Here is a 144,179-nt window from a genome sequence, read left to right as displayed (position 1 = left end):
TAGGAAAAAAGCACAAGACTACAAAAACAAAACAAAACAAAACTGTTGGACAACTATGTGATACAACATGTATGTGAGTGGATGTTTCAAACAGATGGGCAGTCTTGACTCTTGCCTGGGCCCACGGTAGAGCTATTGGAAAGGAGGCTTGAGCCATGCTTTAGACTCAAGGTGGCATATTCCAACCAGGCCTGGGAAGGTCACTATGTCAGGAACACATTTCTAACATTGGGTGAATGGTAGTTAATGAAATCCCCCAAGTCCTCATAAATGAAAAAGGGATGGGGGAACAACAGCAACAAAGACAAAGTCAGAAGATGTGTTAAGCGGATCAAGTTTTGGTGCCAGCAGGTCACATTTACTACTATCTGCTCTAAAACCATCTAAGCAGCACTGATGGATGTCTGACAATCCAGGAATGTGGTCATCAAAGGTAGCTCTTCCCAGAAAGAGGAAAAGAGAGAGTTGGATGCCACTTCAAGCAGGTGGAACATGGCTCCTTCAGTCTGCAGACCAGTACAGAGTGGAGATAAAGGACATGTTATGTCATATGTTTTTACTGTTAGATGTAATGAAGACCTAAAAGACGGCTTAAGGAGATTCATCCCTAAGCAACAAAATCATTAAAAGTTCACCTTGATGTTATAGTACCTACCCTATAATTTCATGACGTGTTTATTTCAAGTTTTCAGAGGAGGTTCTCTTGTCCCTGAATATCCATCAACCTCATAATATAAAGCCTGATGTGACAGAAATTGATAGAGCAGTCTGAAAAAAATAGGAAGAACTAGAAGAATACAAACTACCACAGAATATAGCCATTTTGTTCTGCATCCTACCTGAGATGTCAGTAATCCAGCTGGGAACTTCTCCTGGAAGTCACTCACACAATCTAGTCAGTGACTAGTGGGGACTGGGCAGATCTTGCGCTGACTTGACTCCCAGGCCGTCTGATTGTCCTCCGGTGAGGGAGGGCTGGGTGCGGGCAGCCTGCCAACCCTTCTCCTTTCTTGGCTCATCCGGTCGGGGCGTGCCTTCCCCCATCTTTCCCATGGGTTGGGGAGGCGTGAGGGGGGAGGGCAAACCCCCCCCAAAAAACTAGCGCCCAACATGGGGCACAAAGAAGTGTAGGTTTAAGCTTTAGATGATCCGAGGTAAGGGTATCCCTGAAAAGATGGGGCAATCTCACACTAAGCTTAAGATGACAGGAAAATGAACAAAGAAGACTGTTTAAGGAAGAAGAGAGGAGGGGTGTGAAGTGGAGTGGAATGGAACCAGACGGACTGGAGGAGCAGAGTGGAAAGCTGAACCCAGCTGCCTGGAGGAGTGGTGCAGAGCCCACCAGAGCTGGCCGGAGGAATGAGATGGAGAGGAGAACTGACCTGGCTGGGCCCAGGAACAAGCGCAAGGGAGTTCGCGCGCCTCAAGGGCATCCGCCCCTGGAACAAGAGTGGCCTGGTGTGGGACTAGGCCTCCCACGCGCTGGCAGCAGGCGAGCAGCAGGTGGCACCACTGGGGACCGGCGCACCCACGAGGGAGTGCGTGGCATGGAACGGCACTTCAGGCTCTGGCATGGGACAACACGCAGCTACTCGTCAACCGGCTGTGGGGCCCCGGTGGGAGCACTTGGCGCAGAAATGGCGACCCCGAGAACGCCGAGGATGCGACTTGCTGCTGGGTGCTGAGGAGCTCCATCGAGGACAGCTGCCCCTCGCAGTAACAGGACCCTCTTGAGTGTCAATCTCCCCATCCCCCAGTAAAACAAAAAGGGGGAGATGTGGGGCACACCTGGAAGTCAACTAGCTGGCCCCGCCTGTTTCTCAGTCTTGGGGCCACATGTGGCTAAGATGGCGGCGCCTCACAACAACACGCAGCTGCTACAAGTGTCTTTGGTTATAACCCAGAGGCGGTTCTGTGGGCTGTGACGCCCAGCTCTTCCGCCTTGATGGACAGCTCATGCCTCCCCTTCCTGCCAATCTTAGACCTGATTGGCTCCTGTGCCTTATATTAGTGGCATGTACTTCCCCCAATAAACAAGATCTTGTGCTGACTTGACTCCTAGGCCATCTGATTGTCCTCCAGCGAGGGAGGGCTGAGTGCGGGCAGCCTGCAGACCCTTCTTGCTTGGCTGGTCCGGTCGGGGCGTGCCTTTCCTGTCTCTCCCGTGGGTCGGGGGAGTGCGGGGGGGGGGGGTGGCTAAAAACCCTGACAACTGGCACCCTGCTTCTGGCTCTCAGCAGGGCTCTCAGCTGCTGGATCTACTCCCACTCCAGGTGGCTGTGTTCCCAAGGGCACCACCAGACTCAGAAAGGTGGCTTCATCTTCCTGAAACTCAAGGCTCTTTTGACCTATCCCTGGAAGCCAAAGGTCCACCCAGCTTCAATGAGGGGAAGGCAGGTTCCAACTGTCTACAAAGAGTCACTTTATTAACACTTCATCATTTTTTGGAAGTTTTGCCAAATCTTTTATTTGAAATACAACTTATGTATCTTAGATAACTTTACAGGACAGTGCTTTTAAGACTGCTCTGATTAGGTCGTACTGTGCTGCTTTAACTGTCTTAAAGGTGATGGGAGGTAATTTAATTGACTAAGTTTATGTGTGTGTTTATGATTGAAGCTGGGCACCAGTAGCTCACACCTGTAGTTCCAATTACTCAGAAGGCTGAGACCTAACAATCACAGTTCAAAGCCAGGCCAGGAAGGAAAGTCCATGAGACTCTTATCTCCAATAAACTACAGAAACAGCTGGAAGTGGCACTGTGATTCAAGTGGTAGAGTGCTAATCTTGAGAAAATGGAGCTCAGGGACAGCGTCCAGGCCCAGGGATCAAGTCCAAGGGATGGGAGGGAAAAAAATGGATACCATATAGTATCCTCCCTTAAGTTAGTGAAATAACTCCTGCCAGATAAACCCCACCATCCATGTCCTTTATGCAAGGACAATCTGTTCTGGCCCATGACAGTACTTATGAAAGAGAACACACTTCATCATTTTATTAGTTGGACCAGAACCACCTTCCATTATTCTTCTGTGAATCCCATATAGTTGCTGTTTCTGCCAGTTCTGTTACTTGTCTCCTCTAGATTTGGAACAGATTGTAATTGAAGTCCTTCCTAGTAGTCAAACCTAAAGGTATGAAAACTAAGCTCTCTTTATTTATGCATTTGTTTCAGCTATTTAATCTATTGTTTTACAGTGTCTAAACTATCAGAAGCAGCATTTCTCATCCACAATTCATGATAAGAACACTACTTTTTAGTTAAAATTTAGAATTTCAACTCATCTTCCTTAAAGAAATACTGCAATCCAATATCTCTTAAGCTTGGAAATCAGAAAAGATAGGAAGTAGACTTTTTTTTGTTATGTGCTGTACTGGTATACTTGGTTTTATGTCACTTGTACAGAGTTAATCTCAAATTACTTCTAAGTAATAAAAACTCATATCTAAGTTCTAGTTTTGTTCCCATGTTTAAAAAGAGAAGTTCTTGATTTCTTGTCCTTTACAAGGAGTAAAACAGAGATATAGTTTTTCTAAACATGATGAAATTGCTGTACCTTCTCTCCTCCTGGCTAATAATAAGTACTTAAAACGCACACCTAAAATAAGACACATTATTAAAATAACAGGAGGCTAATGTGAAAATGAAAGGCTTCTTTGAAGTATAACTTTGTGGTTCCTTTCATGGTCTGTGAAGTTGTTTTTTTTTTAATGTGGGGTTTTTTTTTTTAGCTCAACATGTGGCTCAAGAGGTAAAGTAACACCTGGCAAGCATGAGGCCCTGGGTTTGGGGAAGGAGGCAGGTGGCAGGAGGCAGGTGGTGGAGAAGAGAGAAGTTTTTCAACACATAAGGCAAAGATCTGGGTTGGTTGGGGGTTTTTTTTGTTTGTTTGTTTGTTTGTTTGTTGTTTTTGAACAAACAGAATTTTGTGCTGGAAGAAGTGATAAGGAGAAGTTTCTTAGAGAATCTCTCTCTGGCTCTCTTTTAGGTTTTAGGAACAAACTTGTTCCTCATATTCCTCTTTTTGCTTCTCACATCCCCTTGCTCTTTTTCTTGCTTCTCATAGTTTTTTCCCTCTTAACTCTTCTGTATCACTGAACTATATGGATAACACAGCAAAATAAAGCAAAAGAAGAGGAGAGAAGGACCCCACACAATCCTGTGGAAGCATTTCCCTCCTGAACAGCAATGTCCTGGGGCAGGCCCTCCTCCTACACAGCAGCATCCTGTGGCAGACCCCTCCTACACAGATGCACACCCCACCAGGGCAGCGTCTCCCTTTTCCCACCTCCCCGATCTCCTTCCCAGCTAGGCTCAGTACCAGCAGGCATCCAGTGGCTGAAAGAGTCCACAGCTGGAATGAGGAGTTGAGCACCAGGGCATAGAGACAGAAGTTTTGCCAGAAGGGTGTCAATGCAGTGCATGGCTGCAGATGGCCACTAGGTGCTCAGACAACCAATGGAGGTCTCTTTCCAGGACCAGAGGGCCTCACCTCACACTGAGGTTCACTTGTTTCAATCATGGCTTGTCTCCTCTAAGTGCTTTTTGGATGTTTTTGATTATTCACATTCTTTTTGGTAGTACTGTGGTTTGAACTTGGGACCTTGTGTTTGCTAGGCAGTTACCCTGCCACATGAGCCATGCTCCAGCCTGTAGTTCTTCAGATTCTTAAATACCTTTATGCATTGCCTACTACAGAAACTGACAAGTAACTCACGTAATATAGACTCCATCCACAGAAGAAGAACTCTAGGGCTGGCAAGCAATGGCCAAGGCTAGAGACCTGTTCACACTAATAAAGTTTTATTGCAATAAATAAATAAAAAAGGAAAAAGTAATTGTGAAAGCTTATGTGTCTTTCTCTGCTGGTTTAATGGAATCAAGTATGCGGCTACTAACTGAACCTGCCTACAATGTCAAGGAAAAATATCTGTACCTGTTCAGTACAAACAAAATTTACCTAGATACTTAATCCTTGCTTGTTTGAATACTTGGACAAAGAACTCAGGGATTCAGATAGAATCTTTATATATGTTAACCTCTAAGGCTCACTTCCTTAACAGTTAAAGTAGCCAATTTACAGGTATTTTAGTAACACCTGGGTATAGACAAAACAGAAAAAATAGGAATATGGTAGTTTAAAAATAAGAGTATGACTGGCTTTGAATCTGGATCCTCAGATCTCAGCCTCCTGAGTAGCTAGAAGTACAGGCATGAGCCACCAACACCACAGTCAATAATTTCTTGGTTTTTGTTTGTTTGTTTTTCCATGACATTTCCTGCTTGATGACTGCTGCTGGAGCCCACCCCCAAGAGCACATGTGAGAATCCTGTGCTGGAGAAGATAGAAAGGCTTTCAGGGTACTTTCTTTTAATCCACAGCAGTGATAAACTCCAAATACTTTTAGTGTTCCCAAATTTTGTGATTAGATAACAAATACTGTGTGTCAGGAAGACTTTTTCTTTTTCTTTTTTTTTGGGGGGGGGGCGGGCAGTCCTGGGGCTTGAACTCAGGGCCTGAGCACTGTCCCTGGCTTCTTCTTGCTCAAGGCTAGCACTCTGCCACTTGAGCCACAGCGCCACTTCTGGCCATTTTCTGTATATGTGGTGCTGGGGAATCGAACCCAGGGCCTCATGTATACAAGACAAGCACTCTTGCCACTAGGCCATACCCCCAGCCCAGACTTTTTTCATATTAATAATATCCATCTGCTTTTCAGACAAGAGGAACACATACATGATCCAAGCAGAGGCTAATTGCTGCTCAGGGAAGTATCTGTAAGTTTGATATGGAGAACATGCCCTTTTAATCACAAATGATAATGATGTCTACCACTGTGTTAAATGTGCTGAGTATGTCATCCTATTTGGTTCTCATAACTGCTTTTTGAGTTAAGTACTCTCCTCCCTTTGCAAGTAAGAAAAGGGAGGGTTAGGGGTACTAGTTAGTTAATTTTCCAAGCTAGCCATGTGGTAAAAGCAGAACCGAGGTTGAGCCCACTTCATCGCTGACTCACCCAGGCTCTGCTCTGTGCCGCGGCTGGCAGCAAGTCGTTGTGTCTCTGCTCAGCCTTCCTTTCTGCATTTTTCATAAAAGGCCATTTGCCTCTTATGTTTTTAACCAATAAACTTCCTAAAGCTTTTTTTTTTACAACAAAATCTAGAGAAGTTTGAGATGATATGTGTATGAGGATTTTGTAAGTTTTCATTAGTACTCAAAAATATAATCTTCAGCTGGGCCCAAATGGTATGCCTGTAATCCTAGCTACTCAGGAAGCTGAGATCTGAGCCTCATGATTCAAAACCAACTCAGGCAGGAAAGTCCCTAAGACTCTTATCTCCAATTAAACACCAAAAAGCCAGAGGTAGAGCGGTACACTAACCTTGAGGACCAGCACATAACACACACACACACACACACACACACACACACACACACACACACACACACACACAAATAGAATCTTCTGCAACAAAGAAAACTGGCAGAAAAAAAGTACAGGTATATTGAATCTTAACAAAATTTTGAACTTGATAAATAATTGTGATCTTCAGATTAATAATGGAAACGTTTTGGTAAATCACTTGAAAATGAATCTGCCTTCAAATTCTGAAATAATAAAACACAGCAAACAAGTGTAGCAAATAAGTACTTATGTTTGCTGTTTTGCTAAGGATCATTAAAATAATGACATACTACTGAATATTGTTTTAATATACTATTATTTATTAACACAATATTATATTGCTAGTTTTTTAAATATAACTGCTTCAAAGCAGGGCACTAGTGGCGCATGCCTATAATTGTAGCTACTCAGGAGGCTGAGATGTGAGGATTGTGGTTCAAAGCCAGCCAGGCAGGAAAGTCTGTGAGACTCTTATCTTCAATTAACCACCGGAAAACTGGAAGTAGAGCTGTGGCCCAAAGGGGTAGAGAGCTAGTCTTTAGTGAAAAAACTCAGGGACAGTACCCTGAGTTCAAGCCCCATGACTGATAAGAAAAAGCCACAACTGGAGGTACGTGTGTCTGAAGGACTAGAAAGCAGGGGTACAGATGTCTAAGGGAACAGAGGCACCCAGTGGGAGGAGAGGGTGAAGTTGCCCTTCTGCTTCCTCATTCTATGTGGGCTTGAAGGGACTGCATGATGCTCAGCAAGGTGGGTAGGGTGCATCTTTACTCAGTCTTCTGATTCAAACATTTTCTTCCAGCAACAGCCTCACAAACACACCCAGAAATGTTTTATGAGTTACAGTTAAGTTAACCCAAGAGTTAACCATCACCTTCCTCTCCTGGGATATGAGCACAGTGAACTAGTGGCTCTGGCCAAAATCTGAGGGTATCAAAAACCCCGAGCTACCAGATGTACTTCAAGGCTCAGCACCGTAAAGTCATTCCTCAAAGTCTGGCAATTGTTGTAAAAGTTGGGAGACCCTAGGTCTGAAAAAGACCCTATGCATGCTCATACAATTCTAAATGTATCTGTGCTTCCCTGGCCTCAGAAGCTAAGCTAAGCCTTGCCAGTAACTTGAATGAGAGGAGTCTAAAGAAAGTCCAAAGATAAATTCCTTATAATTTCTTAAACCCTATATTGGGGCAAGAAATTTGAGAATCCTCTTTTTCAATCCAATCTAGGTCAATTATTATTAAACTGGGGAATATATAGGAGTTAAAAGCATTTTTATTTTATTTATTTATTTATTTATTTTTTGGCCAGTCCTTGGGCTTGGACTCAGGGCCTGAGCACTGTCCCTGGCTTCTTTTTGCTCAAGGTTAGCACTCTGCCACTTGAGCCACAGCGCCACTTCTGGCCGTTTTCTATATATGTGATGCTGGGGAATTGAACCCAGGGGCTCATGTATATGAGGCAAGCACTCTTGCCACTAGGCCATATCCCCAGTACTGAAAAGCATTTTTAATCCACCATAAATAATCATGAACTTCCTGTACATGTTTCATTTGCTAATATGGGCTCATAGATTCACATACAATGATTTGGCATCATTTTACTTTATTTTTCTACATCTATATATTTTTTCTGTACACAAGAACTTATGTTTATTGCGAACAAACAAAAAAAAGGGAGAGAGATAGAAAAGAAAAAATGGTCAGGAAAGCACAACATATAAGGTTAAGAATTTAAAAACATCTTATATTCTGCCCTAATGGCAGCATAATTAATAGCAACAAACGGCCGTCTTGCTGCCTGCCTCAACCGGAGAGTATTTTTGCAGACCTGACAAGCAAATATATAGTATGAAGAAAGAAAGCTTGGCGTGTCTTCACTGAAGACTTGGGGCTCCCAGTGTTCCGGACAGGCATCCCTTGCATGGCCTGCTGGTACAGGTGACTTCTAACACGGGGGTCCTCTGCATTTGGGCTAGGAGATAACTTCTCTTCTTCTGACTGGGTGGGCATTTTCTGGCCTCCATATTTTTTCCAATACAGCCAACAAGATGCACATAATCTACATTGCATATTAGGTGGCCCTCAAGAATACTACTGGTGAGACTGTGTAGCATAGCAGCTCTCACAGGCTCTCCCTAAGAGGGGATTCTGGGGCTGGAACGTGGTCCCCATAGCTCCACTCACAGCACCAAGCTTGCCATTGGTGGTAGATATTTGGTTAGGATTTGGTTTGTAAGTTGGGATATACACTTGTTTCAGTTTACTCTCAGCTTCAGCTGCTTTTAGGCATTTCTGCTGCACATAATCTGTCAGTAGTTTTCCACATGTAGTAATACTCAATGCTGCTTGTCAATGACTTCAAGGAAGGAAGTCTTAATGTATGTCATTGAAGTCTTTCCCATACTTTTCCAGTGCTTCTTCAAATAAACTAGCTTCAGAGGCTGACCATTCTTCCATTTCATCTCTGCATAAAACTGGTCCTCCAAGTGGCACTAAGACACTAATTGCACTACTCAGATCGTAGCCATGTTTATATAATGTGTCCATAGCATGAAACAAGGTGATGTCTAGGGAAGCTGCAGCTGCGCTCATGTGCAAGCTAGGTTGTCTTACTGAACTGCTACAGTCAAGGGCACGAGCAAATGTCCCAACAGCACCAGCTACAACTAAAAACTGGTCAATCTGTCGATTGGTGAGTGGACTATTCGCATCCCACACTTTAACTTCCAATTTTGACTGTTCCTTCTCACCTGAGTCTCCTTCTAAGTGCATTTCTGGAATATCTGCTTGAAATCTAGGGTCCACTCTGATTTCTCCTTTGTCAGCTAACAGTGTTTTCACTGATGGGTCATAGACCAATGAGTAGAAAAAGGTATCCTCTTTTTCAAGAAATGACAGTACTGATTCTGTCTCATTCAGTAGAGCAACACTGCATTTTCCCCTGATGTGTGTTGCAGGCAGAGATTCATACTGACATGACAAAAAGAGTTCCCTGTTTCAATGATGTTTCTGTTTTATCAGTGAAGTCGGCTTCAACTGTTGTTTCAGATTCTTCCTCAATGTCTTTAGCATGCTTGTCGGCCAGCATTATAAGCGTGTTGGAAATATCTCGTCGTCTATAAAAGCGCACTGCTTTGGCTTCCACGTTGCCACTTGCAGTCTTAGTTCTTCCAGTCCTCTGGTTAGGTACGGGTTACTGGAGGAATTCTCAAAGTACACGTAAGCTTAGGTCTCTCTTCTGCAGAAGTCAGGGAAGGCGGACGGCAGAGCCGGCGTCCAGGCGCGGCTCGCCTCCCCCTCCTCCGGCCCGGGGCTCCCCATGCCCCCCCCCCCGCGCAGCCCCGTTCTGGAAGGGGGGTGTGGGGTAGGAAGGTGGCCGAGAAGCCGCGGGGGGGGGGGGCCGACGGGGACGGGAAGGTGGCGGCCCCGGCCCCGGGAACAGGCCTCGTCCAGCGGTGTCCCAGGCTGGGCCCCACCGTCCCGGTCCCCGCCCCGCCCCACACGGCCACTGGAGGGGGGGGGGGGCAGGGGAGGGGAGCTGCCCCCTCCAAGCTCCCCCAGAGGCCACGCGAGGAAAAGGCCACCCAGCCCGGGGCCTCGAGGGACCCGACTCTGACGGAAGGGGGGTGTCCGTGTGATTCACACCCCCCGGGGACAGGCCCGGCCCTAGGGGCCCGGGCAGGGAGAGGGGCCGCGGGGTGGGTCGCCGCGGAACCCCAGCCCCTCCCCCCGCGCCCTCCCTCCTCCCCTCCCCCAGCGGCCCCGCGGCCTCCCCGGCGCGCTCCGCCCCGGGCGCCCCATGCTCCCGGCAGTTGGGGTGCGCTCGCCGGAACCCCTCTACATCTATATTTTTACACTATCTCTTTCTCCTTAATCACGTTTATTCAGACTTCTGACATACCTCGTATTGTAAGTATTTACCAAAACTAGACTCACCCATGAAGAACGAAGGCTAGTAAGTTCAAAGAGATCTCAATAAAGGAGTTGGTAGCCAGCCTCTCCTTCCAGCAGCTGTTATGTGAGCTTACACTCCCTTTATTAGCCCAGGACAAGTTAATTACATTGTTTCCACAACTAGAATATAATAACTATATACTAATTCCTTTGAAAACTACAATAATCATTCAGTGACTTGTATCTCCCAACAATTGTGTGATTGACTGTTGTTACATGCTGAGAGCTGTGAGCAGCCTGTGGGTCACTGAAGACGGCTCTGACAAGGCTCTTGTATGTAAAAGGACACTCTAAACTCTATGGACAAAGAACATTGTTCTTTAACGCTGTGAGTTTGCATCTGTCTCTGCTAAAGCAGCTGGAATGCGTGCAGCAACCTTGACCTTTAAGGCAACTACAAAAAGTAACAAAACTTTCCAGGCAAGAACAGCCAGTTCTGTGGAAGACAACATCAATGGTTGCCAAGTAAACATACATCTATATAAAGTTCAGCAAACACCCAGGCATGATGCTTGAGTTATTTGTCTAACACAGTTCTCAAATCACAATTCAGGCTAAGCACTGTGAAAGAGTAATCGCACTTTTAAAGATGTCTAAAGCCTATGTAGCTTGCAAAATTTGGACTTGTAACACCAAGAAAAAAAGTCATTTTTGCCTGAAGTGCTGGTTTGGTTTTGAACTTCACATTAAAAAAATTCTTTGGGGGGCTGGGGATATAGCCTAGTGGCAAGAGTGCCTGCCTCGGATACACGAGGCCCTAGGTTCGATTCCCCAGCACCACATATACAGAAAACGGCCAGAAGCGGTGCTGTGGCTCAAGAGGCAGAGTGCTAGCCTTGAGCGGGAAGAAGCCAGGGACAGTGCTCAGGCCCTGAGTCCAAGGCCCAGGACTGGCCAAAAAAAAAAAAAAAAAAATTCTTTGGGGGCTGGGATGTAGCTCAGTGGCAAAGTGATTGCCTAAAAGTGCAACATTATGGGTTCGATCCCCAGTACCAAAAAATAAGACAAAAAATATTTGAGGTTATATTTATGAAAGCAAACAACCTGGGTACTCTTTAGTAACATTTTTTCAGTGTTTTATTCCTTCTCATCTCTCTCCAAACCTCTTAATCTTTTCAGGTCTGATTAAAAAAAAGGCTTATTTGTTTATCACATTGTTTTTCCCTAAATATCAGCTTTTGTTAATTGTTTCAACTGAAATATTCTATCTCTGGGATGAAGTCACAAAGTCTTCTTTGTAAAAAAGTCTTTCATAATAAAACTACTAGGAAGTAAGGAAAATGTAAAAGTGTAGAAAACAATGGACAGATTTCATATCCAAATTTAACAAAACGCAAATGGAAATATGACCCAGTTCTTCAGCTGCAAAGTCTGTTTTCTTTCCTTTCCCCCAACTGTTTGGTTTGAGTGGGAAAAGTATTCTTTAGCTTGCATCCCTGAGAACTTGGGGTTATTATCTTTGCAAGAGGTTCAAAGTTATTATTAACTTTTTATTTACTATGGGTATGGAAATGTTTAGGTCATCCTTTGGCATGAGTCACTGTTGACACTGGATCTCAGGTCTTCCATCCATTCCTGTCTGAGTGACTTCCCTCATAACCTTGTTTTGAGACCATTACTCTTCTTCTTTTTTTTTTTTTTTTTTTTTTTTTTGGCAGCTGTGGGGCTTGAATTCAGGTCCTGGGCACTGTCCCTGATCTCTTTCACTCAAGGCTAGCACTGTACCACTTTGAGCCACAGCTCCACTTCTAGCTTTCTGGTGGTTAATTAGAGCTAAGAGTTTCACAGCCTTTCTTACCCATGCTGACTTTGAACCATGCTCCTCAGATCTCAGCCTTTTGAGTTTTAAGGATTACAGACATGAGCTACCAGCACCTGATGGGCATCTCCTCTTAGAAAGCAAAATCATGACCCTGGTGGTCTGAGTCCCCTAAATAAGCACCCCTGATTTAGATTGTTAGTTGTTTGGTGGTTCATTTTTAAGGGTTCTTGGGGATAATTTCTAAAATCTCATAAACTATTACTTTATGAAAAGATCAAATGTCCAAAAATAGAAGTCATGTATTATGAATTTCCTTGGAATAGGAAGAGAGAACTATCTCTATGACTCCATGGGTTCCAGAACAGCAGCCTATAGCAATCCATCAGTACAGATCCCACCTAACTCATTAAGTCTCAGTGTAAAATATGTAGAGTTGGTGGAATATATACACACGCATACATGTGCACATGTACGTAATGAGAATTAGAAGTAAAAAATAATGGAACATGTTGGGAACTTGTATCCATGTGGCTTAAACTTCCAATTTTAAAATTATAGATTCAAATTGAGTCTTCAAGAACCGGCATCAGGGGCTGGGAATATGGCCTAGTGGCAAGAGTGCTTGCCTCCTACACAAGATGCTCTCTGTTCGATTCCTCAGCACCACATATATGGAAAACGGCCAGAAGGGGCGCTGTGGCTCAGGTGGCAGAGTGCTAGCCTGGAGCGGGAAGAAGCCAGGGACAGTGTTCAGGCCCTGACTCCAAGGCCCAGGACTGGCCAAAAAAAAAAAAAAAAAGAACCGGCACCCTACCCATTGCTAACAGAAATGGTCTTTGAAAGCTCTTAAATCACTCTACAACTAAAGAAAAAGTGTGTCATAAGCACAAAACTTTATTTTGCTTTTTTTCTGTTGTTTTCTACATTACATTGTCTAAAGAGTCTTGAATTTCATTTAGAGTATGGTAACAAACTTGAAATTCTACTAAATTAGATAACACTAGCAGAAAAATGATCTGAAACAACATAGTTGCTGAAACTGGCAGCCAGTTTCAGGACTGATAATTCCTGTCTCATTTTAGCAAATGTTAAAATACCATGTATTGTATTTTTAACTATAGAGAGTTCTCTTTATCTATTAACCTCTACAATAATAAAATTAATTTTAACCTGCTATTTACAAAGAACAGTTCTAGATTGTGAATTATAGACTGTTTGCCAACCATAAGCTCTGTAAAACAAAATGTTTAGGAAGCCTTTACAAATATTAGGCTTTGTGTTAAGGGCTTGGGTTTCATTTTAAGGGAGACTACATAAGACTGGCCTGGGAGGGAGATAGTAGTAGTCACAACACAAGGAAAAGCAGGGATTTACTTTGGCATCATAGGAGAAAATAAAGGGGAATGGGAAAAAAGAGAAATATTTCCTGCTCCCCACAGAGGAAATGAGAGTCAAAAACTCAAAATCATGGTTTCTCCATACTTTTGAGCTAGTTGAATACATGGGGTCATACCTTCTAGCAACTTTTGTCCCAGAAGAATGGTCTGGGAGAGTAAGACAGGTGAGGCTACCTAAATGCAAGTCACCCCAACACTTCCTGATTCTGGACATGCTTTTCATTCTTTTGGTCTCTGCCTATTCATACAGAGTTTGCTGCTTTTAAACATTTTAAAGGAGAAAGTAAACCTAGGTAAAGGGACTGCTTTCAGTTCTTGTAACTTAACACTAAAAAGGATGGGAGGAGAACACACCTGTTTTTTATATATTTTATTTCCAGCTTCCGATTTCTAAGTATGGCCCTTTAATATTTCTTTAAATATTATAATTTTTCTGTTTCCTCATTTTTCTGCCCTGCTTCATCTAAACCTTAAATGAGTTTGGTGCTTTTTTAATCATAAAGGAGATATAGAGGATTGACTGTCTTTAATAGTTGCTTCTAGGGGCTGGGAACATGGCTTATGGGTAGAGTGCTTGCCTTGCATGCATGAAGCCCTGGTTTCGATTCCTCAGCACCACATAAACAGAAAAAGCTGGAAGTAGTACTGTGGCTCAAGGCAGAGTGCTAGCCTTGAGCAAAAAGAAGCTAGGGACAGTGCTCAGACGCTGAGTTCAAATCCCAAAATGGGCAAAAAAAAAATTTTTTTTTGAATAGTTGCTTCTAGTTTGAAAGTGTATTGTTGGTCCTACTTGGTAAAAGGGGAGCCAAAAGGTAATTTCCCTATCTAATTTAGGAAGTGACATGGGAAATTCAGTTGATAGGAAATGCACTTTCCAGGCTACCATAAATGGGACCAAAAACCACTAATCCATTTATTTGTTTATTCGTTTGTTTATATCATTTGTTGGGCTTGAACTCAGGGCCTGGGCACTGTCCCTAAGCTTTTTTGCTCAGGGTTAGCACTCTAGCACTTGAGCCACAGCTCCATCTCTGGATGGGGGGGGGGGGGCAGTCAACTGGAGTCTCAGATCTCTGAATCCTGAATAGCTAGGATTACACTTGGCCCAAGCTATTCTTTTAACTAGCAAAAAAGTCAAAGAGAGATTAGTAAAAAACACTCTTAAAAGTAAAAAAAAATGAAGCCAAATGCAAAGGCTCACACCCATAATCCTGAGTCCACAGTAATTGGAGATCTGGTTCAAAACCAGCTGGGCAGGAAAGTACGTAACACTCAAGGTGGAGCTGTAGCTCCAAAGGGTAGTGTGTCATCCTTGAATGAAAAACCTAAGGGACAGCACCAGGCCCTGAGTTCAAGCCCCAGTGCCAGAATTTAGTAGACAAAGAGAGAAAAAGAGAGGGAAAGGGGAAGGGAGAGGAGAGGGAGAGAGTATGTGTGAATGTACTAAACTTACATACCTCTAACTGTGTAATATTTGACATAACATTTAAGTAAAGCTTACACATATATTCCACATTTTTTTTTAATTTTTTTTTTTTTTGGCCAGTCCTGGTCCTTGGACTCAGGGCCTGAGCACTGTCCCTGGCTTCTTCCCGCTCAAGGCTAGCACTCTGCCACTTGAGCCACAGCGCCGCTTCTGGCCGTTTTCTGTATATGTGGTGCTGGGGAATCGAACCTAGGGCCTCGTGTATCCGAGGCAGGCACTCTTGCCACTAGGCTATATCCCCAGCCCCTATATTCCACATTTTACCAGGGTTATTAAATTACATTTTGGCCACTTAATATTGTTGTATGGTAACTCAGTCACAAAAAAAAAAAAAAAAAAAAAAACAGAAGCCACGTTTTGAGAGGTTGAATTAGGAGACTTTATTGGAAAGCCGTTGACCACAGGGAGACTTGTCACAAAGACCTGTAGCCCCTGAAATACACTTGATACTGTTAGAAAACTGAGCCAAGGGCTGGGAATATGGCCTAAAGAGTGCTTGCCTCCTACACATGAAGCTCTCGGTTGGTTCGATTCCCCAGTACCACATATATGGAAAACGGCCAGAAGGGGCGCTGTGGCTCAGGTGGCAGAGTGCTAGCCTGGAGCGGGAAGAAGCCAGGGACAGTGCTCAGGCCCTGAGTCCAAGGCCCAGGACTGGCCAAAAAAAAAAAAAGAAAAAAAAGAAAGAAAGAAAACTGAGCCATGAGGGCAGGAGAGGAAAGAAAGAGCAGAAAAAGAATACCAATAAATCAGATCAACTCCAATGGAGAGCTAAAGTGGGACACCATGATGACTGGAGGAGAGCCAGGAGACAATTTACGAGACGTGGCCATCTGTCTAAATCTGCCATTCCTGTGAAAAATGGTGTGTGCTATTTTGGGGAAGCATACTTAAAATGGGAAGAGTGACTTTTTTTCTACCTTTTTCCTGTATCCATCTAGAACTTGGGAATGGTGGTGGGAGCTCCAAACAGCCCCCTCTGTCCATGAGACAGCTTAGGAATGCCTGCTACCCACACCAGGGGTGATGGAAAGACACAGAATCCTTGTCACCCACTCATACCACCCTAAACTGACACTTTTGAACCTCTGTATATTTGTGTGTGTGGTATATGGGTGTGTGTGCATGTGCACGTGCGTGTGTGTGTATGTGTGTATGAGTACTGAGGCTTGAACTCGGGAACTGGGTGCTGTCTCTTAGGGTTTTTTGTTTGTTTTTTTGGTTGGTTTTTTGTTGTTTTTTGCTTTTTTTATTTTTATTGTCAAACTGATGTACAGAGAGGTTACAGTTTCATACCTTAGGCATTGGATACATTTCTTGTACTGTTTGTTACCTCCTCCCTCATTCTGTTTGTTTGTTTGTTTTGGCCGTCCTGGGGCTTGGACTCAGGGCCTGAGCACTATCCCTGGCTTTTTTTTGCTCAAAGCTAGCACTCTGCCACTTGAGCCACAGCGCCACTTCTGGCCATTTTCTGTATATGTGGTGCTAGGGAATCGAACCCAGGGCTTCATGCATAGGAGGCAAGCACTCTAGCCACTAGGCCATATCCCCAGCCCCTGTTTGTTTGTTTGTTTGTTTGTTTGTTTGTTTTAAAGTCTGCCACTCTACCACTTGAGCCACAGCTCCACTTCCTCATCTGGGCTTCTTGAACAGGAAAGACAAACTACTTGGCAGAAGTTTCATTTTGGAATACTTAATTCTTTCTCTGTCAAACCCAATCCTAACTGATTCTACTACCACCAAATAAAGGTTTTGAGAATAAAATGAGACCATATGCCACCCTCAGAGTAAAAATTCAATAAATGGTGATGATCATTGCTACTATTATATTATTAGTTAAAGAAAATACTTTGAGCTAACTACCACACAGTTTCTAATACCAAGTGTTTTCAGCTCAAAAGATTGAAAGTAGTGGCTGGGGATATAGCCTAGTGGCAAGAGTGCCTGCCTCGGATACACGAGGCCCTAGGTTCGATTCCCCAGCACCACATATACAGAAAACGGCCAGAAGTGGCGCTGTGGCTCAAGTGGCAGAGTGCTAGCCTTGAGCGGGAAGAAGCCAGGGACAGTGCTCAGGCCCTGAGTCCAAGGCCCAGGACCGGCCAAAAAAAAAAAAAAAGATTGAAAGTAAAGGCACACACATGTGATAACCTATAAAGCAAATCCTCTGAAAGAAGGATCTCCAGATGGTAATGTCAATATATAACATTAGCAGTATGAGCAAGATAAACAATCTTGAAAAGTAAATAAACTCTGAAAGCTCATACAAGGAATATTGATAAAGAACTTGAAAATTAAGGGGCTGCCTCCATCTACCATCTGCTTTGAGTTATGTGTTTACTGATTCAAACCAATTACTTTTTAAGTACCTATTGATAGACATAAAAAACTGGCTTTAAAAACATTCATTATCTATAGGAAATGTTTTCACCATTTCCCCATATCTCTGCTGCTGCCAATACACAAATTAGACTGCTCTTTTATTTTTTCTAATGAGTACAATATCAATTCTATTGGTGTTATTTACTTTTCAGGTTACTGGCATCTGAATTCACAGCTTAGATATTTAAGCTCCTGGCAGAAAAGCAAATATAAATTTTACAGTTATTAAGTAAAAACTTAAATTTTTTTTGCCAGTTTTGTGCCTTGAACTCAGGGCCTGAGCACTGCCCCTGGCTATTTTTTGCTCAAGGCTAGCACTCTGCCACTTGAGCTACAGTGCCACTCCTGGCCATATTCTATATATGTGGTGCTGGGGAATTGAACCTAGGGCTTCATGTATACAAGGCAAGCACTCTTGCCACTAGGCCATTTTCCCAGCCCCCAAAATTTAATTTTTTGAGGAACCTCATGGCAATGAGGTCCCAAAGACCAGTGAGCTCAATGACCGATTGAACTCAACAGAAGTGAAGGATAAATACCACAATCTACCTAATCAGGAACCTTACTGTTTTGAGGTTGAAGCAAACCAGCAAGCGAAAAAGAAGGGGTCACAGGCATGGGGATCAGAATTTTACAGAAAAAGAACTGCAACCTAGGGGGGTTAAAATAACAACAGTAACACAGGTTGTGAGCAGCATGACCAAGATTTTATTCTAAGCCCCTTTAAACTGAATTGGTAAGACTTCTTCTAGCAAGCTGTTCAATCCCCAGTGTACTAATAACAGTATTTGCAATTATGCTCAACTACTTGGGAGATGGAGGTTGGGAAGGTTATAGTTGAAGGCCATGTCCCCACAAAAAATTAGCAAGACTCCAATCCATTTCAATAAACAAATACCTATAATTCCAGTTATTGGAGGTAAAGGTGGGAAAGTACAAGACCCTATCTTAAAAATAACTAAAGCAAAAAAAAAAATAACTAAAGCAACCAGGTGTCTGTGACTCATCCCTGTCATCCAAGCTAGTCAGAAGGCTGCGATCTGAGCATCATGGTTCAAAGCCAGCCCAGGCAGGAAAGCCTAAGACTCTTACCCCCAGTAAACTACTCAAAAAGCTTGAAGTAGAGCTGTGGCTCAAGTGGTAGGGTGCTAGCCTTAAGCAAAAAAGTTCAGGAATAGTACTCAGGCCCTGAGTTCAAGCGCCAGGACTAGCACACACGCAAAATAATAATAACTAAAGCAAAAAAAAAAACAAAAACAGAGATATGGGTCAAGAGGAGAAGTGCCTACCAAACAAGTGTAAGGCCCAGAGTTTAAACTACCTTCAACAAAAAAATTAAATAAACATAATTTACCTGGAAATTTGCAGGAAATGACTCTATGAAACCTAATGAATATGCATTAAGATATTTCAGATACAAAAAAAATTAATATTGAGGACCATTAGGAACTCCATATCCCTCAGCTTTTAGAAAAAAACACAAAGTATACATATTGTGATGTACTTTCAACAGTGCCCTGTCATCAAGTACATTGATATAACAGAATATAAACAGAAATATGAATATTCACAAAAAGGAAGATAACAGTTTTCACTTCTACTAAGTTGAAGTCAGGTCAGGTAAGGTCACTTTTGAGTTTAGAAATACCAGCTCTTTTTCTAAGTACTTGGATTTTATCATTGCAAGTAAGGGCTATGATGTCCTTTCTTACCAAGTGAAGGGAAACACTAATGGTAACCAAGTGACTGACTTACAAGAACTGACTTTCCATGAATAAGGAAAGACACTACATATTCCATGTCTACCCCATACACATAGCATAAACTTTCCTGCATTATAACTCAATCATAGTCCATGATATGATTCAATTTAAGTAAAATGTAGGCCATAAAAATTAAATCTAGGTCAGTTAACCTAACTCTATGTAACCTATTAAGCAATTCATATGTGACAGTTCTGAATGTTAACACTAGTGACTTCCAACTACTACACTTAACTGTAAACAAAAAAAGAAGAGAAATCCAGAAGGGACTATAAATAGATTACTAGCTCCTGAAAAATCAGTCATCAATCTATCATTAAAGTACATCCTGCTCAGATTAAAAACATTTTTTGTGACCGTACTTTAACATAACATAAAGATTTGAAATATACATCCAACACATTAAAACTAAATAATCATATTTCTAACCTATAACATAAGATCATTTCTAATCTACTACTGTGTAAACATATGGGAATAATTTAATGTCCTTCACTTGTGATCTGCTGAGAATCCTCAGCATCTGCATCCCATATGTTTTAAAAGTACAGAAAAATGTACAAGCAACATATTTATCAAACAGAAAATAACCTCTCCATATCTTACATTATGGTACCCGATATTGCAGCAATACTGTCTTCTGCATAAATTCTTTTCATTTTCAGTCTTTCCTGACTGTACAACCAGAGGCATATTCTCAATTGTTACTTATGTTATTCTAATTTATAAATGTTGAGACATGTTGCTCACAGTCTTCAGTGATTTATCAATTCATATTGCTAATATCTAGGACAACAGTAAAATACTATGTTTGCTATATTCTTACCATTATGATTTGTGACAAGATTACTATTCTTTTTTAGTTTTTGCATTGTAAATGGGTAAAGAAGACACTAATCAGATCATGGGTCACAGTAATGCACTACATGGACAATCAGTTTGAAAACAGAGCAGGAAAACAACAATCTGCAAGTAATTCTTGATATCATACAGAAAATAACATCTGGTGTTTCGTATTCTAAGAATATGCCATTCTGCTTTTCCTCTAATGTAATTCTTTCAGAAGCTCACATGTACCTGGAAAGGGCAATATCCCTTTATGTGAGAATCTATCAGAGTAACTAATTACATCAAAACAAAAGGACAAACCCAATACCTCTCAACAGCAAATAACGGGTGGCTAAATGCCATAAATACATGTTTCCACTAACCAGGAAATTTTATTTATTTCCTATGGAGCACTGTTTGAAACCAATAGCATGAAGAGCCAGACTTTGAAGTCAGGCCCCACTTTACCACGCAAACCTGAGATAAGCAGGCCCTGTGAGCAAACCCAGGACAAGCTTATTAGGGCCCAGCGGGTCAAGAATTCTAACCGCTGGGAATGCTTAATTCTAACTGCCCCCAGAATGCCTTGAGCCCTGGGCCTCGAGCCCTGAGCCAATCAGATTTGTACCCGTGTCCTAATCTTGCTTGCTTGAACACCGAATGGCTGTAACTTTGTTTTTTGTCTTGCTTGAACACCTGATGGCTGTAAGTTTGTTTTTTGCCTTTATAAGCCCTGTGTAATCGCAGCTCCGGGCTTCCTCCTAACCTCCGCTGTGTCGGTGGATAGGACGAGGCCCGAGTTGCAGCTCGCTTGAATAAAGCCTTGCCTTGCTTTTGCATTTCGGAACGTCTGAGTCTTGGTGGCCTTCTTGGTGGTCATTTCGCGACTTGGCATAACATAGCATATATTTTAAAAATTAGTTATTGACCTGAGAAAATGCAAAATAAACATGTGATAGACCTCTTGCTTTCCCTACAGTAACTCAGCTGGACTGATATTCACCCAGACTCTATGTTGCCTTGCCCCAGGTACCTAAGAAGGATGAATGCCATCAGATGGAAAAGCTAGTTTTCCTTAAGTTGGTAATTTGAATTTTTTTTACGTGGCTATTTTATGGAGCAGTTAGAGAATAGACTGTTGGAGATATAGGAATCTTAGAAAATGTCTGAATCTGCATTATCTTATTTTACAGATCAAGTCATTGTTAGCCAGAGTGCTAATTGTCTATGGACAAATATTCATTTGGTGGCAAAGGCCAGATTAGAACCCAAACCCCATCTTCATTTCTACAAGCTCCTCCAAATCATATTTCATGTGCTGAACTGCATTTTTGAAGCACAGTGTTGATCACACTGGTCACCCTTTCTCCCTGATCTCCTTCATTCTTTGCCTCTCTTGCCCTTTTCCTTACAACTGAACTTTCCTTAAATTCTCTTCTATAATTCTCTTGTTTTTCCTTTTGTGGAGAAGCAAATTTAACTGCTTAAGAAATTGCTTTGTGGGCTGTGAATATGGCCTCGTGGTAAAGTGCTCACCTCATGTACATGAAACTCTGGGTTCAATTCCTCAGGACCACATATACAGCCAGAAGTGGTGCTGTGGCTCAAGTGGGAGAGTGGTAGCCTTGAGCAAAAATAAATGAATGAATGAATGATCGGTCCAAGAAAATGGTCCTGTTATCCTGAAGACAGACACCCTGACACAATGGATGCCTCATCCTCATCTAGCCACACTCCCAGTCACAATGGCTGCCTCATCCAGCCACACCTGCTCAATTGGAAGCTCTTGTGTCAGTCACACAAATAACTTTGTGAAAAGAAACCCTGAATTTTGGATCCATAAAGACCCTTCTTAGCTATACTTTAGTCTCACACAAAATAAATGGAGAAAAGGATACCTCCATAGCTGAGAACTGGTTCAAGAACCCTTCTTCAAAACCAATCATTTAATACTTCTAGATCCTCCTTTGCCCCCAGGGAATATGCCCTCTCTATCTTATTACCCAAAGTACTTGGTACAATGTTAAATACATTTCTAAATACTGGTTGCACTGACCTAAACAGAAGGGTTGGCAATGTGGCTTAGCAGTTGAGTGCTTGCTTAGCATGCATGAAGCCCTGGGTTCGATTCCTCAGCACCACATACACAGAAAATGCTGGAAGTGGCGCTGTGGCTCAAGTGGCAGAGTGCTAGCCTTGAGCAAAAAGAAACCAGGGACAGTGCTCAGCCCCAGACTGGTTAAAAAAAAAAAAAAAAAAGAGCCGAGAAAGGTGCTTAGCAAACATCACATACTTGGGAAATGTGCTGCTAACAGAGTTTTAGTACCCCCTTGTGCCACTTTTCTTGCGTGTGTTTTGTTCTAGGGGTTTTTTTGGTGGGGGGGGGCAATCTCACTATATAACTAAGCTGTCCTCAAAATTTCTGTCTTCCTGACTCAGTTTTTTCAGTATTGGGACTACAGGCATAGGCTACTTCATCTGGCTTAGTTATCTTTTAAAAGGGATAAACAGTTCACAAGATTTGAAGGATTTAAAAAAAAAAACCTTAAAAATAACTAATGGGGGCTGGGGATATGGCCTAGTGGCAAGAGCGCTTGCCTCATATACATAAAGCCCTGGGTTCTATTCGCCAGCACCACATATACAGAAAATGGCCAGAAGTGGCACTGTGGTTCAAATGGCAGAGTGCTAGCCTTGAGCAAAAAGAAGCCAGGGACAGTGCCCAGGCCCTGAGTCCAAGGGCCAGGACTGGCAAAAAAATAAATAAATAAAATAACTAATGGGTTTACACTGGGTAATCCACAAAACCTACACAACGAATCCATAAGTTCAAGGCAGGTCTTTTCATGCAATTGCCAAAGGTATGAAAAAGACAATTTAATCAATCAGAGATCCTGATAAGCTTAGCTAGGGAGAAGAGGGTGTGTCGTTCTTAGGATTCAGGCTTCAATAAATCTGGGAGCAGGGCTGAGGGTGAGCCACCACAGAAGAGGGAGCCCACCATAGGTGAAAGCACCTTTACTGAAAAGGGTGAGTAAACTGTATCCACTAGTGTGTCAAAGACTCCAAAATTTTTTAAAAAGATTCTCAGGACTCACAGACTTTTTGTTTTTAACAGATTCTACCTGAGGAGTGGGATCTAGAGTTCCTGTAGAGATGGATTTCTTTTAAACATTTCTGTAGGGCTTTATTTTTTGTGAATTTATTTTCCCAATAAAACAAATTATTTATAGTGGCTGGTGCCTCATGCCTCTAATCCTCGCTACTCAGTGGCTGAAATATTAGGATTGTGGTTCAAAGCCAGATCAAGCAGGAAAGAATGTAAAACTCTCATCTTCAATTAACCTCCAAAAAGCTGCAGCTCTGGCTGACATGGCTGAGTACCAGCCTTGAATGGGAAAAGCTTACAAACAGTACCCAGGCCGAGTATAAGACCCAGTACTGGAGTTTCACTATGTTGTCCAGGCTGCCTTTGAGCTCTCCGGCTCAAAGGATCCCCCTGCCTCAGCCTCCCATGTAGCTGGGATTACAAGTACGAGCCACTGCACCCAGCCATCCCCTTTCCCCCCTGAAATATGTGGATCTTTCATTTCCAGGTTACATATCTGATCACATATTACAGATCAAATATTAGGTTAGATGATGGGGCAAATATTTGATATTAGACCTATTTGATATAAATAAATATTTGATATTAGACCTATCCTGGATTTCCAAGGCTGGAAAACAGCTTCAGTAATAATGTATATAACTACTGGTCACTGGAAATTTTAGAACTCAGTATTTTAAAATTCTATATCAATATTTTATGTTCCATATTTAAGATTATTAAAAATCAACATTTTAGTACTTACAATGTATATACCTGATTATGATTTTTTTTTGCCAGTCCTGGTCTTGAACTCAGGGCCTGGGCACTGTCCCTGGCTTCTTTTTGCTCAAGGCTAGCACTCTATGTCTTGAGCCATAGAGCCACTTCTGGCTTTTTCTATACGTGGTGCTGAGGAATCAAACCCAGGGCTTCATGTATGCGGTGCAAGCACTCTACCACTAGGCCATATTTCCAACCCCCTGATTATTATTTTAAATGTGGGTATGGCTTTTCTCATTAATGAAAGTACAAGTCACTGTAATTTTGAAGAAAAAAAGTATAAAACAGAATGTCCATATCCATAGTCATTCAGAAATAATGTCTATATGTTCTTTATTTCTTTTCATATTTTTTGTTCAATGTAGTTTCATTTTCAAATTAGGATTATGCCATGTAAAATGTATTATCTTTAAAATTATTTCACAACCACGATCTCTTTTTTTAATCAGTATTCCTGAGAGCTAAGACATTGCATAGGAAAATCATATAAGGATACCAGAACTGTATTATTGGTACTCAAGGTTGCACATATTAAGTTCAAACTATTTTTTCCTCATTGTATATTATTCAATTTCAAACTATTTTGCTAATGAAACAAATTCCTCGGAACTGTGTGAGGCACTAGACGAATACAATCTGAGAACATCGAAGCTCTACTCTTAATATATTTCTAGGTCATAAAGTAAAAGCAAACTCTATTATTCTGGTTTGGGTAGAATTTCCTGTGTTAGCTGAATGGTTTTCACATATAGTTTTGGACTCAAAGTCAATGTGCTTTCTCCTTAAAAATAGCCTATTACATAGTTAGCCTAAAAATAGAGTTCGCCATAGGCCAAGACAGCCTGATTAAAACTGGATTTAAATTCTGTCATATTATATAACTATTTTAGTGCTTCAGTATAGCAGAATTAGTCAATCTTCCAGGAACATTGTTGTTCTAGCTCTGAGGCCCCAACTAGAATGACAGCTAAGGAAATCGTGTTTTACTGGTAAAGAATTTATTGTATTGTCATTGATTAGTTCAGGGGGAAATTAGAATTCTTAATGTTTTATCAGAGAGAAACAGGAAGTCATCTAAATTTTCTCAGTGGATTGAAGGAGAGAGCAGAGGAAGAGGAAACTGTACTGTGATAACTAAATTATAACCCAGACTGTAAATGCAGCTAGTTGTTTAAAGCAGATCATCAAAATTAGTGTGTTGGTCTTGTTTTAAATAAGCTTAAAAAGCACAACTGGATCGATCATGCCTGTAATGCTAGCTACTCTAGAGGCTGAGATCTGAGGATTGTGATTTGAAGCCAGGCAAAGACAGAAAGTCTATAAGACTCTCAGCTCCAAGTAAACACACACAGCCAGAAGTGGAACTTTAGCTCAACTGGTATAGTTGATCAAAAAAGTTCAGGGAAGCCCACACCTGCAATCCTAGCTCCTCAGGAAGCTGAGATCTGAGGGTTACAGTTTGAAGTCAACCTTGAGCAAAAGAACTCAGGGAGAACATTCAGGCCCTGAGTTCAAACTCTACCACCAACAACCCCCCCCCACTCAAAAAAAAAAAGAGACAGAAACAACTTCTAGTAGGACATGAAAGCTTCTTCTGAAGTTTAGAGTAAGCATTTGATTTAAAAGGTGCTTCTTTACATCTGAACTATTTGTAAGTCTATTAGAGATCTGCAAAAAAAAAAAAAAAAAAAAAAGTGTTAGTGCTTGGATCCCAAATCTGTTAAGGTTAATCCTTGGACTACAGGGATCCCTTGACCAATGTTGGAATGGACTACTGTTCACTAAGAATCAACACCTTAAGGTCATTGAACTGAATAGAGCAGACATTCTGCACAGCATTGAACCACAGTGGTACAGAACATACATGACAGCTGCTGCCAGAGGCAGCCTATAACTGTCCTTTGAAAATTTAGTGTACTGGCTGCCAAAATTACTGTTTAAAATTTTTTTTTCAGTAACCAAAGGCTCTATTTTTCATTCTCTTCACATTCCCTATTTCAGAGGACTTGCAAATAAGTCCTTTTCAAAGTAGGATATAGTGATACCTCTAACTGACTAAGACCTCCAGAAGCTGAGTAATCCACTTGAGTTTGAGCCAAGCTTTTAGAGGTCAATGAGCGTAACTAACTGAATACTTCATATCAGCATTTCTTGTGGTAATTACACAATCTGTGGATTACAAGGATCAAAACTTGTATCACAAGTTCTATCAGAAATCTGGCCAACACTGATTTAGCTGTTTAACACTCACTGACTTTATATCACATCAGATTCCTTTTATGAAGTCATTACATGAAAATGCTTTGTTATTCCAAATAGCACTACTGTGCTGACCAATTTATGGAGCAAGAGGAGTTGATTGTGTTTACACTTTTAGGTATGTTGAACAGGTATCTCATTTATCAATATTAGCTCTCTCCACAATATATCACCAAAATATTCTTCCCAATGTAAATTTGTCATTTTCCCTATGACCATTTTAAATTCTATAAATCTGTCTTTTTACTTCTACTTCTTGGTATGCCTAACAAACTGGAAGTAGAGCTGTGTCTCAAAATGATAGTGGGCTAGCCTTGAGCAGAAGGAAGCCAGGGACGGTGCTCACAGGCCCCGAGTTCAAGCCCCACGACCGGGCCAAAAAAAAAAAAAAAAAAAGACACAAGCTTCTGACAAGGCCAGGTTCTTAATTTCTAAAAACGATTCCTCTCAGCTCGCTCCCATTCCCACCACACGTGGAGGTGGCGCAGGTACAAAGGGCGCACCAGACGTCGAAACCGACTGCCGTGCCCGCCGCAGCAGCCACGCCCGTGGCGAGGGGGCGTGGCCGAGGACGCAGTAAGAACCAGCGCGTGCGTGGCGTGGCCAGAGATGGGCGAAAGAACCGGCGCGTGCGTGGCGGGGGGGCCGTGGCCAGGGGCGGAAGAATGGCGCTTAATGCACTTGGAAACCCTCCGCGAGCCACCGCAGGGCGCAGTCTGTTTTCCCTCTGTGCTGCACTCCCCTTCCCCCAGCCACAGGATTACTCCTTGTAAACCTAGGGCTGTGGCAAGGAAGCAGAGTCTCCGCGCAGTGGTCACGCGATATAAATGTCATGTGATGACGGAGATCCTGGGGAGGGCCTGTCCCATGGTAAACCGCAGTCCAATCTGACCGAAAGTGTTGACTTAAGAGCGCGTCGGACGGAGACTGCGACCAGAGCTTTAAGTTCGAGGCACAGCTCAGGCGGCACCACGTGATACCCGGCTCCTAGGCGGCTCTAGTGGGCCCTAGCGCAACACGGCGACGCTCCGGCGGCCCGCCCCGAGCTTCCGGCCCCCGCCCCGCCCTCCCCCCTCTGGGAAGGCTCAGGCGATTCCTTAACCGGTTCACGCCGGCGGCAGCCGCCGGGCTGTGACGTACGGGCCGGCTTCCGCCCCCGCTGCTCCGCGCCGGACTGAGTCTCGGCCACGATTGGCCGCCAGGACTCGCACGTCGCGCCGGCTATAAAAGGAGGGGTTTGTGACGCAAGGGCGCCGCAGCGCGCGCATTGGCTCCTGGGGCTGCGGCCGGCTCGGCGTCGCGCTCTCCGCGGAGCGGCTCACTGCATGGTAGTCTGGTGCCTCCCCGCCGCCCGTATCGCCGTCGCCGCCGCCGCCCCGCGACGACCATCGCCGCCCCCTGCCCTGCAGCCGCCGCCGCCGCCGCCTGTGTCGCCGCCGCCTCGGGACCGGCTGTATGATTAGGCCACAATCTTCAATGAGTAGACATATTCCTGTGAGTAGTCGCCGCCCCGCCGCTGCGGGCTGGGTATCCGCCGACACGGCCTTTGTTCCCAGCCTGGAGCCCGCTCCCGCCACGGAAGGGCGGCTCTGGGGCCGCGGTAGCGGCGGCCAGATGGCCAGGGGGCGCGGCCTCCGAGATGAGGGCCGCGGGCGGCAGTTGGTCCTGGTTCCCCGGGTCCCTGTCCAGGCCGCGGGGTAGAGGCCGAGGCGTGGCGGGAGCGGCCGCACCGAAGCGGCTTTGTGACCGCCGTCCCCACCCTCGGCCTCTTCGGCGGACACGCCGGGCCTCGCGTCCGGACCTTTGTTCGGCGGAGGCAGCGGCCGCCCTTGGTCGGGAGACGTGGCCCGGGGTGGGGCTGGGGCCGCGGGAGTCACCGCGGAGCCGGAGGCGGGCGGGCGGGCGCAGGCGGCTGATAACGGTCTCGGCCCGGGGATCTTGGGGCCAGCCTAGGGCCGCAGCCCTCCCGGTGCAGCCACCCTCATGCTCGAGGCCGGGACCGCAGCTGCAGACAAAATGGCCTCGGCGCCCGCTTCCCACGGAAGGCGCGGCGCGAACCCGTGACTGCGACGCGCAGTGGGGGCGCCGCGGGCGGGCCGGGCTGCAGCCAGGCGCGGCCAGGTGAGAACACCCGCGGCCCGCCCCGCCCGCCCTCCACGTCCTCCGCCCGGGCACTGGAGCCCATCTGGGTCTGGGCACCCAGAACAAGTCTAGTCTTGTCCTTTCCCCGGGCTGGTGGAGGAAGGAAGGGCCTGGGTCTGAGCGCGCTGGAAGGGAACGTGGCCGTAGGGACCCAGGCTGAGGCGGCGCCCGCGCGCAGGCCGTCCCGCCAGTCTAACAGGGCTGGGTGGCGCCTTGTAATCGTGGGCTGAGGGAAATCGCCTAAGAAGCCTGGTGCGGCGTGGCTGCCTGTGGCGACAGGAGGCAGCCAGAGTTCTTAGGTTGATATTCTGTCCCGAACCCTTCACCATTCCGAAGGAATGACTTGTAATTGACACTGCAGTTGGAACCGTCGGCCAGGCGTACGTCAGATTCCGTGTGTTTGGTGCCAGAACCAGAAAGTTCGTTCCCTCCCGGGAGGGAGTAGCATTTTACGTATACGGAACTAGAAGCATTTCCTGAAACCTACTGCCTTGGGAACACACAAATGATTTGATTTAGCAGTGGTTCTACAGATAGATTAATTGCCTTCATTGATCTTGCAATCCAACAAGTTGAAACTTCTACCCAGAAATTGCACCTCTTGTGTATGTTATTGTGAGTGCGTGCAATTGGAATGTGGAGGGGGAAAGTCCCAGCGTATTTTTAAGCTGCATTCATAAGTTTTTTTCCCCCCTGTCTGGTAGGAAGTTAGATTTATGAATTATCTTGGGTAGAACGGAATTACGATTACCACTGCTTTAATAGGAGTGTCCTCCCAGCCACTGGGTGGCTCCACTGATTAAAATGAACTCTTTATTTTTATTGCTTACTGAGCTCCTGAAACTGCTTGAAAGTTTTCCGTGTCTTCAAGTCATTTTTATCATCTGAAAAGTGCTATAATCTAAATCAAAAAGTTAACTCAATTTTTTTTCAGTCCCTTCATTGTAAACATTTTAAACCCCAGTTAGCAAGTAACTGAAGTGACATGAGGAGTAATTTGTACCAATGTAGGATATTAAAATGTCTTGAGACCTTTTAGTAAGTGACTCCATGCTGATTTTTTTTTTTTTTTGCCAGTCCTGGGCCTTGGACTCAGGGCCTGAGCACTGTCCCTGGCTTCTTCGGGCTCAAGGGTAGCACTCTGCCACTTGAGCCACAGCGCCGCTTCTGGCCGTTTTCTGTATATGTGGTGCTGGGGAATCGAACCTAGGGCCTCGTGTATCCGAGGCAGGCACTCTTGCCACTAGGCTATATCCCCAGCCCTGGGTTTTTTTTTGTTTTACCAGAAAAGAGACTGGGTTTTGTACTTGGTTTTTGTTTTGTGATTTAGCAGATCACCATAAGGCTTTTAGAAACTAGTATGAAGGGTCTGGGAATGTGGCCTAGTGGCAAGAGTGCTTGCCTCATATACATGAAGCCCTGGGTTCGATTCCTTAGCACCACATATATAGAAAATGGCCAGAGTGGCTCCAGTGCCAGAGTGCTAGCTTTGAACAAAAAGAAACCAGGGACAGTGCTTGGGCCCTGAGTCCAAGCCCAGGACTGGCAAAAAAAAACAACTAGTTTGAATTCTGTATTTAAACGTAAAATGAATGAGAACACAAGTAGGATCATTGAATTTGCAGCTTAAGTAATTTGTCCTGTTTTAAATTTTTTTTTTCATTTTATTTTTTTTGCCAGTCCTGGGCTTTGGACTCAGGGCCTGAGCACTGTCCCTGACTTTTTGCTCAAGGCTAGCACTCTGCCACTTCAGCCACAGTGCCACTCTGGCCATTTTCTATATATGTGGTGCTGAGGAATCGAACCCAGGGCTTCATGTATACGAGTCGAGCACTCTTGCCACTAGGCCATATTCCCAGCCCCAAGTAATTTGTCCTTGAAAATGGAAATCTCATCAGTGGCTGTCATTTAGTGCTCCTTAAAACCTCTTATTAAATATTTCAGTCCTTTCCAAGTATCCAAAACTGGTTGTAGATGGACATTAACATTAATGCCTTTTATGTATGCTGAGAATATCCTGTGGATATTTGGTTGCTGGTACAGACGTAAAACAGGTGTAATTCTTTAAAAACTTTGGAAAATATATTTGTTAGGCTTATTAAAGTAGGTAGCCAATTAAGGAGAATGCCAGGGTATTCAGGCAGTAGAGAAAGTTTATTACCAAATTGCTGGCCTGTGGCCAAGATGATGCGTGGCCGGAGAAAAGGGGCAACCTCCAACCGCCCCTGCCTTATCTAGGGCAGGGGCAGGAGGGTGTGGCCAGGTGGATTAGGTTGTGACCTCAGGGAAGGGGGAAGTAACTGCCTCCAGTTCTGCTGGTTACCCAGGTAACTGGGTGGAGACTTAACCTGGTGGGGAGCATCTGTTTGGAGCCCTTCCAGGGCAGACCTTAAAATGTTCATATTGGTTGTTTTCAGAATTAATTTTAGTTTAGAGATCTATGGAATAATTCTGGAAATTTCTACCACCAACCACTGCTGCCTCTTTTTCCTTGTCTGAATTAGGTTTCAGTTTTAAGCCAGTTAAGTGAAATATTTTTAAAAACAATAATTTCCAGGCACTGGTGGCTCTTGCTTGCAAGCCTAGGTACTTTGGAGACTGAGATCTTAGGGTTACAGTTAAAAGCCAACCCAGGAAAGAAAGCCCACCAGACCCTGAATGTCTTTGCTCAGCACTGATGGTTCCTGCCTGTAATCCTAGTTCCTTGGGAGGCTGAGATTTGAGAATTAAACCAGGTTAGGCAGAAAAACTTAGCTTCAGTTAACCACCCAAAAGTCGAAGTAGACCTGTGTCTGGAGTGGTAGAATGCCAGCCTTGACCATAAAAGACCAAATGGGAGTCTGAGACCCTGAGTTTAAGACTCAGCACTAGCACACACACCAAATCTTATCGTCCATGGTTATAAGTAATATTTCCCTTTAAATTCATAAATACATATCCTTATGCTGTAACAGGTTTGTTTCCAGTGAATAGGAACCAAATGATTCATAGAAGATAAAATGAGGCTTATGTGGAAGCTTGAAAAAAGTCTGTTTATAAGATAAATCTATCTTATATATATGCTACAGATACCCTTTCAAAAACTAGAATTTAAAGCGAAGTTACAGGGAAATAACTACATAAAGAAATGTTACAGCCAAGTGCTGGTGGCTCACGGCTATAATCCTAGTTACAAATCTGAGGAAACAGGTCTGAAAATCACAGTTTGAAGCCAGCCCAGGCAGGAAAGTCTGAGACTCAACCACGAGTGGAGCTGTGTGGCTCAAAGTGCTAGGCTTCGTTCGGCACAAAAGCTCAGGGATAGCACTCAGGCCCTGAGTTCAAGCCCCATGACCAACAAAAAAGAAAAAGGTTACCTGTGTAGAAGACCTTAACTGATAGCTCCTTCTTATTGCTATCATTAACTGTAGGCATAAAACCAAGAAGGAACATATGATTATTTTTACTGTATATGAATTCATTGTGCAACAATCAGCTAAAGTGTTAGAAATTTCCCGAGGTTTGTATTCATGGGTAGAAGTATTTTGTTGAACAAATCAAAATAGCTGTACATGAAGGCATAACAATGGAAAACAAGCAATGGAAGTACTAACAGAAGAATATATAAGGTTTTCACCAGATGTGACAGTGATTTTCTTTGAGGATTAATTTCAGCTAAAATGGATTTTTGACTGCTTGTTTTTTGTTTGTTTAATCCACAGTCACTCACTTGTATTTTGTGATCCAACATAAAATTTGAAAAGGTAGCTTGTTCTCTTGAAAAGATAGTTCTCTACTTAAATACTGTAAAAAAAAAATCCTTTTGAATTGGGAAATAACTTTTCTCTTCCTTTTCTTATAAACAGCAGTTCTGTGGTGTTCTTGGTCACACATTTATGGAGTTTCTGAAGGGCAGTGGAGATTACTGCCAGGCACAGCACGACCTCTATGCAGACAAGTGAACTGTAGAAATCCATTACTACTCCACCAAGAAGCCCCTGCAAGAGTGGTTAACCTGGACACAGACGTGTTGAATTGCAATCTGCAGAGCATTTTCCAAGAGTTCTGACCTGGATGGGGTAAACCTCAGTGCACTTGCTTTCTATTGCCTCAGTATTACTGGATTGAAGAGTTGCTACTTCCCAATAGGAGGTTCATTTCATTTATCATTACTCCCAGTTTCATAAAGCACTGAGAATTTTAAGTGGAGTATATTGAAGTAGACTTCAGTTTCTTTGCATCATTCCTGTATTCGATTTTTTAAATTCTTTCATAACCCTATTGAGTGTTTAAGTAAGTTAACATGGCTCGAATGAACCGCCCTGCTCCTGTGGAAGTCACGTACAAGAACATGAGATTCCTTATTACACACAATCCAACCAACGCGACCTTAAACAAGTTTATTGAGGTACGTCTTAATATTTTTAATGTCTTACAATTATAGTTTAATAGTGGGACTTAAACCTACCTGTTATATATAAAACAAATACTGAAAGATATGAGGTAGGCATCAGTGGCTCATGCCTATAATCCTAACTACTCAAAAGGCTGAGATCTCAGGATTTTCCAGGCAAACAAGCCCCAGATTTGTAACTGAATAGCTAGTTCTTTATACATGTGGGCAATGTACCAGGCTCCCATTTGTGTATTTTTTTAAATTTTAATTTTAATTTTTTTTTTTTTTTGTGGTTGTAGGGCTTGACAGTGGCCCTGTGCAACTTTGAACCACGCCACCTCTTCTAGTTTTATGGCAGTTAATTGGAGATAAGGGTCCAGGCTTTCTTCCCTGGGCTGGCTTTGAACCGCCATCCTCAGATCTCAGCCTCCTGAGTAGTTAGGATTACAGGTGTAAGCCACCAGTTCTCAGCTTGTGGATTTTTTTTTTCTTTTTTTTGCCAGTTCTGGGGCTTGAACTCAGGGCCTGGGTGATGTCCCTGGGGAGCTGCTCAAGCCTAGCACTCTACCACTTGAGCCATAGCGCCACTTCCAGCTTTTTCTGTTTATCTGATACTGAGGAATAGAACGCAGAGCTTCCTTCATGCTGGGCAATCACTCTACCACTAAGACACATTCCCAGCCCTTGTGGATTTTTAAAATACCACTGTTTACTAGTATCAGAAACAAAAGCCTGTGTTTTACTGTCAGGTTTTCAGCTACTAAATCTGCTGCTTCCTTTTAGCAACCTTGTAGCAAATACTATCTCACTACTTGCTTACCTCTTTTTAGTAGGAGTTAGAAGGAATGTAATGGTGAGCAAATAGTTGTAGGTGTTTAGAAATAGCAAATAGACTTTTAGATTATAAGGAAGTGCTTTTATTTTTTATTGTGTGTATGCATGTGCAAATTAGGAAAGCTGTAATTAGTAATCATTTATTTCTTTAGCCAGTCCTGGGGCTTGGACTCGGGCATGAACACTGTTTCTGGCTTCTTTTTGCTCCAGGCTACCACTCTACCTCTTGAGCACAGTGCTACTTTCGGCTTTTTCTGTTTATGCAGTGCTGTGGAATCGAACACCGGGCTTTGTGCATGCTAGGCAAGCACTACTGCTAAGCCACATTCTTAGCCCCTCACTCATTTAAAATCCTATAATAGCGCGTGTGTGTTTAGCTATACTTCTGTATTTTGAAGTCTTTAAATGTACTTCTAAAGCTTAGAAGAAAAAATTTATCAAGTGAGTAAAAGTAGGAGGTAGTAAAATCAGTTACTTGGTGGGTTATGATTTCTTGATTTCCTTTCTAATTGTTACTTTTGCCCTTTGAAACACAATAAACCAATGTAACCATCACTATATACAACTTGAGTGCTATGCACATATTTAGACTTAAAGCTGTGTGGCAAGGGCCTGGTGGCTCACACCTGTAACCATAGCTACTCAGGAAGCTGAGATCTAAGGATCATGGTTCAAAGCCATCCCGGTCGGGAAAGTCTGTGAGACTCATTTCTAATTAACCACCAGAAAACTAGAAGTGGGACTGTGATTCAATATTGTAGAGTGCTAGCCTTGAGCAAAAATTGTGGTGTTTAACTTTTTTTCTTTTATGTTGTTAGACATACACACATAATCTATCATTTTTTGCATATTTTTCTGTTAACCAGCACACCCATTGTTGTGAAAAAATGAACAATAGTAATATAATTTTAAAACTTTTTGTGTGTGTGTATAATTTTTGACCAGGAACTTAAGAAGTATGGAGTTACCACAATTGTAAGAGTCTGTGAAGCAACTTACGACACTACTCTGGTGGAGAAAGAAGGCATCCATGTTCTCGTACGTATTTAACAGCTCCCCATTTTTTTAATTAGTGTCTGTTAGTCATACAAAGTGATTTTATTTTGATATTTCCATACATGCATATTTGACTGTTAGTATGCGTTTGTCATGTCATGCTACAATAAACTTTTAAAATAAATTATAAAGCTCAAACTTTTTAAGCTGTGACCAAATTATGTAGTATCTTAATTCCAATTTCAAAGTAAAGGTTAGATAAACTAAGCAAATGTATGAATGGAAAATGTTCATAACACTTGAGTATTTAATCACATTTCATTGACAGTGGGGCTTAATGAAATTTAAATATTCTTTACTTAGGATTGGCCTTTTGATGATGGCGCACCACCTTCTAACCAGATTGTTGATGACTGGTTAAGTCTTGTAAAAATAAAATTTCGTGAAGAACCTGGTTGCTGTATTGCAGTGCATTGTGTTGCAGGCCTTGGGAGGTAAGAGAGGTTTGATTTGTTTTGATCCTGGAACTTGAACTCTGGGACTAGGCACTATCCCTGAGCTTTTTTGCTCAAGGCTACAGCTCTACCAGGTTTTGATCTTGTTTTCTCGTTGGTTAATTGAAAAAAGTCTTGTAGGCTTGTAGGGGTTTTGAGAACAATCCTCAGACCTCAGCTTTATGAGTAGCTAGGATTACAGGATGTAGCCATCTTCTTCTGGATATGAGTTTCTTTGGTTCTAGATAAAGATCATACTTAACAGGAAATAAACTTTTTTTTAAAAAAGGCTAGCACTCTACCACTTGAGCCACAGTGCCACTTTCTGGCTTTTTCTGTCTATATATGTGGTGCTGAGGAATCGAACCTATGACTTGATGTGTAAGAGGCAAGCTCTCTACCACTAGGCCATAATGACTATTAAAATTTATATCTCACCAGAGCTCCAGTGCTTGTTGCCCTGGCACTAATTGAAGGTGGAATGAAATATGAAGATGCAGTACAGTTCATAAGACAGTAAGTAATAGGTTTTCTTTCTTTTGGCTTTCCTTGTTATTTAAGTATTTTACATCTATTGCCATTTTTAGAACTCAAGCCAGTCAGAGAATAAAAATTATCACCCTTTTTGCATTCCATGCTTATAGTCATAATAAGTTATTGGGACTGTAATTTAATTTAAAAGTATTTGAATTGAGGACTGGGAGCTCAGTGGCAAAAGGGCTTGCCTAGCAAGTGCAACCTCCTGTGGTTCAACCCCAGTACCAAAAAAGAAAAGATGGAAAAATACAGTTTAAAATGTTTGAATTGGTATTTGTTTTTCTTTAAATTATTGATTTGACACATCCCTTCTTAATTTGCCTTTATTGAGGTATGCATAGGTTTTGGGGTTGCGGGGGAGGGGCGTGTTTGCAAGTCTTGGGACTTGAACTCAGAGCCTGGGCTCTTGTCTCTGAGCTTCTTTTGCTCAAGGCTAGCACTGTACCACTTGCCACAGCACCGTTTCTGGCCTTTTCTGTTTATGTGGTATTTAGGAATTGAACCCAGGGCTTTATGCATGCTGGGCAAGCACTCTACCACTAAGCCACATTCCCAGCCCCTCTTTTTCTTTTTATGTCAATTGTGAGACTTAAACTTAGGGCTTGGGCTCTGTTCCTGAGCCTGTTTGTGGTGAAAGCTAGGGCTCTACCACTTGAGCCACAGAGCACTTCTGGTTTTGGAGTAGTTAATTGGAGATAAGACTTTGCCCTGGCTGGTTTGGAATCACGATCCTCTGATCTCAGCCTTCTGAGTAGCTAGGATTATAGGCATGAGCCACCTGCACTTGGTTTGCGTAAGATTTCTGTCTTCATGAATTAATATTTGTGTTTTCCTTCCAGAAAGCGACGTGGAGCATTTAACAGCAAGCAGCTTCTGTATTTGGAAAAGTACCGACCTAAAATGCGGCTACGCTTTAAAGACGCCAACGGTCACAGAAACAACTGTTGCATTCAATAAAACTGGGTGCCTGGTGCCATTGTCTCAGAAATGGAACTTGAGATGGAACCTAATTTGTCATACATATTAGCCAACAATATTGGTTTGGTGAATAAGTTCAGTGAATAGGAATATTGCAAAGCAGTTTATCAGGCTAGAAGCTTGACACAATTGCTGTTTGGGTTTTTATCGACCTATTTGGACACTTAGAAAAAAAATTCTTGCTGTTCAGCATCGTATCAATTGACCTTTCCTAAAAATCATTGAGTTACATTTTTAAATTTATTCCCATGCCAGAATATTTATCAGTATATAAGAAATTTAGAAGGATTAGGTGCCAAAATATCCAGCACAATACTTGTATATTTTTAATACCATTCAGAACCAAAATTTCAGACTCTAGACCTGTATGGTTTATTCATTCCTTCAGTCATTTCAAACATTGTAGGGCCTCTGTGGCTTTTTGCCTACTCATTTTGTGTTTACATCTCCCACATTCATACATCAGGTTTGTGTAGCCATTAATACTTTTTTTTTAACCAAGTCTTAAGGTGATTATTTAATGTCTTTCTATATGTCTTTATGCTGTTATGGGAAACATCCATTTTGAAAGTCTTCATTGTTACAGAAGCACATGTCTTTAATAATGTCTCCAGACAAAAAAGCCTTACAGTTAATTTAATGTTTGCACTCTGAGGTGCAGTTTAATAGGGAGGGCCTGAAAAAAAGATGAGAGGGAGCTATTGAATACTTTTAGTAAAATGTTGCCTTTGTCTTGTGCAGAACATGTAGAATATGCTCTTTAATTTAGTAAATATTTTTTAAAGTATAATGCTTTGTTTTTAGCTAAGATTCTTAATCATAAGATTTCTGATACTGTATTATTTTCCATACTTAGAAGTTGTTTACCACCTTATTTTTGGTTTGAATTGTGATTTTTTTTCCCCCTTTCACTTCCAAGCCTCTCTTGCAAAAAAAAGAAAAGTGGATTTCTGCTAATGAAATTGAGCAGATACCTAATATTTTATAAGCCTTTTGAGCTGTGTAACTTAATATTTGGATACTTGATAATTTGTCTTATATAATTGATAAAATGGTGATGTGTATTTTTAGTTCAACTATATTTTACTGTCTGGGAATGTGTGGTTATAGTTCTGTGGGAGAAACAATTTGTCAGTGTTCACCAGCTTGTAAAAATTTAGTGCAAGACCTTAAACACCTAAATAAATAATTAAATTTATCATCACTGAGATTGTTTTGCTTAAGTTAACTTGTTTTGTAAATGAAGGATGAAATGAAATCAGCATTTTTAAATAAGCTTATAGTTTGTTAGTGTCCTGAACAATTTCTAATACTCAGCTCTTCTCATTATAAACTCCTCTTATTTAAAAGGTCTAGGTAAGATTTTGAACCAATTTATTATATAGTGAGTAGAAACATATTACAGTCCAAAAAGGCCTTGGCTTTTTGAACTTGGTTCAGTTATTAGTGATTTGCTGCAAAGCATCTCATTTGCAATTGATATTTGCAATGTCTCTAAAATTTGAATTATTCATGTGACACTCCTGATTGATAAATGTTGGGCTTCTTTAAATCTGAACAACTTCTCATATTTATGTTAATGTAAAAGAACCTTGTCTACTTATTAATAGTTATAAACCTGAATTCAGAATTTTAGTTAAAAGTGATATCCTCCCATTTACATAATGTACTTCCATCCCTTGCCAGTATAACAATATATCCCATGCTTAAAATTAAGTCAGAGCAAAAGGAAGAATAGATCTCTATAGACCCTTAGTTTTTTAAATTTATTTTTTTTAATTCATATTCTGAAAGATAATTTTGTGTAATTGTTGCTAAATGTTTTACTGTTTACCACACAGCCCATGAATAGCATTGTGTTTATTTGAAGAGATAGTTGAGTTTCTGTGATGACTGTAAATATGGTGCTAAAAATCACTTTACTTTATAAACTACCTGTACAGTATACAAACATAAGACTTGCTTTTTATCCAAATATTTTGTATCTTGTAAATATGGCTAATTATAGGAAAACCTGTGATACATCCTGAACATCCTCTATGTTTAAAGAGAATGTGACATATTAGGACTTGGGCTTGAATGCAGAAAGCTACCAGATGATATTCTAAGATTTGGTTTGGATACCTTTGGTGGGCTAATGTAAATAGTGACTAGTTGACTAGATTTTTCTGTAGAAATTTTAATGTAGCTGACATAAGTAATGTGACAAAAATGTGGGGGAAATTGATGATCCTTCAGTGGAGGGCAATAGGCACCTGTGTCATTTTTTCAGTACACTGCAACTTTCACTTGTTAGCATTTGTTTATCCTGGAGCCTTGCTCTTCTAAGGATGTGGCTTAGCTATCATTTTATCCATCTGCCTCAGCTTCTGTATGTCAGACATTTAAAGATACTACAGAGAACATTAAAATTTGTGTAGCAGTTCTGTTCAGTAAGTTTCCTTCCCCCTGTCATAGTGAGAGTGCTTTCTACTGGAGTTTGAGGAAATGTAATTTGATAACACTTAAAGTGGAAGTGGAAATGTGATACTAATTCTTTCTTCTTTTACATGTAAACTAGACAACATTCTAATTACGTTCTAAAAAATACATGAAGTAGTGTATACATGTTGATACTCCAAATTCTTGATTCTTTGAATTACTGTTTGTGAGTGTATATGTACCTCCTTCAACTAATTGAAAATTAAAGACTGGTTAAAAAGTGTCTGACACTTAATGTTTTTGCATTACCTTTGGGATAGCCATTCTAAACCACATATTGTGGTTAATTCAGTGGATTGAGCCAGTTAAGTACATTTAAGAGATGAATTGACATTTAGATATATTAGGAAATGAATCTGTTAATTGGACATATATTGTCAAACTAGCTCGCTTGTACTGCTTTTATGATAACTACTATTTGTTGTGAATCATACTGCTGAGTAATTTTTGCAATTTGATTACCTTCTAATTCTGTTTTAAGTTTACTAAGCCATAGAGGTTATGTGACAGCCTATTTTTCAAGTAACCATGTGTGTTCATGCACATGGGCATGCCAGTACTAGAGCTTAAACTCAGGGCCTAGGTACTGTCCCTTTGTTTTTTCATTCAAGACTGGCACTCTGCCACTAGCTACAGCTCCACTTCCAGCTTTTTGGTGGAGTAAAGTCTCATGGACTTTACTCCTTGGTTGGGCTTTGAATTTGAACCATGATCCCGAGCTTCCCCTGTAGCTAGGATTATAGGCATGAGCCACCTGTATCTGACTTAAACCAGTTGTTTTTATGAGTTCTAGACTACTTGCCTATTAAAATAATTTTCATTAAGAACATAATGTTCATCCTGAAAACTTGTATACCCTATTTATAGTTTTCATTTTTAAGCCCCATATTTGGAAGCAAAACCTTTTTTTGTGAAAGTCAAGCCAGAATAGATTAATATTGCAATAATTAATCCTGAAATTGTAATGAGGTTTTGATTTTTGGGGTGACATGGTGGCACACTGGGGATGTGACCCAAGGCTTCATGCATGCTAGGCAAGTACTCTGCAACTGAGCTCTGGCCTTTGTCCTAATTTGAGATTCTATTTTGGCAAGTCTGGGGTTTCGCCAAGGCACTGTGCTTGCTAGGCAGGCACACTATCACTTGAGCCAGATCTCTTGACCTTTTATTTCTCCCAGTCCCACGTTCGTATCTGGGCAGACCTGCACCGTGGTATTTCTACTTATACTTCCCATGTAGCTGGGGTGACAGATGTAACACCACACTTGCTGAAGTCTCAACATTTTTTCCTTGCCATATTCCAATCATAATATTCCAGATGTCCCTCCCAAGTAGCTGTGATTTACAGACGTGTCACTGTGCCCAGTCCTGGTTATATGACTGAAGATAAAGGGCTTTGGAGAGTCTCACAGTGATTATTTTACTAAGAAATCATACACTGTGTGGACAGAACTGGTCACATAGCCATCAAGCAAATGAAAATACAACTTCTATGCTGAAACACCTGAACTACATACTCCTGCACCAGGATTTATGTGTGTCTGCAACAATACTCTACATACACAGATTGCCAAGGAATCCGTTTTGAAGTCCAAGCTTGTGCTTGTTAGACAATCAAGAACACTGCTGTAGTTTTCTGTCAGACTAAAGAAGGTAAAACAATGCAGAAGATGGGAGATTAGCATCTGGGTATCAGTAAAAGACAATGAGGCCACTTAAACTACATAAATCAAAAACAGCCATTTAGAAGTACCAGTGCTGACAGGGCAGTTTTAGGTTTATGTATACCCCAGTAAGGACATCAACATAGCATACCATTAAAAAAGCAAAACAAAACCATGTGTGGCCAGGTGCTGGTGGCTCATGCCTGTAATCCTGCCTATTCAGGAGGCTGAGATCTGAGGGTTGCCTTCTCTACCATCTTGTCAACAGATTGACTCCACTTTAGAATGTCTCTCTCAATTTACACTGAAACGAGAGAATAGACAGCACTTGGGTCCAACAGTGAGGGGGTTTGGACTGGAAGGTTAAGGAATGAGGGTTTGTCCTAAGTAAAGTGATAGCTTAATAACACAGAGCTGTAGTGATGGCCAACAAATGAGGTTCCCTTTCTAGACATTGTCATACACATGATTTTATAATCTTTTTTAAAGGTTATAATGTGAACATGTGAAGTCAAACATGAACTACAAGTTATTAGCATTTTGTGAAATAATTTAAAAGGATTGTGAGGGGGCAACCTAGGCCTAGTTTTAATCCTTTCATTTTGAGGCAAGGCCGCCTAACAGTCATGCTGTTGCTGTAAGTTGGCAAGTTTTCCTGTTGAATTTGTATATTTCTAGACTGATGTAGATTCAACACATCTTGGGAAACTGCAAACTGAGGACCAATATAATAGGATCCCCTGTACTAGTACCATCTTATAAAGTTTGGATTTTATTTTTTGTATCTTAGGAGAACCATGGAAAGATTCCAAGTAGATGTCACTGAGGGCTACCAAGTTCTCTACTAGTTTTTGTCTGTTTCTTTGACAAAATCCCTATCGTCAGAAACGCTTCAGGCCCATTCCAAACCAGACAATTACCCTCTTCTGTGCTAACTACTGTCATATGAGTATGCATGGAGCCATCCACTTCCCATGTTTCCCAGTCTTCAGAGTCCTAGGGAGCAGGAACAATGTAATTTACTTCTAAACTTACTGAGGTGCTTAGGATTAAAGAGATTTGTGTTGGCAGAAACAATTATACAGAGAAGTTAAATGCTTTGAGTTTCTCCTCTTTGGGCTTCAGAATTGCTGTGTTCTTTAAAGATGTCTTATGTCTTGCACAGTACAGTCCTGGTGCATTCATCCCAAACATGCCAAATGAAAGACAATTTTTTTTTTTTTTGCCAGTCTTGGGGCTTGAACTCAGTGCCTGTCCTTGGCTTCTTTTTGCTCAAGGCTAGCATTCTACCTCTTGAGCCACAATTCAATTTCTGGCCTTTTCTATATGTGTGGTGCTGAGGAATCAAACCTAGGGCTTCATGTATACAAGGCAAGTACTCTTGCCACTAGGCCATATTCCCAGCCCCTGGCTTTGTTTTATAATTTTTTAAATGATTATTTTGAGAAAAGAATAGGAATACATATTTTTAAATGTCTTTTGAGCTGGAAATATGGCCCTAAATTCAAGGGCCAGGACCGGCACACATTTCAAGTGTTATGTCTTAATAGAAACTAGCTTCATTCTGTTTTATTTTTCCTTGTTTTTTTTGTGTGCGTGTGTTGGTCCTGGGTCTTGAACACGACCTGAGCACTGTCCCTGAGCTCTGTTGCTAAAAGGTAACGCTCTACCATTTGAGCCACAGGTCCACTTCCAGCTTTTTGGGTGCTTGACATGAGCCCTCCCAAGTGTCGGGCTGCAGGAGTGAACAAAGGTGCCCCATTGTTGGGTTGTGAACTATGGATACTGGGTCTAAGTAAGCCACGTAACGCCACTTTGTCCTCATCTTGGTGGACAATGAGATTCCACTTCCCACTCCACCGCGGTGATAAGCCCCGGACCCGTGGAAGCAGATGGGGCAGGGGCTTGGGCAGTAGGTTCCCTGGGCCCTGCCAGGCCTGAACAGCGCACCCTGGGGCTCCCGGTGACCCTGCCCGCTGACCATGGCCCCATTTCAGCCTCTCCACTCTGCTCCTGGTGTTGATCTGGTCTGTTGAAGTGGGTGGTTGCTTTTTTTTTTTTTTTGCCAGTCCTGGTACTTGAATGCAGGGCCTGGGCACTGTCCCTGGCTTCTTTTTGCTCAAGGCTAGCAGCACTCTTCCACTGGAACCACAGCGCCACTTCTGGCTTTTTCTACATATGTAGTGCTGAGGAATCGAACCCAGGGCTTCATGCATGCTAGTCGAGCTCGGCCACTAGGCCACATTCCCTTGTGGCTGTTTCCTAACAGCGCTAACTGTATGGAGGCTGCGCGTCTTTGGGATGCCAGTCCGCCTGCAGTCCCCGGCTGTCTAATAAAGGCTCGACCAGACCTAAGCGGGGTTCTCGGCATCTCCGTCGCATTCCCGTTCCACAGCTGCCGTTCCTGGTGGGAGGAGATGTGCTCTAGGCCCACGCGGTCCTCCGAGGCCTGGAGGGTTCTCGGAGGGTGGGCCCCGGGTCCGCACCGGGGAGGATGTTCACTGGGCTCGAGCCGCCCGCCCGGGCTGCTCGTGCGGTTGTTGCAGGTGGGGTGGGCGGAGCGAGGCGACGGGGCTGCTTTCCGCCTTCCGTAGATCACCCCGGTCAGTGTAATCACTCCTAGGACTGGGGCGGCCCTGCCCGTCAGTGCTGCATCACCGCAACCAGCCTCGGTGCGGTCTTGGCGGAGATAAAGCGCTAGTCGAGGGCCTCGGCTAACGGGCGAGGTCTGCGCCGGAATCCCGGGCGACGCCGCGCCGTCGGCAACCGAGGCCTCGGTGAAAGCGCGGCGGAGCAGGCAGCCCGGCTTGGCCCGACTCTGTCAGCGCCGCCCAGCACCGCCCAGCGGAGACGCGCGAGGCATCGGGACCCCAGTGCGCAGGCGCGGTGGCTGCGCAGGCCGAGGCCGCGTACGGTAAACAGTGGCGTCACGTGACGTGGCCCCGCTATCGCTCCCGCGTCGCCGCCGCCGCACGCACGCCTATGGCTGCGGAGTCTCGCGGCGCCGAACGGTGTCCACGAGGCAAGCCACCCTGGGGCCGAGGGCTCCAGGCGCTGCAGCGAGGACCAGGAGGGAGGCGCGAGACTCAGGAGTAGAGTCCCCAGCGTCAGCGGCCCGGCCCCCGCGACCAGCGCTGTGGCAGCGACGCCGACGTCCTGCGCGTACCCCCTCTCGGCGGCACCGCCGGGCCCCCTCCTCCTCCTCCCGGCGGCGGCGGCGGCGGCGGCGGCCTCCATCTTCCTCTGGCTGCCAGGCGTAGCGCTGGTCCGGCAGAGCTGGGTGAGTGGCGGCTGTGGCCGCGGCCAGGAAGCCTGGCTCCCTCCTCTCCCCTCCCCTCCCGGCCCCTTCTGCACGCACGGCGTCCCCGCGGCCTCCCGCCGGTTCTCGGCCTTCCTCCCGCCCCGCTCCCGCGCCGAGGCAGCGCCTCTCGGGCCTCAGGCCTACTCGGGCCCGCCTTGCTGCCGGGACTGCTGGCCGGGGCGGAAGCCGCCGGGCCTCTCCGACCGCCGCCTGGCCCTCCTAAGTCCTGACGCGGGCCAAGGCCCGGAGCGCTCCGGCGGCCTCGGTCTCCCCGGGCCCTGGCGGGGCCGGGAAGCGGGGTCGGCCCGTGGCGCGAGGCCTGGCGTGGCCCCTGCTTTCGGAGGCTGTCGGTGCGCCGTCCATCCTGTGTGAGCGCGCGCTTTTGTGCTCGGGGCCCAAACTGTCGGCCCCTTTCGCCGCCTTAGGGTGGAGAACCCTCGTCGTCCCTGGCGGTAGTAGGTGTGCTTTAACGGAGGGCCGTCGACACTGACGGGCTCTCGGTGCTGAATAACTGACCACCTGACGCGGGCGGGGCAGCGGGACGTGGCGCGGGCACCGTCAGGCGCCCCTTACCCCCAGATCGAGATTGTTGCGCCCGACGGCCTCTCCCCCATCTTTGGTTCCTTGTCCTGGATTCGAATGTGAGATTATTAGGCTAGTCACTAATCTTGGTAGAATGTGATTGTAGATAATACATAGCTTACTAGCCACATATTCCTAATCTCTTTAAAATTTAAAATTAAGATTTAAGAAATGGTAAGAGCAAAGTACTTAGGAATGATTCTATTACTCTGTTGGACTGTTCCATTTTAAAACTGGCTAAGGTCTTCCAAAATATACTTTAGCCACCCATTTATATCTTGTCACTTTTTGATTTTGATTATTTTTAAAAAAATAATTGTTTTTACTTTTGTTTATGTGGTACCAAGGAGTTGAACTCAGGGCCTCAGAGTGCCAGGCAAGCACTCTATCCACTAAGCCACACACCCCAGCCTGATATTTTGATTATTGAATGAAGAATCTGGTAAGAATTTGGTAAAACTTGAACGTTTTATAGGTGAAAAAAGTGTGTTGTGAAAGAAAAGTTAGTCAGAGAACCATTAAACTTTCCATTGTAGCATAACTTTCAAACGGATAGTATGTTCTAAAGCATAGGAGGTTTTATGTGAAGATTAGTACTGTATCAAGTAGTAATTTTGCCTTTTGGCTCCACTTAAACCTTTTCTTGACTTATCTTCCTTCTTGTTCTTTTTACTAGTCCCATCTTCTCTCCATCATAAGCATCATCACTGTTATTTTTAAATGAATACTATATTTCCCAGTAATTGTAGCAGACTAAAGTGGGACTTTTCAGGTTAGGAGCTGTTAGTGCTCTGATTAAGCCACCCATTCATTACATTCCTTAGCAACAAGACAACTTAGTTGAACTGGTCCACTTTTATTTAAAAAAAAAAAGACTTGTCTAAATAGTAACAAGTCAGTGATGGTACCAGCTGTTTTTTCCTCTTCACTGCATAAGTTCATTTACTGAAGGGCATTTCAAAAGTAGCTTCTACTGCTTTTTCATCCTATAGGAAGAGCAAAGGATTTGCTCAAAATTACCACTTGAGCCATAGCTCCATTTCTAGCTTTTTTTTGGGGGGGGGGGACAGTAGTTTATTGGAGATAAGTCTCATAGCTTTCCTGCCAGGGCTGGCTTTAAATCATGGTCACCAGATCTCAGCCTCCTGAGTAGCTAGAAATACAGGTATGAGCCACTGGTGCCTGGCTTACTTACTTTGCTTTCTTGAATGTGCACTTTATTTAAAAGAAATTAAGTTCCATTGTAATTTCTCATTTTTTTTTTACTGGAAATTATATCTTTTATAAATTTAAAAGACAAAATGGAACTTCATTGATCAGTTTCCAAAGTTTTTAAATTTATTTTTAATTTTTTGTGTGCAAATTTTGGGGTGTGAACTCAAGGCTTGGGTGTTGTCCCTGAGCTTCCTTTGCTTAAGGCTGGTGATAGGGGCTGGGGATATGGCCTAGTGGCAAGAGTGCTTGCCTTGTATACATGAGGCCCTGGGTTCGATTCCCCAGCACCACATATACAGAAAATGGCCAGAAGTGGCACTGAGGCTCAAGTGGCAGAGTGCTAGCCTTGAGCAAAAAGAAGCCAGCGACAGTGCTCAGGCCTTGAGTCCAAGGCCCAGGACTGGCAAAAAAAAAAAAAAAAAAAAAAAAAAAGGCTGGTGATATACCACTTTATCCACAGCTCTACATTCTGCTACTATGCACTCGTGTGTGTGTGTGTGTGTGTGTGAGAGAGAGAGAGAGAGAGAGAAATTAGAGGTAAGAGTCTCACTGTCTCACTGTCTTTTTTGCCCAGGCTGGCTTTGAACTGTGATATTCAGATCTCAGCTTCCTGTGTAGTTAGGATTACAGGCATGAGTCATTGGTGTCCAGCCTAGCATCCAGGTTTTGAGCTAACCATGAGGACTGTACTATATAATATCAAGAGAATTCAGATTTCTCTAAGAGTGCTGATTTCATAGTATTATCATTGAACTGCATTTCTTTTCTTTTTCTTTTTTTTTTTTTTTGGCCAGTCCTGGGCCTTGGACTCAGGGCCCGAGCACTGCCCCTGGCCTCCTCCCACTCAAGGCTAGCACTTTGCCACTTGAGCAACAGCGCCCCTTCTGGCCGTTTTCTGTATATGTGGTGCTGGGGAATCGAACCTAGGGCCTCATGTATCCGAGGCAGGCACTCTTGCCACTAGGCTATGTCCCCAGCCCCTGAACTGCATTTCTTGACAAGTTGTTCTTGACAAATGCCTGGTAGATTATGTTTTGAACTTTTATGGAACAGAAGACCTTGGTCTCTCATTTCTTCCTCAGGCGTCCTCTGAGAATTTTGAAATGATTTTTCAGAAGCATAGATCTCTTTTTTTTAAAACTATGCACATAACTTTGCATACTATTGCACTATTTATTATATAGTTGCATTTTTGAAAATAAAAATATATTTTTGCTTTTAGATTATATTAGGAAAGATAGTTTTTTGGGTTTTTTGTTTTTGTTGTTTGTTTTTTGTCTTTTGAACTCTGGGCCTGGGCACTGTCCTTGAGTTCTTTTGCTCAAACCTAGTGCTCTGCCACTTGAGCCGCAGTACCACTTCTGGTTTTCTGGTGGTTAAGTGGAGATAAGAGACTTTCCTGCCCCGGTGGCCTTTGAACTGCGACCCTCAGATCTCAGCCTCCTGAGTTGCTGGGGTTACAGGCATGGCCACCAGTGCCCACTGAGAGTTTTTATTTGCTTAAAAATATTTAAGACCGGGGCTGGGGATATGGCCTAGTGGCGAGAGAGCTTGCCTCGTATACATGAGGCCATGGGTTCAATTCCCCAGAACCACATATACAGAAAACGGCCAGAAGTGGCGCTGTGGCTCAAGTGGCAGAGTGCTAGCCTTGAGCAAAAAGGAAGCCAGGGACAGTGCTCAGGCCCTGAGTCCAAGGCCCAGGACTGGCTAAAAAAAAAAAAAGCAAAGCAAAAATATTTAAGACCTAGATGCTGTTTCTGCATAAGTAACATAGTGTAGACTGAAAAACAAAATTTAAGGTTATCAGAAATTAACTGTATTACAGTCCATTTTTTTTTCCAAGAATTATGAAAGCCGGGGCTGGGGATATAGCCTAGTGGCAAGGGTGCTTGCCTCGTATACATGAAGCCCTGGGTTCAATTCCCCAGCACCACATATGCAGAAAACGGCCAGAAGTGGCACTGTGGCACTCAAGTGGCAGAGTGCTAGCCTTGAGCAAAAAGCAGTCAGGGACAGTGCTCAGGCCCTGAGTCCAAGCCCCAGGACTGGCAAAAATCAAACAAAAAGAATTGTGAAAGCCATGTAAATTACCAATAATATGGACTGAAAAAATTTGCCATGCTTCGTGTATCTAATTTAGCCTTTTTGTTTTTTTGGTGGTGGCCCTACGGCTTGAACTCAGAGCCTGGTGCTGTCCCTAAGCTGTTTTGGTCCAGGCTAATGCTCTGATTTGAGCCCCAGCTCTACTTCCAGCTTTTTGGTGGTAGACATCAGCGTCTTAGATTGTTCTGCTCAGGCTGGCTTCCAACTTGAGTCCTCAGATCTTAGCCTCCCGAGTCCCTAGGATTACAGCCATAAACCTTGGGTGCCTGGCTAGACAACTTTTTAATGGTTAAAATGTGAGTTTTCATCATGAACTTATACAATATAGTTGAGATATCAAAGTATTACCCAGAAGTTTCACACTGTTGGCATACCTAACTAACAGTTTTCAGTGGTATGCTAAATTATACAGAAAGGCTAAAATTAATTTGATAATAAGTAATAGTTTATATGATGTGGACACCTATGAGAACATAAAACTTTAGGCTGATAATACATGATGAAAAGTTTTAACTGGGGGCTTGGAATAATGGCCTAGTGGTAAAATGCTCGCCTCATATACATGAAGCTTTGGGTTCGATTCCTCAGCATTACATATATAAAAAAAGCCAGAAGTAGCGCTTTGGCTCAAGTGGTAGAGTGCTGGCCTTGAGCTAAAAGAAGCTATGGACAGTGCTCAGGGCCTGAGTTCAAGCCCTAGGACTGGCCAAAAAAACCCCAAAACTTTTAACTGATAACTTTGCATTTCCTCCAAGTGTTATTGTTTATACACACATTGAGGATATTTTTGTTTTTAATGTGTGAAGGGTAGCTAAATGCATATTTCCCCTTTTATTTGGGAGATGGTTTTGTCACTTTTCTAGTATTCTTAAATGTATTCATTAGTCATTAAAACAATTATTATGTAATAGAGAACGTAAAATACAGTAGTTTAAAATTATATGCTTAGGAATCATACTAACTGGACTGTAATTCGGTAATACTGGGCTCATGATCCTGTGACAGTCATGTAATTGCTTGAGCTTCAGTTCATTCTTCTTTAAAAGAAATAATAGTTGCACTTATTTTACATGTCTTTGTAAGGATAAGATAATCCATAGATGGTGCATACAATACATTCAGCATATGGCCAGATACATTTTAAGTGCTGATTATAACTTGGCTTGACTCTTTGAACTTTTTTTTTGGTGCTGGTCCTGGAACTTGAACTCAGGGCCTAAGGCGCTATCTCTCAGTTTCTTTTGCTCAAAGCTAGCAATCATTACTTGAGCTTTGTCTTTTTCTGAGTGGTTTATTAGAGATAAGAGTCTCTCAGAGTTTCCTTCCTCAGGCTGGCTTTGAACCAGGACCCTCATATCTCAGCCTTCTGAGAAGCTCCGGATTACAGGGCTGGGAATATGGCCTAGTGGCAAGAGTGCCTGCCTCATATACATGAAGCCCTGGGTTTGATTCCCCAGCACCACATGTATAGAAAACGGCCAGAAGTGGCGCTGTGGCTCAAGTGGTAGAGTGCTAGCCTTGAGCAAAAAGAAGCCAGGGACAGTGCTCAGGCCCTGAGTCCAAGGCCCAGGACTGCCAAAAAAAAAAAAAAAAAAAGCAGCAGCTAGGATTACAGGCATGAGTCACTACTACCCACCTACTGTTACTACTTATGCCATTGTTTTAATGATGAGCTAGTTCTAGTATGTTAGTGATTAAATCAGACTCCCCCCCCCCCTTTTTTTTGGTGTTGGTACTAGGACTTAGCCTCATGGCTTAAGCATTGCCCCTTAGCTTTTTCACTACCATGTGCTCTCTACCATGTGTATCACAGCTCCACTTTCAGCTTTTTGGTGTTTAATTGGAGATAAGACTTTTATGGGTTTTCCTGCCCGGGCTGGCTTCCAATTGTGATCTTCAGATTTCAGCCTTCTGAGTAGTAGGATTACAGACATGAACCAAGTGTGCCAGGCTTCAGCTGTTTCTTAAAATATAATTGATAATGTAATGCAAAAGTAATGAAAACAGTGCATTTAACTCTTTTTTTTTTTTTTGGCCAGTCCTGGGCTTGGACTCAGGGCCTGAGCACTGTCCCTGGCTTCCTTTTGCTCAAGGCTAGCACTCTGCCACTTGAGCCACAGCGCCACTTCTGGCCATTTTCTGTATATGTGGTGCTGGGGAATCGAACCCAGGGCTTCATGTATACGAGGCAAGCGCTCTTGCCACTAGGCCATATCCCCAGCCCCTCGCATTTAACTCTTATTACTGTTGTGTACTTTAATTCTGTTCTCACTAGGTTTCTTTTTCTAAGTTCTTGTGTCTGTTTTAGACTTGGGTATTTTTGTACATCAGACAATTTGATGTCTTCTATATATTTTTTATGGATAAATTCAGAAAAGAAGTTATAATCCTTGTTTTCTTTTATGATATCAGTAGAGTCTTCCCAGTTAAACTGGACCAGAATTTGAAGTGGATGAGTAGAGCAGGTAACTCAGTTGCCTTGCTTCTCAGAATTGTAGGGTTGTGTTGTTGTGCCAAGTCGTGAGACCACCACCAAGAAGACCACCAAGACTCAGACATTACGAAATGCAAAAGCAAGGCAAGGCTTTATTTAAGCGAGCTGCAACTCGGGCCTCATCCTACCCACCGACACAGGGAGGTTAGGAGGGAGCCTCGAGCTACGATTACACAGGGCTTATAAAGGCAAAAAACAAAGTTACAACAATCAGGTGTTCAAGCAAGCAAGATTAGGACACAGGTACAAATCTAATTGGCTCAGGGTTCGATTCTAGGGGTGGTCAGAGTTAAGCATTCCCAGCGGTTAGAGTTCTAGACCGACTGGGCCCTAATGGGCTTGTCCTGGGTCTGCTCACAGGGCCTGCTTATCTCAGGTTCACGTGGTAAAGTGGGGTTCGCGTGGTAAAATGGGGTTCACGTGGTAAAATGGGGCCTGACTTCAAAGTTTGGCACTTCAGTATCATACCTTAAGTTTTAGTATGTACTCACTTTCTTTGACACTTGTTTAGGAAATATCCTAAAATTTATCTGTAATATAATATTTTTTTGTTGGTTGTGGGATTTGAAGTCAGGCTATATGTTCCTGAGCGTCTTTTGATCCAGGCTAGAGCTTACTACCACTTTGAGCCACAGCTCTACTTCTGGTTTTTAGGTGGTTAATTAGAGATAAAAATCTCAAGGACTTTCCTGATCTCAGTTTACTGAGTAGCTAGGATTACAGGCATGAGCCACCAGTGCTTGGCTTACATCTTCAGGGTTTTCTTTCTTTTCTTTTCTTTTTGTTCTTTTTTTATTTTTTGTCTTGGGGCTTGAACCTCAGGGCTCCTTTTGCTTAAGGCTGGTGCTGTATCACTTTGAGCCACAATTCCACTTCCAGTTTCCTGATGGTTATTTGAAGATAAGAGACCCATGGACTTTTCTGGCCCCGTTGGCTTCAGATGGTGATCTACAGGTGTGAGCCTCTGGCACCTGGCTTCATCTTCATTATTTTTATACTAAACTGATTTCCTTGAGAGTAGATTTGAGTTGCTGCTCAAAGATAAAGTTATATAAAGCTTTGCCATTTTTCTTGCGAATTAAAAATAAAAAGTATCTGTAATATTGTAGAATACTAACTAGCATAATGCATTTAAGTAATATAGAACAATGTCCTGCATTGTAAAAAGAAAAATCTTCAGTTAATTTAACTTTATAGAAAGATGACAGAGGACAATGGTAAATATATGGACTCTTTTTCTTTGGCGTGGGCGCTGTCCTTAGGCTAGTTCCACAATTTTACTTCATCTTTTTGCTGGTTAATTAGAGATAGGAGTTTAATGAAGTTTGCTGCCTGGGTTGACTTTGAATCACAATCTTCAAATATCAGACTCCTGAGTAGCTGTGATTATAAACTCTACCATCCCATTTATTGATTTTTTTTTTTTTTTTGCCAGTCCTGGGGTTTGGACTCAGGGCCTGAGCACTGTCCCTGGCTTCTTTTTGCTCAAGGCTAGCACTCTGCCACTTGAGCCACAGCGCCACTTCTGGCCGTTTTGTGTATATGTGGTGCTGGGGAATCGAACCAGGGCCTCATGTATACAAGGCAAGCACTCTTGCCACTAGGCCATATCCCCAGCCCCATCTACCATCCCATTTATTTATTTTACATAACTGGAATTGTAATTAGAATTGTTATATTACATGAGAATAAATACATAGATTTTTCTTGGCCTTGTTACTACTAACCTTTTTGGCTGAACAGTATGTTGTAAGTCTGTTTTAGGCATTACAGTATATTTCATTAGTAGATGCCTGTATTATCTTTTTTTTTCTTTTTTTTTGCCAGTCCTGGGGCTTGGGATGCAGGGCCTGAGCAACTATCCCTGGTTTCTTTTTGCTCAAGGCTAGCACTCTACCACTTGAGCCACAGAGCACCATTTCTGGCCTTTTCTGTTTATGTGGTGCTGAGGAATCGAACCCAGGGCTTCATGCATGCTAGGCAAGCACTCTACCTCTAAGCTACATTTTTTTACAGTTGTGATGATGACAGATGTCTCTGAGCCTGGCACAACTGTCCTTTGGATGATTATAGTTGCCTCTGGTTAATAATTACTAACATGAAACGTGGAACAGTGCCTAGCATTGTAAGCACATTGATTTACATTTCAATGTTCTTAGTGGTAATACTTTAATTCTTTTACATCTATTATAAGAAATTGGTTCTTATGAAATAAATCTGATGAAAGTGCTTCATTGATGGAAGGCATCGAGTAGACAGACTCCTTTGCACTTTTAGGTCTTTGCTTGGATTCCCCTTAATTTTTAATCTCTTTCACTTGTGATTTTGGCTAAAATGTTAACCTGTTAGTGAGACTTTCCTTTGCAGTTACACACAGAATGTCCCTTCATCACTATTACTACTCTTTTTTCTCATGGATTTTATAATGTCCTGCTATATTGTTGTTCCTTCACACCATGCTCTTCACATATGTAATATGCACACATACTACATGAGACATAACTCCATATTTGTATAATCTCGTCGTGCTTTGATATCTCTAACTTTTATTGTTGGGCTTGTGATTTTTTTGGTTGTTTTTTGTTTTTGGCCAGTCCTGGGTTTGGACTCGGCCTGAGCACTGTCCCTGGCTTCTTTTTTTTTTTTTTCTCAAGGTTAGCACTCTGCCACTTGAGCCACAGCACCACTTCTGGCCATTTTCTGTATATGTGGTGCTGGGGAATTGAACTCAGGGCCTCATGTATATGAGGCAAGCACTCTTGCCACTAGGCCATGTCCCCTGCCCCTGGGCTTGTGATTTTTATGTACAAGAAACAATACAAATTCCTAGGTTTATTTTGAAGGTGTTTTAAAAAATTGGGACTTTTTAATCTTAAAATGAGAAAATGAGTTGTAGAGCTTTAATTTTTTCCCCTCAGGCACTTTTTTTTTTGGTAGGGGGAAGTGCTGGGGTCATGCCCTTGCTAGGCAAGCACATTGCCATTTCAGCCATACCCTAATTTTTTTGTTGCTTTCTTTTTTCCATTCTAATATCTGAAACACACAGAAACAGTGTAATTTGATTTTATTAGTATAAACTAAATGTGGTTACAATTATAAGTGTCAGAGTTACAAGTGAAAACAGTATTTTAAGGCAGGAAATACCTTTGGGTATTTCTTTACATTGAAATATTCTCTGGAATTTTAGGATCTTGCTCACATATCATCTTACTTAGCTTTAGTATCTTGAGTTTCACTTCCCTTGGGGTACTAGCTGAAGTTCTTCATATTCTGTGGAGATGTTTAAGTCTCATTGTATTTGTTTATATGTCTGTAATGTCTGGATTGTGAATTTCTTTAATCTGACATAGGCTCTTTTACCAGGAGTTTTATTACAATACTTGTTGTAGATGTATAAGTATGTGAATAAAAGGACACTTTTGAAGTAAGATTATCAATTCTATATTCTATAGTCTGTAAATATTAGGTATGACTTAATCCAGAAGTCTTTTCTGTTCTTTTCTCTTTTGTCAGTTTTGGGACTAAAACTCAAGGTCTGGTTACTTTCCTGAGCTTTTTGGGGGGGACCGGTGGGGAGGGTCGGTTGTGGGGCTTGAACTCTGGGCCTCGGTGCTGTCCTTGAGCTCTTCAGCTCAAGGCTAGTGCTCTACCACTTTGAGCCAAGCACCACCTCCTGTTTTCTGATGATTAATTGGAGATGCCACAGGCTGTCGTAGAATCATGATCTTCAGATCTTAGCCTCCTGAGTAGCTAGGATTACAGGAGTGAGCTACAAGCACCTGCAAAAATGTAATTCTTTTTTTTTTTTGCTAGTCCTGGGGCTTGAACTTGGGGCCTGAGCACTGTCCGTCCCTGAGCTTCTTTTTGCTCAAGGGTGGTACTCTACCACATGAGCCACAGTGCCACTTCTGGCTTTTTCTGTTTATATGGTGCTGAGGAATCAAACCTAGGGCTTCATGCATGCTAGGCAAGTACTCTACCACTAAGCCACATTCCCAGCTCCCAAAATGTAACTTGTAGTCAATATTTCTCTACCTTTTTTTTTTTTTGGCCAGTCCTGGGCCTTGGACTCAGGGCCTGAGCACTGTCCCTGGCTTCTTCCCGCTCAAGGCTAGCACTCCGCCACTTGAGCCACAGCGTCGCTTCTGGCCGTTTTTCTGTATATGTGGTGCTGGGGAATCGAACCTAGGGCCTCGTGTATCCCAGGCAGGCACTCTTGTCACTAGGCTATCTCCCCAGCCCCAATATTTCTCTACCTTTGTTCATGGAATCCCTATTCTATGATAATGCCTGTTACTTAAATCTAAGGAAACATACTTTATAAGCTATACTTAATTTGTTTTGATGAAGAAAGTGCTAGAAAGTTTGATTCACATTTATAGTAAATAAAGCACAGTACATAAAGACTAAATCTTGTCTACTGTTCAGATTAAATAAGGTCACACATTCTGGAGATGTTTTCAATAAAGGAGTTTTGGAATAGTTTCACAAATGATAGTATTACTGGGGAAAACATCTTATTTAGATAGAGTGGGTTAATTTTCTATATGTAGCTTTATGATCTTGATTTGAGTAATAACTTCGAAATTCCCAAATGTCTCTGCTACAGTATTGTATCTCTAATACAACAGAAACACTGTGGAAGAAGAGGGTTGAAGTTACTGGCTTTGTGATACTATGGGAAAGAATGCTTTTTCCAGAATAAGTACTAATTTTTTTTTTATGGTCCTAGGGCTTGAACTCAGGGCCTGGGCTCTGTCCCTGAGCTGCTTTTGCTCACGGCTAGTAACCTTACTACTCCAGCCTTTTCTATTTATGTGGTACTTAGGAATCTAATTACAGGGCTTCATGCATGCTAGGCTAGCATTCTACCACTAAGCCACATTTCCAGCCACAGTAAGTACTGTTTTTAGGAGGAAGATTACCAATTTGTTTCTGGATCTGGCTTTATCTTTTTTGTTTTTGATTAATCAGAGAGAAAAAGATTATAAACTGGGACTCAGCTCTAAAGAAGAAATAGTTTTGGCCTGTGCTAAAGTTTGAATTCTAGCATACTCAAATAAATGAGGTCACTTGATGGTTTTTTTATTTTATTTTTTATTTTTTATTTTTTTGCCAGTCATGGGGCTTGGACTCTGGGCCTGAGCACTGTCCCTGGCTTCTTTTTGCTCAAGGCTAGCACTCTGCCACTTGAGCCACAGCGCCACTTCTGGCCATTTTCTGTATATGTGGTGCTGGGGAATCGAACCCAGGGCCTCATGTATATGAGGCAGGCACTCTTGCCACTAGGCCATATCCCCAGTCCCTGGTTTTTTTCTTTTATAAAGTGTGTTTTTGTGTGTGTGTGTGTGCACTTCTTGTGTGTGTGTGCTTGCCAGTCCTGGGGCTTGAACTCAGGGCCTGTGCACTATCTCTGAGCTGTTTTTTTTCCCCCCTGTTATCAGTCATGGGGCTTAAACTAAGGGCTTGGATGCTGTGTCCCTGATCCCTTTTGCTCAAGGCTAGATCTGCCACTTTGAGCCATAGCTCTGTTTTTTTTTTTTGTTTGTTTGTTTGTTTTGTTTTGGTGGTTTGTTGGAGATAAATCTCATGGACTTTGCTGCCTTGGCTGGCTTTGAACGTGGATCCTCAGATTTCAGCCTCCTGAGTAGCTAGGATTACGGACAGGTGTGAGTCACCAGTACCTGGCTACCCTGAACTTTTTTTGCTCAAGGCCAGCACTCTACCACTTAAGTCACAGTTCCACTTTGGGTTTTTTGGTGGTTAATTGGAGATAGGAGTCTCATGGACTTTTTTGCCTCAAATCTCAGCATTCTGAGCAGCTAAGATTACAGGTGTCACCAATGTCTTGCCTGTGTTTTGGGTGGGATGGGGGCTTGGTATTTTAACTCTGTGTCCCTGAGCTTTTGTGATCTAGGCTAGCGCCCTACCACTTGCCACAGCTCACTTCTATCTGTTTTTGAAGGTTATTTGGAGAAGAGACTTTTCTTCCTGGGTTGGTTCAGAAACCATGATGCAAGAATCTCAGCCTCCTACATAGCTAGCTGCCAGTGCCTAGCTAGGGATTAACTTTGTGAGAGCAAAAACATCTTAGCTTTTTTTTTTTCTTCCTTTGTTAACCTATGTCTATTAAAATTGAACAGATTTGGACATTTCCATCATCCTTTAAAGTCTGCATATTTCTTTGTAGTCCATCCTCTCTATTTGAAGACCCAAGCAACCACTGACTTGCTATAAAACTGTAAAATTGCTTTTAACATTTCCCCCTTGAACCTGGAGCTTATTTTGTATATGCTAGCATTCTATCTTCATGCTACATCACAGCCATAGAAAAAGGTTTTCATGAGTCAAATCTTTTCAACTCTTTACCTTAGTGTGAAAGGGTCGTAGTTACGAGGCATGCACTGTGGAACCTAAAACCTGTATGTTTTATGACTTGGGGAGGATGTTTAAATTACTTAAATGCATTCTCTATGTAAGACAAAGAGAATTATAAACCCTATTTATTGGGGATTAAATTATATACGTAGGTACAATATTTATCAATATATAAGAGTTGTGTTTGTATATTACACACATATGCACATGTAATATACCCAGTAAATGATGGAACATACGTGAACTTCCCTCTCTCTTCATTTTTATAAGGGAATAAATAGAATTAGATGAAGAAAGCTTTGGACCAGGCACCAGTGGCTCATGCCTGTAATCTCGAGGCTGAGATCAGAAGATCATGGTTTGAAGCCAGTCCAAAGAAGAAAATGTGAGACTTTTATCTCTACCTAAAACACTCAGAAAAGCTGGAAATGGAGCTGTTGCTTAAGTGGTAGAGTGCTAGCCTTGAACACAAAAGCTCAGGGGCAGCCCCCAGACTCTTGAGTTCAAGCCCCAACACCAGCAGACACACACTTTTGGTAGATTTTAGGCTGATAGAAAAACACTTTGGACACTGGATCCCAAGGTATTTTGGTTTATCAGTGAGGTTTTCTGACTAACAGAATATTAATATTTTTATTGACTCTTCCCATATTAAAAATATTGGTTTATTTTTACTTAATGTCAGTATTTTAAAAGAATTCAGATTTTGATAAAGAGGATGTTGAAATAACTTGCTGAATAAAAGGAGACGATCTTACTATCCTATAGATAACCTTTAACTCACCTTTAACTCAAATAAGTTTAAATACATTGATACGATTGTTTATTGTTATTTATTGTGTTTTCTCTTAAATTTCAGAAAAGAATTGTGTGTGTGTACATCTTTTCATGAATGTGTAGTTTTTTAAAGTTTTGGTTTGTTGGGTTTAGTTAAGCTCTTTTTTGCTTCTATATACCTTTAACAGAAGCTTTTTGTCTATATGTTACATTTAAATAATTGTTTGGTAAATAAAACAAGGCTTTTTTACAGTTCTAATTTGGAATCATAATTTCAATAATTTGATTTTTATCTCTTACATGGACTAATTGTGAAAGTACTGATTCTTAATTTATGTAAAGGTTGTGGTTAAAACATGGTTTTTGTGTTTTAAGCTTTGTAATTCTTTCAAATGTGTTAAATTAATGGACTGTATATATATTTATTTTCCCCCAAAAAGGAATTGAGTAAACATTTGGTAGGATTTCTGGTAAAATGATATTCTACCTGCATGATAAAGAAAGATTACTTAGAAAAGGTTTGTTCCACATTTTCAAATGTGTTTTCTAAAACCAGGGAGAATTTTTTAAAAAAATAAAAATAAAAATTCAGAAGTGTGTTTTTAGATTCAAAGCTATGGAAATAATTTGGTATTAGGTGATTTTCAGTTGATAGCTTTATTTCTTATGGTATTTTTTTTGTCTTTCTATAGGGCTGAAAGACACACAGAAGTCTTCATGGATATAGTTGATACATTTAATCATTTAATTCCTACTGAACACTTAGATGATGCCCTATTTCTAGGATCCAACCTGGAGAATGAAGTCTGTGAGGATTTTAGTACAAGTCAAAATGTCTTAGAGGACTCGCTGAAGAACATGCTCAGCGATAAGGATCCTATGCTAGGATCTGCAAGTAACCAGTTCTGTTTGCCTGTTTTGGATAGCAATGATCCCAATTTCCAGATGCCTTGTTCAACAGGTAATACTTACTTTTTTTTTTTTTTTTTTAGTCTGCAATTAAACTAAAAAGAATTTTCAACAGCATTTTTTTTTTTTTTTTATGAGGGCAGTTAACTTAGGGTTCTTTCCTTTGAATTTAGAGCTTCTTTCTGGGCATCAGAAATAGAATTTAAATTGAATTTTCTTCCAAGGAGTGTGGAGTAGTTTTCAAGAACATTATGAATATAAGTAGAATTGACCATATTGTCAAGCAAAATGAGCTAACACTGGAATTACAGAGGATGATAATAATATTAATGTCATTATGACAGGTGCAAATTGAGATTTTTCACTAGTAAAGAGCAATTGCTTGGCAATTAAGGGCAAATCACCCTAGTCTTGTTGTAGAGTCAAGGGGGGAAAAGGGACCTTTGCTAATGTCCCTTAAGCCCTTCAGATTTAATATATATAATCTTTGGTTCGATATTAGATCCTTTGTGTTTCATATGTTTTTCTAGAGAAAGAACTCTAGATCTGTGCTGTGCTGTAATTTCTAGCCACATACAACTATTCTCTTAAAACAATTAGTCTACACTGAAATGTGCTATAAAATGCACATATAATGTGATTTTTGTAACTTCATTTGTAAAACATTATAAAAAGGTTTACTTTTTGTGCCGCTTATGTTTTGTGACATTTCACTTTTTTGTTAAATTATTAAACATTATTTGTAGTGTGTGTGTACGTGTGTGTGTGTGTGTTGTACATGCACTAGTGCTGGGACTTGAACTCAGGTCCTGGGTGCTGTCTCTTAGCTTTTTCGCTCAAGGCTAGTTCTCTACCACTTTTGAGCCACTGCTGCATTTCTGACTTTTTGATGGTTAATTGGAGATAAGAGTCTCACAAACTTTGCTACCTGGACTGGCTTTGAACTGCATCAGACCTCAGCTTCCTGAGAAGCTAGGATTATAGGTATGACCCAGCAGTGTCCATTATTTTTCTTTTGTTTTCTTCTTTTTTTTTTTTAGTGCTAGGGATTGACCCCTTCATATGCCAAGAAAGCTCTCTACCACCTAGCTTTATTTAATGGGTCTTTATGTTCTTTTTTTTTAGAAAAGAAAACAAATGAAAATTTGATATGTGGCTTGTATTATATTTGTGTTGTGCTCTAGGATCTGTAGTTTATATAGCTGAAAGTGTAAAGATAGTAATTTTTTGTAAGACAAATTATTAGTAAGTTATTTTGGAATTGTGTTTGTTTTCCTATGCTTGTACCTCCACCCCCACCACTTTACCACTGTGTAGGCTGAGGCAGAGGATCTTTTAGGTTAGCATGGGTTTACATACTGTAAACTAAAGCTAAATCAACTCATGGAAGCCCCTTATCTTCACACGTCTCTAAGTAGCCGATGGTTTTATGTCATGATGGTTTGATTCTCCAAGACTAAAGCTCTCCTGAAGTACAGTTTTTCAGTATATTTTCCATTTTAAAATTGATTAATAAAGTTCAGAATAGCTGGTCTGCTGTTGAGCCATAACTTGTCAGCTTATTTTACTTGACCTCAAAATAATTTAATAGAATCTTTCATTTTAACAACTGAGATGATTTGAATTGCTTGCTAATGGTGTTGTATCACTGAATTATTTGTATTGTATTGTGTTATTGCATAGGTCTATGTTCTTGTAGTTTATACTAAATGTTTTAAAGCTTTTCAAATTTTGTTTAATGTTCTCACTGTTCAAGTTTCTACCTTTGTTCTTGTGTCAGTACAGTAGTTACAATTATCTTTGTTGTTATGTACTTCTGAGAGTTTGTATACTGTTTAGTAGTTAAGTCCAAGTTCAGGAAAACAGCTGTTTATTACTCGTGTTCTTGTTGCTGGAATTAAAGATACCTTCAAGAGTATAGTGGATCTGGAATTAACACATGTACCAGCCTGTTAGACTTTTTCACTCAAGAATTCTAGCTCTATAGCAATACCCATATTCCTGCTTGCAGTCCTGTTAGTTAAAACAGGATTTTATAATTGATTTCTGTTGATATAAAAGTTTTTATTGATGTGAAAAGTCTTTGGGTTTTGGCAACCTTTTTTTATTGGAAGACTTAAAACATTTAAGCATTTAAAATTTTTAACGATTTGATTAGTTAGTACTTGTGTCAGATCCTGTTACTTTGAATTGTTCCTAATCTGTATTTCTGAAGACAGTATGCTACAGATTGTTTTGAAATTTTATTTTCATAGTTCTATAAATTAAGCAAATAAAATAATTGACATCTTGTTTTCTGGTATTCTGAACCAGACTGTTTTCTGTATTAAGATTAACTAGTGTTAATAGTTGATGTCATAATTGAGTGACTTCATTTGTCTTCAGAAATCATACGGTAATTTGAAAAATTATAAAAATAAGACAAGGAAGATTACATTAGCACACTGCCTGATGCATCAAACAAAGGTTGTTAATGAATTTTGAAAGATAGCTGGCAAATGAGTTCTGATCCTGTTTCTTAAAAATGCTTTTTATTTTGATGTATTACCATATCTTATGATGGTGTTTATAAATGGCTTTTAGATGTACTTCTCAAGCAATACATTTTTTTTCATTAACTATTGAGTGAGGTAACACATGAAGTATCAGGGAAGTATCTTGATAAATCAATTATTGGTGTTCTTTTAAGGAAAAAAAAGTTAAAAATTATGTTTCCAAGCAATAAATTTAAGATGCTGAAAATGGTTACATATCTCATTGGAGGAAATAATTGAAATGGAATTGGTATTATCAGTCCCATGAAGAAATAGTTTGTTGTATCTCCCCCCCCCTTTTTTTTTCTATGCTGGTCGTGGTGCAGCCTGGCATGGTCTGGCATGAGCTTTTTTGCTCAAGGCACTTTACCACTTCTGGCTTTTTTTGTTGTTAGCTAATTGGAGTCCTGTGGACTTGGTTGCAAGCTGCCTTTGAATCCTCATCCTCAGATCTCAGCTTTCTTAGTAACTAAGATTAGCCCCATCCTTCATTGTATAAGTAAATTTATTCCTCTTTCGTTGAAGCTGTTTTAATGACTTATGGTATATTTATTTATTTATTTAAATGATTCTTAAAGCCTTTTTTCCTTTTATTAATTGTATTTATTGTTTATGTTGTTCCGAGGAATTGAACCCAGGGCCTCTTGCATGATAGGCAAGCACTCTGCCTTTATGGTACATTTAAAAAAGGTATTTTGGATCTCAGTTCAAGACTAGTCTGGGAAGAAAAGTTCTTCAAAATCTTTTCTAGAAATAACGTGCAAAAAGTCAAGCTGGAGACATGAGTTCAAGCCCCAATATATACTAAACGAAAAAAAAGTTATGTATGTATTGTTTCTCCTCCCTCTAGTATCTGCTGTTGCCAAGGGATTGCCTGATAGATTTCGTAGATACTTGTTACGTTGCTAGATGGCATTTCCTATACTCTAGCGCTAGGATTTTCTTGTCACCTTTTGCTGTTCTGTCAGTAATGTATCTAGCTTTAGTCTTATTTTTTTCTGGGTACTTGATAAACGCACCTTTGAAATTTTGAAGGTGATCTCTTCAACTCTAAGGAATTTTCTTGTATTATCTCTGTATACTCATAGTATATGTTGGCCCATGTTTCTTACCTATTTCTTACAAATTTTCTGTTGCTTTTCTTTTTAGAGAGTTGCTTTTAGTGATTCACAGCCAAATTTTCGTTGTGTGAGGATTTAACTGTGAAACTCATTTACTATTTCTAAGAATTCTTGTATTCGCTTACGCTCTATTAAATTAGAATTTTGTTTCATGGAAATAAGGCAGTTTTTCTATTTGTTTTATTTTCTTGTGTCCCTATGTCCCCCGCCCCACCCCACCTGGAAATTTAGGCCAAGTGCTGTCCCCAGGCTAATTTTGCTCTTGGCTAGCACTCTACCACTTGAGCTACAGCACCACTTCCCACTTTTTCTGTGATTGTTGGAAGATAAGAGAAGTCTCACAGACTTTCCTGCCTAGGCTGGCTTCCATAGGATTGAAGGTGTGAGACACTGGCACTTAGCTTATTTTGCCCTTTTTCATAGTGTTTTCCTCAAATGTTTCCTTTTGCTTGTTTATTGGTGCTTAAAATGGAGAAAAATCTGAACTTCAGTCAAGTTGGTTTTTGTTGTTGTTGTTTTTGTTTTTGTCAGTGGTGGAACTCTGGGCCTGGCTCTGACCCTGGGCTCTTCAGCTCAAGGTTAGCACTCTACCATTTGAGCCACAGCACCACTTCCAGTTTTCTGGTAGTTAATTGGAGATAAGAGTCTTAGATCTCAGCCTCCTGAGTAGCTAGGATTATAGGCATGAGCCTCTGGTGCCCAGCATTTCAGTCAAGTTTTGATGTGAGATAAATGATTTTTACCTTGTAGTTATTTTGAGTCTCAAAAAATACCAGAATGACAAGCATCTTACTATTAGATACTACTGCCCTATTTCTTCAGTCATTCGGTTTTAATTTAGGGATAAGAAAAGTTTTTGTTGTTGTTGGGTTTTTTTTTGCCAGTCCTAGGGCTTGAACTCAGGGCCTGAGTACTGTCCCTGGCTTCTTTTTGCTCAAGGCTACCACTCTGCCACTTGAGCCACAGTGCCATTTCTGGCTTTTTCATATATGTGGTGCTGAGGAATTGAACCCAGGGTTTCATGTATGTACAGCAAGCATTCTGCCACTAGGCCATGTTCCCAGCCCCAGAAAAGATGTTTTTGCTTGGTATCCAATCCTGGTTATAGGCCTTGCTAGATAATGAAGCTGAAGTGAAAGAGTTGACTTAATATAATACCGAAAGGCCTTGAGTTAAGTCCTTATTTTTCACCCAGCCCAGCATTTCTATTTCTAGAATCCAGAAGTTTGTTGGACATGGTTGTTCTCTTATAAATTTTAGCTACATTTGATTCTGAGCTGATAAAAAAATTATCAGTATGAAAATCTTTCCTATTTAGTTTAGTTTTCTTCATTTCAGGGTTTTACCTTTTATTCATTTGTTCTCATTGTAATGTGGATTAGGGAGGAAAAATAAAGTTTTCTGCCTGTTAAGTACGGGTACCATTAAGATTGGGCCTGTAAACTAGTGCCCAGATTTCTCTTAGTTTACTAACAAAATTAGGGTGACATTTTAACATTTAAAAAAATAACAAAGGATAGTTCTCTTTCCCTTTTAAAGAATGTGTGTGTGTATAGGAGAGTTTACAAGTGCCTGAAATGCCTTAATTTTTAAAGCCCAAAAGGGAGGAGAGTAAGAGGGTTATGGGAGAGAGAGAGACAGACAGGCAGGCAGGCAGACAGGAAGGAGGGGTAAAAGGGAAGGATGGTAGGAGGGAGAGATGGAGAGAGGAGGGAAGAGTGTGTGTGTGTGATGTGAGAGTCATTGAAAGAGTGACTTAGTGGGCCATAAATACTCAAGATGTTGGTGTTTTTGTTTTTTTTTTTCCTGTCCTGGGGCTTGAACTCAGGGCCTGGGCACTGTCCCTAGCTTCTTTTTGCTCAAGGATAGCCCTCTACTACTTGAGCCACCGTGCCACTTCTGGCTTTTTCTATATATGTGGTGCTGAACCCATGGCTTCATGTATACGAGGCAAGCATTCTACCACGAGGCCATATTCCCAGCCCCAAGATATTCTTTTAAGTATGTGTATTTAATAAGTTACCAGGAAGAATTGTACAACTTGTAGGTTAAGTACTATTTAAGGATGTAGTTTATCCCCTAGATACAGGAAAAAATAATCTCAGTCATCTTGCTCTTCATTTTACATTTGAAAAAATTTAACTTAAAAGTAACTTGAAGCATTAGTGTTTAAAGTGAGCTCTGGTTGTGTTCATTTGTCAGATGTGTGTTTTGTGTCATGTTTTATACCAGGCAGCATATGTACAGTATTGACAAAAATAAAACTTGTCTCCATTTTCATGGAACTTTGGTATAGAAATTTTTTTGTGTGATTTCTCTCACCCCCCCCCCCCAAGGATGCTTTATAACTAGAATGTAAAAGTTGTGTATTTAACATACACTTAATGGAAGAGATATTCTGCTATTCTGTCAACTTTGATTATTACTTGATGTATCAAGAATGTAGGGTTGGTCACTCAGGTTTGTGACTGCAAGCAAGCCAACTTCACGGGATGAAGTAATACTACTACTTGCTCTCTCACTCCTACTTGCTAACTTAAAAGAGCAGGCTTGCTTATTGGTCACTACAAAAGCAATACATTTCCTGTACTGTTCTTTCCTTGTGTTGTAGCCCACTATATGTCTAGGCATATAACTAGGCCATGTCTATACTGCCCCTATGAAACTAGATAAGGGGAACTGAAAACCATCATGATCATGCTGCTTTCTTTGTTATGAATGGCAGACTTCCTGTGTATCCTATCAGCACTCACTAATCAGAAATACTCTCTTTATTTGCAAGCAGGGTAAAAAATCCCAGACATATCATAGTTATTACCCTGTTTAATCCCACAAATGATTCATAGAAACTACATGTTATATTTACGGGGCTGGTTTCGAACCACAATCCTAATTTTCTCAGCCTTCTGAGTAGGTAGCTTTATAAGCACAAGCCATTGGTGCCCAGCCTAGTTCTTGGTTTTCTCAGGATATTCATTCATTCATTCATTCATTCATTTATTGATTGATTGATTGATTGATTGATTGATTGCCAGTCCTGGGGCTTGATCTCAGGGCCTGTCCGCTGTCCCTAAGCTTCGTTTTGCTCAAGGCTAGCACTCTACCACTTGAGCCACAGTACCACTTCTGGTTTTTTGTGTTTATGTGGTACTGAGGAATCAACTCAGGACTCCATCTTGCATGCTAGGCAAGCACTCTACCCCTAAGCCTATATGTGGTGCTGAGGAATCAAACCCAGGGCTCTCATGTATACAAGGCAGTCCTCTTGCCACTAGGCCATATTCCCAGCCCCATTGGTTATGTTTTGATAAAACCCTAACAGCAGCATAGGGCTTAAAAAAAAAAAAAACACCTCAATATATATCCAAAGTATGGAAGTATTACAAGGACCAATAAAATGGAATGGTATGCCTTACTGTAAGGATAGATTTTAAATATATTTCAAGCAATCTTCCTTGGCTATCATTCCAATTTTTAAATGTGATATGAAGGTCATTTGTGTAATATTGTTTGGGAAATATTAAGAATGCAATTGCAGGGCTGGGGATATGGCCTAGTGGCAAGAGAGCTTGCCTTGTATACATGAGGCCCTGGGTTCGATTCCCCAGCACCACATATAAAAAAATGGCCAGAAGTGGCGCTGTGGCTCAAGTGGCAGAGTGCTAGCTTTGAGCAAAAGGAAGCCAGGGACAGTGCTCAGGCCCTGAGTCCAAGCTCCAGGACTGGCCAAAAAAACAAAAACAAAACAAAACAAGAATGCAATTGCAGTTTTACTCTTTTGCCAGCTAAGTGCATGGGTAGTAGTGTTATTAACGTAGCTGGGTCTTTTTTTTTTTTTTTTTTAACATTAATTGACATTTACTTGCCCATTTGAGGACCAGAACAAGGTTTTTGTTGTTGTTGTTTTCCTTACAAAGTTATTTGAGGAAAATATTCAGGATGATGATGTACAGGGAAACAAGAGAAGCCTTAGTTAGTTTCAAGCATATTCTCACAGACTTTGCCAGGCTGGCTTTGGTCCTGGATCCTCAGAACTCTGACCTGTCCTTTAGTAGCTAGGATTATAGGCATGAGCCACTAGTGTGGGGCTTCAAAATGCATTTATGGCTGAGATAAAAAGTTTGATAAACAACAAAACTAGCAAAGGTAGTATTTTAAACAGAACAGATAGCAGACGGTATCAACATCTTAAGTTTAAAAAGCTTTTGAGAAGTTTCTTCAAATAGAAGGGAAAGATACAGGAGTAAAAAGAATTTTGATTTCTCTTAGCCTAGTTTTTTTTTTTTTCCCTCCTCTCCCTCCTTTTACTCCTGTCCCTCTCCCTCCCCCTCCTCTCTCCTGTTGTCATTTTTAGAAAAGTATTTTCTAATGTTATCTTTGAGATCACACTAGATGACATTTAAAGATATCATAGCCAGATGTATGTAATACTTGACTCCTTTTGTAAAATGAAAGTATGTAACACATGCTTAAATATTTTTTAATTTTATTGTCAATGTGATGTACAGAGGGGTTACAGTTACATAAGGTAGTGTGTAAAATTTCTTGTCTTGTTACCTCCCTCATTTTTCTCCCACCTTCCTTCCTCCTCACATGCTTAAATATTTTAATGCCCTTGCTGTGAATTAATAAAGAACCTTGATACAGTATAAAGATTTTAATAATTACTTTCTATTTAAAGTACTGTAAACAGTTTACTAAAGTTTTATTTTTAGTGCAAAACAAATCATATGTTAAAGACATCCTGTAACAATTCAGAGTGCTGAATGCAAACAAATGTGTTAATTATGTTTTTTTCTTTTGTTTGTTTGTTTTTTGTCAGTCTTGGGCTGCACTCAGGGAATGGGTGCTGTCCCTGGGCTTTTATGCTCAAGGCTATTGCTCTACCAGTTTTCTGGTAGTTATTTGGAGTTAAAGGTCTCATGGACTTTGCTGCCAGGGCTGGCTTTGAACTGCAGTCTTTAGATCTCAGCCTCCTGAGTGGCTGGGATTACGGGCTAGAACCACCAGTGCCCAACAACTGTCAGTTCTTATACTTCATGAAGTTCTTTTTGTAGAAGTACAGTGCTAGAATTTGAACTCCCTACCTCATGGTAGCTAGGCAAGTTCTCTATCACTTGAGCCTTACCATCAGCCTATTATTTTTCAGATAAAAATTCACATTTTTGTCCAGGCTGCCCTCAGACCAAGTTTCTCCTACTTCTATCTCCCCTGTAGCCAGGACTACAGTTATGTGCCATCATCTCCAGGCTTATTTGAGATTAGAAGACTAACTTTTTTCCCTGGCTGGCCATGGGTCTTGATCTTCTAAGAGCTGGGATTATACATATGGGCTATGTAGTTCCTGTCCTGTCTTCTTAACTTCGTGTATCTCTCTTTAGATCAGTTGTTACTGAGATGAATCCACCAAGGAGACAGTTTTAATTTGGTTATTCTTTTTTTTTTGTTTTTTTTTTGTTTTTTTTTTTTTTGGCCAGTCCTGGGGCTTGGACTCAGGGCCTGAGCACTGTCCCTGGCTTCTTTTTGCTCAAGGCTAGCACTCTGCCACTTGAGCCACAGCACCACTTCTGGCCATTTTCTGTATATGTGGTGCTGGGGAATCGAACCCAGGGCCTCATGTATATGAGGCAGGCACTCTTGCCACTAGGCCATATCCCCAGCCCAGACAGTTTTAATTTGATGTAATGTTTTAATTTCTTTTTAGTTTGTTGGTGACACTTATAGATTTTTTTTAAGTTCATCATCTAGTTAGATAGACCCCTCTGCTTACTGTAGACTTCAAGAAACTGCAATATAAGAGTGTCTGTTGAAATATCTTACTTAGATCTTCTTTGAACGCAGGACCTGGGTACTGTCTCTGAGCAAAAGAAGCTCAAGACTAGTACTCTACCACTTACAGTGCCACTTGTGGCTTTTTGTGTTTATGTGGTACCAAGGAATCGAACCTAGGGCTTCATGCATGCTAGGCAAGCACTTTACCACTAAGCCACATTCCCAGCCCTGTTACTGACTTTTTTTAAAAGTTTTTTTTTTTCTGCGTCAGTACTGTTTACTTATATTGGCTTAACATTTCCCCTTCCTTCCTTCCCTCCCTCCCTCCCTCCCTCCCTTCCTCCCTCCCTTCCTCCCTTCCTTCCTCCTTCCTTCCTTCCTTCCTTTTTTTTTTGCCAGTCCTGGGCCTTGGATTCAGGGCCTGAGCACTGTCCCTGGCTTCTTTTTGCTCAAGGCTAGCACTCTGCCACTTGAGCCACAGCGCCACTTCTGGCCGTTTATTGGAAGACTTAAGCATTTTTCTACCCCGACTTGTCTTCCTTCCTATGATTCTTAGATCTCAACCTCCTGAATAGCTAGGATTACTGGCATTGTCACTAGAGCCAGTTCTCTGGGTGGGTGTGTTTGTTTATTTGCGATATCACCTCTTGCTATGTAGCCTAGCTTGGCCTCAAACTTGTGGTCCTGTGGCTTCATCTTTCTCAGCTATTTAATATCTTATTATGGTTAGTTTTTTAAACTTTTCATTTTTTAATTTAACTTGTTTTCAAGTTCTGTCACATACAAATGTATGGTATATATACAAACACTATGTACAGTATATGTATATATACCTTTCTTAATGGTTCAACAACTGTTAGTATTTTGCTCTATTCATTTGCGTAGTTAATAGTTTATCTACTTAGTCTATCAATTTGAGTGAACTTTACCATACCATATATCTCCCAATATAATTATGCACATCGCTATACTCAAAACAGCAATATCCTAATATTATCTAATATCCAGATTCAAATGTGTCTTTATCTCCAAGACACAGTTTTCATCTGTCTTGTTCAGTGCACAGTCAAGGACTTAGAATGGTGTGCGTGCATGTGCCGTGTATGTGTGTGTGTGTGTGTGTGAGTGTGTGTGAGCACGTGCGCGTGTGTGCCCGCTGTTCCAATCCTGGGGCTTGAGCTCAAGACCTGAGTGCTGGGGCTGGGGATATGGCCTAGTGGCAAGAGTGCTTGCCTTGTATACATGAGGCCCTGGGTTCGATTCCCCAGCACCACATATACAGAAAATGGCCAGAAGCGGCGCTGTGGCTCAAGTGGCAGAGTGCTAGCCTTGAGCAAGAAGAAGCCAAGGACAGTGCTCAGGCCCTGAGTCCAAGGCCCATGGCCAAAAAAAAAAAAAAAAAAAAAAGACCTGAGTGCTGTCCCTGAACTTAACATTTGAGCCACAGTGCTACTTCTGGCTTTTTTTGGTGCTTAATTGGATGTAAGAGTCTCAAAGATTTCCCTTCCCTGGGCTTGCTTTGAATTGTGATCTTCAGATCTCAGCCTCCTGAGTTGCTAGGATTAAGATGTGAGCACCAGCGCCTGGCATTGATAGGTGTTTTTTTTTATGTTAAAATTGATTATTGTAGTTAGAAGCAAATATCTTCATTCTTAAATCTTTAAGTTAGCAAGTAATCTGTGCCTCAAATAAAAAGTACTTAGTTTCGCATCAGCTTTTCCCTCAGTTTCCTATGTTCATTGATGATACTTGCTAGATGATTTTATAATTAAGTTTTTTCTGTCACACTTTTAGCATTTTTCTGGTAAAGTTACTTTTTCCTTTATTGTCTAGTTATAGTTCTTACTAAACACAAAGAAGGGAAAAAACCTTTAGCATTGGTTTATTTTAATTTTTGCTCTTTTTTGATACATGGAGTTTGAAGATTTAAAAATATGTATTGTGCTATATATACTGCTTACTTATTTACTTGTTTATTTACTAGATAAGAGTCTGACTTCAGTCATGACGTCCTCCACCTCAGAGTCTTTTGTTATTGATACTCAACTTGTCTTTTTCTTCCCTCCCTCCCTTTCTTTCATGGTGCTTGAATTCTTGGCCTAGGCACCATCCCTGAGCTTTTTCACTCAAGGTCTCCCTCTACCATTTTGAGGAATTGTGGCACCACTTCCAGACTTTCCTGTTCTAGCTGGCTTTGAACTTTGATCCTTAGATAGATCTTAGCATCCTGAGTAGCTAAGATTATATGCATGAGCCCCAGTGATCAGCCTTTTTCCTTTATGTAAAAATCATTAGCAAAATATCTATCTAGTAGTTCTTTGAAATGAATATTAAATTTATGTTTGTGTTTGTTTAGTTGTTACAAAGAGACGCTGCTTATTAAAGTATGTGGTGATTTCTTTCAATCCAAAATGTTTATTTTCACTTTGTCCTCAACCGTTTTTCCTCCTTTCTGGACAGTTTATAATCACTTTTAGTGTGAAAGATTCCTGGTGCAGTTCACAAAAATACATGTCAAACACATAAAAAAGAGGTTAACTTAGAAATTAACTTGTTGCTAGGGTTGGATGAAAATTTATTCCTTAGTTTAGGTTTAATGTTGAAAATGAATTTGATACACAGGTTACAGAAGTATTAAATAACTGCATAATGGGCAAATCTTGTTGGCTTTTTTCCTAATTTTTACTATAATGGTGATGTACAGAGGGGTTACAGTAAAGTAAGGTAATGAGTACATTCCTTTTTAAACAGTGTCACTTCATCCCTCATTTTCTCCCAGGTTTTCCCCTCCTGACCCCCTTTCCCCTCCAAGTTGTAGAGTGTTTTTTAAATTTTGTTTTTGTTTTTTCAGTTGGTCTTAGGGCTTTGCCTCACCACTGTCCCTTAGCTCTTCAGCCTAAGGCTAGTGCTCTAGCCACAGAGCCACTACTGGTTTTCTGGTGGTTTATTGGAGATAAGACTCTCAGGGACTTTCCTGCCCAGGCTGGCTTTGAACCGCGATCTTCAGATCTCTGCCTCTTGAGTAGCTATGATTACAAGCATGATCCACCGGTGCCTGGCTTCCTCTCATTTTTTCCCTCTTTCAAAGTCTATATATTGTAGCCCATGCTGATCTCAAACAACCCTCTTACCTGTCTCCCTTGTGCTGGCATTTGCCACCCCTCATGACTAATAACTCTTATGTGCTCTAACTTTAATACAGATTTTAACTTTTTTTTCCTACCCATTTTCTATTACATTTTTAATCTTTTAAATAGATCTATTCAAAGTTCCTTGTAGATAAAAAAGTTTCACCTTTTAGGTATATTCTTGAATATATTGATTGTATTTTTGTGAGTTTGTATTTTTTCCCTTCCTTGTATTTATGAATCTTCCTACTCTATTTTGGAGGTGGAGGTTGTTGTTGGTGCTGGGGTTTAAACTCAGGGCCTGGGAGCTGTCTCTGAGCTTGGTTGCTGAAGGCCAGCCATACCACTGAGCCACATGTTCACTTTTGGATTTTTTGGTGCTTAATTGGAGATAGAAGTCTCATAGACTTTCTTGCCCAGGTTAGCTTTGAAATGAAATCTTCAGAGTAGCCGGAATCTTGAGTAGCTAGAATTGTAGGCATGAGCTCCCAATTCCCAGACTTAATCTGTTTTAAAATATTAGTTGAAAAATTAATAGTTCTCTGAGTTTTGCAAGGGTTTAGTCAATACTACTGTGATAGAGTACAGAAGCTGTATTCTAGTTCTTTTGTTGGTAAGGTTAACTGATTGTAGTTGAACATCAAAGTTCTAAACTCGTAGGATAGACTTGAGAGCCATTATATTTTTGTATCTATTATGTGTTTGATCATTGTATACTACTGCTACTGGAGGTACAAGAGATATATTGAGGTACTAGGGACATATCAGAAGTCAAGAAATGACAAATTCCAGATGCTATGTAGTTTATCCATTGAATGATATGTATAAAACCATTAAAAATCTTTTTCCAGGGTTGCTACAAGAATTCTAAGCTTAACCTTGATTATCTCTTTTTATTGTATTTAAGTGAAAGTGTGCATGAGTCACTTTTCCATCATTATAACAAAAATCTGAGATTATTAACCTACACAAGAGATTTTTTTTGACAGTTGTGTGTGTGTGTGTGTGTGCGCTTGTGCAAACAGTCTTGAAAGTTCTAGCCATTATCAGTTAACCAGGAGGCAGTAGATCATAGTATGAGTCTGTGGTGGAGCAAAACCTCTGGTTTGCTGACTGAGAAGCAACAAAACAAAACAAAAACAGTGTAAGGAAAAGACCTAGATTTCCTGATTGATTTCTCATCAAGAGCACATTCCAAATGACCCTAGAACTTTCCACTAGGTCCCATGTCTTACAGGCTTCAGCCAATTCCCAGTGGCTCCTCTGGTACTAGGCTCCAAAATATGTAGCTTAGTAGAACATTCAGATCTGAATTACAGTAAAGTGAACAAAATATGGAGCAAAGTTCTTATTATTTTGCATTGAAATGTGAAACTCAGTGAATAATAAAATCCATTTTTAATAATAGAATTTTTTCTAACACCCACTTTTTACTTGGTATTACTTTTGGGTGCATATTGTATGATTTTTCTCTCTTATTTTAGTTGTGTATCTGAAAGAATTATTTAAAAAACATAGTGATAGTAGCATCCTGCCTAAAACATTTATAACTAGTTCTTTTTTTTTTTTTGCCAGTCCTGGGGCTTGGACTCAGGGCCTGCGTACTGTCCCTGGCTTCTTTTTGCTCAAGGCTAGCACTCTGCCACTTGAGCCACAGCACCACCTAATGTTTTCAAATATTCATTCGGCTTTCAGTTTATCTTGTTCTACCAATATTATTTTTATAATTTGAATCAGTGGAAATAAGGTTTTAATTTTACTTACTGCAATAGCTATCATTTCTTCCCTTATTTCATAACCTCTTTCATTTGTGTGCTTTGCAACAAACTAGTCAGTTTCTCTTTTTTTTTTTTTTCTTCCTTGACAGTTTACCTTTTTGGTATCTACTGCTTTGAATTTATCTTTACCCTTTTTTTTTGTATTACCTAGATACTTTTGCCTACTCTCCATACAAAATACCTAAAATTAGTGCTCTCTACTTTTTTCATTAGGTTACTGGAAACATTTTTCCTCTTGTTGTTTTATTTTTTTGACATGTCTCTAAATCTTTTATGCACCATATACTTTAGGAGTCCCTTCTATATGACTTATGGAGCTTAAACTAAAATGGAAAAGGAAATCAATACATACTGTAGTGTCAAATAGTTAAAATGTTTTAAAAGACTAATAAGTATGTTAAGGGTCAGTAGGCACTGGTGGAGTATGTACTGTTTGCATAGGTTGATTAGGAAAGGTTTGAAGTTATACTTTATTTAAATCCAAATGAAGCAAGAGAGTAAAGCTATATAGATAGTTGGGAGAAGAATCCTCCAGACTGAGGGAGTAACAAGTACAAGAAACATGGGACAAGAGTGATTAGAATAGAGAAAACCACAATGGTGCAAGCTGAAGTCTAAGAAGTAAGGAATAGTGAGTTAGGGCTCTCTGGACTGTGACAAGGATTTTAAACTTAAATTAAGAAAGCTTTGGAGGGTGTTGAAAAGAAAAATACGAAAGGATCAGGGATAACTTAGTTGAGAATAACTACTTGTGAGGAGAGAGGTCACATAATGGAAGCTAGGACACTAGTAGACTATTATAGTGTTGTTATCTTGTTGCGAAGTGATGGTAATTATAATGCAGTGTTAGGCTAAAAGTCATAAATGGTCAGATGATTGATTTTTTTTTTCTTGTGTCAGTCCTGGGGCTTGAACTCAAGGCTTGGGTTCTGTCCCTGAATTATCATGCTCAAGGTAGAGCTCAACCACTTGAACCCATGTTATTGTTTAATTTGGTCATTAATTAGAGATAAGTCTCACATACTTCCTGCTTGGGCTATCTTTGAAACTGGATCCTCAGATCTCAGCCTCCTAAGTAGGATTGCAGGCAAGAGCTGCTGACACCCCGTTGATTGGTAGTGTTATAAAGATAAAGCTGGCTGGATGTTCTGATTGCTTGGATATAAAGAGAGATCAGGAGAGGAGCTAAAAATGGGTTCTAGATTTTTAGGCTAGCAGCTAAGTAAACAGAGGTTCTGTTTCCTTGGAATACCCTCGAAGACAGAGAATAATGTATGGAATCATCTTAATTTTCAGCATGTTATACAAGCAAACGGCAGTACAGTTATACTCTTTAGTAGGGTCATATGTGAATTTGGGGCTGGAGAAATTACCTATGGAAGTCCTTGGAGTATATAGATGGGTGATCAGTCCCTGCATGGAGTTACCTAGGGATGAGTGAGTGTGAGTAGGTGTAAAGAAGAGAGATGAGAAGACTGAACTTGTTGGGGTCCTCTGTTACATAGACTTCTTGAAGAAGAGGAGGTCCTTTCAAAGGATATTGAGCAGAAGTGACTGGTGGTTAGATAGGGGAAGATAGGATATTCCAAAACCTAACTGATGGCCATACATCTTGTAGCATACCCTTTCAATTCCTACCAACAGACACAGTTAATTTTGTGTCATGTACTTTTATCCTTTTTTCGGTTCTTCCTGTCTCCATTACGTGCTAACTACAGCCATATTGTAGAAAACTTGGAGAATAGTTAAAAAAAAAAAAAGGTTAGATAAAACAACAGTAGTAACTAAAGCAACGATATCTATTACATTTTTCCTATACATTTTTAGGAATCTCTGAAATGTATATATTACTTATAAGCTTTTATGTACAATTGGGGTGAAAAATCTTAATTTACTTAAACTACTAGGCTTTATCTAATCTCAAAAAATTTTTTAGAGAATTTGTGTAAATCTGTAGTAGCATAACTATTTCATCATGGAATAACTGGTTATTCAATCATATAGCCTAGCTGGATTTCTCACTTCTCTCTACCCTAATTATAATGTTAAGTGGCTTCTAGTTAGTATAACTATGTTGTTTTCCTCCTCTAAGCTTTTAGTGGATCGCACAGTGGTTTAAAAAAATAGGCTTTGTTTTTAAGGCTAAAACATGCTTGTTCATGTGGAACATAGAAGGAAGATGTGTTCTTATTCTACCCATATGAATTACTACTTTAGTGTTACAAGTTTTATCTATTTCCTGCTGTTCTTCCCCACCCCCCACCTAAATGTTCAAGCACATGAATTTTTTTGTTTGATTATTTACAAATAGGATCAGAGTGTTCTCTGGCTAGCATTTTCTTCACAATCCTTCCTTTCCTTGGTTCTTTGCAGTTTATTTATGGAGAATTAGTCCTCTTTAAATTTTAGGATAGACAACTCTCTTGTTGAACTCTTGTAAATAAAGGTCTTCTTGGATGAGGAGTAGATAACTTCTTGAGGTTCCTTCTAACCCCTAGGATGAAGATAATAACTAATATTTGGATAGTGCTCTAAAGTTTACAGAGTAAGTTTTTTTTTACATTGTCTCACTTGATCCTCAAAACAACTCTGTGAGGTAGGTGGGACAGATATTGTTACTCTCGTTTTACAGATAAAACTCAGGCTAAAGGACTACATGTTTTGGCTGAGATTTTGAATCAAGACCTTTCAAAATTATCACATTCTTCATACAGATTTTTTTTTACAAATGCGCATTTAGAATTATTTACACAAGTTGATCAGTAAAGTGGCATTTGTTCTATATAGATGTAAACCTCGTGTGATTAGCAGTTAATAATTTTTCCTCAGTGTCCTTCAGTCCTTTTCCGTTCTTCCTTTCCCCTCCCTAATTAATGACTTTGTCTCTTTCTTAATGTGAATTTTCAAATAAGTTAATAATTTTGATCCTGGTACTGGAGCTTGAACTCAGGCCTTAATGCTCTTGCTTGGCTTTTTTGCTCAAGGCTGGCTGGCAGTCTTATCACTTGTGCTATTCTTCTACTTCTAGCATTTTGCTGTTTAATTGCAGCGTCTCATAATTGTTTGCCCTAGCTGTTTTTGAGCCTCAATCCTCAGATCTCAACCTCCTGAATAGCTAGGATTACAGACTGGGCCACTGGTGCCCTGCTAGAATAATTTTAATTATGGGGCTGTATGAAATACCTATTTGTCCTACGATGGAAGAATGAGGAGTTAATTTTTTTTTCGTTTTTCTTTATTTCTTCCTGTTTCTCTCTTTCTTTTTGTTCAGGTATTTTCACTCTTCCTTCCCTTTCACCTCTTTCCCACCTTCTTCCCCACTTCTTTTGTGCCACTGAAAAATGTTACTACTGCTTTTATGCATACAGCACAAAGTCTTTATAGTCCAATCCCAGGTAGAATTAAGACTCTTTGGTTCAGGAATTAACCTAGAATTAGCTTTTCAAGGTATAGGACACTTTTGTACTTTCCTTAAAGTAGAATTGGAATAAGTAAGTATTCCAGCTGTCATATTCTCAAGCGAGAATAGCAATTGATAAAATAGCTGAGGCCAAACAGGAAAGATTATAGCTGTGCTCTCCTTTATTTGTTGCTCCAAAAGGTAGAAGTTCATCAAAGGGATGTGGAGCTTAGTAGTGGTAATGTCACTTATGTTAGAAGTAGACGTAGATTTTTTTGACTGTGCAGTATTAAAACTTTTTCTTACTGCCTTAAAAATACTTAAAACTACGATATATTTTAAAGTTAATTTTTTGTTGTTCTTATCTTTTTCTAGTTGTTGGTCTTGACGATATTATGGATGAAGGAGTTGTTAAAGAAAGTGGTAATGATACCATTGATGAAGAAGAATTGATTTTACCTAACAGAAATTTGAGGGACAAAGTAGAAGACAATTCAGTAAGATCACCAAGAAAATCACCTCGTTTAATGGCACAAGGTAATCTCTCCAAAGAGGCCTACCTAGAAAAGGAGAGCTGTAAGAACAGGTGTCTTAGGTTGTAAACTTGGTGAACAGAGATAATTAAAAACAAAAACTTTGTTAGTATAAATATCTTGATAACAAACCTGAGATGATATCAATTTGTTAGGTATGTTTTTAGTACCCAATACCCTAGCTAGCTGTTCACTCTCCCATCCCAAAAAGAAACTAACTCTTGTGGTTAGTTTTATTTTTGGTATTATAACCATGACACTAAAAAATACGCACACATACATATATATATATATACATGTGTGCATGTATGTATGCATTTATTTGTTTGTTTATTTAATTATTTAACTAGTCTTGGGCCTTGAACTTGGCCTGAGCACTGTCCCTGAGTTCTTTTTGCTCAAGCCTAGTGAACACCACTTTTCTGTTGATGTGATACTGAGGAATGGAACCTGGGGCTTCATGCACACTAGGCAAGTACTCTACCACTAAGCTACATCCCTAGCCCCAATATTGCTATTTTTTAAATTATTCTAATGTTGGTACTTACTGATTTTCCACATTTTTCCATCGAATGGTAAAGATTTCCTTTCTTCTTGTCTATATGACAAAAAAGTGCATTTTCTTATTCTTCCAATGTGTAATTTTGTTAGAATAGTAGTGATTAGCATTATATGTTATCAGATATAATGAATGTAATAAACTGATTATTTTTTTGAATAATTTTTTAAGTTTTGCATCTGATTGGTTTTAATTTTCGCTTGCTTGTTTTACTATGGACATCCCACCCTTTATACCCTAACCACTCTGCCAATTGTCTAAATCTTCCTTAAAGAAATTTGTGCACCTTCTATATTTGGCCATTTTATTTGACTTGAGGGAGTATATCTTAGTGTCTTCTGATATGTTTCTAGGTAGACTTGTGATAGCACTGTAAGTATGATTCAACACACCCAGGAATTGCTCTCTACCTTCTTCTAAGGAGTCTGTCTATACTTTGTGCTTTATTGAGGTAGCTGATTCCTCTTTTTTTCACTGAACCCCTTCATTCTGTGATGCATCTCTTATGGTAGTTTTTTGAGAAAAGGGGACTAGAGATAATTTTTGTATAGACCTTGTATGTCTGTAAATGAATCTGCCCTCACACTGGATAGAATCATGGTTTGACTGGACATCTAATTCAAGACTGAAACCCATTTTCCTCAGAAATTTGAAAGATATGCTCCATATACTTGAGAGAGATATGGTCCATATACTTGAGAGTATTGCTCAATTTTCTGACTTAAGTGTTAACTGAACTTATTTTGATTTTTTTTATGTGTTACCAGTTTTTTATGAAAATTTACAGAACCCTTATCTTCAGCTCTAGTATTTTGATGTTTCATAGTAATACATCTTTCATAAGTATTTTATATATTGACATGGGCATTTATTAGACCTTTTAGTCTGAACAATTTTTAATTGTGGACATTTTTAATTATTTCATTGATTTTCTTATTTTCTTAAATTTTGCCTTCTGGGAACAGGTGACAGACACTGCTATATTTGTAATGCAGTGTCAGATGGCAGAGATTAGCCCTTCATTTTGTTTATTTTGCTTACTCCTCACTTTTAACTTTGCTTATTGAAATGTCTTCATATTTATCCTCAAGGCTTGCCATCAAGTTTAGTACTCCTCTAATTTCTAAATTTATATTTAAGCCAATCTTTAAATCAAGTTTAATACTTCCAATTTCTAAATGTGTATTTAAAGCCAATCTTTGGGTCAAGGCACTTTTTTTTTCTTTCTTTCTTTTTTTTTGCTGTTACTAAGACTTGCAGGAAGGATTTCATGCTCTTGCTTAATTAACATTTTTGCTTAAGGCTTGCCATCTACCACTTGAGCCATAGCTCTACTTCCAAGCCTTTTGCTGGTTAATTAGTAATAAGAGTCTGATAGACTGTGACTTCAAATAGTGATCGATACTCACATCTTAGCTTCCTGTGTACTAGCTAGGAGTACAGGGTGCTGCCATTTTTATTTAGAGAAGTAACTTTATCCTTTAATTACTTACTGTGCAAAACCAATAGTTTATCTGATATCTTCACAGTTGATCTTTTGTCATTTTTAGCAATCACTTAGGTGTTAACTCATAATGAATGACCAGTGTTAAAAATTCTTTAAAGATTTCCAGCCTTTAAAATTAAGTATTTGAATAAATCTTTAAGTTTTAATTATTTTAAATATATTTTTAACATATGGCGAAGAATTCATAATCTATGTGTGTGTGTGTGTGTGTGTGTGTGTGTGTGTGTGTGTGTGTCCGTGTCCGTGTGTCCCTGTGTCCCCGTCCCCGTGTGTCCTGTTTGGCCTTGAACTCAGGGTCTAGGCACTGTCCCTGTGCTTTTTCACTCAAGGCTTAGCACTACTTCTTGAGCCACAGCTCCTCTTCTGGATTTTTGGTGATTAATTGGAGATAACAGCATCTGAGAACCATGCTGGCTTCAAAGCATGATCCCCAGATCTCTGAGTAGCTATGATTATAGGTGTGAGCCACAAGCACTCAGCCATTGTTCTAAACTGTTTTGTTTTGTTTTGTTTTTTCTCTTGGTCTTTTTTTGGGGGGGAGTTCTGGGGATTGAACCCAGGATGTTAACACTGGCTAGGCATGTGCTTTACCACTACATCCCACTCTACTTAGTTTTTAAAAATTGTTGAACATGAGTGCCCAGCCCAGGACAAAGTGATAACCTACTTTGACAGTAGACAATAGAAAAAGGGTCTATAGCCATGGTTCAAGTTGTAGGTTGGCTGTCAAGCAGTCCCAAGGCCTTGAGTTCAATTTCCCTGTACCAGAGCAAAAAAGAAAATATAGTGTGTTCGGGTAGAACTGATTTACAAGTGTTAGCTTGGAAATAGCTTCCTGCTTTGAATATTAACTTGTCAGCTATTTTTTTATTTAGTGAATTTTTTTGCTCTCTTTCCAATTTTCGGTTTTTCCTTCCCTTAGAAGATGTACCAGAGCAGTAAAAAGGAGGGAAAGGCTCATTTAGTAGAAGCATTTTTAAAGGTGGGAAGTTTTATGCAGTTTTTCATTCTTTTTATTTTCCTAATAATGGTACATTTTCTTGGTTTAAACCTTTTTAATCCTATATAATATATAATTTTGGGGGGGTGATATGATATTCCAGTGTACACCTCACTTCTTTTTTTGTTGTTGTTGTTTTGGTTGTGGGGCTTGAACTCTGGGCCTGGGCTCTTCCCTGAGCTCTTCAGCCCAAGGCTAGTGCTCTACCACTTGAGCCACATTGCCACTTCCAGTTTTTTGGTGGTTAATTTGAGATGAGCCTCATGGACTTCTTTCCTGCCCTGCCTGGGCTAGCTTTGAAGCATGATCCTCAGGTCTCAGCCCCCTGGGTAGCTAGGATTACAGGTGTGCGCCATCAGCACCCAGCAAAAATGCCTTTTTTGGGGGGCTGGGGTGGCCAGTCCTGGGACTTGAACTCAGGGCCTGGGCACTGTCCCTGGCTTCTTTTTGCTCAAGGCTAGCTCTCTACCACTTGAACCACAGCGCCACCTCTGGCTTTTTCTGTATATATGGTGCTGAGGAATTGAACCCAGGGCTTCATGTATGCTAAGCAAGCACTGTACCACTAGGCCACATTCCCAGCCCCCATCTCACTTCTTAAGAATAGTTTGAAGCCAGGCACTGGTGGCTCATGACTGTAATACTAGTTATTCAGAAGACTTGAGATCTGAGGATTCCATTAGAAGCCAGCCCTGACAGGAAAGTCCATAAGACTCTTACCTCCTATTACCTACCAAAAAAGCGGGAAGGGGAGCTAAGGCTCAAGTGGTAGAACGCTAGCCTTGAGCACCAAAACAGCTTAGGGGCAGTGCCCAGGCCCTGATTTCAAGCCCCAAGACTGGCAAACACTCACAAAAGAATAGTTTCAATTTTAAAATGATAATGTAATACCACTGAAAACAGAAGGTGAGATTTATTCACCTTTTTTTTTTTTTGGTAACAGTATGTTTTTGTTGAAATAGTTATATTAACTTTCATAGGTCAGAGCTAAGTGATATATTCTAAATTATATTGAAATAAAAGCACATGGCAAAGAAGCTAAGTTTTTTTTTTTCTCCCCCTTATGATAGAACAAGTAAGAAGTTTGCGACAAAGCACTCTTGCCAAGCGTTCAAATGCAGCAGCTTTAAGTAGCACAAAAAAGACATCTGGGAAGACTATAACTGCTCCCAAAGCAGGGGTGAAACAACCAGAAAGGTGTCAGATTAAAGAAGAAGTTGGAGCATCACTAAAATCCGAATACCATAAGGAAAATAAAAGGAACAGCCGACACATTAATCCAATTGAAGTGATACCAGAAGTATCAGTGTCTTCAAGTCAGTCTTCAGTGTCATCTTGCCTTGAAATGAAGGATGAAGTTGGATTAGATTCCAAACATAAGTGTGATAATCAGGGAGAAGCAAATGTGCCATCTCATGAATTAAATTGTACTCTTCTTTCAGAGACTTGTATTAGTATTGAAGAAAAGAAAAATGAAGCTCTGATCGAATGTAAAATTGAGACTGTTAGTACCCCATTGTTTAAGTTTTCAAATAAAGAAGATGATGAACAAAATGTTTCAGGTAAAATAGATGAGACTATTGAAGAAGGGAAGGCCGAGGAAAAACTTGAACAAAAATCAAAGGAGACAGTAAAATTATCCTGTAAAGATGACCAAATTATTGAAGAACCTGAATCTTCTGATGTTTGCGGTGATGCTGCTTGTACAGATTTAAATAAGACAGAAAAAAAGGACTTAGGTTTGTCTGGTTCCTTGGATGAAGCACCTGAATGTCATTTGGAATTTAAGAATACTATGGGTAGTGTTGATAAAACTGAAAAGTTCCTTCAAAGAAATAAAGCGGAATCAATGGATTATTGTGAAGACACAGAGTCTCATGATACACAGTTACAGAGCACTGAATTTAATAAGTCAGATTTAGAGGTCAATACCTGTGTTTTTGAACCGGTAACCAATGTTTTAAAAAATAGTATTTGTGATGGACCTGACCAAAATATAAAACAATTGAATATAACAGAAAATATTAAAATAGAATCTTATGAAACCACAAACCTTCAGGATGATAGAAACATCTTAGAGCCAAAAAAGATAAAATCTAAACATATGAAACCTGTAACTCATTCTAAGCAAAACACAACCACAGAGACTCCACGAAAAATAGTGATAAAACATGAAGTTTATAACAAAACAAAAAATGTTAAAAATGGGAAACGAAATGCAGATGAAGTAGAATCTCAGCAGAGGCCTATCAAAGTGAGGAAAAAGCAAGTGGATAAGGATACAAAGACTCAAAGTTGTACTTCTGGACTTAAATCATCAAAAAGCCAAACACATTCTATATGGAAAAATACATCACAGGATCAAAATTTAGTGCAAATTCCCAAACCTTTAGCTCAGTCTTTAAGTGATAAGCTTCATAGTCACCCTAGTTGCTCTAAAGAGCCTCATCATCAAGTACACACTGGACACTTGGTACATTCCAGCCAGAAACAGTGCCATAAGCCTCAGCAACAGGCACCACCAATGAAAACCACCATTCATGCCAAAGAAGAGCATGAACAGTCAGTCCTTGAGCATCTCAAGGAGGAGGATAAGCTGAAACTAAAAAAGACTGACAAGAACTTACAACCTCGTCAAAGAAGAAGCAGCAGAAGTTTTTCTTTGGATGAACCACCATTATTCATTCCAGACAACATAGCTACTGTAAAAAGAGAAGGTTCAGACCATAACTCCACATTTGAAAGCAAATATATGTGGACTCCCAGCAAGCAATGTGGGTTTTGCAAAAAACCACATGGCAACAGGTGTGTGTGTGTGTGTATGTGTGTGTATGTGGTATGTATGACTGATACATACATTGAAGGGAAATTTTGGCGGGGAGGGAGCAGATTGAGATTAGTGTGAGATCTTTTTTGCAGATACACAGAGACTTTTCCAAAACCCTACATTAGTCCTGGATAAATGGTAGGAAGATGGAGCCACTGAATTTACAATTACATCACCATAGAACATTTTAAGAACCATACTATGGTAGCTGATACATGTGAAAATGTTTTTGTCATTGTAACCTGTTGGGTGTAATGTAGTCAATGCATCTGATAAAAAACAACAATAAGACAACAGCCATTTTCTTAATCAGAAAATTGTTATGCTGCTTTGAGACTGTAAATTTTATGATTTTATTTGGTTGGAGAACAACTAGCAATAAAGTATGAAGGTCATAATGCAAATTCAGTTTTTATTTTGAAGGTATTTTTTTAAATGGTGCACATTAACAGCCTAAAACTATCATCTCAAAACCATCAACTTTTGGAGTGAAATTTGATATTGATAGCTAAAGCAACTGTTAGATTATGCAGGTGAATTTTGTATATAACCTGGAATAGAGTGAAAACATGTACTCTGGAATGGTTTAGTGAGTTCGAGAATTTCCTGTAAGTTGTAATCATTGAGAGTTGAGAGTTTGATTTTAGTGGTGCTTTTCATTCCCTTTTTTTTTTGGTTTCCATCTTCTGGAGATTACAACAGTGCCTCCCTGCTTTGAATGTATTTTTTATTTGCTAGCTTTTTAAGGAAAAACAAATGAAGACATGAAGTGGAGTTTGCAGCTGCAAGATTTTCCTGATCAAGTGTCACATTGCTGTTAGAACTTCTATCAACATTGATATGATAAAACAACAATATAACCTGTATATTATAGCATTATTATACTTCCTCTTGAAAGTAAATGTTAGAGTGACATTTCCCAGTGCTATTAGATTATATAAAAATGCAGCTAAAAATAGACAAACCTGTTTAACAAGTTATTTTGGTAGGAGGAAGTTATTGGGGAGGATATGAGGGAAGTGTTGGGGTTATTTCTAAGTTTTATGTCATAGGGACTTGTTTGTACTTAATGTTGTGAGACAGGGTCTTGCTCTTATAGAGCTGAGGCTGGCTTGGAACTATCACAGTGCATACTGGCCTTGAGCTTGGAATCCTTAGTCTCCTGTTTGCTGTGATTACAGGTACAGACATGTATCTCCTTGCACATTTGGCTTTTTTTAGAATTCACCCAAAAAGTATTTTTGGAGTTAGTTTGTTATACAGTATGATCTAGTTTTTAAGTTTTTTGATTTATTTAATACAGTGCTACATTTGACTCACTTATGTTCATCTCATATATCTTCAGATATTTGAAAAGGAACATACTTTCTTTTCATATTTAAGAGAATCTAAAATTTAATGGTGCATTTAACTTCTTTTAGTAAACGCTACCCATTTCATATCTGCTAGAACCATAAAAATTATTACACTGATGTATGGTCAGAGAGATGGAATAGAACACCTTAAGTGGTATAGAGTTGGAACACATATTAAGTAATATAACTTTTTATAGATGACCTTTTTGAAATGCCCAGTCTTCAGGACTTTGCTTAGGCATTTTTAAATGATAACTGTTACTTCGTCTACAGTTATTTTTGTAAAATGAAGATCAGGTATTAGTTCCATCGTTTTGTTTTTAACTTAATGCCAGATTTTAGATATATACTATGTTTGATACAGAGTTTCCATCTATTAAATAATTTAAAATGTTAACCTGTAGGAATTTTGGGTTCATCCTGTGTAATTGACCAGAATGTATGATAACATTGGAAAGAGCAGCTTTCCTGATTATGCTTCAGTAATCTTTCAGACTTGTGAATAAAGAAGCCTAAGGAATTGATTGCTTTTTCTTTACATATTAGCCATCCTTCACTGCAGCTTTGTTATGTTTTGCTTGCAAACATTGAATTTACTGAAAAAACTACCTTTCACACAGTTTGATTTTCTAATTTTAATCCATACACGAAAATACAAATTTATTAGGAAAATATTTTCTAATACTTGTGATGCCAAGACTTTGAATTCTGCAGCATTTACATACATTACAGTTGGGATTAGCTTCCTTGTGTATGCATCCAATTGGAAATTATATTTTGTAATATAAAGATTCATGTCGTAGCCAGGTGTGGTAGTTGACATTAAGCAGCTTCTGTACATATTCTAAAGACAATAGGACTCTTGACAGCCTAGGTATTGGTTCTTCAACCCCTAATTTTTGTTGGCTAGGGAGTTTCATGTTATCATGTACATACAAAACCTTGGCTGGACTTATCCCTCCATCTTTTTTGGGGGGGGCTTCTGTTTATTTTCCTTATTCATCTTTATACTCTACACACAGTCACACACACACACACACACACACACACACACACACACACACCAGTTTAAAAAAAAAAGACTACTTAATCCTTTTTTAAAATGTGAGATTTTTTCCAACATGTTAGTAGATATTTTGAAATGAAGTTCTTGCCTTTTCATATTATTTCCTGGTGATTTCTGGTTCCTCCTTTTTCTGAAAGATGATTTTTTTCATTACTCTTTGTCTGAACCATGATTTTTTTATTACTCTCTCTCGCTCCCGTTTTATATTTTGTGTATTTGATGAAAAAAGACCAGAGAGGTTAGCAAATGGGCTGGGGACTGGGTGGCTTATGCCTGTAACCCAACCTGCTCAGAAAGCTGGTGTTGCAGGTCATGATTTGAAGTGTGACTAGGCAGGAAAGTCTGAGACTTCACCTCCAGTTAACCAAAAAGCCAGAAGCACAGCTGTGGCTCAAGTGGCACTCTTAAGCAAAGGGAAAAAAATGCTCAGGAAGAGTTCCAAGACCAGGACCCCTCCCCCCCCCCAAAAAAAAATAAAGTAGATAAACTTTTAAATTCTTTTCTAAAAGCAGCAATCCTGGTTTTTGTCAGGCATTTGTCTTATAGGCAATACTTTTCTTTGCAGATAAGATTGTTCATAATTTATTATTTATGTAGAAAACCTTTTTGCCTAAGTGTGTGTGTGTGTGTGTGTGTGTGTGTGTGTGTGTTCACATACTTCACAGTCTAGGTTGTCACTAAAAGGAAATATTTATCAAAACTGAATTCCTATCTTGTAATGCCTACCATAGTGAATTTGTAACGTGAACTCTTAAGAACAAGAGTTCTCAATGTTGCCACTAGTTTATGCTGAAAAAATTTGAATTTTTTATTTTCTAAATTTATTTGGCAATACTAGGGTTTGAACTCAGAGCTTCCCACTTCCTAGGCTGGTGTTCTACCACTTGAGCTAAGCTTGCAGTCCTTTTTTTACTCTTTAGCCTTTTGGGGCCTATGAATATTTTCCTGCCCATGTTGGGCTCCAACTGTGGTTGTCCAAATTTCAGCCTCTTGGGTACCTAGGATTACAACCATCAGAAACCAGCACCTGCCTGACTGAAACTTGGAAGTTTTCTCTGAAGAACTTTGGCCTATATGCCAGAATGATAGTATTAAAGATTATTTTAAACGGAGATTAAATGTAAATAACTGGGCTGTGCTCCTGGGCAGAGCAGAAAATGGGAGCATGACTGATAGCTACTTCAACTGCTGCTTCTGTTCTCTTCCTTTACCATGCATGTTCTCCCATTTCTCCTATTTTTCAAGTAAAGCAGTAGCCCAGGAAAGGAGCAAAATAAATTAATTTATATTTCTCACACCACTCACACACTTGCTTCCCTTCCCCGCCCCCCCCCCCCTTTTTCCTCTTCCCTTTGTGCTGGTTCCAAGACTTCAGGACCAAGTGTTCTTGCTTTACTCTAGTTTACAGGTGATTACCACTTGAGCCACATCTTTTGAGATGGAGTCTTGCAGGCTGACTTTGAACTCCAGGGGTCATCCTCCTGCGTAATCTAAGTGTGAGCCATCAGTGCTCAATTCTTATGGGAAGCCATCTTTACAAATTCTAGCTTAAGAAGTTCATGGCACTTCTAAGTTTCATACCTAAATGCAATATTTATACCATCTCGGGGAATTTCCATAGTAAATTTTATTTTTCCCATGAACAAAGTCAGCTTTTCTAAGTTATTTGAAAGCATTAGCTGATTTTAAACAAAACAGTTATGGAAACATGAATAGCACTAGAGATGTGCTTTTATAGCCTCTCAAGGTTGAGACATTTCTAAAATAAGCTGGACAAGAATAGTCTTAAATTTTGTAAATTATATTTTACAGAAACCATTCCAGGCTTTGAATGTCCATGTAGCTTTGTTGAAGGAATGACAGTCAACCATTACCTTTCCTCCATATTGTACATCCATTTATACTAGACAGCTTAAGAACTACCAATTCCATTACATTTCAAACAAATACAATATCAATAAAGTACCTGTACTCTTCAAACTATCATCCTTGTTCCCTGGAGTATTGTTCATTAAATGAGTTCATCAGTAATCTCAAACCTAGAGGTTGAGAGTTGTATTTGAAAACATTTGTTTGAAATTCTTATTAGAGTTATGAGTCCAAAATATTGTATATTTTTTGTTTTCCAAATTGAACTGCAATGGTGGGTAGATGTGGAGTAACTTGGTGAGACAGCAAGTGGGATAACTGGTGAGGTTAAGGCAGGTATTTGGTACATGATAGAATGATCCATGAAGAACATGAGAAATGGGGTGTTTGCCATGACTTGAACGCATCTGGTAAAATTTAGTGTATACAGTTGAAAATTTTGATAGTTCCCATATTAGAGCAGGATCTCTGATATGTTAGAGCTGAATGTCTCACCTAGTGTATTATCTTTAATATTCCCTTTTCCAGTTATATTAAAAGTTGTTAAAGGTCCCTGTTTATGATGTAGTTAGTGCAAGAGCCCTTAAGTGAAAATAGAACTTCCTAAGTCTGTCATATTAGGAACCACTAGCTTGAGGAAGGAAAATGTTAAACATTAATATTTGAACTGAGCTTGGTAACTTAATGGGCTGAAAATTATGTAAAAGAATGATTCTCTACTGTTCATATATCTATTTTTGCTATTTTATTCCAAATTACCTGTAAATATCCTTTTACATTAGGAAAATGGAAAGATTTTAGATAGATTTATCCAGTGAAAAATCTCATATTCCTGGCTATTAGCCAAAATACTGTAAATCATTAAAACCATCTTAAATACCTTCATGGTAAAGTCAAATTATTGGTCTTCTTTGGGAAAAGAAATTTAATGTCTCAAACATAGCATTAACAAAAGAATCCTTTTCATGCCAAAATGTGTATTAAAGTTCTTTCTGAACCAATATGGTTCTGTGAGCCAGAACACTTTCAGCTTAGGTTATGTGAAGTGGTTAAGAAACAGTGGTTAAGAGACTTGTTATAAGTTTTGTGAATAAATAATTCCCAGATTTGTAAGACTTCAGATCTTTGGTAGTGGAGCTTTACTTACTATTCTGTAATGATGAAGATCAGTTTTTATTCTCATGGTGTTTTCTGATGTTCCCCCAGTATTTTCCTATTTATATTCTTTTCTTTGAAAACTTGATCCATGTTGGACATTCAGAATAGCAAGAAATGAACTATAGATCATTTAACTTACTCTCATTTTTACATTAAAAGGTTTATATATAAATCACCATTTTGTTCTCCCTCCAGGTTTATGGTTGGCTGTGGGAGATGTGATGACTGGTTTCATGGTGATTGTGTTGGGTTAAGTCTGTATCAAGCACAACAAATGGGAGAGGAGGACAAGGAATATGTATGTGTGAAATGTTGTGCTGAAGAAGATAAAAAGACTGAAATATTAGACTCTGACAATTTAGAAAACCAAGCTACAGCTGAAGTCCATAGTGAAGACAAAACAATGGAATATGAAAAGCATGACAAAACCAAACATATAGATGATACAATGAAGAACAAGGTCAAAATTTTAAAACGGGTAAGCCTTTCTTTCATCAGCATGTTTTGTTTGTTAAGATCTTTGGCCCTAACATGAGTGGTGAAACCTTTTTCTTTTAGGTTTCAGTGTTCCAATTCAAATTTTTCATTTTCTTTTAAGAATGAATTAATTTAATTTTGGAAGTGTAATTTTGGTGAAACCAGGTAATATCATTTTTAGAACATGCAGCTCTTATTCTAGTACTTTTGCTATTTGAATGATATTTGATACTGGGATCTTATATGGTAGAAAATATTTGTGCTCTCTTGTGGTCTTTAGTATAAATTGTGCATGCTGAGTTTTAGGACAGTTTCATTCTGTAAATATCTACTGATTATTTGGCATTTTTGTTTTTAATTTGCAAGAATTAGAAACATTTATGTTCATGAACACTTAGTTTTTGAAAAAAGTCTTTCTGTTAAAATAATTTTTTCTATAGCATGATTCAGTGAGTAATTCAGATTTAAGTGGCCTGATCATGCTATTTGTAATCTCCTTCATGATTTACAAATGCAGTTGTTTTAGATAATTGTATGTGACAAATCTAAATTGTACAGCTTCTCAAGCTATTATGACATTAAATGTTTTTGTCTGATAATGTGGTTTTTTTTTTTTTTGGAAGTGCTCGAACCATCCAAATCATCATTGCTTTCTTCTGGTGGTGAATTGTTGACTCTTCAGATCTCAGTTTATTGAGTCCATTTTACTTTCTCCATTGTCACTTCGTGTCCCTAGATGTTGAATGATTGAATTTATTTTGTGTTGTAAGCATTAGTATTTAGTCTTCTCAAGTAACTTTACTTGGAGAAGCACAACATAAAAGGTCAGATGATACCTATTGAATAAAAAATCATTCACATGTGAATACATTTTATTAAGACTGGTATTTTTTGATATGTTTATTTTTAAATCATATTAGTATAATGTGACTGATTTCTCTTAAGGATCTCAGCATTCCAGTTTAGCTGGAAAGTCTTTGTGTGTGATAATTAGAACTAGGGTAGAAAGTGCACCAATGGTTTATCTTGCCTTATGGAAATGAAGATTGCCAGTGGACACATTTTATAGATGAGTGTAACTTTATTTGCTTTAGAAATACAGTGAAAAAATACAGATACTCATTTATCCAAACTTCTTTTTCTGTATCTATAACCAACTGAGAGCTTTTATTTCCTTATTCTAATTTTCTTTCTACTGTTATTAATGAGATGATATTTATGTTTGTTTGTTTTTGTCGGTGTTGGAGCTTAAAGTCGGAGCCTGGGCACTGTCCCTGAGCATTTTTGCTCACTGCAAGAACTCTACCATTTTGAGAAAACGCCACTTCTTGTTTCCTGGTGGCTAACTGGCTTTGAACCAAGTTCCTCAGATCTCAGCTTCCTGAGTAGCTAGGATTACAGGTGTGAGCCACAGGCACCCAGCTCTTTTTTGGTTTTTGGGTTTTTACTACAGTGTTTATAGGCTACATGTTCTCTGGACAAAAGTGAAAATGGGTTTTGGATGAAAGAATGAACATATTTACTAATGGACATGTGTTTGTATATCTTTAAAAAAATAGTTAACTATAAGCTGTGCACAACTACTCAGAAAAGGCTGGAAGTGATGCTATGGCTCAGTTGGTATAGCACTAGCCATGAGCCCAAAGAGGCTCAGGGAGCATCCAGGCCCTGAGTTCAAGCCTTAGTATGTACCAAAAAAAAAAAAAAAAAGTTTGTTGGGGTTTGAACCCAGAGCCTCATACTTGTTAGATGAGCTCTCTACCAATTGAGGCATTCCCCTAGCTTGTTCCTCCTCTAGTTTGCACCTTTGCCATCAGTGATCTCCTGCCACTGCCTTCCAAGTTGCTAGAGTTTTACTGGTATGTATCAGTATACTTGGCTTGTTTGTTGGGGTAGTCTCTTGCTTTTTGGAATGGCCTCAAACCCTGATCAACCATGTTTAAATGTTTTAAAAGCTGAAAAACAAATTTGATTTCTAAATAGGTTGTAATAATTAATTGCATTTAAATTTTGCTTTATATAGTAGTTTCCATTTTAAAGAACTAAATATTACTTATTTTAGGAGTCTAGTGAAGGCAAAAATTCATCAGACTGTAGAGACAATGAAATTAAAAAATGGCAACTAGCTCCTCTTCGAAAGATGGGACAACCAGTTTTACCTCGGAGATCTTCAGAAGACAAGAGTGAAAAAATACCCAAAGAGTCAACAACTGTTATTTGTACCGGAGAAAAACCTTCAAAACCAGGTAGTGAGCAATACAGAAATTATTGTATACTAATACATCTCTGTTATTTCCTATGCAACTAATATATTTTCAAAGATTTTGCTATTTTTCATGGGAGTAAAAGTGGGTTAGATGATTGGCTTTACCTGTAAAAATTTATTGCTCTTAAGTTCTGGAACACGCTAGTGAACTGATGCCCCTTCCTTTTTGACAGCTACACACTAGTGGGAGAAGGCTAGGCAGTAAGTTGATAACCTCAAATGTAGATATATACAAATATCATAAATTAACATATATTAAACATAATATGAATATATACATTATTATACATTGTCTATTTTCTCGGGTAGAGGCAAAGCCTATAAACTTCAGGATATATATATATATATATATATATATATATATATATATATATATATATGTAAGCTTAAGAAGTTCCACTAAAAATGACTTATTAATACTTGAAAACCACCTGTTTTTTGTTTTTTTTCCCCAGTCCTGGGCCTTGGACTCAGGGCCTGAGCACTGTCCCTGACTTCCTTTTTGCTCAATGCTAGCACTCTGCCACTTAAGCCACAGGGCCCCTTCTGGCTGTTTTCTATATATGTGGTGCTGTGGAATCGAACCCAGGGCTTCATGTATACGAGGCAAGCACTCTTGCCACTAGGCCATATTCCCAGCCCAACTACACCTGTTTAAAATCACCACTTCATGGGAAGATAATCTACTCCACCCAGTGATGTTACTTGACATGATCTCTCTTATGCATGACCCTAGCATATTGAAATAAAGCACAAAACCAGAAAATGTTGTGCAACTTCAGTGCCTGTGAAGAAAAAGTGTGGTAATGGGAAATAATCAGGGCAAGTGTTGAGAACTAATGTTTCAGATAAAAAGGAGATCTTGTGTGTGATTTGAAGGAATGTGTTTTTTTGTGTGGGAAGGGACTGAGTAAAGGGCATCATAGGGGCTGGAGATATGGCCTAGTGGCAAGAGTGCTTGCCTTGAATGCATGAAGCCCTGGGTTCAATTCCCCAGCACCGCATATACAGAAAACGGCCAGAAGTGGCGCTGTGGTTCAAGTGGCAGAGTGCTAGCCTTGAGCAAAAAGAAGCCAGGGACAGTGCTCAGTCCCTGAGTTCAAGGCCCGGGACTGGCAGAAAAAAAAGGGGGGGGGGCATCATAGATGAAAGCTTCCAGTTAGAAATAAGCTTGGCATCTGAGGTATAAGAAATTCAGTGTGAGTGACTAGGAAGTATTGCATAATTAAGATGATATTAGAAATAGATTAGATCAGAGAAAATGATGTTAAGTATATTTTAGTTCCGTGACAAATACTTTATAGTTAATTCTGAAAGGAAACTTTGACAGAGGTTTACCTAGGGGAGTGCTGAATCACCCTTGTAGTTCTGTAACTAATAGACTGTAGAGAGTTAGGAGCAAGAATACACCAAATGGTCTAACAGTATTCTGTGTAAGAAATAGTAGGTTATAACAGGGTACAGTGGACATAGTAAAGGTATTTGTTTGGCCCAGTACTAGTGGCTCACACCTGTAATCCTAACTACTCAGGGTGAGATGTAAGGATTGCAGTTTGAAGCCAGCCTGGTAGGAAACTCTGTTGGATTCTCACCAATTAACTACCTAAAATACTAGAATTATAGCTGTATCTCAAGTGGTAGATCACTAGCCTTCAGCAAAAATAAAATAAAGTTCACGGACAGTATCAAGGCCCAACAGACACATATACACACACAATTTCTTTTTGTACTGCGCCCAGTCACTGTCCTTGAGCATTTTCTCTCAAAGCTAGTGCTCTACCAGTAAAGTCACAGCTCTACTTCAGTATTTTTTTTGGAGTGGTTAATAGCAGATATGTGTGCAGTTTTTTTTTAATTATCTGTAAGTAATTATACAAAGGGTTTCAAATCAGTGTCAGTTTATCTGTACAATGCATAAGACATGTTTTTATAGTACATTTGATACTTGCTGGTCAAATACATACTGGCAAATGAAAGACAGTATATTAGAAGATTATTGGATAAGATGTTTGTGTCCTTTAATGAGATGAGAAAGACTTTTGGATGAAAATTGAGAAATCACATTTTAGCTATTAAAACTTGGAGATTCCTAGAAGATACTCAAGTGATTATATATTTGAGATCTTTGGGTGATGATTCATGAGCTGACAGAAGACTTTGGTAGTCAATGCATAAATTAGAACTCACCAATACTTAGTTGTTATTTGTAATTGTCAACCTAAATGTCAACCTACAAAGAATTTCATAACAAGAGACAGAGTAGAGCTGGGAATATGGCCTAGTGGTAGAATGCTTGCTTCGTGTACATGAAGCCCTGGGTTCGATTCCTCAGCACCATATATGTATAGAAAAAGCCAGAAGGGGCACTGTGGCTCAAGTGGTGGAGTTGTAGCCTTCAGCAAAAAGAAGCCAGGGACAGTGCTCAGGCCCTGAGTTCAAGCGCCAGGACTGGCCAAAAAAACAAAACAAAACAAAGAGACGAGTATAGCTCTTAGGTAAACTTCATTTAGAAGTTGGGAAAAGAAGACACTTCCAGCAAAGGAGATTATGAGATGATCTATAGGCATAAAAAAGGAAGAGCACTACCACAGTGTCCAGAAAGAAGCTAGATGAAGCTTCAAGACAGGTAGTGATGAACTTTGAAATATTATCTGGTAGTATAAGATGAATTATGCTTTATCATAATACATACAATACATATCACCGAGTACCTTGACTAGAACTTTTTTTTTTTTTTTTTTTTGGTCTGTTGGTTCTTGGGCTTGAACTGAGGGCCTGAGTGCTGTCCCTGAGCTCTTTTGCTCAAAGCTAGCACTCTGCCACTTGGAGCCACAGGCTGACTTCTGGTTTTCTGGTTAATTGGAGATAAGAATCTCATGGACTTTCCTGCCTGGGCTGGTTTTGAATTGTGATCCTCAGATCTCAGCCTCCTGAGTAGCTAGGATTACAGGCATGAGCCAGTAGTGCCCAGAGGCTAGAATGTTTTCAGTGGCGCAGTAGGGACAACAACTAACTGTGATAATTTATGGAAGCATGTGAAGGTAAGATACTAGAGGAATTCCTTAAAGATTTTTCTTCCAAAAAAAAAAAATAATAAGAAAATGGCCAGAAGTGGCGCTGCGGCTCAAGTGGCAGAGTGCTAGCCTTGAGCAAAAAGGAGCCAGGGACAGTGCTCAAGCCCTGAGTCCAAGCCCCAGGAATGGCAACAACAACAAAATAATAATAATAAAATAAATAAATAAATAATAAATAAATAAATAAATAAAAAGATTTTTCTTCCAAGGAATTTTGCTGATTAAGGTAACAGAAAAGGTATGGTAGACAGAGGGTAAGGGAATTTTAATTAAGGAGTTACTATGGTGTTTTTGTTTTCCTGTTCCCACAGAACCACTTAACTGAAGATACTTTTTAATGATTTCATTGAAAATAACTTATAAATGATGTATATTTATTTCTTGGTTCATCCTAAGTAGGATGGGAAGCCCAAAATAAATTGCAGTCTAAGATTTGTAGCTAGAATGACAGGCGTTCACCACTGTGCCTAGCTGTTGGGTAAGAAAGGCTTGTCCTTAAACCATAATCCTTATATTTTAGCATCCCAAGTACTTTGGATTGTGCCAGTGGCTCTTGGCTTCATGTTACAGTTTATTCATATTTAAGGTATTTGAAGTTTTTTGTAGCTATTGGAAATGGAATTGCTTTCTTGATTTCTTAGGAGTTTCACAATAGGTCTATAAGGATACTGATTTTTACATAATAATTGCATATCCTGCTGAAGTGTTTGAATAATATTGACCTCTCCTTTCTATTTGTATGCTTTTTATTTCTCTCTTTTTATTGCTCTGGCCCAAATCTGACACTTTTAGTATCATGTCCATGATAACGATTTTCGGGTTTTGACTTTATGGATTTGGTATTTTATTGGAATATTGTATCTGAAAAGAGAAGACTGCTAGAAGTCAGATCGCTTTGTTGATGAGAAGAGGTATTAGCTGAATTTTTTGGTGTCTTCAGTGAAATATGAAATGAGCAAATGAGGTTGAAGATTGGAAGGTTTAGAAGATAGAAGAAAGCAAGAGTGCTTGCCTCGTATACATGAGGCCCTGGATTCGATTCCCCAGCACCACATATACAGAAAAAGAAAAAAAAAGAAAAGTGAGAGATCAGGTTTTTTTTTTTTTTTGGCCAGTCCTGGGCCTTGGACTCAGGGCCTGAGCACTGTCCCTGGCTTCTTCTCGCTCAAGGCTAGCACTCTGCCACGTGAGCCACAGCGCCGCTTCTGGCCGTTTTTTCTGTATATGTGGTGCTGGGGAACCGAACCTAGGGCCTCGTGTATCCGAGGCAGGCACTCTTGCCACTAGGCTATATCCCCAGCCCGAGAGATCAGGTTTGATGGGAGAATTTTAATAAAATTAGTACAGAAAGTTGCATTGCTTACTTTAAGATTATAAATTCAAAATGAGATCTGTGCTTATTTTTCTTCATTTATTTTCATGTGGATAAAATTTGCTTTCACAAGGTTTGTGGTTTTGCCAGTGTACATTTTCTTTTCTTTCTTTTTTTGTACTAGTACTTGGGGTTTGTACTCAGGGTTTATCTTCCACCAAAGGCTGGTGCTCAACCACTTGAACCACACCTTTGAAGTTAATTTCTTACTGCTATTTTATTGAAGATAGTCTCTAGAATTTATCAGCCCTTGTCTACCCATACTTCAAACCTCAACTCTCAAGTCTCAGTTTGAGTAGCTAGGATTATTGTTGTGACCTACTTGGAATAGACATTTTATCAATGGAGGGGAGAATAAAGAAAGGTGTTAAGTGTACAAGGTAGAGGTGGTATTTTTTATACTATGTAATCCTAAATTGATGACCCTCCCAGTTTTTCCTTCCTAAACTGATTACTCTTCCAGTTCCCACCCCCATCCCTACACATATAGTTCACTTTCAAAATAGTGTCAAGTGAGTACCACTGCTGCATCTGTTTACCCTTTGCCCCTCCATTTCTGTGATTCCTCTTATCCTCCCAAAGACATATAAACGATCAAAAAAGACTAAAAACAATAACAAAGACAAAACTTCTTGTTTCCATTTCCTGGAGTTAATTTCAATAAATATTATTTCTATGATCAGATGCACAAAGGCATTGTGCCTTTCTGTTGCTCTCTTAAGAGTTTCTTCCTTTGGTCTCACTGTGTGTGGATGCCTAGAGTTCTGTATAATTTATCATGTCTCAGTGTATTTTAAAGCTAGCTTCCACACAAGAGAGAAGACATGCAACATTTGCCTCTCTGAGCTTGGCTTGCCTTACTTAACATGATTTGTTCTATGTCCATCCATTTCCCTGCAAAAGATGTATTTCTAATGGCTTTGTAAAATTCAATTGTATATGGGAACCACATTTTTGGATCTGGAGGGCACCTCGGCTGTTTCCACAACTTGGTGATTGTGAATAGTGCAGTAGTGAACATGGATGTACAAGTATCTTTATGGTACATTGGCTCATCATGTTCTGGGTAGATGCCCAAGAGTGTTGGCTGGCTGGGTCGTAGGGAAGATCTATGTGTAATTTTTTGAGGAACTTCCAGACTGTTGTTCAGAGTCATTATAGTAGTTTACATTCCCACCAACAGTGCACATCCCTGCCAACATTTGTTGTTGGAATTCACGATGTTGGCCAATCTAACTAGGCTGAGATGGAATCTCAGAGTTGTTTTGCATTTCCTTTATGGCCAGCGATGATGAGCATATCCTCATGTGTTTCTTGCTCATTCTTACCTCTTCTAAGAAGTCATTTCTTTGCCCATTTAGTGATTGTATTATTGCTTTAGGTGGGGTTGATTTCTTGTGCTCTTTGTATATGGAGACAACAATTGGTTGGATTTTGTTTTTTGATTCAATCTGCTGCTCTGTGCCTTTTGGGGAGTTGAGCCTGCTGATGTTTAGCATTATGATTGAGAAATACATCGTGTTTCCTGCTATATTTTTTTCCTGTAGTGTACTTCTTGCCTCTTTTGTGTTTACTATTCTAGTCTGATTTTTATTCCATATGGTGTTTTCTTCAGATTGATTATATCCCTTGTAGGACTGATTTAGTGTTCACAAATTCCTTTAATTTGTATTTGTCATGAAAAATTTTAGTTTTTTTTTTCAACAAAAAGCAAGAGGAGAAGGGGAAAACACAAGGCAAAATTGAGTTCAGCTTGGTGATTTTCTCTTTATTGATGTACCTCCTACCCTCCCAATTTTGGTCCATTCCATCTGCCCCCAAAGAAGAAGGTAATGAAAGGAAGGATTGTTGGGGTTTTGGATACCCTTGGGCAGTTAGAAAGGAAATAGAAACCAAACAATCACTGGATGTGACAGAGATTGACAGTCAAGAAGTCTAATGCAGAATAGGTCAGAAAGGTAAAAGGAAGTGGAAGAAAGAGAAAGGAGAGATACTCTCCTTCTGAGAGGGGATGGAGAGAAGGCCTTGAGCATTAAAAAGTGTAGGCCCCTGAAGAAGTGAGATGGAAAGAAGATTAAAATTGCTTCAGATCTTTTGATCCTGAAGGAGATGGTTAAGTCAAGGAAGGAGCTACACCTCTCTCTTTGTAGACTCCCCACCTTTGGGCAGTAACTTCACAGACCATAGACACTTCCGTCACTGGAAGCAATGTATAGAGAAAATTCTTCTTCATGGTGTTCCTTGTAGAGCTGACCCATTGTAGCACTAGTAGGTGGAATGACATTGTTCACAAAGAAAAACAAGGCATCATCAGCTTGGAGGTAAATTTGCTTCCTGATCAAGATATAGAATTGACCAACTGTGAGATCAGAAGGCACCAGGTATTTCTTTTTGTCCACATCTACGATTCCAGCTTCAGGAGCTGTTTTCTACTATCACCGTGACCCAGTTGGGGTATTTCTTTTTTTTTTTTTTGCCAGTCCTGGGCTTTAGACTCAGGGCCTGAGCGCTGTCCCTGGCTTCTTTTTTTTGCTCAAGGCTAGCACTCTGCCACTTGAGCCACAGCGCCACTTTTGGCCATTTTCTGTATATGTGGTGCTGGGGAATCGAACCCAGGGCTTCAAGTATACAAGGCAAGCGCTCTTGCCACTAGGCCATATCCCCAGCCCCAGTTGGGGTATTTCTTTCTGATCTTCTGGCCCTCTTGAAGTGGCACTTCTTAAAGGGATGCCCTTCTTTGTACACGAACTTCCTCCTCCCTCCTCCCTGGAACTGGACTGGACTGAGATGTGCAGAGGGAACCCTGGGGAGGTGCAGGATAGGGGGTGACGGCGGCAGCCAGTTGTTAATATTAGCTTTGCTGAGTATACCAGTTTGGTTTGTCAATTATTCAGAGCTTGAATTATACCACTCCAGGCTCTCCTTGCATTGAGAGTTTGTGTGGAAAGATCTGGAGCAATTCTAATCTTCTTTCCATTGTAATAAAGTTCCCCCTTTTATTTTGCTCCATTTAAAAATAATTCCTTGGCCAAAGTTTTCACTGTAATGTATGTAGAGGTATTTTTTTCTTGGATTTTGTCTGCTATGAGTTCTGCTTGCCTGTCTCTCTTGAGATTGGAGAAATTTTTCTGTTATTTTGTCAAAGAGGCTTTCAGTGCCTTTGGTTTTGAATTCTTTTCCCTCATCTCTCCTAATTATGTGTATATATTTTGACATCATCTGCCAACTCTTGAATGTCCCTTTGTCATGTTTTGTTTTTTCCATGCCTTTGATTTTTTGTTCTAATTCCTTTGCTTTATCCTTAACTTCTGATGTCCTGTTTTCTACTTCACTTGTTCAATTGCCTATGCCTTTGCAATAGCGAGATAGAGCTTTTCATGTCTCCTAGCTCTCTTCACTGAAAACCGTCTCAAGGCATTAATTTCATTTTTCATTTCCTTCATTGAGATATGTAATGTTTCCTTCATTGAGGTGTGTAATGTTTCTTTTTACCTGTGCATAGCATGGACTTCTTTTTTGTTTGTTTGTTTTTGTTTTTTTGGCCAGTCCTAGGCTGTGAACTCAGGGCCTGAGCACTATCCCTGGCTTCTTTTTTGCTCAAGGCTAGCACTCTGCCACTTGAGCCACAGCGCCACTTCTGGCCATTTTCTGTATATGTGGTGCTGAGGAATCGAACCCAGGGCCTCATGTATAGGAGGCAAGCACTCTTGCCACTAGGCCATACTCCCAGCCCCAGCATGGACTTCTTTTTAAATCACTTAACAGTTTTAATTACAACTTTAGTGACAAGAAGAATATTTTAATATGGACTGTGGCCTCTGACCATGTTTCTAAATAGTACCTTTTAATAGTTTTGGTTATAAACTTATATAATTCATTGTAAAGAAAAAATTATTTAAAAAAATAAATAAGTTTTGGTACTTGTGTAAATTAGGCAATCAGGAGAAGCAAGAGATAAAGAAGAAGAAAGTTGAAAAAGGAGTTCCTAGTGTGCCTCCTCCTCCTGCTTCTGCTTCCAAGCCTTCTGCAGATCAGATCCGACAGAGTGTGAGACATTCTCTCAAAGACATTCTTATGAAAAGGTAAAAAAAAAAAAAATGATCATGCTATCATAACTGAATTCCTGCTTATGAAAAATAATTGAATTGTTTTTATTTTAAGGCTTACAGACTCAAATTTGAAGGTACCAGAGGAAAAGGCAACAAAAGTTGCCACAAAAATTGAAAAAGAGCTTTTCTCTTTTTTTCGAGACACAGATTCTAAATATAAAAATAAATATAGAAGTTTGATGTTCAATCTGAAAGATCCTAAAAACAATGTAAGTATGTTTTGTTCATGTCTGTGAATTTTCATGCTTCCAACTTTCCTGAATATATAGGAATCTAAGATTGTAATAAAAAGATCTCCAATTTATTAATTTAGATTGTGATTATTGAATCACTTCTTAGAGCTTATAACTCTCTGCATCCCAGGACATTAGGCTGTTCAAAACATGTGCTCAATCCAGGAACTCCTTCCCTAGCCCAGAATATACTTTTTTTTCCCCCTGCCAGTCCTGGAACTTGAACTCTGGTCCTGGTGTGCTGTCCGTGAACTTTTTTTGTGCCCAATGCTGTGTCTCTATCACTTGAGCCACAGTGCCATTTCCAACTTTTTCTGATTTATTTATTGGAAATAAGAGTCTATTCTGCCTAGGCTGCTTCGAATCATGATCCTCAGATTTCAGCCTCCTGAGTAGCTACAATTACAGATGTAAGCCACCAGTGCCTGGCTTCAGAATCTGTAATTTTTAATAAATTTTTTTGCTCTTGATTTATGAATTCTGTAAATATTGTTATATAAGTTTTAACAACTATGCATCTTTCACAGATATATGTGAATTTTCTTTGTACAACCTAAATCATTTAAATACGTTCATTAATAAGTACTTTACAAAACCATAGTTAAGCTAGACATTCTGATTTAAAATCTTGAGATTTTAATTTAAAACATGAGAATAAAGCCTCACAGTTTACATTTACAGGGCTTGAACTCAGGGCCTAGCCACTGTCCCTGAACTCTTTTGCTTAGCCACTTGGTCCATGGTTTCACTTCTAGGCTTTTGGTAATTAATTAGAGGTAAGAATCTCATGGACTTTCCTGCCCATGTTGGCTTCAAACCATGATCTTCAGATCTCAAAACCTGAGCAAGATGCCAGTGGCTTATGCCTATAAATCCTAACTACTGTGGTGGCTAAGATCTGAGGATGTTTTGTTTTGTTTTTGTTGCCTTTCCTGGGGTGTAGACTCAGGGCCTGAGCACTTTCCCTGGCTTCTTTTTGCTCAAGGCTAGCACTCTACCTCTTGAGCCACAGTGCCACTTCCGGTTTTTTTCTATATATATGTGGTGCTGAGGAATCGAACTCAGGGCTTCATGTATACGAAGTGAGCACCTTACCACTAGGCCATATTCCTAGCCCCCGCTTATGAGACTCTTATCTCCAATGACTTACCAGAATGCTAGAAGTGGAGCTGTAGCCCAAGTGGTAGAGTGCCATCCTCGAATTAAAGAAGCTCAGGGACTGTGAATGCAGGCTCTGAATCCAAGTCCCATAACTGACCGCCCCCCCAAAAAAACAATAAGACAACAAAATCCCTAAAACTGAGCACAGTGGTGTGTGCCTGAAATCCCACCTGCTTGGGAAGCCTGAGGCAAGAGGATTGCTAAAAGCCAGGAGTTGACAGCCTTGACAACAATGATTTAGTCTTGAGTAATGAAAGTATTTTAGCTCTAAATATCGTTTAACAATAGAGTACACATAAGTTTTAATCTCTAATCTATTTTAGCCTTTGTTGTATGTAACTTGGAGGAAATCTAAAATCCAAATGTGTGCGTGTATGTATGCATGTGGCAAAGGAGACCTTTACTGATTCTCTTTCACTAGGTAATAAAGATGTATACATTTGCCATCCATATATGTGGTTTATTGACTGAAAAGTAATGTCATATGCATAGGTTATATGACTGTATATAAGATGTGTACATCTGAGGAATTTGTTACTGGTTTTTGTTTTGTTTTTTTGCCAGTCCTGGTGCTTGGACTCATGGCCTGAGCAATGTCCCTGGCTTCTTTTTGCTCAAGGCTAGCATTCTGTCAACTTGAGTCACAGCGCCACTTCTGGCTTTTTCTATATATGTGGTGCTAAGGAATTGAACCCAGGTCTTCATGTGTACGAGGCGAGTACTTTACCACTAGGCCATATTCCCAGCCCTCTGAGATATTTTCTTGAAGTATACTAATAGCTACATACGAAAATTGGACTGTGCACAGATCAGATACTTCTCTGAGCTTTTCTTTAGATCATTTTTGCTTGGAATTGGTTCTATGGTTTGGGTTCCTTCCATTCAAGCCTCTTAGAATAGAAACATGTACAATCTAAAAATGTATTATGTTAAAGATTTTTTTCTGCAGCACATTCCTATAATGTATTGGTTATTATTGCAGAATATATCCATTTAGGACTTAAACTTTTGGATTGGTATATAATGGCTTCACTGTATGTGCTTTCAGACAGACTATGTCCCTGGGTATCTTACTTCCACTTAAGTTTTGCTCCATTGTGCTGAGTTTTGTTGTGTAATCTCTGCATAATAGGTAATATATACAGCTGTTTCCCCTCCTCCCTTTTTTTGAAGTACTTGTCTCTCTTTCCTGTTTTAAAATATTTATAGATATTATTTAAAAAAGTACTGAAAGGAGAAGTAACACCTGATCATCTTATACGAATGAGTCCAGAAGAACTTGCTTCTAAAGAGTTAGCTGCTTGGAGAAGAAGAGAAAACAGACATGTAAGAATATATATAAATGTGTATTTCCTTACCAAAACTTACATTTTGTAGTGATATAAGAAATATGCAGGAGAAAAATCAGTACAGGGTGCATGCTTGGCTTTTGTAGCTCACATCTGTAATCCTAACTATTCAAGAGGATCAGATCTGAGAATTGCAGTTCAAAGCCAGCCCAGGCAGGAAAGTCTGTGAGATTTTTATCTTAAATTAGCCATCAAAAACACTTGAAGTGGGGCTGGGGATATGGCCTAGTGGCAAGAGTGCTTGTCTCGCATACATGAAGCCCTGGGTTCAATTCCCCAGCACCACATATACAGAAAACGGCCAGAAGTGGCGCTGTGGCTCAAGTGGCAGAGTGCTAGACTTGAGAAAAAAAAAAAAGAAACCAGGGACAGTGCTCAGGCCCTGAGTACAAGCCCCAGGATTGGCCAAAAAAACAACAACACTTGAAGTGTCATTGTGGTTCAACATGGGTAGAGTGCTAGCCTTGAGAGAAAAATCTCAAGGACAATGCATAGGCCCTGAGTTCAAGCCCCATGACTGACGAAAACAAAAAGAAATACAGGGCTGGGGATATAGCCTAGTGGCAAGAGTGCCTGCCTCGGATACACGAGGCCCTAGGTTCGATTCCCCAGCACCACATATACAGAAAACGGCCAGAAGCGGCGCTGTGGCTCAAGTGGCAGAGTGCTAGCCTTGAGCGGGAAGAAGCCAGGGACAGTGCTCAGGCCCTGAGTCCAAGGCCCAGGACTGGCCAAAAAAAAAAAAAAAAAAAAAAAAAAAAAGAAATACAGAGTGCCTAATTTGTTCTTCTGATTCATTTCTTCCCTCTTTCTTCTTTTTCTTCCCTTCCCTTCCTCTTTTTTGTTTTCCTTCCTTGTATGTAAAAAGGTTGACCAAGCTTGCATTATACTTCTGGACTGAAGTGACCCTCCTGCCTCAACTTTTCTTGTGTCTAGGACTACTAATGTGCCACTGTGCCCATTTTTCTCTTTCTTACATAATATTTTTTTATATAGGTGCAGTGGCTCATGCCTATAATCCAAGTTCTAGTAGGCGGGCTGAGATGGAAAGGATTGTGGTTTGAGGATGGCACTATAAAAAGTTAAGGAGACTAAATCCTAACTATATATATACTTTTCATAAATATGATCTGAGAGAATTATAGATTTTTTTTCTTGTGCCAATACTAGGTTTTAAACTCAGGACCTTGAACTCTTTTTCAGTTGAGCCATACCACTGTCAATATTGGTAATTTGTAGGGCCAGATGATTTTTCCAAGTTAAAAAAAATAATGTGGTTTTATAATCTCTGGCTTAAGTTTCAAATAGAAAAGGATTTGAAAATTAAGGTTTTTCCCAATCACTAATTTGTTGGTAAAAGCTGGCCTTCATTGCCATGTGTACGTGTGTAGTCACATTAATACTGTGTATTTAGTTGTGTGTGTGTGTTGTCTCACATTTTACTGGAACGTTGTATAGTAAATGCACCATACTTCTTTTGAAAAGTATCTTATGTTCACAACTGCCTAGGTTTTTCAATTAATGGTTGTGATTGGCATGCTGTTAAAGATTAACAATTCTTTGGGTTTGCAATCACCCTGGCATGCTGGGATTGCAGGCATGCATACAGGAAGATTAAATAAATATGTAATTGTTCGGTGAGGTAGCAATCTGTAACTAGTTAGTTAGCTAGTTTGCAGTACTGGAGATTGAACTCAGGACCTGTTGTAGCTAGGAAAGTACTCTACTACTTAACTTGAGTTATGTCTCTAACTCTTCTCTTTAAGATAGGGTTTTAATATCTTTGCCTTGGATATCCTCAGACACTCCATCCTTCTGCCTCTGCCAGTACTTTTTTTTTTTTTTTTGCCAGTCCTGGGGCTTGACTTTTTCTTTTTTATCTTATTCTTTGTCCATAATACTTGTGTTGTAGGCACTAAATATCTATGTAGATCTTTCCAGATGTTTTTTGTTTTGTTTTGTTTTTTGCCAGTCCTGGGGCTTGAACTCAGGGCCTGAGCACTGTCCCTGACTTGTCTTTGCTCCCTGACTTCTCTTTGCTCAAGGCTAGTACTCTACCTTTTGAGCCACAGCGCCACTTCTGGCTTATTTTATATATGTGGTGCTGAGGAATCGAATCCAGGGCTTCATGTATGCAAGGTTAGCACTTTACCACGGCCATATTCGCAGCCCTCTTTCCAGATCTTAGATGAAGGTCAAGATAGCTTAATTTACTATGTTGTATTTCTTCACACAATTTTTCACTTTTACTTTGTATGATTTATCCTTTTTTGTTTTGAAAATAATCTTACCATATCCTTTTCCTCCATGTTCCAAACATGTTCATGATTCATTTCTAATTGGAAAGTGGCCACAACTGTCATCTTCATTGGAGGTCACATTGTTCTTTCCTATTTTTTTGCTGGTCCTGGGGCTTGAACTCGGGCTTGGGTGTTGTCTCTGAGCTTCTTTTGTTCAAGGCTAGCATTCTACCACTTGAGACACAGCTCCCATACCAACTTTTTGGATAATTTATTGGAGATAGAGTGTCATAGTCTTTCCCGCCCATGCTGTCTTTGAATCACGACCCTCAGATATCAGCCTCCTTAGAAGGTAGGATTACAGGTGTGAGCCACTGGACTCTGGCTAGATCCCTTTCCTTCCCCCCCCCCTCCTTTTTTTAAAGAAAGATGCAGTTACCAAAAGTGAAATAAATGAGCAGACCCACTTTTACCTTTCTTACCCTGTTCTTCTCCCAGCTGCTTTTTACTTCTTTCTCTACTGGTTAAATTGTATGTTTGATTGCTGAGCTTATTCAATTGTGAATTACCAGTGTTAGTGCTCAGGCTCTGTCAAGAGACAACGAATAGGGGACTACTGAATTCATTTTCATCTTTGAATTAATTGCTCTTATGGGGTATGTTAGGAAATCAAATTGGGAATCTAACACCAAGATGGTTTAAGAATTAAAGTTCTCCGTGGCAGTTTCTAAAAAGTAGTAAGTTTGCAAACTGATTTCACATGTACATATCAGTTGCCTTCTGGTTAAATTGTACACATCAACTTCAATACTTTGCTAATTTTATTGCATTTTAGTTGTCCTATTAAAATTACTTGTGAACTTCTCACAAATGATACATGGAGTCTTAATTTGTACAGTTCAGCAGTTAGATTGTTGATATTACAGAGAACAATGATGTATAAGCAGCTCATTATTCTCTACTACATCTTTTGTATCAGATACTACCTAAAGAGTAAAAATCATGTATGAGCTGAGCACTAGTAGCTCATGCCTGTAATCCCAGCTATGCTGGAGGCTGTTTCAAAACCAACCTGGTCAGGAAAGTCTGTGAGAATCTTATCTCCAGTTAATCACCAGAAACCTGAAAGTGGAGCTGTTGTTCAAAGTGGTAGAACAAACAAAAAAAACCCATACACGATGATTTGTTTATTTTTAGGTAAGCTCTCATTATTTAAAGAATGTTTGGAGCTGGGCATTGTTAGCTACTCTGGAGGCTGAGATCCAAGGATCATGGTTCGAAGCCAGCCTGGCACAAAAACTCTGAGACTCTTATGTCCAATTAACCAACAAAAAGCTGTAAGTGGCACTGTGACTCCAGGGGGTAGAGCACCAGTCTTGAGTGAAAGCCAAACGAGAGCGTGAAACTCCTGAGTTCAAGCCCAGTACCAGCACAGACACATAAAAATTAAATTTTTATTTGGAAATATATATTTGAAATTAGTTCCCTTTTAAATATTTTCCTGTTAGACCATAGAGATGATTGAGAAAGAACAGAGAGAAGTGGAAAGACGACCGATCACAAAAATTACTCATAAAGGTGAGATAGAAATTGAGAGTGATGCACCAATGAAAGAACAAGAAGCTGCCATGGAGATTCAGGTAAGGCCATAAATAATGCCATGTTCTTACAACAGAAAACATGAGGATTTAGAGAAGATTTATCTAATGCCCTTAAAGTAAAAATAAACTAAATGTATTATACAACCCACTTTATTGTATTGGCTTAATGGCATTTATTTTTCTTTTTTGAGATTTATTAAAATATTGTTGAATTATGTGCATTATAGGCATCTGTTAAACTTGTTATCATGTAGATTCCTGAGGTAGTTTCTAAGCATTAATAGGCATAGAAATCTATAGGTGCATTTATGAGAATAATTTCAGAGCTAGTATAGCTTTTGTATTTTCAATAACAGTGAGAAAATAATTTAAAATGTTAAAAGCTATGAAGAGTAAGGAAATTTTAGTCTATTTTAAGAAAGAATAGCTTTTTAAAAAAAACAAGAAACTTACGAATGTAACATTTTAGAAAAGTATTAGTATATAACTGATTGTCTTTTGTATTGCTGTTTTCTATTAGGAACCCTCAGGTAGTAAGTCATTGGAGAAACCAGAAGTATATGAGAAACAGAAAGAAGAGACTGACTCCATGTCTAAAGATACTACTAGTCAACACAGACAGCATCTTTTTGATCTTAACTGCAAAATTTGCATAGGTTGGAAATTTTGCTTCCTAAAATGTAGTATTATTGTTAAAAGGGGATTGTTTCTATACTAGCATTTGTAATTTTGGTGGGTTTTGTTTTCTCAGTTTTGGTGATATGATATGCACTTTCTTTGAGCAATAGCAGATTAAGGTATGACTTTTCTTCAGGGCTGAAGTATAGTTTGGTCGTGGTATATATAGTATATTCTCTCAGTTGGCTTTACTATATGCGATTAAACTTACCAATCCTTGAATAGTAAAATGACAAGGATTTAAGCTTTATAATGAATATTGGGAGACTTGAACAGCTGTGATGGTACCCTGTCATTTATTTAGTAATTGAAGGAGCAAAGTTGCATTTGTGTTTTATAGCAAACTAAATCAGAAGTTACTTTCCATAGTTCATAACAAATCATAAATTACTTTCATAAGACTTTTTAGAGCTGTTATGTTCAGGTACAGAGGAAGTTTCCTGTGTACTTCCTTTCTATGTAGATATTCATTGTCTCTTCCCTTTTCAGTATCCTTCACCAGAGTGATTATAGTTGCTACAATTAATTAGAATACATTGGCACATGTCAGTCCACCCAGAGTGCATGGTTTATGTTAACATTCACTTTTGATGTCATATAAACTGGATTTGAGAAAATGTAAAATGGCATAATTCTATCATTATAGTATCCCACAAAGTATGAGTGTCTGTGTGTATATGCATATATATGTGGGTGTGTATATATATATTTTTTTCTCTAAAAATCCTCTTTCTCTGCCCATTCATCTCTCTGCCTACCACTCATCAGATCCTAGCAGTATGATCTTTACAGTCTACAAGATTTTGCCTCTTTCATAATATCATGTAAATGCGATCCTATAGAACGTAGTGCTTTCTGACTGGCTTCTTTTACTAAGTAACACAAATTTAAGGTTCCTTATGGTTTTTTGTTTGTCAGTTGGTTGGTTTTGTTTTTTTTTTTTTTTTTTGTGAGTGTGTGTGTGCTGATCCTGGGGTTTGAATTTATGGCCTGGACCCCCTGAGTTTCTTTTTTTTTTTTTCAAATTTTTATTATCAAACTGATGTAAACCCCCTGAGTTTCTTTTGCTAAAGGCTAACCTTTGAGCCACAGCTCTGCTTCCAGCTTTTGTGGTGCTTAATTGGAGATAAGATTGTCTCAGACTCTCCTACCCAGGCTGGCTTTGAACCACCATCCTCAAATCGTAGCCTCCTGAGTAGTATTACAGGCTTGAGCCATGATTGTCTAGCTCCTTATAAGGATTTTATGACTTGATAGTACATTTCTTTTTAGCAATGACTAATGCTATGTCAGCCTTTGCTTATCCATTCATTTGCTAAGGACATTTTGGTTTGACAGTTGTTAGTAAAAAAAAAAAATGTTAATGTGAAGGTTTTTTTTGTGGATACAAGTTTTCATCTCCTTTGGGTAAATACTGAGTCTTACAACTGCTGGATTGTGTAAGGTATATTTAATTTTGTCAGAAATTGTGACCAAGTACCTGTACTGTTTTCTGTGCTCACCAGAAACAAGTGAGATTTCCACTGGTACACAGCATTTGTTTTGCATTTGGCCACTCTAATTGGTGTGTGGTGGAATCTCATTGCTTTAATTTGACATTCTGTAATGAATGAGATGAACATTTTTTTCATATGCTTATTTGTCAGTTGTCTATTTCCTTGGGGAGGAACTCTGTTCTCCAACCCCACCTCAAACACACACACACTTTTTTTTTTTTTTTTTTTAAGCCAGTATTGTGACTTGAACTCCTTCCTTGTACTTTGTACTTGCTTGGCTGGCTTGTTTGCCTGTACCAATAGCCTGGCTTTTTGCTGGTTATTTTGATGGAGTTCTAGGCTTCGGTTCAAACCATGATCCTTTAGATGTCAACTTCCTGAGTAGCTAGGATTATAAGCTTGAGCTACTGGAGCCCAGCCATCACTGTTTTTTTTTTTGTTTTTTGTTTTTTTTTTTTTTTGCCAGTCCTGGGGCTTGAACTGAGGGCCTGAGCACTGTCCCTGGCTTCCTTTTGCTTAAGGCTACCACTCTACCACTTGAGCCACAGCACTACTTCTGGCTTTTTCTCTAAATACGGTGCAGAGGAATCGAACCCAGGGCTTCATGCATGTTAGGCAAGCATTCTGCCACTTAGCCACATTCCCAGCGTCTAGCTTCATCACTTTTTTTTTTTTTTTTTTGGCCAGTCCTGGGCCTTGGACTCCGGGCCTGAGCACTGTCCCTGGCTTCTTCCCGCTCAAGGCTAGCACTCCGCCACTTGAGCCACAGCGCCGCTTCTGGCCGTTTTCTGTATCTGTGGTGCTGGGGAATCGAACCTAGGGCCTCGTGTATCCGAGGCAGGCACTCTTGCCACTAGGCTATATCCCCAGCCCCTAGCTTCATCACTTTTTAACTGGTTTTTCACTGTTCAGTTTTAAGAGTTCTTTATAAGTTCTTAGAGTTCAATAAGTTAAATATGAGTTACTAGACCTATAATACAAGTTCTTTATTACAAATGTGTTCACTAAATATTTTCTCCTAGTCTGTGGGTCAAATCTCTTGATGTCTTTTAAGAAACAGAAGAACCAGCTCTCTATTCTGCCAGTACAAAGGGGTTTGATTACTTTGCTCTGTGTGAATCTTTTTGTTTGTTTTGTTTGTTTGTCAGTCCTGGGGCTTGAACTTACAGCCTGAGCACTGTCCCTGGCTTCTTTTTGCTCAAGGCTAGCCCTCTACCATTTGAGCCACAGCACCACTTCTGGCTTTTTCTATATATGTGCTGCTGAGGAATTGAACCCAGGGCTTCATGTATACCAGGCGAGCACTTTACCACTAGGCCATATTCCCAGCCCTCTTTTGTGAATCTTTTTTTTTTTTTTTTTTTGGCCAGTCCTGGGCCTTGGACTCAGGGCCTGAGCACTGTCCCTGGCTTCTTCCCGCTCAAGGCTAACACTCTGCTACCTGAGCCACAGCGCCCCTTCTGGCCATTTTCCATATATGTGGTGCTGGGGAATCGAACCGAGAGCTTCATGTGTAGGAGGCAAGCACTCTTGCCACTAGGCCATATTCCCAGCCCCTCTTTTGTGAATCTTGAAGCATAATCTCAGTACTCTGACCTTGTTCTTCTGTATTCTGTTGCCTATTCTTGAACTTTTGCTCAGAAATTGCCTTTTATCTTATATTTAGCTTGATTGTTCATTCAGTAAGTACTTATTAAACTCTTTGTGTCAGTTACGTGGCTGGTTGTAGGAAATATATTGGTAAAATGTGTGATATTATCCAGACTGTAGGAGAAACTGTAACTTAAGTTGTGAATGCAGAGAAGTGATTATTAGAGTTACAGAAATATAGTTTTTATATTTATGAAACTTCATTTCTAGTTTGTATACACAAAAAAGCACATAACTTTAATAGTGGCACCTAAGAACGCTTCTTTGTTAAAATACAGTTATATTGTTATTAGGAGATTGTATAGAAGAGTTATCATTTCATAAGTCAGGTAATGAGTACATTTCCTTTTTTTGGACCATGTCGCTCCTTCCTTCATTTTCCCCTCCCATCCCTGCCCTCAAGTTACGTAGGTCACATAGTATATACTGAATAAGTTTGATTATATTTGTTCACTCTTCCTCCCTCCCTTTCTTCACCCCTCTTTCACCCCAAAAAAAGAAAACCCAAAGCAAAAACAAAGCACACAACCATCAATAACAACAAAAAACCATATTTCTATTTTCTGGAATTCATTTTGATGAGTAGTATTTTAAATGTTCAGAGAAGTTACAACCTTTGTGCTTCTTCCCTAAGGAAGGGCATCTCCTTTGGTCTGTGTGTGAATGCCTAGTAAGTTATCATTTACACTTACATTTTAGATCTAACTTTCACATATGAGAGAAAACATGTGCTGTTTGTCTCTGAGCTTGGCTTACCTCTGTTAGCATCATTTGTTCTAGGTCCAACCGTTTCCCTACAGTTCATATAACCTATTCCTTTCTAATAGATGAGAAAATCCCATTGTGTATGTATGCCACATTTTATTGATCCACTAATGTGTTGTAGGGCATCTGGGCTGTTTCCATAACTTGGCTATTGTGAATAGTGAAGTAGTGAACATGAACAAGTGTCTTCACTATATCCTGACTTTTAGTGATCTGGGTAGATCTCCAAGAGTTGTACAGCTGGGTCATAGGGAAGTTCTAGGGTTAGTGGATTTTTTTTTTTGCAGGGAGTGGGCGAGGGGGTTGTCAGTTGCCAGACTTAAACTATCCCTGAACCATTTTGTTCAAGGCTGATGCTCTACCACTTGGAGTCACTGCCCTACTTCTTGTTTTGGGGTAGTTATCCTTTGGGCCACGATCTTCAGATCTCAGCCTCCTGAGTAGCTAGGATTACAGTTGTGAGCCACCAATGTCCCAGCTATTTTTTTGAAGACCCTGCAGACCATCTTGTACTAGTTTACATTTCAACTAACATCGCAGTAGGGTTCCTTTTCTCCCATATCTTCACCAGCATTTGTTAGAACATTTCTTAAATACTACTAGATCTGTTTTCGTATAAGAGATGAATTACATCTTGAAATGACTTCTTATATATTTTACATAAAATCATATGTTTTACATAAACTCATTCATGTATTTTACTCATATATTTTACATTTAAGAGGTAATATTAATACAATGTTTAAAGATATAATACAGTGCAGATAGAACTCTGCATAGTGTGCTATGAATTACATTTTAGATTAGCTCAGTTCTCTGCATGCAAGAGGATTGGCAGTGGGGAGAACACTTAAGTATAGGTGTAATAAAACTCATTATAAGAAAACATGATATATATTACTCTTGGAAGGATGGTTATTGAATCAAGAAATGAAACAGCTTTAGAAAGTAAAAGTGGATTAAGTTATAAAGGTTGAAAGTAACCATGATTTATGTTGGTGTCTTCTGGCTTTAGGTCGAATGGCACCACCAGTAGATGATCTTTCTCCAAAAAAAGTGAAAATTGTTGTTGGAGTAGCTCGTAAACATTCAGACAATGAAGCTGAAAGTATAGCAGATGCATTATCTTCAACTTCTAATATTTTTGCTTCTGAATTCTTTGAAGAGGAGAAACAAGAGTCGCCAAAATCAACATTTTCTCCTGCTCCACGGTACTTTTCTTACTGTTAAAGTTTTTGTAACAGTCATCATAGATTTTTGCCTAATTTTACTTGGGAGTCTTCTAAAACCAAGAAATGATACATTTCTTAGGAAATTTTGAGAAACTATACCTCCATACATTCCAATTAAAATATAATAATAACACTCAGAAATTTAAATTTTTTTCTTAGATATAGATAAGACCTAAAACACTTTGAGTTATACTTCTCTTAAGAGGTTGGGGATAGTTTATTTTTTTAATATTGCTTGTATGCTGTCCTTGACATTTTAAAATAGCAGTAACTGATGATTAAGTTAAAGGTAGATAATTTTTCATGAAACTTTAGAGTGATAACTCTTTAATGTCATTTTCTAGTCCAGAGATGCCTGGAACTGTTGAAGTTGAGTCTACCTTCCTGGCTCGCTTGAACTTCATCTGGAAAGGCTTTATCAATATGCCTTCTGTGGCAAAATTTGTTACCAAAGCTTACCCAGTGTCTGGCTCCCCTGAATACTTAACAGAGGTACTTTCAACTTTTCTGTCCTTCTGTGCTTAGGTTGCCTTGAGTGTTCCAGAAAGCCGTAGACAAACATTTGGTGAACAGTTGATAATACAATATTTATTAAGGGGCTGGGAATGTGGCCTAGTGGTAGAGTGCTTGCCTAGCATGCATGAAACACTGGGATCAAATCATCAGCACTACATATATAGAAAAAGCCAGAAGTGGCGCTGTGGCTCAGTGGGTAGAGTGCTAGCCTTGAGGAAAAAAAAAAAAAAGGAAGCCAGGGACAATGCTCAGGCTCAGAGTTCAAGCCCCAGGACTGGCCAAAAAATAAAAAATAAATAAAAAATAAAAATAAATATATATATATATATATAAGTAATGTTCTTTAAACAGCACAATTAATGAAATTAGACATTCACAAATATATTTGAGGATTGTTGAAAGCTTTAGACACCATTTTCTATGTCTTTCAGATATGCTTTACTATGTTAGAGAAATAAAAATTAGAATGTGGCTATCTAAACTTGGTTCTAAATATAGAGTTACATAAAAGTTAAACATACTTGAGCCAGGTGCTGGAGGCTCATGCCTGTAATCTTAGCTATTCAGGAGACTGGGTTATGACGATCTGGACCCAGACAGCTGGGCAGACAAAGCCAAGTGATTATCAGCAAAAAGCTGGAACTTGAGACAAAACTCAAGTGGCAGAGGGAAAAAGCTTAAGGGCCAAGCTCAATTACCAGCACACCCCCAAAAAAGGAAAGAAATTGCTGGCATACTTACAGCTTTCAGTGTTATTCCATCATGAATATTTTTCATTATTAAACAGGTCTTTTAATTCTCTCATTGCTTATGATTTGTGACTATAGTTCTTACCTATTTCTGTAAATAGACTGTATACATGGAGCTATAGCTTTATAGGTAGTTGAGAATCTCATGATATTAGTCAGCCAGTTGTTACAATGCTACCCTTGGTTGTTTTATTTCCTCTTTTTTGTTTTGTTTTTAAAACTCTGGGGCTGGGGCTGGAGCTTGAACTTGAATTTGAGGCCTATGCATCATCCCACTTTAGCTGCAGCTGTACTTCAGGGTTTTCTGTTGGTGTTGCTTTTTGCTGTTTAATTGTTGACAAGAGTCTTATGGACATTCCTGCCTGGACTGGCTGCAAACTTCATCTGAAAAGGTGATCCAATATCAGATTTCAGCCCAATTAATAGCTGAGATTACAGTCATGACTCCCTGGTGCCTCTTTCTTTAGTTGTTTTTTATACCTTAGGGAATAGGAAGAAATTATATAGGATATGTGGAAAATAAAAAACAGTGCCACCAAAATATTGGAACTAATGAAAGTGTGTGACTTGAAGGAAGTATATTCTTATGTGTGTTGCAGAAACTGAATCAGTATGTATCTGTATACACAGAGATATTATGTTTATATGTGACATTTACAGTCTTTTTGATACAGTCTCAGGATACTGACTAAAAAGGCAAACTTATTTTTTCTAGTATTTTTTTCAGTATTTCTAAATATCTAACTCATATACCTGTTCTTTGTAAGCTAACAAAGTGTTCTTTGGATGAGACTGAAATTAATCTAATGTACTATTGCTTATCAAATGTTGATTAATTTGTTTACCAGTTGTAGCTGTGAAAGTAAGCAACGTGAGTATTAAATTTAGATGTGGACTTATACCTAGTGTTTGCTTACTTTGCAGAACTCCACTTTTTCTAATTACTTATAATTTGGGATTCAAAATCCCAAATAAGATATCTAATCTAAAACAAAATAAACTTAAGTTAATATCAACTAATTGGTGCTGAGAATGTGGTTTAGCAGTAGAGTGCTTGCCTACCATGCACAAAGCCCTGGGTTCGATTCCTCAGCACCACATAAACAGAAAAGGCCAGAAGTGTCGCTGGGGCTCAAGAGGTAGAATGCTATCCTTGAGCAAAAGAAGCCAGGGACAGTGCTCGGGCCCTGAGTCCAAGCCCAAGAACTGGACAAAAAAAAAAAAAAAAAGACAACTAATTAAACTTTAATTATTTGAATTAATCTTCCAGAAAACAAAGGAATATGCTGAATAAAAATTTAATATTTAAAAAATTTTATGAATAGTTAATTCATTTTTTAGAAAAATAGTCTCTGTGGGCTGGCACTGGTGGCTAATGCTTCTAATTTTAGCTATTTAGGAGGCTGAGATTTCAGGATCATGGTTTAAAAGTCAGCACAGGCAAGAAAGTCCTGGAAGCTCTTATCTCCCACTAATCACAAAAAAAGCCAGGAGTGTAGCTATAGCTCAAGTGGTAGAGTGCTAGCTGTTAGTGGAAACACACACACATGCACACACACACACACACCTTGAATTACTGTAGTGCTACCTTCATGCAAAAATATACTGTGATTAAATGTGATAACTTCTGAAGTTAAACTGTTAATGGTTAAAGCACACACTTCCCTGTCTATCACTAAAAGGAAACCAATTTTAAAAAGCCAAAACAGGGAATGAGATATATAAATGTTTTTGAAATGCATTTGTTCTTCCTGGACTGCTATGGCATTGCTTCCCTTTTTTGTGCCTATCTATTCTGTACACTGGACTGACCTCAGTTTTTCTTAGTAATGATATCTTAGACATGCATTTGGAGCTATTCTTTGAGACAAAGCCTAATTGCTGTCTTTCTGTACTATATTATATGTTTCTTGATGTGTTTTGGACTTCTTGCATGCTAATAAGCACATACTCTTCAATTGAACTGTGTCCTAGTCCTACTTACGTTATTTTTCTTACCATTTTAAGTTGATTTTACAGTTAAATTTATATGAGTTACTAGTATTTCATTGAAGATATTCTATGCATACTAATGAAATCATTATTTTTTAATTTAACTGCAGGATCTGCCTGACAGTATTCAAGTGGGCGGGAGGATATCGCCTCAGACAGTTTGGGATTATGTGGAAAAAATAAAAGCATCGGGAACCAAGGTGAGGGGAATTTGTGTCACAGTATAGCATGAGAAATTGTTCACAAGATAAAACTCAGTTTGGATTTTTCTGTGTTTTTTTGTTTGTTGTTGTTGTTGTTTGCCAGTCCCAGGGCTTGGGACTCAGGGCCTGAGCACTGTCCTTGGCTTCTTTTTGCTTAGGGCTAGCATTCTACTACCTCTTGAGCCACAGCACCATTTTTGGCCTTTTCTGTGTATGTGGTGCTAAGGAATCTAGCCCAGGGCTTCATGCATGCTAAGCAAGCACTCTACTGCATAGCCACATTCCCAGCCTACTCCTGAGGTTTTATGCAGAGTTGCAAAATTTTCTGGGAAGAATATATTACAAAACTGAACCAAAGCTATTTGCTAAGGTTAGTACTGCCCAACATTACCTTTTATTTTCTCCTCTCTGGTATGCTTCCTGTATGGCTTCTGTTAAAATTTTTTAAGAAATGTTTTATACTAAATATTGGAGTTGACCTTGTAAATCAACTTGGTTTCAGTTATAGACATGTGTAGTTCAGTCAGTGCACCCTTAAGCTTTTGCAACAAAAAAGCTCTAAATACAATGGCTCTGACAATACAGAAGCTGTTTTTCTGTACCTAGTAGGTTACTTGTTCACTGATTATTATGTTCATTCTGGGCCATACAGGATCATTTAGGAATCAGACTTGTTCTTACTTGACATTTTATTATTTCCAAGACTGTTAATTTCATCAGCAGACATAGTCAAAGCTAACTTAGAGCACTAAATGGAAATGAAAAACAGCTTACACAGTTAAGGGACATACCCAGAAACTGCACTCATTGACTACATTTCCTTTCATCCACATTAGCAAGGACTTAGTCATATGGTCACATATGTCTGCAAGGAAAGCTGAGAAATCTGTGCTGAATGGCCATGTGCCTTCCTAAAACTTAAGGCCCTGTTAGAAATAGGAAGAGTGGGGGGCTGGGAATATGGCCTAGTGGCAAGAGTGCTTGCCTCCTACACATGAAGCTCTCGGTTCGATTCCCCAGCACCACATATATGGAAAACGGCCAGAATGGGCGCTGTGGCTCAGGTGGCAGAGTAGCTGCTAGCCTTGAGCGGGAAGAAGCCAGGGACAGTGCTCAGGCCCTGAGTCCAAGGCCCAGGACTGGCAAAAAAAAAAAAGAAAAAAGAAAAAGGAAGAGAGGAGAAGAGATACTGTAGGATTACTAGTGTCTATTATATTTCTCTTCCTTTATGTATATATTTATGATCATTTTTTAAACTCACAGAGTAGTTAAATGCCTTCATTCTAGCTGTTTCTCATTTTTCTTTGTAGTGGTCCAAAATGGAAAATACTTTTTTCCCCTGAATACAGATTTTAGATTTATAATTACTACACTGTTAGAATATAAGTAAACCTCAAAGCAGTATAGAAAAGTCATTTATTTGCTCACACTATCTCATGTTAATAAAAGCAGGAAGCTATTTTGATAATAACTCTTGAATCTACCCATATAAAAACTATTTGAGGGGCTGGGAATATGGCTTAATGGTAGAGTGCTTGCCTCATGTACGTGAAGCCCTGGGTTCCTCAATACCACATATATAGAAAAGGCCAGAAGTGGCGCTGTGGCTCAAGTGATAGAGTGGTAGCCTTGAGCAAAAGGAAGCCAAGGACAGTGCTCAGGCCATGAGTTCAAGCCCCAGGACTGGCAAAAAACAAAACAAAACAAAAAACCCAAAACTGTTTGAACACTGGTGGTTCATGCCTGTAATCCTACCTCCTCGGGAACCTGAGACCTGAGGATTATGGTTTAATGCCTGCCCAGTCAGGAAAATCCCTAAGATTCTTCAGCTCCTATTAATCACCAAAAAAAGCTGGAAGTGGGGCTGTTCTTAAGTGGTAGAGCACTAGTTCAGAGATAGCATCCAGGCCCTGAGATTAATATGCCCCTAGAACCAGCACACACTAAAAAACAAACAAGCAAAAAGAATAAAACAACCAATGTGCCTTCAATTCTAACTGATGTAAACATTATGATAGTTGTAATTAATATAAATTAACCCTTATTGACAACGCTTGGAACCAAAGTGTATCAAATGTTGTATTTTTAGATTTGGGTATATTTATATAAAATGCTACTATCTTGGAAGTGGGACCTGAATCACTTATATTTCTAGTACACTTTATGCAAATAGCCTGAACATGATTTTATGCAATGTTTTCAGGAGTCTTGTGTTTTGGCTAGAGCTAGTCACATATGGTGAGATTCCTCCTTGCTGGGACCCAAAAATTTCAGATTTTGCATTTTCAGATTAGGGGTATCCAGCCTAATCAGTTTAAATGATAATCTTTTTGTATATGTGTGCCAGTCTTGAGGTATAAACTACCTGAGCTTTTTGCTAAAGGCTAGCACTCTACCAACTGAGGCACAACTCTACTGGCAGGTTTTCTTCTTTTTGTGATCAGTTACAGATAAGAGTCTCATGGATGTTTCTGACTGGGCTGGCTTTGAACTATAGTCCTAGGATTTTAGCCTCCTGAGTAACTAGGATTACACGATAGTTTTAAAAATAAAATTATTCTTGTTATTGTTGGTCCTGGAGCTTGGACTCAGAGCCTGGGCTCTATCCCTGACTTCTCCTGCTCAAGGCTGGTGCTCTACCACTTTGAACCACAGTTCCACTTCTTTTGTTTTGTGGTTAATTGGAGATAAGAGCCTCACGGACTTGGACTTTCTTGCCCCTTCTGGCTTTGAACTGTGATCCTCTGATCTCAGCCTCCTGAGATTATAGGCGTGAGCCAGTAGCACCCAGCATGTTAGTCATTTTTTAAGAGATGATGATGTGTTTCAGTTCATTCATGTTTCCTCCAGAAGCTTGCATCACTTTTAGGTTTTGTAGTAAATCTATCATCACAAGTTTTTACTATATACTTTTATAGAGAAACATCTATTTTTGTAACACTGCCAAATTAATACCAAATTATTACTGTCCAGAGACAGACAACAAAGCTCTTGAGATAGTTAAGTCATATCTAGTCCCCACTATTCAAAAAGACTATCCTTATAAATTAGATTATCAAATTCTGTTTGTCTATATATTATGTTTGTTCCATCTGTAGTTTCAGTTTCCAAGGTTGCAGTTACCTGTGGCACAAAAATATTAAACGGAAAGGGCTAGAGACATATCTTGGCCTACCAATGTACGGGACCCTAAGCTCAAACACCTAGCATTGTAGATGGATGGATGGATAGATGGATGGATGGATGGATGGATGGATGGATGGATGGATGGACGGACGGACAGACGACCAACTCGGGCAATAATTCATAAGTTTAAACTTCTGTGGCATTCTAAGTAGCATGATGAAAGTTAATGTACTTTTCTTTGGCCACCAGAGTGTAAGTCATCTCTGTCCAGTGTATCTAGTTCTTTTGCTGTATATGCTACCTACCTATTAGTTGCTTTACAGTCCCCTTATTTATCAGATTGACTGCCATAGAATGTCAGTGCTTGTATTCACATAACCCTCAATTCATTTAATAATGGTCTCCAGACCAAGATTATTAGCTGGGTGCCAGTGGCTCACACCTGTAATCCTAGCTGCTCAGGAGGTTGAGATTTGAGGATTGCAGTTTGAAGGCAGCCTGGGCAAGAAAGGCCATGAGACTCTAACTTCCAATGAACTATTCAGAAAAAGCCAGAAATGACGCTGTGGCTCAAGTGGTGGAGCACTAGCTTTAAGAAAAAGAATCCACAGGGCTGGGAATGTAGCTTAGCTGTAAAGTGCTTACCTAGCCCTGGGTTCGATTCCTCAGCACCGCATAAACAGAAAAGGCTGGAAGTGGCACTGTAGCTCAAGAGGTAGAATGCTAGCCTTGAGCAAAAAGAAGCTAAGGACAGTGCTCAGGCACTCAGTCCAAGCCCCAGAACTTGCCCCCCCCCCTCAAAAAAAAAAACCCCACAAGATTATTGATACTAATTTTGTCGATTTTTTTTCTTTTTTTCATCAGTTGTTAATCTTTTCCTGTTCCTAATTTATAACTTAACTGTCATGGGTATGTACATGGAGGAAAAAAAATGTAGGGTAGTTTCTTCAGTTTCAAGATTCTACTGTGAATCTTGGAATGTAACCCTCACAGAGAAGGGAGGATTGCTGTGTGATCAATACATGGATGGTTGGTGATGAGTATTATTAATTTACAGTATGCTAAGTACATGGGCAGTTCTTTGGAGGATATAACATTGGAAATCAGAATGTAGTATACGGATAATAAGTTTGGGTTTTCAACCGGGCACTGGTGGCTCATGCCTGCAACCCTAGCTACTCAGAAGACTGAGATCTGAGGATTGTGGTTCAAAGCCAGCCCTGGTAGGAAAGTCTGTGAGACTCTTATCTCCAGTTAACCTAGCCACTAGAAAATCAGAAGTGGTGCTGTGGCTCAGGTGGTAGAGCACTAGCCTTCAGCTGGAGAGCTCAGGGATAGCACCCAGGCCCAGAGTCCAAGCCCCATGACTGACCCCCCAAAATAAGGATTTTCACTATCATCTCTACCACTGCATCACCTTGAACAAATTCATCAGTTGCCTTGGGACACTTTGGAAAGCCTTTGAAAAACTCATTGCTGTATCAACAAAGATCTTTTCATCTGTATTAACTAAGTTGTTTTAGATTACTAGTAATTAAGAAATAATATGGAAAACCAAGCTATTTTTCAGGTTAACTCTTTCTTATTTCCCTGAATAGGAAATTTGTGTGGTTCGCTTCACACCAGTGACAGAAGAGGATCAAATTTCTTACACTTTGCTGTTTGCATACTTCAGTAGCAGAAAGCGCTATGGAGTAGCTGCTAACAACATGAAGCAAGTTAAAGATATGTACCTTATTCCCTTGGGTGCTGCAGATAAAATTCCACACCCTCTTGTGCCTTTTGATGGACCTGGTAGGTATAAATTTCAGTAGTATGATAAGATTGAAGTAAGATAAGAGGATATGACCATAGTCAAGAGAATGGCTACTCACTAGGATCCAAGCCTCTGTAGGGATGGCTTAACAGGGCCAGAAACACACTTAATAGTTTGAAATGAACCCTTTCACGTAGTGATCCAAAATGACTTCATGTTTTTTATTTTATACAGGGCTTGAACTACACAGACCTAATCTATTGTTGGGCCTAATTATTCGTCAAAAGCTGAAGAGGCAGCATAGTGCCAGTGCTGGTACTAGTCATACTGTTGAGGCTTCTGAAAGCATACAAGTAGCCTTGCCACCTGACAAAAAAAGCAAAATAGAAGCTTCTACAGATGAAGCACCAGAGGAAGAAAATGACTTTTTCAATTCCTTCACTACTGTTTTACACAAGCAGAGAAATAAACCTCATCAGATTCTTCAGGAAGATCTTCAAACAGCAATTGAACCTGTAATGGAAGTCACTAAACAGGAACCGCCAAAGCCTCTGAGGTTCCTTCCTGGGGTATTAATTGGCTGGGAAAATCAACCTTCAACTTTAGACTTAGCAAATAAGCCTCTTCCTGTAGATGATATTCTTCAAAGTCTTTTGGGTACCACTGGTCAAGTATATGAGCAGGCTCAGCCAATAACTGAGCAAAATACTCTTAAAGAAATTCCATTTATAACTGAGCACACCAACCTAGTCTTACCTAATCTATCAGCAGAAAAAATGGATAAAGTGGAAGTAACTGATGGTGAAGCCAGGGAGGCAAACATTAAAGTCGACCACCTTATAGAATCTACAAGTAACTCAGGAGAGAGAGAAGAAACACCATTAGTGGTACCATCTACCATTTCTCCAGGGCCTTTGACCAGTCTTAGTCTCAGAGGTAAACCACAAGATGTTTCAACAGAAGCATTCTTAACAAATTTATCAGTTCTATCACAACAAGAGGAAACTTTGGAGAATAAAGACAAAACTTTAAAAAGACAACTGCTCCAAGATCAAGAGAATAATTTGCAAGATAATCTGACTTCAAGTAGTTCTGGCGTGTCTAGTGTAGCAAGAGGAAACATGGACAGTACTGCAAATAGCAGTGAAAACCTTGTTGGGAATGCAGCAAGGTCCCCACAGTTTATCAACCTAAAAAGAGACCCTAGGCAAGCAGCTGGGCGAGGTCAGCAGGCAGCTGTTTCAGAGAGCAAAGATGGAGACAGTGGCCGGAGTGGAGAGAAACCCACCTTGTCTAGTCTATCACATAACAAAGAGCTCTTACCTGAGCAAATCAATGTAGAGGAAAAGCCACCTGTTGTAGAGAGAAATGCCTTTATCAAACAGAATGATGATTCAAAAGATGCACAAAGCTCATCATCAGTAGAAAACTTAGATTCTTCTCAAACACAGCAATCAGAGCCTTTGAAGGAGGATATTTTAACACAAAACATTGGAACTGTGCCCACCTTTAGAAGAGGGTCTCCTGGAGCAGCATCTCATTTTGAAACTGGAAATTCATGCCAGTCAGAATTTCCTTCTAAAAGTATGAACTTCACTTCCAGAAGTACCAGCCCCAGGACAAGTACAAGCTTCCCACCCATCAGGTTGCAGCAGCCTAGCCTTCAGCACCTCAAGTCCAGCTCTTCTGGGTTTCCATTTGCAGGACCTCCTAATTTTCCTCCACAAAACATGTTTGGATTTCCTCCACATTTACCACCTCCATTACTTTCCCCTCCAGGCTTTGGCTTTACCCAAAATCCAATGGTTCCCTGGCCCCCTGTGGTTCCCCTCCCAGGCCAGCCCCAGCGAATGATTGGCCCCCTTTCCCAAGCATCAAGGTATTTAGGTCCACAAAATTTTTACCAGGCTAAAGACATTCGGAGACCAGAAAGGCGTCACAGTGATCCTTGGGGTAGGCAAGATCAACAACTGGATAGGGCATTTAATAGGAGTAAAGGGGACCGCCAGAGATTTTATAGTGATTCACACCACTTGAAGAGAGAGAGACATGAAAAGGAATGGGAGCCAGAATCAGAAAGGCACAGACGCAGGGACAGAAGCCAAGACAAGGACAGGGACAGAAAAGGCAGGGAGGAAGGGCACAAAGACAAAGAAAGGGCACGGTTATCACATGGCGATAAAGGAACAGCAAGCAGAGATGGTAGGAATGTAGACAAGAAACCAGACAAGCCTAAAAGTGAAGACCATGAAAAGGACAAAGAGCGAGAGAAAAGTAAACACAGAGAAGGAGAGAAGGACAGGGATAGATACCACAAAGACAGGGACCATGCTGACAGAGCAAAGAGCAAAAGGTGAAGTGTGCAGGCTGCTTCAAGAGCACCCTTCTGTAACTGTCATTTGTTGTGTCTGTGAAATTGCCTGCTAGGAGTGTGCCATCTTTTAAATTTTTACTGTTGGTAGTTTTCAGAATAAATAAATTCTACGTGTTGGTGCAGAGTGCCCTGTCCCAATGTTCATCATCCCTTCATACCAAGTATCCCTAGTTAGAGGAATTTAATATTTTTTAAAAGTTTTACATGGCTGTATATTCAAAGATTTGTTTTATTAATATGCAATAAAGACTTAGAAATTTAGTTTTATTCCCTAATCGGTAAATACGGTTAATTGTGGAATATATTTACTGCCTCCAGTGAATGTGCTTTATATAACTAATTTGAGAGTAAAAATGTGCTCTGTATATTTCAACCTTCAGTGTTCTTAAAACTTTAGAGGAACAAAAATCTAAGCAACTTCATAATCCTATTATACTAATCATTTAGTTGAGCAATTTTTGAGAATCAGAAGCCCATGTTAAATGCTTTAATCTACTCATTGAAGGCATTTACTACTATACACTAGAGCTTTGTGATAGGCCATTATTTTCATTTTTCTTCTTGGCTCTTCAGAAACTTGAATTCTTAAGCTTGTACATGATCTTGTGTTTTGCTATCGTTTTTACTGTAAAATGTAAATATTTTAAGGGATATTTTGATTCTAAATATGATAAAAGAATTTCTCACTTATTTTGTGTGCGTGATTTGAAATCTAGTAGTAGCTTCTTTAAAGCTTGAATTACCCTCAGACATTATTCTTACACACAGCCAAGAACATAGAGACATTATTCTTACAGCCAAAAACATAGAGACATAACTATTTCAAGCATTAGATGAGGGAGAAATAATATTTTTAAAATTACAAGCTGAGATAAATGATATACTGCTGAAGAGTCTGGAATTTAGAACTGCTGGTGAAAACCTGCTGCAACTATTACTTCATTGGTTTGTGTCTGGAAACATATAAATTCAAAGTTTGTTATAGTAAAGCTTTTAAGTGAGATGTATATCTTTGTGGGTGTGGGTGTGTGTGATGTGTAATGAACCCTGACTTGTTTGTAGGTCAACTATAAAGTTTAATGTGCTGGTTTGAGAAAGCACATGGAGACTGTTGTCAACCCAGATTTCACCCTGAAACCCATACTGTACTGATAGCCCTAATTTAAGCAATAGCTACAAATTGATACTGTTATTATCGACCAAAAAGAGAAAGCAAGGAAAATCAGTGTTTTTATCTGTTTATATTAATGAAGAAAAATGCAGATAATTCATCAGAATTAAGGTTTTTTCCCCCCACTTCCCCCCCCCCTTTGGTCCTGGCCCTGACCCCTAGTTTTGTACCATTTGAGCCACAGCTCCACATCCAGCTTTTTGGTAGTTAATTGGAGATAAGAGTCTCACAGACTTTTCCTGCTCTGCCTGGCTTTAAACCATGATAATAGATCTTAGCCTCCTGAGTAGCAAGGACTGCAGAAATGAGCCACTGCTTTGGCCTTCAAACATTTATTATTGGTGTCAATAAGTTGTATTAGACCCCTTTCATTTTGTCTTGTCTATATATGGATACAAACTCATCTATGACTTTCCTTCATTCCAATCTTAGTAAACCAATCTTAACAAGATTCATTGTTTCATTTCCTTTAAGGTCAAAGCAAAAAGATTTTGAATCTCATTTAGCCTTGCTATATCAGGTGAAATGACAGATTCTTGTCTAACTTGCAACAATTACACTTCCCTCATATCTTCTGAAATTTATCACTATTCTGAAAGTGAAGATTTGTATTTAAAGTCTATTTCACTTTATTCTTTGACTATTAAGCCTTCAAACAAAACATAAGGTGCATTAGTCTCCTTTTGCACAACTGTGAAGAAATTGTTAGTTTTACCAATTGAAATGTTCACAGTTTTCTTATTTTAAGTGTGCAGACAAAAAAAATCAGCTTTTACTGACTTTTTAGACAGTAATCAGGCACCAGATTATTAAAGTACGAGTAAGAAACATTGTCTTACTGAATGGAAGAATTGAAGTCGAGTTTTGATCTATGTGTTTATTTTTTTGTGATGCTGGTATTAAGAATTGAACCACAGGGCTGGGAATATGGCCTAGTGGCAAGAATGCTTGCCTCCTACACATGAGGCTCTGGGTTCGATTCCCCAGCACCACGTATATGGAAAACGGCCAGAAGTGGCGCTGTGGCTCAGGTGGCAAAGTGCTAGCCTTGAGTGGGAAGAAGCCAGGGATGGTGCTCAGGCCCTGAGTCCAAGGCCCAGGACTGGCAAAAAAAAAGAATTGAACCACAAAGCCTACCACTGACTTACATCACCCAGAATTTGTGTCTTTTAACCTCTGATTGACTGAAATGGTGTGGAGGATATAAAAATCATTAACTAATTGAGATTTTTATTGTGAGTAAAGACAGAAAAAGAGAAGTCCCATCAGCAGCTAGTCTTGTGCTAGTGAAATATGTACATTTTTGTCTTTCTTTTTCTTTTGCATTAAGGAAAATTGCTGGTTAAGAAAGCTTCAATACTTATTAAAAATTAAAAGCCATCTGTAGAGGTTTTGGACACCCAGACCTGCTTTTGCTCAAGGCTAGCACTGTACCACTTGAGCCACAGCTCCACTTGCAACTTTTTCTGCGTATGTGGTGTTGAGGAATTGAACCCATAGCCTTTTTTTTTTTTAATGGTCCTACTTTGGACTGGAACCTGGAACCTGATGCTTTCACCCATTGGTGACAGCTTTTTACCACCTGAGTGTTGTCACCAACTCCTTGGACATACCTCTATTAGGTAAAAATCAGGACATCTCACGTCAATACCTGTAAACATTGCTTCTAGTGTCTGTACCAGTGTTGAGCACTTTGAATAAACCTTATTCCAGAAAGCTCCATGCCTCTTAGAAACTAGCGCCATCTTTTGGTTTTTTTTTAAATACCTGCATTAAATCTAAACTTACATAAAAAAAACAAAGGAAAAAGTATAGTTTTCATCAAAATATCTGCATTGTAGAACAATTTATGGCATAAACTCTCAGGTAAAATGTCCTAGGATTTCCACCATTTCTATTATGAAACTATAAACCTTTATACTAAGTTACTATTTGTTGAAAGTTATTATGATAAGAATCCTAGGTATCATGCTATGTAGAGCATCCTGGAAATGGATTACTAAAACGTTTCTCAACCTAGTATGTTTTTAGTTACTTAATAAGAAACATTGAGGTTGTAGTAGATCATTATCCATGCTTAGGGAAAATATTTTTAGGTTTTTCTCCCCAAATAATACCAAATATAGTACATACAGCTGTGTATTACAGCTGCTAGATGCCTGGTCTAAGTTGTTTTAACAGGTTCAGATGCTGCATAGTCAAACGCATAATCAAACACAATATTCAAGATAATGTGCCCAATTTGGTTGCAGAACAACAGCATACTTTTTTGTTGGGGTGGGGGGTGATCATCTTAGAGCTTTTTTTCTCAAGGTGATCACTTTACCACTTGAGCCATACACAACTCTATTTCTCTGGCTTTGTTTTAGTAGTTAATTGGAGATGTGTCCCAAGGAATTTCTTGCTTTGACTGGCTTCTAACCCTGACCCTCAGATCTCATCCTCCTGCTTAGCTACGATTACAGGTGTGAACCACCTGAGCCTGGCTGCATTCTTTATATACTTATATTTTCAAATGAATTCTTGGTTTTAATACATTATAGACATTCAAAATAAAACAGTTTTCCTAGTTTTTTCTTTTATCTTTTTTACTGGGAGAATCCTGCATTCCTGGATTCATATGTTCAAGTGCAGTTCTGTACCCTATTGTGATGATATGTAGAAATACTATTTTATCTGTGGCAACAGTGTAAGATGCAGGTGTTACACATTCCTATCTTTGTCCAATTTGTGTGTTTGAAAATAGTCTCCCATTTTTTAGCTTGGCTTTGTGGAACAAGATTTTTTATTTTTTTACAGTCCTGGAGCTGTCTTTGAGCTTCTTTTGCTCAAGGCTAGCACTCCACCACTTGAGTCACAGCTCCACTTCTGGCTTTTTCTGTGTATGTGGCACTGAGGAATCAAACCCAGAGCTTTGTGCATGCTAGGCAAGCACTCTACCAGTAAGCCAATTCCCAGCCCAAGATTTTTAAATTTTGAGTTGTCACATTTTTTTTCTGCACTAGCATTTGAACTAATAGCGTAGCTGTACCTCTCCAGCCCTTTATGCTTTCATTGATTTTTCAATATGTTAGTGCTTAATGCCAGACCAGCCTGGGCCACAGTCCTACTTAGGTGTCATTAATCCAGGTGCTAGCATGCCCAGGCTGGTCTAGAGCCATGGTCCTCCTGATCACCTCTGGAGTAGCTAAGATAGCAGGCCTAAGCAACTGCACATGGCTTTGGTTTTCTCTCTCTCTCTCTCTCTCTCTCTCTCTCTCTCTCTCTCTCTCTCTCTCTCTCTCTCTGTCTCTCTCTCTCTCTCTCTCTCTCCTCTGGAGTAGCTAAGATAGCAGGCCTAAGCAACTGCACATGGCTTTGGTTTTCTCACTCTCTCTCTCTGTGTGTGTGTGTGTGTGTGTGTGTGTGTGTGTGTGTGTCCCTCTCTCCCTCCCTCTCCTCTCCTCTCCTCCTTTCTCCTCGTGTATGTGTGTACGTGTGTGTGCTGGTCTTGAAGTTAGGGCCTGGGCAGTGTCCTTGAGGTTTTGTTGCACAAGGCTAGCGCTCTACCACTTTTGGCTTTCTTGGAAGTTCATTGGAGATAGGTCTCATGGGCTTTCCTGCTCAGACTGTTTCAATCCCGATCCTCAGATTTCAGCCCTCTGACCAGGTAGGATTATAGGTATGAGCCACTGGTGCCTCACTTGCTCCTGGCTTTAACTTTCACTTGTCTGTGATGATACTAATTGTGGTTTTTATTTACATTTTTCCAATGGTCAATGATGTTGAATGTATTTTTGTGTGCTTATTTGAAATCTATATATTTTCTTAGTGATTTGTCTGTCCATATCTTTTAACATTGTCTTGGTTTATATTAGCCCTTTCTCAAATATGTGGTTGGTTTGAAAAGATTTTTCTCCCAATTTATAGCTTGCTTTGCACAGTAAATTTTTTTTTCTTTTTTTAAATTTTGTGAACCCTATTTTATTGATTTTTTTGTTCTTTCTGTGGATTGTATTTTGGCAGACATATCCAAGACCTGTACATAGCCTATCTATGGTTTCCTTTTTGTATAATGTAAGAAATTTATATTGAATATCCAGTTGTTCCCAGCACTACTTGTTGAAAATACTGCCTTGGTTTAATTGCTTTCATACCTTGTCAAAATCAAATTGAGCCTGTTTCTGGGGTCTCCTATTCCATTAGCAGTTTGTCTGTTTATCAGTATCACTTTTATGTGTACTATAAATCTTAAAATTAGAATATTTTATTCCTGTTTTATTTGCCAGTATGATTTTAGCTATTCTGAATGCTGTATGTGTGGCTCAGGTCATAGAGCTCTGGTCTAAAAGATTCAAGTTGCTGATTTCAAATGTCAATATAGTTAAAATTATTTTAAGTTCTGCTTGTTCCATTGGTTTTCCATGTAGATTATCCTTTCTTTTTCTTTTTCCTTTTCTTTTTCTTGGTCCTGGGTGCTGTCCCTGAGCTTTTTGCTCAAGACTAGCATTTCACCGCATGAGCCACAGCTCCACTTCCAGTTTTCTAGTGGTTATTTGGAGATAAGAGTTTCATGGACTTTTCTGCTTTGGCTGGCTTTGAATCATGATTCTCACATCACAGCCTCCTGAGTAACTAGGATTACAGAAAATGTGCAGTTTGTCAGGAGAAAATGTGCGGAGTCTGGAAACTTGGAATTCCTAGAATCTGAGTATATTGTCCAGTATATGGAAGCATAACTCAGATCTTGCTTTGGCACATTTATGCCAAACCTCGGTCTCCAGCTACACCAAGCTATCATCCATATTTTCAGTGATGTCCATCCCAAGGTCAGTAGGAAGGGGTAAAGATAGGTCTGAGGAAATGCAGCCTATCCCTCTTTGGTAGGTTTGTATCAGAGAAACTATGGCTACTATGGGTCTCAACCCAGTGCTCTCCTCTGCTCTTTAGTGCTCACGAGCTTTCAACTATGCTTTCAGTCATGTCCTGCCAGAGCATGTGGGTTTGAGAGTTGAAGGGATGTGTAGAAAAAGTTGTTTTCATTATGTAGGTTTTTCCCTTCCCTTCCCTTCCCTTCCCTTCCCTTCCCTTCCCTTCCCTTCCCTTCCCTTCCCTTCCCTCCCCTCCCCTCCCCTCCCCTCCCCTCCCCTCCCCTCCCCTCCCTCCTCCTCCCCTTCCTTTCTCTCTCTCTCTCTCGCTCCTCACTTGCTTTCTCTCTTTCTCTCTCTCCCCCATTCTTTTTGCCAGCCCTGAAGCTCTAACTTTGGGCCTTGGTGTTGCCCCTGAGCTTTTGTACTCAAGGCTAGCTCTCTACCACCAGAGCCATAGCTCCCCCCAGCTTTTAGGTGGTTAATTGGAAATAAGAATCTCATGGACTTTCCTGCCACGGTTAGATTTGAACCATGATCCTCAAATCTCTGTCTCCTGAATAGTTTGGATTATAGGTGTGAGCCTCTGGCACCCGTCTAATACAAGGGTCTTATTTATTTTTCCTTAATCATTCTGAGGGCCTGACCAGCCCTTATGTCTCATAGGGCGGTCAGTTCCTATAAATTGTCATATCTACTCCAGTAAGATGCTTCAGTAGGAAGCAGAAAGTGGAACTTAGTGTTCTTTTCCTTTCCCTCAGCCACATAGGATCCCTTTTTGCTGCAGAGAGTTTCTAGGATGTCCAACTTTTGTTGTGTTTTGACATATGACACCTTGATCTTTTAGATATCCAGCCTCCAGAACAACAGAATACACAATTCTGGTTTTCAGCTGCTACCCCCTAACCATGTCTGTTTTCTTTAATTTGTATTATAAATATGCTGTCCAAGACCCATTGGAGTCACTAATAGACATGAAAATAGAAAATTGTCTCAGCAAGGCAAAATTTACTTCTGCATAGAATGGCATGCCCTCCTCTTCTCAAAGTCTGGTAAACAGGCATACAGAGCAGCAGGCAGTGCACTCATCCCTGCCCCTCTGCTTATATTGGTTGAGCTCAGGTTCACAATCTTCACAACTGGCTAGTTTTAATAGCATAGAATGTGTTTACATAAGGTGGTCTTGAAATAAGGTTAGTAGTAAGCTCAAAATATGCCCACACCCTCTCCTGTTTTTTGAACAGTCTGGTCGTGTCTTAATTTCATCTTGAAACCAGTTCAAGACAAAATCTTACATTTCAAAATCCTCTCATTACAAAGCAATTTCCTTTTCCCCTTAAGAGTCAAGCTGCCAGGCCAAAGCAGGAACTTTTAAGCAATACACTGGTTGAAAAGACAAGTTTTTCTCACAGGCATTGCTCTTGTCTATCTGCAGAGACCACAGTTTCCTGGTGAACATCAATGGGACAGGTTCTGGTCAGCGGGAGCAAGGCATGCCCACAATGGGTCTTTAGCATCCAGAGTGGGAGAGAGGCATGGACAGAAGAGAGGAGCAGGCATCCTCATGTTTAAGCAAGTGTAAATCACCACTGTGGATCCACTTCCTGGGTCCAGCATCTGGGAGCTTCTGTCTCATGAACTTTGAGTGTCTGTGAGGCTCCTGATGCTCCATGTATAATCTGCCACTGAGGATTAGAGACATGTGACCCCCTAGCTTCTGGGCGCCTCTGGCTGATGAACTTTGAGTGTCTATGGGGCTCCTGATACTTCCTGTAGAGCCTGTGCCACTTCAGTGTCAGACACATGACCCCCCACAGCTGGAGTGCTCCCCTGCCCCCACCATGTGGCCTGGGCTCATGTTCACTTGACTGTTAAATGTCCCCTGAGTAGTTCTTGGAGTTTTTATCTTGAGTGAGAATCTGAATATGAAGCACTAAGAAGCTATGCAATTACAGGATCAGGGGTCACTTCACCTGGATTTCATCTTCCCTTCCACATGTGGGATTAAACACATATCAGGTTGTTATGAGTTGTTTTGTTTTGTTTTGTTTTTTTGCCAGTCCTGGGCATTGGTCTCAGGGCCTGGCTTCTTTTTGCTCAAGGCTAGCACTCTGCCACTTGAGTCACAGCGCCACTTCTGGCCATTTTCTGTATATGTGGTGCTGGGGAATTGAACCCAGGGCTTCACGTATACTAGGCAAGTGCTCTTGCCACTAGGCCATATCCCCAGCCCTGTTAAGAATTTTTTTTTTTTTTTGGCCAGTCCTGGGGCTTGGACTCAGGGCCTGAGCGTTGTCCCTGGCTTCTTCCCACTCAAGGCTAGCACTCTGCCACTTGAGCCACAGCGCCCCTTCTGGCCATTTTCTGTATATGTGGTGCTGGGGAATCGAACCCAGGGCCTCCTGTATATGAGGCAGGCACTCTTGCCACTAGGCCATACCCCCAGCCCTGTTAAGAATTTTTTTGAGCATGACACTTGCCCATGGTTGGTGCTGAGAGAACACTGATTTCCACTTATTGTGAGATGCCAACCATCAGAAACCATTCTGAAGTTGGCATCACTGTAGGTCAGGGACTTTGAGCACTGTGATCACAGTCACCTGAGGAGGCATCAGGGAAAAGGTGACAAGAACGTGGTATGAAAAGATAGTCCCTGGGTTTATGTTAGGAGCTGAGTAAACAAGGTGTCTGGGACACAAAAACGCAGACTCCGGCTGGCCATGCTCCAGGTAGCACTGGGCTGTGGAGAGAACTGTAAGCTATGCTGAGGAGGAACCATGGTGTCACCAGGCAAATGACTTCTTAACTTCCGGAGTTATCCTGTGTTATGCAGTGCTGTGTTTCAGACAAGATCCCCACCTAGGCAGCCACACAGACACCTGTGGCCTTCTTTGCTCCCATGAGGCAGGATGCAGAAGGAGATGTGGCAACATGCATTTTAGCCTTGAAGGATGCCATGTGGACTGGCTAAAAAAAAAGTTATGAATGATCCTACTCAGTTAAAATGTCTCTTTTGACCTTAGTCTTAAAAGGACCCCATCTCTTAGATGAGAGATGGGGGCTCTTTCTCCCACAGATTTTCCTTATTTTCTGACTGAAGTATAAACTCTCCATCACTGCATAATCAGCTCTTGGTTTTGTTATTGTTTCCATAATTTGTAGATGGAGAAAGAATCTCATTTGTGTCAGATATGAGTAACAATGGGAAGTGAATTCATCCTAAGAGTATTCTGGGAACTCAATCTTTTTAAAGATTGAAGTAAAGTTCACATGATACAGAAGGACTTGAACACTTTAGTGATGCACACTGCCCATGTTGTGTGTTTATTTGTCCTAGATACTTCGCTTGTTTCCATCGAATTTCTGTTGTGCACAATGCTGCTAAACACTTATATATTCACACATTTCTGTGTGAATGTTTTCACTTGTGTCAGTATATGTAGGAATAGAATTCCTGGATCCTATGGAAATTCAAGTGTTAGCTTTTATTTCACATGTGCCAAACTGGTTTCTGCAGCTGCTGCACAATTTGCATTTCTATGAACAACGTCCACCTCTTTATATTTTCTCATCAATGCTTGATCATTTTTATGTGTTTTTTTGTGTTTATGTGTTTTTGAAGTGATGTCTTGTGGTTTTGATCCTTATTTCCCTCATGGGTAATGATGTTGAACAAGTTTTTCTTTTATTTTTTTTGGGGGGGAGGGTTTCACTGTGTAGCCTTGAACTCATGATCTTCAAGGCACACCAGATGGCTGCAACCAGCCAACAGAGCATGGGGCATCTTGCTTGTGGGGTCCTGCTCACCTGTGGGGTTGCTAGGGTATATGAAGGCATGTGTGAAGACACTGTTGTTGGAGGGTGACTGAATCTGTGCAGAGAGGCTTGCCATGTCCATCCCAGGAGACATGGAGGTGCAGGTTCACAGTATCTGGCTCTAAGGAGATGCTGTCCATCTGGTGCACACCTGCACAAGGGCGTCCATAAGCATTTAGCCTCTATGGGTATCCACTGAGCACTGAAGCTTCAGAGGCTAAACAGAAGATGTCAGGAAAGGTCACTGTAATGTTTGGGCTGGACAAAGCTGAAGTGTGGAGATTGGTAGATGTATGGTGGGTGACAGAAAATCCACTAGCCATCAAAGAAAAGTCCAGTAAGTTGAACTGCTTCAAAGGAAATTAGTACAACCCTCCTAAGATTTCCAAGACAAGCTGCCAAATTCTCCAGAGACAAAGCACCCATTCATTCCTAAGTATGGACATTAAATAAATTTATACTAAACCACAGAATGACCTGAGAGACACCCAGTATAAAGATGTGAACAAGGAAAGAAATGTAACTAATTGTTGAAGCTCCATAGTTTATTCTAGGTATTAGAAAGGAAACTGCCCAGTAGTTCTGAGTTCAATTTCTACCTTCTAAACTACATTTTATGGTTAGCTATTGTATCCTGGCAACTCACACATGCTAGCCAAGTCTTCTTGAATGATTTTTACATTTAGTTCATTTCCACTTTCTCAGTCCAACATTTGGGAAGCCATTGTAGAATGAAAACAGATGTCTCATGCTGTGACCCATTTGTTCTACCTTTAGTTATTTCCCCAATAGTTGCACTCTGCCCTACTCTCAGTGACTCCCTCAGTGCTTCAATGAGAAGGCACCGAAGAGAATATCAGTAGGAACCTGTGCAAATTGTCCATACAGAGTCAGAGTGGGTCTCTATGGCACTGTCACATGTGCTAGTGCGCCCTCTGCTGTTTACCTGAGAAATGACAGGTGTGATATGTGAACATGTGTGGAACAGTGGTTTTTTCATAATTCTGTGTGTGGGTACTGTTGATAGGGACTGAATTTAGGACTTGGGTGCTGTTCTTTAGCTGTTCCACTTAAGGTTGTGCTGCACTGCTTGAGCTAATGAGAAGGCACTGAAGAGAATATCAGTGGGAAACAGGAAATTGTCCATACAGTCAGAGTGGGGCTCTATGGAGCTGTCCCAAGTGCTAGGACGCCCTCTGCTGTTTACTTGGGAAATGATAGGTGTGACATGTGAACATGTGTGAAACAGTTTTTTTTGTTTTTGTTTTGTTTTGTTTTTCCTTAATTCTTTGTGTGGGTACTGTTAACAGGGATTGAATTTAGGACTTGGGTGCTCTTCCTTAGCTTTTCCACTTAAGATTGTGCTGCACTGCTTGAGCCACAGCCCGTCTTCTGGCTTCATTTTGTCTAAGTGTGTGTGTGTGTGTGTGTGTGTGTGTGTGTGTGTGTGTATTATTTTTTCTCTTTTCCAGCTCGAATTTCATCTTTAAAGATCTCCTTACTCTGTTTCTAGAGTATTATTTGGGCAAGCAGGGATGAGGTCAGAGTGAGGGAAGGAAGGATGCAGGGAGGGAGAGTGAGAGTACAGGTTTTTCATTCGTTTTTGCAGTTTATGAGGGAGCATGAAGCTCCAAATAAACTAATCTTGGATGGGAGCTTTTTGTAAAGATAGCACTTGTTGTCTATGAATTCCTGGCCATTGTTTGCCATGACTGTTTGCCTGCCTCCTTGTTTTAAATTTTTGAAAGAAATATTGGTTGATGAAGTCAGGAGAAGATTGAATGTTTTAATTTAAATTCATCCTTCACCAATTAGATTGCTGTAAAGTTCTAACAGAGACCCATGTGATAAAAAAAAAAAAAAGGTATTTCCCCCTTCTACCTGCAAAATGGAATAATCATTAAACATCAATAGAAACCCAGCATGTTTATCCTTGTTTTGTTTTGCTCTCTGGCCTGGTCTGTCCTCCTCTCTGTTCTCCCTCCCCTCACCCCCTCATCTGCCAAGCCTGTCAGTGACAGTAATCCAGGATGCATGGAAGTGGCCATGTGATGCCCCTAGCCGAGGTCCCTAGCAGGTGTCCGCCGATGCTCCAAGCCTGCTTGCGCCAGTGGGTTTGACAGTTCTAGGGTAAGCAGAGACCCTTAGAGCCTTTATAAAATACTTCATTTCTTAACTTGTAATTACAATAAGACTTAAAATGTTTATACTGGGATATAGTTTTATTTTCTATTTTTCACTACACAAACGAGCCACCATCTTTTGAAGTCCATATGTTTCACTTAGCTCAAGAGACATAAGGTCCTCATTTCCACAGATTATAATATAATCTCAGGGAAACAATAGAATTTGGACATAAAATATACCAGAAATAAGACATAAATATTAACCATCGGTAGCAGATTCAAGAGCTCTTTAATAGCAATAGAAGCCAAGAATGAGCAATATACTGTGCCACAGGAGGTTGCGTTCATTTAAAGCTTTAACCCACATGGCAAAAACTTCATGAAATGCAGTTTCATTAGACTCTAGTTAATAGTGCTTTAACTATAAACACAGAACTAGTACTTTATGAACTATGTAGTATGACAGCTACAATTTTTTAAATTGTGAATAAATGACTTTGTAAAACAGCAAAATACCATTTTAAAACTACAATTTTAAGCCAGGTGCCAGTGCCTCATGCCTGTGATCCTAGCTTCCTAGGAAGCTGAGATCTGAGTATCTTGGTTCAAAGTCAGCCATAACAGGAAAGTCTGTGAGTCTTTTATCTCCAATAAACTACCAAAAAGCTGGATGTAGAGCTGTGATTCAGGTGATAGAGTGCTAGCCTTGGGCACAAAAGGTCAAGTATAGTTGAACAGGGCCTGGGATCAAGTCCCAGAACTGGTAACACACACACACACACACACATACACACACACACAAAACCCGTAACTTTATTTTTATTTTATTTTATTTATTTGTTTGTTTGTTTATTTATTTATTTATTTTATTTATTGCCAGTCCTGGGCCTTGGGCTCAGGGCCCGAGCACTGTCCCCGGCTTCTTTTAGCTCAAGGCTAGCTCTCTGCCACTTGACCACAGCACCACTTCTGGCGGTTTTTTTTTATATATGTGGTGCCCAGGGCTTCATGTATATGAGGCAAGCACTCTTGCCACTAGGCCATATTCCCAGTCCCAAACCTACAACTTTGCAATGTAGATTTTTTAAAAATTTAAGATAGTCATAAATTTATATAGCTAAATTGTGCCTTAAAATTCTAATTTTTGTGTACAAATATTGAGTCACTTGTTAAAATGTAGAGGACTTAACTATTATAACACCATGAAATCTACATTTGAATAGTAGTGGACTACAGATGAAGATCCAGAAATGGGCACACATGTAAGTAAAGTAGATTTCCCAAAATTTTCATTGTAGTTCTTAATTTTCATATTATAACAAATTCAGTGACTTGTTCTACTGATATTAGTTGTTGGGAGAAAAGATATTCCCTTAAAGCAAGAGATAACTGTTGTAGGAAGCAGCTGACTCCATCTTGATTAGGGAAACTCTTGGGGAGACAAGGAATTTCCTCCCTCCAACCCCTTAACAATAACAACCTCAGACTGTTGTTGATGGCTCATACTCTGCTGATAAAGAGGCAAGTAGAGGCTGGGGGGCTGGTGACTCATCTGTAATCCTAACTACTCTGGAAAATGAGATCTGAGGATTGTGGTTTGAAACCAGCCAGGGCAGGAAAGCCCATGAGACTCTTCTCCAATAAACTACTCACAAAAAGCCAGATGTGAGCTGTGGCTCAAGTGGTCAGAATCCTTGAGCAAAAGAACCTTAGTGACAGAACCCAAGCCTTGAGTTCAAGCCAAAGGACAGGCTTGGCGTAGGAGGAGGAGGAGGAAGAGTGGGGAACAAAGTTCAAACAAAGGAATTAAGAAAAACTGGAGGGGCTGGGGCTATAGCCTAGTGGCAAGAGTGCCTGCCTCGGATACACGAGGCCCTAGGTTCAATTCCCCAGCACCACATATACAGAAAACGGCCAGAAGCGGTGCTGTGGCTCAAGTGGCAGAGTGCTAGCCTTGAGCGGGAAGAAGCCAGGGACAGTGCTCAGGCCCTGAGTCCAAGGCCCAGGACTGGCCAAAAAAAAAGAAAAGAAAAACGAGCTGTGGCTGGTGGGTCCTGCCTGTAATCCTAGTTATTCAGGAAGCTGAGATCTGAGGACAACAGTTCAAAGCCAGCTCCAGAAGTGTCACTGCTTAAGTGGTAGAGCACTAGCCTTGAGTTGAAGAGTTTAGAAACAGCACTCAAGGCCAGAATTCAAGTGCAGTGACAATAAAATAAAATAAAAATAAAAATTGGAATCACTGTCAAATCAAATAATAATTTGACAATAATAGTCACAGTGCTTGATACTCCATAAGAGCAATTAATTCCCCAGAAAAAGGATCAGAGTGACTAATATCTAATTAAACAGTGAGCTAGTTTCCTCAGCTGTAAACAGAAATAATAATCTCTCTGCTCACTGTACATGGCTACTAAAATTCAAATGCAATTACTCTTGTATCTAGTGCCTTACACTGCACTTACAGTGTAAGTCTAGTGCTGGTGGATCACACCTGTAATCTTAGTTACTCAATAGAGTGAGATCTGAGGATCTTGGTTAGAAGCCAGCTTGGTGAAGAATAGCCCCTGATATTCTTATTGAAATAGAGTGGGGGTTCGCTACAATGAAATGCCCCCCCCAAGGGAGGTGATTCCTGGTTCCCCCAAGAGTCCACCACACAGTCTCCAGCTACAAGATGACAAAAAGACAGATTTATTGGGGAAGTAAAAAGTGAACAAAAAGTGAACCGACCGGCCTTGGTCGCAGCCCGGACTCGGGAGCCAAAACTGCCGACCACGAGTGCAGGATCAGGGCCCAGACTCGGGAGCTGGAACCGCGTGTCCGTGTGGCCTTCCAGCTTGGTTAAAAGGCAAACGTCACAGACAAACTTGTCACACGCAGGTGACCAATGAAGATACAACACTTACAGAGCATGCTAGGCCGCACGCAGGTGGCCAATAGAGTTACAGTCTGTCTCATAATATCTATTTGAACTAACCTATCATTCTAGTTAGAATTGACACATGGATTTGGCAGGGCTCACAAGATGCTGGTGGATACATCTACTCAGGAACAGGTTCCCTTGAAGCTCCCAAGCCTCAGGTGGTCAATCTACATAACTTATCATAATAAAGAGGAGGGCACAGGTTCCCTTGAAGCTCCCAGGCCTAAGGTGGTCAATCTACATAGCTTATCATAATAAAGGTGAGCTTCCCTGAATAGGGTGGGGGAGGGCTTAGTGGAGATGGAGTTGGCTTCTGCTCTCATCTGAGCTGGAGTCAACCTTAAGTCCCTCCACAGTTAATGATGGCACTGGGCAGATCTGGCCTCCGTATTACACTACAATTTGAAATTTATCCTGAAATCAGGAGAGTAACAACAGCAAGATTTAAAATAAAGAAGCCCAGTCAGATGTGCCTCACTATTTAAATAATTTGCAAATCCAAGTAAAAGATGGCTGAAAGAGAAAATGTTATATAAAGCTTTAATCTATATGAAAAGAGCGATTTAATGATAATTACTTTCCCCTTGACTTTCATGTTTCCCAAGGCAGAACCAATATTTTTTCAAATTTTTATTATCAAACTGATGTACAGAGAGGTTACAGTTTCATACGTTAGGCATTGGATACATTTCTTGTACTGTTTGTTACCTTGTCCCTCATACCCCCCTCCTGCAATACTGAAATTTTGGCTTGAAACAGACCTCAGCAATTTTTTTTTGGTATTTTTTTCTTTTGCTGATAAAGTGTCATTTTAGTATTAACATTTTAAAGTTAAAATGTATGGACAGGGGCTTGGGATATGGCCTAGTGGCAAGAGTGCTTGCCTAGTATACATGAGGCTCTGGGTTCAATTCCCCAGTACCACATATACAGAAAATGGCCAGAAGTGGCACTGTGGCTCAAGTGGCAGAGTGCTAGCCTTGAGCAGGAACAGTGCTCAGGCCCTGAGTCCAAGCCCAGAACTGGCTAAAAAAAAAAAAAATGTATGGACAGAAATATTTGTAACTGTACATCAACTTCATTTTGACTGATCTCTTTCAAAAGTACAGAAATTTAATGCTTTACAAAGTTAAAAACATATTTGCAACAAAGAAGATATATAAGTAATTAAGAATGGAGATCCAGGGGCTGGGGATATAGCCTAGTGGCAAGAGTGCCTGCCTCGGATACACGAGGCCCTAGGTTCGATTCCCCAGCACCACATATACAGAAAACGGCCAGAAGCGGCGCTGTGGCTCAAGTGGCAGAGTGCTAGCCTTGAGCGGGAAGAAGCCAGGGACAGTGCTCAGGCCCTGAGTCCAAGGCCCAGGACTGGCCAAAAAAAAAAAAAGAATGGAGATCCAGAAAAGTTACCCTTTAAAAATGTAAAAATAAAATAGAATTCTCATTTTTTAAAAATTAATTTTCTAGGGGCTGGGGATATAGCCTAGTGGCAAGAGTGCCTGCCTCGGATACACGAGGCCCTAGGTTCGATTCCCCAGCACCACATATACAGAAAACGGCCAGAAGCGGCGCTGTGGCTCAAGTGGCAGAGTGCTAGCCTTGAGCGGGAAGAAGCCAGGGACAGTGTTCAGGCCCTGAGTCCAAGGCCCAGGACTGGCAAAAAAAAAAAAAAAAAAAAAAAAAAAAAAAAAAAAATTAATTTTCTATAGTCCAAGGCCACTGGTCTCTTTAATGCAATTGCCAAAAATTTGTGGATAACTTACAAGGCATGTTTTACAAGGAAAGCATGAAAGTTTTGGAAAAATAATTTTAAAAGTAAGCCATGGGGCTGGGATATGGCCTAGTGGCAAGAGTGCTTGCCTCGTATACATGAGGCCCTGTGTTCAATTCCCCAGCACCACATATACAGAAAACGGCCAGAAGTGGCGCTGTGGCTCAAGTGGCAGAGTGCTAGCCTTGAGCAAGAAGAAGCCAGGGACAATGCTCAGGCCCTGAGTCCAAGGCCCAGGACTGACCAAAAAAAAAAGTAAGCCATGACAGCTGGTGCCCTGAGGAGGGGCCTTTAATCCTAGCTACTCAGGAGACTGGGATTTGAGGACTGTGGTTCAAAGCTAGCCCCAGCAAGAAAGCCAGTGAGAATTTTAGCTCCAATTAATCACCTAAGGTGAGGCTCAGGTGGTAGAGTGCTAGCCTGGAGCAGAGAAGCTCAGAGACAGTGCCTAAGGCCTAAGTATAAGCCTCAGGACTGGCACACACACACACACACACACACACACACACACACACACACACACACACGACAGGAACTTTCTGGGCAGGGTTTTGGGGCTCAACAAATTGGCAATGAAACATGAAAATGAGATTGCATCAAACTAAATAGTTTCTGCACAGCAAAAGACATAGTTACTAAGCTAAAAAGGCAGCCTACAGCATGGGAGATCTTTACCTTTTGATAAGAGCCTAATATCCAGAATATACAAGGAGCTACCCCCCATTAATTACCCAAGAATAATGAGAAAAAGGGCTAACTAAATAGAGACTTATCAGAAGAAAAAGTAAGAATGGCCTCTTAACATATGAGAAAATGTTCAACATTCCTATCCATAAAGAAAATGCAAATCAAAACTGTATTTAGTGGGAAAAAATGAAGAGGGAGTAACACTGTTTGACAGGAAATGTAATCAGGCTGGGGATATGGCCTAGTGGCAAGAGTGCTTGCCTCGTATACATGAGGCCCTAGGTTCGATTCTCCAGCACCACATATACAGAAAATGGCCGGAAGTGGTGCTGTGGCTCAAGTGGCAGAGTGCTAGCCTTGAGCAAGAAGAAGCCAGGGACAGTGCTCAGGCCCTGAGTCCAAGCCCCAGGACTGGTGAAAAAAAAAGAAATGTAATCATTACTTTATGTAACTGTAAGCCCTCTGTACATGACCTTTACAATAAAATTTAATTAAAAAAATAGATTTCATCTCACCCCACTTAGATTGGGCAGCATAGAGAAAATGAGCACTAAAAGATCGTGGTTGGGATTCTGGGGGGAAAAGCACTGTTGGAGGGGATATAAACTAGTGAAACCACACTGGAAGGCACTGACGATTCCTCAAAACACTAAATATAGAACTCCCTATGACTTAATGATAGCACTTTGGGGCATCTACCTAGAACATTGCAAGTCAGGATATGATAAAGACACTGGAACATGCATACTCCTTATGGCACTATTCATGATAGCCAAGGCATGACACTAGACCAGATGCCCTACAATGGGTCAATGAGTCAAGAAAATAAGATATTTGGATACAGATAGATACAAATTTTACTCACCTGCTAGAAAGAAAAATGCTATATCATTTGCAGGGAAACAGATAGACCTAGAAAAATTATGCTAAGTGAAATAAGTCCGGTTCAGAGAGACAAACATCACTTTTTGTTGTTCTTGGTGGTGGTCATGGGTCTTGAACTCAGTGCCTGGGCACTGTCCCTGAGCTTTTTCACTCAAGGCTAGTGTTCTACCACATGAGCCACATCACTGTTAGGTCCTCTCCCTGAGGGCTCCATGCAGATGCCCCCACCTCATTAAGTCTCCACCCAGTTACCTGGGTAACCTGCAGACCTGGAGGCAGTTACCTCCCCTCTCCCTGAGGTCACATCCTAATCCACCTGGCCACACCCCTTGCCCCTGCCCTAGATGAAGCAGGGCTGGGTGGGGGTCGCTCTCTCTCTCTCTCCCTTCTCTCCGGCCATGGGTCATCTTGGCCACAGGCCAGCAGTTCGGTAATACACGTTCTTTCCTGCCTGAATACCGTGTGGTGTTCTCCTTTACCGGCTACCTACTTTAAAAACCTAACATATATGGTGCCATGACTCGGCAAGGGCTTAAGAGTCAGGACAGGTGGAATTCCCATCTATTTTTCTCCTTTTTCTGGGAGTATCCCCAGTCCTGACGGCCCTTTTTCCGCAAACCGAACTGCTGCGAGTAGCCACGCGGCACTTTTCACTAATATCATTGCTGGCCTCCACATCCACATCCACCTCCACACCACTTGTCTACCCTGGTGAGTGAAACTGCTGCTGCTCGGGTTCTCTGCCGCTCTGTCCGCCGCTTCTGCCTGCTGCTTCTGCCTGGTAAGCTCATTCACTCACCAGGCGCCTCCCTCCTGTGCTTTTTGGGTTTTGCATCACAGTCACACCTGAGCCGGGACACTGCTAGCATACCTCTTGACAGTGCAATGAGGCCTGCTCGAAATACTCGCTTAGATACAGTTTTTGCCACTGCAATGGTAAATGGTTAGAAGTCACTTATATTCAGGCTCTCTCTCTTTCTCTTTTCCTCTTTTTCTCTTCCTTTTTCTCCCTCTCTCATCTTCCTGCTTACTTGCTTACTGTATAAAATTCCCAAGTCGTACCATCGTTGTGTGCCTTGCTCACAAAGCTGCCTCTTTTCACAGACCTCTGAAACTGAGGCTTGACCACCAATGTGCTTTGTCAGCAAAGATATCTAAAAGTTCTTTTCTCTAGCATTGACCACATGATGGATATTGGGTTTAACAGGCACCAGCTCAGGCGCCATTATGCCATGCCACGTGTTCTCTATTAGTGTGTTTGTGTCCTCCTGCCACCCCCCCTCAACATGGCATCCCACTGGAGTTGATCAACATATGGTTTCTCCATTTTATAATCTGAAAATTGTTATTTGCTAGCAAAATTGTTTTTCTAACTGACCACGTGGTTCTAAAATATTGGGCAAAAAAAAAAGTCATTTACTATTGGAATTCCAAGAGTCTACTGCTACATTTGTTAGTATGTCCATATAGCTATATATCTGTGCTAAAACTCATCACAGCTACTGAGTTTTGTCATTGCAGAATTCTGGCAAGTATTTGGTCAGTTCTTGACAAGGTACAGGTAAGCTCTAGTCCCCTTGGTCTCCTTGTTGTTTTAATTGGAAATCAAAAAGGGCTTTTGTGGCAAAGACTTCCTTGGATTGCAGTTCGAAGCCAGCCAGGGCTGAAAATCTCTCTCAAACTCCATCTTCCAACTAACCAGCAAAGAGCCAGGCTGGAAGCATGGCTGAAGAGACTTATCTCTTACCAGCCAAATGCCGGAAGTGGAGCTCAAGTGGTAGAGTACTAGCCTAGAGCAGAAGTGCTCAGGGACAGTGCCCAGGCCCTGAGTTCAAATCCTGTGAATGCCATCGGGGACAAGCCATCCCAGCAACAAGCACCTAGATCCCTGGGACTCAGCCAGTTCAGGGAACAAGGATCATGGAGAGGAGTAAGAGGAGAATTATGTCAGATCCTAAATGGAGTCACTTTGTCTCGCCCTTTCAAAATTAATCAGAGCCGGGGGATCAAGAGATAGTAGTGTAATGGGGAGGCCAGATCTGCCCAGTGCCATTAATAGCTGTGGAGGGACTTGAGGTTGACTCCAGCTCAGATTAGAGCAGAAGCCAACTCCATCTCCACTAAGCCCTCCCCCACCCTATTCAGGGAAGGTCCCTTTACTATGTAGATTGACTACCTGAGGCCTGGGAGCTTCAAGGGAACCTGTGTCCTCCTCTTTATTATGATAAGTTATGTAGATTAACCACCTGAGGCCTGGGAGCTTCAAGGGAACAGGCTATGAGTAGGCATATCCGCCTGCATCATTTGAGCCCTGCCAAATCCATGTGTCAATTCTAATTAGAATGATAGGTTAGTTCAAATGAATATTATGAGACAGACTGTAACTCTATTGGCCACCTGCGTGCGGCCTAGCATGCTCTGTAAGTGTTGTATCTTCATTGGTCACCTGCGTGTGACAAGTTTGTCTGTGATGTTTGCCTTATAACCAGGCTGGAAGGCCACACGGGGGCGGTCCCAGCTCCCGAGTCTGGGCTCCACACGTGGTCGGCAGTTTTGGCTCCCGAGTCCGGGCTGCGACCAAGGCCGGTCGGTTCACTTTTTGTTCACTTTTTACTTCCCCAATAAAACTGTCTTTTTGTCACCTTGTAGCTGGAGACTGTGTGGTGGACTCTTGGGGGAACCAGGAATCCCCTCCTTTGGGGGGGGGAACCCTGTTTCATTGTAGCGAACCCCCACTCTACTTCAGTAGCTTGTCCATCTAATGTCCATGCCTGAGTATAAGAACTGTCCAAGTCATCCAATTTTTAATTTTGTGCCCTAAACCCTTCCTTTTGCCTTAATATTTTTTTTTGTCCAGCCCCTGCCTCATGAGACTTCTTCCAGGCTTCATTCAAGGACTGGCATCTACCACCAAGGAGGGGCCACATTTCTGCCTTTTACCCCTAATGCCGACGCCCCTTGCCAGCAGGAAGCAGCCAGAGAGAGTCTTCCGCCCTTTTTCATAACTATTAAAAGGCTGGAATGTTAGGTCCTCTCCCTGAGGGCTCCATGCAGATGCCCCCACCTCATTAAGTCTCCACCCAGTTATCTGGGTAACCTGTAGACCTGGAGGCAGTTACCTCCCCTTTCCCTGAGGTCACATCCTAATCCACCTGGCCACACCCCTTGCCCCTGCCCTAGATGAAGCAGGGCTGGGTGGGGGTCGCTCTCTCTCTCTCTCCCTTCTCTCCGGCCATGGGTCATCTTGGCCACAGGCCAGCAGTTCGGTAATAAACGTTCTCTCTTGCCTGAATACCGTGTGGTGTTCTCCTTTACCGGCTACCTACTTTAAAAACCTAACAATCACTACTTCTGGTTTTCTAATAGTTAATTGGAGATAAAAGCCAAGTCAAGTTTTAAAGAAGTGTTTGTGAAAATATTAAACAATAAAGTCATTAATGCAAAACAATGCAATGCCCAAACAAAAAGATTTGTGTGTACTGTTAAAAAGAAATCAGTTCACGTAGTCTTTACCTGACTTATGCAAATGTAACCCCTCTACACATCACTTTT

The 144,179-nt window shown here is 40.3% G+C and overlaps 2 protein-coding genes and 2 pseudogenes across 9 annotated transcripts; 2 read left to right on the top strand and 2 right to left on the bottom strand.

The window, feature by feature from the left end:
- Positions 1–8,130: 8,130 nt before the first annotated feature.
- Positions 8,131–9,582, bottom strand: LOC125352161 (annotated as a pseudogene).
- Positions 9,583–27,423: 17,841 nt separating this feature from the next.
- On the top strand, positions 27,424–36,534 carry Ptp4a1 (protein tyrosine phosphatase 4A1). Of its 2 annotated transcripts, none has more exons than XM_048347555.1 (6): positions 27,424–27,603; positions 32,100–32,638; positions 34,406–34,498; positions 34,820–34,950; positions 35,392–35,466; positions 36,327–36,534. In XM_048347555.1, exons 2-6 carry the CDS (start codon positions 32,534–32,536, stop codon positions 36,442–36,444), a joined length of 522 nt encoding a protein of 173 aa, XP_048203512.1. In that variant the 5' UTR covers positions 27,424–27,603; positions 32,100–32,533; the 3' UTR covers positions 36,445–36,534. The 2 variants fall into 2 exon arrangements, with proteins under 2 accessions (XP_048203512.1, XP_048203511.1); XM_048347554.1 differs by having other exon boundaries at positions 32,097–32,638.
- A 7,024-nt stretch (positions 36,535–43,558) lies between these two features.
- Positions 43,559–123,088, top strand: Phf3 (PHD finger protein 3). Of its 7 annotated transcripts, none has more exons than XM_048347546.1 (16): positions 43,559–43,890; positions 58,156–58,424; positions 76,481–76,642; positions 80,775–82,509; positions 88,175–88,457; positions 90,519–90,702; positions 99,103–99,250; positions 99,330–99,486; positions 101,881–101,997; positions 105,769–105,900; positions 106,382–106,517; positions 111,466–111,661; positions 112,027–112,174; positions 115,050–115,139; positions 119,867–120,062; positions 120,259–123,088. In XM_048347546.1, the coding sequence occupies exons 2-16, from the start codon at positions 58,181–58,183 to the stop codon at positions 122,379–122,381; spliced, it is 6,051 nt and encodes a 2,016-aa protein (XP_048203503.1). In that variant the 5' UTR covers positions 43,559–43,890; positions 58,156–58,180; the 3' UTR covers positions 122,382–123,088. The 7 variants fall into 7 exon arrangements, with proteins under 7 accessions (XP_048203503.1, XP_048203505.1, XP_048203504.1 ...); XM_048347549.1 differs by lacking the exon at positions 43,559–43,890 and adding an exon at positions 62,056–62,094 and having other exon boundaries at positions 58,332–58,424; XM_048347548.1 differs by lacking the exon at positions 58,156–58,424.
- On the bottom strand, positions 97,343–98,668 carry LOC125353992 (annotated as a pseudogene).
- Positions 123,089–144,179: the final 21,091 nt, after the last annotated feature.

The sequence above is a fragment of the Perognathus longimembris genome, chromosome 6 (assembly GCF_023159225.1).
Source record: "Perognathus longimembris pacificus isolate PPM17 chromosome 6, ASM2315922v1, whole genome shotgun sequence".
NCBI classification, from domain to species: domain Eukaryota; kingdom Metazoa; phylum Chordata; class Mammalia; order Rodentia; family Heteromyidae; genus Perognathus; species Perognathus longimembris.
Note: the sequence above shows the minus strand (reverse complement) of the source record. Positions and strands in the feature narration are given on the sequence as shown.

Bases quoted from the DNA above. Each gene is read 5' to 3' on its own strand.
- Ptp4a1 (XM_048347555.1), top strand. From the start codon at position 32,534: ATGGCTCGAATGAACCGCCCTGCTCCTGTGGAAGTCACGTACAAGAAC. The intron at 32,639-34,405 runs GTACGTCTTAAT...ATTTTTGACCAG, and splicing joins CCTTAAACAAGTTTATTGAG to GAACTTAAGAAGTATGGAGT. The intron at 35,467-36,326 runs GTAAGTAATAGG...TTTTCCTTCCAG, and splicing joins GCAGTACAGTTCATAAGACA to AAAGCGACGTGGAGCATTTA.
- Phf3 (XM_048347546.1), top strand. From the start codon at position 58,181: ATGGATATAGTTGATACATTTAATCATTTAATTCCTACTGAACACTTA. The intron at 99,487-101,880 runs GTAAGTATGTTT...AAATATTTATAG, and splicing joins TGAAAGATCCTAAAAACAAT to ATATTATTTAAAAAAGTACT. The intron at 115,140-119,866 runs GTGAGGGGAATT...TTCCCTGAATAG, and splicing joins TAAAAGCATCGGGAACCAAG to GAAATTTGTGTGGTTCGCTT.